At 41.2% G+C, this 144,179-nt stretch overlaps 3 protein-coding genes across 3 annotated transcripts; all 3 read left to right on the top strand.

Moving 5' to 3' along the window:
- The first annotated feature begins 20,050 nt into the window (after positions 1-20,050).
- On the top strand, positions 20,051-25,244 carry htatip2 (HIV-1 Tat interactive protein 2). The gene is made up of 6 exons (XM_036535389.1): positions 20,051-20,225; positions 20,799-20,988; positions 21,403-21,510; positions 23,141-23,278; positions 23,393-23,454; positions 23,926-25,244. The coding sequence occupies exons 1-6, from the start codon at positions 20,104-20,106 to the stop codon at positions 24,140-24,142; spliced, it is 837 nt and encodes a 278-aa protein (XP_036391282.1). The 5' UTR covers positions 20,051-20,103; the 3' UTR covers positions 24,143-25,244.
- A 2,319-nt stretch (positions 25,245-27,563) lies between these two features.
- prmt3 (protein arginine methyltransferase 3) lies at positions 27,564-68,651 on the top strand. Its single transcript, XM_036535091.1, has 16 exons — positions 27,564-27,615; positions 28,014-28,134; positions 28,242-28,324; positions 28,439-28,488; positions 28,999-29,104; positions 29,607-29,775; positions 30,848-30,992; positions 33,101-33,166; positions 33,696-33,817; positions 36,644-36,743; positions 46,885-46,963; positions 55,197-55,384; positions 56,361-56,447; positions 62,635-62,685; positions 62,848-62,935; positions 68,053-68,651. Exons 1-16 carry the CDS (start codon positions 27,600-27,602, stop codon positions 68,160-68,162), a joined length of 1,581 nt encoding a protein of 526 aa, XP_036390984.1. The 5' UTR covers positions 27,564-27,599; the 3' UTR covers positions 68,163-68,651.
- A 1,888-nt stretch (positions 68,652-70,539) lies between these two features.
- On the top strand, positions 70,540-95,073 carry slc6a5 (solute carrier family 6 member 5). Its single transcript, XM_036534648.1, has 16 exons — positions 70,540-70,554; positions 72,316-72,822; positions 73,958-74,105; positions 74,873-75,004; positions 75,232-75,405; positions 76,292-76,430; positions 76,648-76,780; positions 77,080-77,214; positions 84,017-84,120; positions 87,737-87,861; positions 89,795-89,907; positions 91,117-91,248; positions 91,794-91,893; positions 92,390-92,490; positions 93,210-93,377; positions 94,915-95,073. The coding sequence occupies exons 1-16, from the start codon at positions 70,540-70,542 to the stop codon at positions 95,071-95,073; spliced, it is 2,385 nt and encodes a 794-aa protein (XP_036390541.1).
- The last annotated feature ends 49,106 nt before the right edge of the window (positions 95,074-144,179 follow it).

Below are 144,179 nucleotides of genomic sequence, written 5' to 3'. Positions count from 1 at the left end.
GAGCTTGAACTTCACTGTCAGTTGTCTGGGAAATGGCAATCAGTGTCAGAGAATGAACCTATGGGGAAGTGTCTAGCTAGATGTGGTACCTGCAAACCAAGTACAACTTGCAGGCCCTACAGCCCAGGTGAATAAACGCATAAGCATTTTCCTTAGGATTGACTAAGAACCACTAGGGTGCACATTAAAGCTGTACGTGTACCCATGAACCACCCGTGTCACCATGCCCCTCACAGGATCTCTTTCACTGGCACTCCCGCATTTCTAGTATTCCCTCGGACCCTTATCATCTTGATCCTGCTTTGTGGACAGGAATCCCCAGTAGAGCACTAGAAATCAGGTCTGATGAGGGGCTCTAGTCTCCCACTGAGTACCCAGTAGCCTGTCTCCCAGCAGACTTAACTTACTGCTGTATATCTAGCAGGGGTGCATGTGGCCCCCTTCTTGCCCAGGTTCTCTCCACTCCCCTAATTGGTGCTGAGGACTATTTGGCAGGGTCTTGGCCAAAGGACTTTGGCGATGACATCTGATCCAATCCCCACTTAAAATCATCCGCTGCTAATATGTACTGTCTCTTTGCATCAACCCTCAGTTGTGACCTGTTATTTGGCATAGGGGTCTTGAAACAAAATAAAGTGTCAAACGTGATTCTAAACATCAGTGGGACACATGACATTATTCATCTTCATCCAAATTAGAAATGTGTTTTACTAATACAATTGACAGTATCCATGAAATCACTGTAAAGTTGTAATATTAATATATTCCTTCTGTTTGGATGCAATAGAAGGCAAGTATTACAACGCTTTCATTTTTTAATTAAAGGAAAAATGTATTGAAAAACAACATTTTAAAAATAAGAGGCACAGAAGCTGACATTGAAAGGCCAGTATTACCAATTGCAAAACCAACAATACCAGCTGTGAAGATACATATTTACAGTTTTGGTACTGACCATGACCAATGACTGCTTTTGTATGATTGCAACGATTTTCTCTCTATGCCAGTTGCTCTAGAGTAAATACAATTTTAGAGGGAGCATGAATCTCTAGTGACAGATCCTGATCTTATCAAACACATCACATATATACAGACAGGTAAAAGCATACTCTTAATTTTGATGTTTTTAACTTTAGAATGCAAAATAGAGAAAAGACCCATTCTTATTGACATAATAGACTTTGTGGTAGATTTATGATAAATAAGACCTATGAAAAATCAAAAATTGCATGTCCAGAAAGCTGGTTGAAGTTCCAAGTTACTTACGATTAATATCACGTTTTGGATCAAAGCAGCCAGATTTATGCTGTGGCAGTTCACTCCAGCTATACAAATAGTCAGATACAATGCAATAAGAATTATACAGCTTGAAAAAAGCCCTCCAATAATTCCATTCTCTTAACACTGAATTCAAAACATTTCAATTTTCTTTTAAGTAGCTTTCGGCACATTTGATGCTCAGATCTGAAAGCTGAGAACTAATAAAATAAGAAAGAGGCTTCTGAGGTGTTTATAGATTTAAATTATCTCTCGCTTTAGGGCCATGGAATGAGTGTGGTCTGATTGGGCCGCCCCTCAAGTAGCACTTGAAACTTCCATGGTATTTTTTTTTTTTGCAACACTGTCCGCCCTTCCAAATCTTCAAGGCATTTGCTTTGTAGTGGAATCTGCTTAGTTTGGTAAGTAACCAGAGGTGTTAAGGGCCAGAGTCCTGGGACAAAGACGCCCCCCCCCCCCCACTGCTTTTACAAAAGTTGCAGAGCCCAAAGAGGGACCAAAATTGGAAAACTGAGCCTCCTGACTCCTGAGCAAACAGACCAAGCTAATGGATCGGCCATCTTCTCCACCCCTCCAATTACGCAGATCCAGTAGAGAGAATGTGCCTGCATTGGTTCACACCGATGCTAATTCTTTAATCCCTTACATACATATAAACCTCACATTCACTAACATTACTTCATTACACAGCCACCCAGGCAGTGGGAGTGGAGGAATGAAGCCCGCCAGCTGAGAAAGCCTGCCTCCTTCAGGTTTTAATAAGCTAATGAGGAATATGCAAATGCAGGGGGCTTATGGGATTACTACTTGTCAGACAGCAGTCCTCCCCACCATGATAGTGCACTAATACAGGTGTTAGTAAACTGGCATTAGGCACTGGATATATTAGATTCATTCATGCTGCAATTGTCTTCTCAACACTACCATTTGTAGCTCTGTTTGCACCCCTGCAGAGAAGCCAGTTTGTACTGTGGTGGGTCTGCCATGATCCCCCTCCTAGTTATTAAAGACCAGAGCCTCTCTGGACCCATCCAAATGTGGCTCTTTAGAGCCTCTGTTGGGCTATTATCAGGTGTTATGCTGTCCGGGTCCTCTCCCAGATCCAATGATAGCCATATCTCTCGGTTTCATTCTTGCAACAATTTTTGTCACTGTCATCTTACTGTTTTTGGTAATCTTGTTAGGCATTGCTTAATTTTGCCTCAATTAAACCTGCCTTGTCTGTTGTACATAATTTTTGATCATATTTATTGATTTCAAATTGGAAAATGATAGCTTGACTTTTTATCATTGTTGTTGGATATTGTTGTGCAAACACTACAGCTTTCATCAGTTTATTGTTTTGCAGATAAACTCATTTCCTTTACCTGTGTAGCTATTATATGTTGGTAACCTGATCAAAGTCAATGTAATTCAATTCAGTTTCTTCTGAGAATTCAAATTGTGTGTGTAGAATACATCACTGTTGGTACTGTATTTCTTTTTTGTTTGCACATTTAACCGAAATATATCAAAAATCAGAGATTTTTGACAGAAAAGACATTAAAACAGTTTTAAGTAATATGGATCAGACTGAACAAGCTGTATGTGTAGCAAGTTTAGCACATGCGGGAAAAAGATTAACAGGTCAGCTTTTGACAGATTTGAGAGATGTGATACGATTCAACTGATTTTGTGGACAATGTCTGAGGTTCAAAGCAGTCATTAGGGTGTTCTAGAAATACAACAATAGAATGATTTAAAACAGCACACAGATTTGGGAGAGAAAATCAAACAAACATATTGGATAAGAGGCTTTCATGTATTAGAAAGTCCCATTCAAAACTGGAGACTCAACACTGTTGCTTTCTCTCTTTCCTGGGAAAATCACTGGTCTTGTTTTTAGACTCTGCTCTACAAAGCTGACAACTGTAACAATGGACTATTGGTACAATCCTGTCATTTTGTTCCAAGGCACAGACTCATTTTTATAGAACATTCAACAGACAAAATACAAAAATGAAGTATTTACTATCTTCTTGCAATGAGAAAATGTACAAATTGACATCACATCTGAAACAGGTAACTCTAACACATTAAAAGGATGCATTCCATTTCATACAACAGATTAGAGATGCCTGCTTCACAATTTTCAGTGTTCTGTAGACTTGCAACATATAAAACAAATTATGCAAATTCACATAGTCAGAAGCCTAGATTCAATTATGGTATGTTCTAATAACCAGAGACCACCATGAATGTCTCCTATTGGAGATGCACCAAAGCATGTCTTTCTGTTTGTTGTAATGAATGCATGATCCACCACTTGTTCCCAGTTGCTACAAATTCCAGAGGAATTTGAACGGCATTAGCAACTGCATTGGCACAAGTGTCACAAATGTTGTAATGCAAGACAGTAGCGGGGATCAGAGCAACTGCCCCAGGTACTTTATCTGTATTCCCTATGGCAGTTTTAATGAAAATATCATCTGGCAATTTAGCCAGTTTAAGTACAGTTTACTGTGTCTGCCAAGTTGTTCTCATGAACTGAATGGAGAAGCACACAAACATGCACACACACACTATATGCATACATCCATACTGTATATGTCATTGCATCATCAATATTTTTAATAGCCTATATTATAATGGCTTTTGATTTTCCTAACTTTAATTCCTTAATTCTCTTATATTCAAAATCCAGGCAAGAGCTAGAGTAATCAAAACATTAAACCAAATTATACACCGAGTGTACCTACATAAGTGTGAACTTAGGTATTGCAATGTGCAATACAATCTTATTACAAAGTGGAAAGCTTTGACCTATAATGCATGTTTTGAGCCAGAATTTAATTGATTGATTGATTCATCCATTCATTTATTAAGTAATTCATTTATTTTTTGTTGAGAAAATTCGTGTTTAGATTTGAGACCATCTTGTACAATTGGATAGATACCAGGTGTAATCACACAGTCATATATAATTTAGAAACATAAATAGACAATTGATAATAAAGCTTGTATTTGTCACAATCCTCTCAGGTTTGTGTTTAACACCGCCCTGCAGTACATACAGTATTATTCATTAAATTAATAATTAAATATCTTGCCTCATAGTCATTTTACTTAGTTCAACACTATAAATAATAGGTTTAATAACAAAGCCTCAGTTGTACAAATTGCACACCAAAACGACAAAGTAAGTTGAGGTATTTTCAGATAGGTTGTGTCACAGAAACAAAAACAGATTGACAGCAGTATCACATCAGAGAGCTGCTAATTTGTATGCCTGTTCTTGTTCCATTTGATTTGTGGTATTTGTTTTATTTTGGCCCCCAGTTTAAAGCAACCACAAATGAGGTAATGAGCCTCATTTACTCTGCGTGTGTTTATTGATTCTACAGTGATGACATGTATTATCCTGATCAAGAAAAGCCACTACCCAGTTTTAAATCAATTGATAAGCAAAATATTATTTGATATAGCACCCTTCTTATCAGAAATTTCCAAGGAGCTGTGCAAAGAAAGGTGAATTGTGAAATAAATTTTCCATTAAATGATCAATTAAGATTAAACATTTAAAACTTAACTACATGTAACATTTTTTTCACTTTGCAGACACGCTTATCCAGAGTAATTTGAAAAGTCGGGAAAGATGGATTAGAATTTTACATTATTTCATGTCAGGTCTTAGTATTTCTGGCTGATTGCTGCACATGAGAGTAGACTTTAGGAATAAGCAAAACACTGACTGACTGAGTAAATGATAAGAAAGAGATGGAGGAGTAGTGCTTAACAGTTGTGTTCAGTTTTACGACATCATTTAATTACTGATCCCAGTAATATCAAGTTTGGACCATTCCTAAGTGGGACAAGGTAACAGGCCACAGCTGTTTTTTTTTTGAGAGAATAGATAAAGATATGAAATATTAGGGTGACCATACGTCCTCTTTTTCCCGGACATGCCCTCGTTTTGGGACCTAAAACATGCGTCTCTAAACGAGGACATGTCCGGAAAAAAGAAGATGTATGGTCACCCTATGAAATATATGAAAAAAGTGAAAAGTCATTGATTTCACACAAGGAAGCCTACATACATTGTAGCAGGGGAGATACAAAAACAGTTAGAAAATATATCCAGACAAGCACTAGTATATTATACTGCATTTGGCCCAATACCCATACCTCATCAAGTTAAGGAATAACTGTTTCAGAAAAAAAATGTAAGTGATGTCCTCCCAGACGTAGAGTTACACTTACTGTGTTATAAATATGTTACACACAGACCAGCAGAAGAATATTCAAGTTCCAAAACGAGTATGAAAAATACAAGACAATGGGATGTAGGTAAACACAGGGAACTGGATTGGGGCAATAGTTTGTGTCATTAGCAAAGCAATGCACGGTCCCACAGAGAAAGCCTCAGAAAAGATAGTAGTGGGCTGGGCAGCTGTTCTGTGCATTCTACCAGTATTATTTGTACCTGCTGGGAAATGTCAGGGGGCACATTTGCTCTCAGCTCTGCAGTTGAGTTGGAGTAATCTGTTTGCTCATTTAATTACTCTTTTGTTCTGGCTTGATGCTGGTTTACAAAGCAGGTCTCAGTGCTTTCAGCTGTACTGATACCCTAGAATAGGTTCATTTGAGTGAGGTGATTCCCTCACTCAGATTCTGAGCCAAGAAAATAAGGGAGAAAAGACCCTACAAAGGCAGTTATGGAGATGTATTTCTTTACTTCTACTGTAATCAACAAGTACTGTTCTTATTGAAAAAAATGGGCACAATTTGTAAGCACATTGTTTTAATACTATCTGATGTCATCTGATATTACTGTATCAGTTTTTTCTCTTCCAAATTTGGAATCTACCATTTCCAAAATGGTAATTTTAGTTACCAACAAAGTTAGTAATGTGTTCAAAATCTGAAAATAAAGAAAGAGCATGTTTTGGTTTTTTCAATGGTATCGAAGAATCTGATTATACAAAGCTTATTTTGTAATATTGTTATCATTATGTAATTATGTAGCTACTATGTATGTAGTTTATAATTTGCCATTATATTGTAACATACTATTTTGTTAACTGTAAATACAAATAATATAATGCATTGGCTTCTGCAATGAATACAGCCTGTAGTATTTGAGGTGATTAGCATTGAAATATAACAACAATAAATAGATGAGCTTGCCAGAAGGTCACGGTCCCAAAAGGGACTGGGCATCATATTGCCATTGTTAACAACAGTCAAAATGGGACAGACAACAATCAAGGCGCACAGGCAAGTCCAGCGATTACTCCTTTCTCCTCCTTTTTGAAGCTGGGGTGCCAGATGACTGGGGAAAGTCAAGTATTAATGACATATCATCGGACAATCAAATCCCTTCTGACACTTGCTTTTGATGACAAGGGGTTGGTTTAATTGAGCTAATCCTTACAATAGGATCAGCTGTGTGGCACCTCACCCACAGGGCCCAGTCTCCCCCAATCTGTCTCCTCTCACCTAAAGCATGGATGAGTGTGAGCGGTGGTGCTGCTACTGGGGAACAATAACCAGCAGATTGTGCTGTCAGGCTCCATTAATTGCCATCATTAGCATCACACTTTCTAGTCAGTAGCTCTCTGGTCTAAGCCTGGGCCTCCTCTTTGTTCCATTGGATGTGAGGCCAGGCCCGTTGCATTACTCTTTAACAGAAGCCTCAAAGTGATGTACACACTGCATGTCACACCGTCTGCAATTAGTGCTTCCAAAACTTTCATTCACTGAACTACTTATATTGGAATATCAGCACACCTTGTAATACTTATGGGCTAATGAAAGCCAACTAATTTCATATTTTTAATAATGGGTGTAACCTTTACATTCAGTAGACATAATTATTGTGATAAAAGTATGAACTTGGGTTTTCTGCTGGCAATGGAGGTGCCCTGATGAGTAGGCCTGTGTACACCATGATAAGATTTTTATCTATTTGAATAAGTAGATGTCTCCTCTTTTCAGTTATATAATCCATAGACACTGCAACACATTCAGAGTACTGCCAGAGCTGTAAGGCTTTAGCCATCAAATTGATATTTGCCCAACCTTGCTTCCCTGGGAAGATATGAGGGAAACTATATATGCAGGGCCCAGTGTAAAATAGTTTAGACTCAGCCTGACAATATTGAGAAAGTATGCATTTTTTAAAACACACTGTGACAGTGATTTGAAAATATGTGTTGCAGTATATTTCTGTTCAGTATATACTGTATTTCTTAATTATTGATGTTGCTGTTCTCATGATGTCATGTAGTGAATGCTATCATCCAGGATGATTTAAAGAATATTCAAGAGAATTAAATTAAAGTTAGTTTAAAGTGGATTTGAATCATTTGCATGTTTGGTTGCTTCCTTGGATGAAATAAGATATTCTGTTTAATTGGAGGTCTTAAAGCATTGAGGAAATCTTATTCAAAAAATGTAACATTTTAATATTCCTTCCCATGGAGTATGGTCACAACCATGTTCCTTTTTGACGTTTAACAGATAATGAAGAAAAGTGGCCAGCTCAGCAGGCAGAAGATTCAACAAAAGAGAGGATGTGGCTATCAGGTCTCTCTTGTATCTGTAAAAAAAGTTCATTCTGAAAAAAATTATTTCTGTCAAAAAGGTTCAGACAGTATGTACATGAGGTTATCATTTCATTACAGGAGCTTATGTCCATAAGACAAAGTTATAAAAAGAAACCTGATCATTTATAAAACAGAAACATCACACCTGAAGCATGGGTCAATATGATTGGTTTCCTTTCTTACTGTATAATCTTGGATAGCACAGAGAGAACAACCTTAACTTCCCCATGACAGCTTTCACTATGAGCCACTGTGACCATGGCCAGAATGCAACTGCTGATGTCACAGTTTTTGTGCTTGAAAATGGTTGCAATCAGGCTGGCAGATCCCAGAGAGAGGAGTAAATCTTATCATTTATATTATTTCCTTATATTATAACCATAAAATCATAAAATTTACATATAGATTTTCACGCTATACAAAGAATGTTGATATCAATGTTCCATGTTCATGCTAAAGTATTGACAGTATTTTGGCTGTATTGAGATCAGTATTTTTGTAAATAGATGAAAATTACAGGAATAGATCAACTGCAGGGGAAGGTGTGTTTTTGGGAGAAGATAGTAGGCAGGCTAATTCCACTACTGGGGAGCTATGGAAGGGATATTTAGCAAAGGAAGAATTAATAGATAGAACAGAAAACAAGAGATGGTAAATGTATAAGTAGGTGATGGTCTGAAGTGGGAATGTATAAACATTTGACTGAACAAAAAGAGAATTAGAATGGTAAATACAGCTGCAAGCAGAAACAAGGGCCCTGAAGTCAATTTATACATTTACAAGACCATGGAGGGACCTGAGAAGTATGAAATAGGCAAGGTGGGGAAATGAAAAGCTTTCTCTGAAAATTATAGCGGTAGTAAAATCTTGAAAAAAGCAGATAAAAAGCTGTTAGTATTCAAGTTATAATGCCAGTTGTGATAGTTAAGAGGTAAAAGTGTCAAACAACTGCCATGCTTTTGAAACAGAAATAATAAGAGATGATTGTGCAGGATGAAAGCACTGTTTGAATGCTCTCTCCTTCAGAGGAAATCAGGTCCTGTTTAATTCTTTTGAAGAGATAAACAAGAGGACTGTCTAATTTGTAATCCAAAAAGAAAATAAGGTGAAACCAATTACCAGGATAGTAGTGTTCAAATCTTTATTATTGGATATTTCAAACAGGCTCCTGTGATTGCTGACACTGGCAAGTAAGAAAAAGTTTCTTTTTGAATCATTGATTGCTGCAGTTGTATATTTTCTAGCTTGAGAAAGTGCAAGTTTATTTATTTTTTTTAAATACTCTTCTTTGAAAAAGAGGGTTGTCAGTTTCCAAAATTATATACACAAAATAGGCTTTCACTTAAGAAAATAGGCTTTTACTTAAAGAATGTATGTAATGTAAATGTAAATGTAATTGATTTGAAGTTAACAATCATTCAAATTTAATTTAATATTTGTAAGGGTAGAATAGGATTAAAGCATAAAACACGCACTCATCCAGTCTGGTTTTAAAAGGAGTACCCATCCACACTCTGCTGGCTGATCAATGAATGACAATGAATCAACATGTGCAACTGACAGGAACTCAACAGCAGTCACTTCCCCACTGCTAGTGGCAATTAATACCCGCTGGTAAGAACAATGAGGTGACATTTCCTTTTAATCAAGAGGCAAGGAGGGACTCCTCTTTCCTACAGACTCCAAAGATCACGACTTGTGGTTCTAAGAGGCTGTTGGTCACCTTCCTATGTTGCAAGCAGTAGGGGATTCAAATCCCTAATATTCAATTGCTTTATTTTTCAGCTTCATGTTAAATATAGTACGTTGGTCAAAAGAGCAGCTTCTCCTGAGTGGGGGACCCAGTCTTTTGGAGTCGATAAGGAACACAAGCACTCACAGAATACAAGTGGCCAGTGGAACATCATGTCTGCAGAAATTATTCTGTCAAAATCTTTAGGCATGGATACTTCTTGTATTATATAATGTAATGAATACACTTAAAGCCAGTAATAAAATTGCACAATCAATCTGTCAGTGGTTATATATAATGGTTTGACTGTGGCTAAAGTGAACATTATAGTCTGTACATACAATAAAACATGTAATACATCACATTTCCAGGTGTGGAAAAAATCCCTAGTGAAAACACAGATGATGATATTAATGATTTTGCTTGATTCTACTTTTAGAGCCATGACTTATTGATATTAAAAGACAGATGTATTTAAAGCATGTTGCTAGTGCTGGCTATAATCTGAACTGTGACAAGGGAAATTTGTTTCTTTGTGCACTTGACTAATTTGGGTGCTAAGACATGAAAGGAGTTTTAGACAGTCATTTAAAACAACAGCATCCTTTAAGTGTACAATGTCAGTGACACATGTGTAAAAGCTTGCAGGCAGGTGCAGGCATAAAGCACTGACTATAATTTTAAATGTTTTAACTGATTGTAACACATAAAACATGAAAACAAAGATGGATTGGCTTGCATGTAATGCTGTATGTTTCACATTTTATGCAATATGATTTGGTAAATTAGGAAACATGTTGATAAAATTAAATCGATAGAGAGTGCTAGAAAGTAGCCCTCTACTGTATTAGTTTTATAAAGTAGTTACTAAACTTTACATGACATAAATATACTTAATTTGAAGGCTACTGAATGTAATTCACTGTTTTTGTTTAATTCACATAAATACAAAATCTTAGAGATTGCATCAGATCATGAAATCCTACAGCTTTGCTGCTGTCTAAGACATATCTGTCAAATTTGTACGTTAACTAACATGATATTATCAGAAAAATATTAACCTGATGAAACAGTAACAGGCGGCACTGCTGCAACTACAAAACTCAACAATGCCCTCTGCTGACAGAGATGTGAAATTGCAGTGCGTAAAAGAATACTAGGCAAAATGCATTGGATGTCTGACAAAGAAAGTCATGAATTTTTATCTGAAAATTCGAAGCAATGATGTTACATGGAATTTTCTGCTACCTTTAAGGACATTAACAGAAGCAATTTCGGTTGGAGCTGAACTGTTGGATTGATTTGTACAAATAAAGTATGCACCTTGGAACAAATTCTGGTCCAAATTGAACATATTCCAATAAAAAACTAGAATGCCACAAGCTTATCAGGGTTTCCGCTAGGATTTTTTCTTGCTAGTCCAGTGTCCGGAAAGAATTTATTTTACCGGACAAATTTGAAACTTACCGATCACGCTTCATTAACAGTCTATGTTACAAACGTAAATATAATGAGCACCTAGGTTGACAAAAGAATGACAATGACTTCAAATCAGTTTGACTATTTAATGAACAGTAGCGATTAAGTAAAACAAACAGTAACAATTGAGCAAAACCTCAACATTGGCCGCAAAAATGTAGGCCAATAGGAAACATCTGTAACCTGTAACATCGGTAGCCTGTTTAAAAAAAAGGCTAGGCCTACATGGCATCAAATGTAGCCTACAAGCTACCAGGTAACATTTTATTTTCTCCTTTTTTTCACTGTGGCAAAGTCCTCTGCTGCCGACTTGAAATCAAACGTGTCCAATGTGTCTTTGCAGCTTGTAATGTGCATAAGCGGTGTGATTCTCTCCTCCTCCAGACGACTTTGCAGCGCTGTCTTAATTCAATTCTGCAGAGAGAAGCCCCTCTCTGCTGGCATGCTTGACATTGGCAAAACACAGGCAATTTTATCCAGTGTAGCCCAGTCGGGGTGCAGCTCGCTGAACTCATAAATAAGCACATTTCGTTGTCAAAACAACACAAATGTCCTGTTTAGGGATAGCCTTCGTTATAGCTACGTTTTTGAAAAACTGGATAATTACGGGATAATAGAAACCCTGATATATCTTGTGGCGTGTTGGGGGTAGTCCTTTCCAATTTGTATGTGAGTACTCTGTGTGTTGTTTAATAAATGGCTGGTCAGCTGAAATTAGCAACACGCAGCCTCATTCTTTCCAAAGGACCCAGCTCACTACAATTGATGTCAGAAACAGAAGAAAGAAATGACATCTCTGCAAAAAATAGAGATGCTCATTACACAGCTGCAGGGGCACAGCTTAAAGAGCAAACACCTCCAGTCTCAATGAGACTACCCAATGCCACGCCCACTGAGGGGAAACCACCAATGGAGCCAGTGTTCCCTGCCTGACAGCTGCACTGGACCACTGGAGGGATGCTGGATCCCTGACACCACTGCTCTGCCACAGTCCTGGGCCGACACTGCTGTTTTGCCACGACTCCAGCCCGACTCTGCTGGTGGACCCAACCATGCCGCGGCCCTTGGGGCCAGTCGGCACCTCCCCCGCGGTTCAGCCAGGAGTCTGCTTTACAGCTTTCTCCATGGAGCCAGGAGGTTCCTGCTGGGGTGTGATGAAGCTGCCACGCTACAACGGGGGAGAGCCACCGGAGACTTACTTCATTCAAGTGTGGCTGGCCTCCCAGATAAATGTGTGGTCGGCGGAAAAAACAGCGGTCCAGGTCGCTCTCGCATTGGAGGGCAAAGCACTGCAGAGCCTCATGGACCTCAATGAGGATCAATGGCAATGAGGAAAAAGTGACTCACCAGGCTACCACCACACCGCCACAATGACCTCAGCAGGGAACCAGAAGAGTGACTGGGCAATCGACTGAGGGGTGCTATCGGTGTGGGGAGCTGGGCCACATTGCACATCATCCCGGCTGCCGTTAAACTGAAGCGGGGTGGCACAACGGGGGAACTGCCACCCGCCATCAATCCTCCCCTCACAAAGTCACTGCTGTGGCTTGGACGGCTGGGCCAGACACACTGGCTGTACCTGGACTGCGACCTTGATGGCACCCCGTGTCGAGCCCTGGTGGACACGGGGTCCACCATTTCTCTGGTCCGCCCCGGAACCCTACTTGGTACGGATGGGCCAAGACCATGGGGCTGGAAACCCACCAGACATTGCCACTGTCACTGGTGAATGCGCAAAGATGCAAGGGGAAAGGTCGCTCCAGGTGTCTGTCGCTAGCCACAGTGTTGACTATCAGTTTTGGCTAGCTGACATCCAGGACCCTTGCATCATTGGGCTGGACCTGCTGGCCAAGTGGGAAGCCATGGTGGATGTCCCCAGGGCTATGCTCTACCTGGGTTTGGAAGCTGTGGTACTCCGCGCCACCGGTAAAGAGGGGCTGCGACCTACCTCCCTGTCGCCGCTGCTGGCCAGGAGGTCCACCATACCATCGCCATCAGCCAGAGGGTCTGCCCCGTCACCGGTGCCAGCCAGGAAGTCCACCACGTCGCTGCCAACGACAAAGGGGGCCCCCATGTCATTGCCACCGCTCCAACCCTCGCCTGAGACCAGACAGGTCATCAACGACATGTATCAACAGAGTTGCAGAGGCCTTGAGGCAGACCAGAAGCGCCAGCTATGGGAGATACTGGAGCAGTTCACCGACATCTTCGCGGCCAGGGATGAGGACTGCACGGTGCACTGCATACCAGCCTGGTGCAACACAACATTGACACCGGTGATGTATGTCCCATCCGCCTCCACCTCCACCGCCTACCCCTTGCCAAGCAAAACAAAAGGTGAGGGAGATGGTGGAGGCAGGCGTCATCGACCCCTCCAATAGCCCCTGGGCTGCTCCTGCCCTCCTGGTCCAGAAAGACGGCACCTGGCGCTTTTGCGTCAACCACTGCTGCCTCAATAGGGTAACTCACAAGGACTCCTACCCTCTGCCGCGCATTGACGACGCCCTCGACTACATCACCGGGTCCCAATGGTTTAGCTCCCTCAATCTCCGCAGCGGCTACTGGCAGATGGAGTTGACGCCGGAGGCGCGCATCAAGACCACCTTCTGCATCGGCCAGGGGCTGTGGCAGTTCTGGGTCATGCTCTTTGGCCTCTGTAATGCCCCGGCCACCTTCGAGTGCTGCTCTGACTGGGCCAGAGCCAGGACCCTGTCCTCTCCCAGGTCTAGGCTTGGGTGGGGGCAGGCTAACGACCGGCATGGGTGGCAGTGTCGGCACTGGATCCCGAGACCAAGGCCCTCTACTCCCAGTGGTTCAGCCTCACCAGCTGGGGTGGCCTCCTCCATCACCGCTGGCAGTCCCCCAAGGGCTGCCCCAACATCCTCCAGCTCCTGGTGCCTCGCCAGCTGTGCCCCAAGGTCCTCCAGCTTGTCAACGGCTCGGTGGGGCGGGCCACTTCAGGGTCGCCAAGACCCTACACCGGCTGAGGTCCCGATTCTACTGGCCGGGGTGTCGGCAGGACGTAGAACTCTACGTCCATCTGTGCAACTCCTGCATGGCACGGAAGGGGCCAACCCGGCGCTCCCACACTCCCCTGGAGCAGTACCAGATGGGGACCGTGATGGAGCGTGTGAGCGTGGACGTCCTGGGCCCCTTCTCTACCACCAATCGGGGGAACTGCTACGTGCTCGTGGTCATGGACTACTTCACCAAGTGGCCCGAGGCATATGAGGTTCCTGACCAGAGTGCCCCCACCACCACCGAGCGCCTGCCGGTCAGCGACATGTTCTGCCGCTTCGGTGCACCTGAAGAGCTGCACAGCGACCAGGGGCAGAACTTTGAGGCTGAGGTGTTCGGTGAGGTTTGTTGGTGGCTGAGGATCAAGAAGACCTGGACAACGCCACTCCATCCCCAGAGCAATGGGGTGGTTGAGTGCTTCAACTATACCCTGGCTATCCAGCTCGCCATCCTCACCGGCTGCCGGCAGCGGGACTGGGACCTCTACCTGCCCCTGGTCCTGTGGGCATACCGGACGGCAGTGCAGGAGTCCACCTGGTGCACCCCTGTGGCCCTCATGTTTTTTGGTGTGAGCTCCGGACCCCCACAGACCTGGTGTTCGGCCAGCCCCCCAAGCCTGAGGTGGAGGGCGCACCTGGCCTGGATTATCTCCACAACCTCCGGGAGCGGCTCCGGGAAGTACACAAGCTGGCCAGGCGAGCTCTCTCCAGCGCCGGGATTTGACAGAAGCAGGCGTATGACTTACGCTGCACAGGGGAGGACTTTGCTTCGGGTGAGCTGGTGTGTATGTACAGCCCAGAGCGGAAGAAAGGTCTCTCCCCCAAACTGATGAGTCAGTGGGTCGGTCCGTGCACGGTGCTGGAGAGACTTTCGGACGTTGTGTACTGGGTGCAGCTGGTCCAGTGGAATCGGGTGGTGGTGCTCCACCACAGCCAGCTCGCTCCCTACCAACCCTTGGCTCCGTCCGGGGGGGAGTCAGGGTCCAAGAACCAGCTACCGGCTCCTGTCATGTCACCGAGGGCCGCCAAGGGACCTTCGCAGCGGGCTCCGCGTCAGCGGCGACTCCCCCAACACCTCTGGGACTTTATTGTTGGTTGCTGGGGACAGCAAACCACCTAGGCGGGGGCAGTGTGGTGTGTTGGGGGTAGTGGGCAGAGCATTGCCCAGCATGCTTTGCGACAGTGTTCTTTTTTGTAAACAGTTCTACCCACCGTGACTGTGTCTGCATTCCCCTTTTGTGTAGTCCCCTCCTTTCCCATCTGTGTGTGAGTATTCTGTATGTTGTTTAATAAACAGTTGGTTAGCCAAAGTTAGCAACGTGCAGCATCATTCTTTCCAAAGAACCCAGCTCACTACAATATACACACACACTATATATACATACATATACCACATGGACAAAAGTATTTAGCCACACCTGTTTTTCGGGGTTTGGGCTAGGCCCCTTATCTCCAGTGAAGGGTAATCTTAATGCTTCAGCATACCAAGACATTTTGGACAATAGTATGTTTCCAACTTTGTGGCAACAGTTTGGGGAAGGCCCTTTTCTATTCCAACATGACTGTGCCCCAGTGCACAAAGCAAGAACTATAAAGACATGGTTTGATAAATTTGGTGTGGAAGAACTTGACTGGCCCGCACAGAGCCCTGACCTCAACCCCATCGAGAACCTTTGGGATGAACTGGAACGGAGATTGCGAGTCAGGCCTTCTCGTCCAACATCAGTGCCTGACCTCATAAATGCTCTACAGAATGAATGGGCACAAATTCCCACAGAAACACTCCAAAATCTTGTAGAAAGCCTTCCATGAAGAGTGGAAGCTGTTATAGCTGCAAAAGGAGGACCAACTCCATATTAAAGTATATGTATTTGAATACAATCTCATTACAATGTAATGGTCAGGCGTCCAAATACTTTTGTCCATATAATGTATGTCAAAATGCATTTTATTCCAGAAAACATGAACATTTAAGGTTCTGTAGATCATTTAGCTTTTGTTTATGAACTGCTTTCTTGAGTTCAGACCACATGTTAGATAAGATTGAGCTCTATAAATTGAGATGGCCATTATGCTCATTGGATCTGCACTCAGTCAATCATCTCTTTGTAGATTTGCCATGCTGGAATGTCCAGGTTTTTGGCTCAAATATTGAGGTACATGTTGGAGTTCATGGCTCCCTCCATCCTCTAACCCTCCGTTCCTCCTATGGCCTGGGTTTGAAACTGACCATGTCTTTTGCTGTCAATGCCACTGTAAGGAAGCTTCTCAAACAGAACAGAAGGAACACGCTTACAAAAAAAATCAAATAACTTATTATAAAATGCAAAGGAAAGAATGCCAGCCTTGGGCACAAGCACCACAAGCTACTCAGTACTAGCAGCACCCACAGATCTGTCTTTAATGTGCCTCGGATTAAGCAAGTGTGGTCCATTAACCAATGACTGGCTTCACATGCACACAGATAATTACAATGACAAACAGGCACACAATTAACAGATTTGGATGCACTTGATGAAATATAATCCGCTTTGGTAGGTTTGAATTGGACAGAATACAAAGAGCCCTTGAACATTTAACATTTCCCCAAGTAACACAAACAAACACTTCACAACATTCATTTTCTAGGGGAAAGGTGAAGGCTATCCTTAACAGACCAGGACCCCACAGTGGCAGAACAATCTGCTTTCATTACAAACTGTTCTCATTCTGATGGGGAAAAGGTTTGAGTAATTTGCCAAGGGCGTGCTCATCTCACCTGTAATTTGTCAGGTGCCTGTGGTTGTTCTGATGACATGAGTGAAATACTACCTATACTCCACTAAGTGCCCATTGCAATGTAATGCACTGTGTGACATGCAATGAGGAAAAGCTGTTGTAAGTGTACCAAATGACTGCAATTGTCTCATCTCAGCGCTTCTGCACCAGTGCATAGGTTGTTGTGGTGAGGTAAGCCTAGAGTATACAACTGGCAAATTCCATAACAGTGTTGTCCAAAGTGGGAAACACATAGAAAACAAGGGCTGCAGTGCTTGTATTAAAAAAAAACATAAACACGGGATTAAGCTTCACCTTTTTCATGCCAACCATAATACTGATGAATGGGTCCAGAAACCTCAGTTTCCCCTGATGCAAAGACATGCTTCCAATTGTCATTCAGATGTCTGCTGAATTTAAAGTGCCTTTATTTGTGGTTTGCCCTCAGAACAGGCTTCTTCCTTGTAGCCCTGCCATGACTAGCACAATCATGTGAGCAATTTAGATGTAAGATATATCATTTTAAAATTTATTTAAAGGAATTCTTAAAGGGCTGAATAAAGTAACCTTTACAAATGTGATCCTAATTACAAATTTTCTTTATCATATTTATTTTTGTTCCTGTTTCATCATAGGTTTGAATAAACATGGAGGGCATGATAGATAGGTAGAATTCAGTGCAGGTAGAACCTTGCTCCTACTTGACAATCAGTCATTCTTGTTTGCAGCTATTATTTTTATTATTATTAGTAGCAGTGGTGTTAGTATTAGCATTCATACTAGTATTTCAGCACCCCATGTTTGCACATGAATATGACTCTTGTTTGTGCAATTAAATTCATCTGTTGTAAATCATTACGATTGTTTTTGTGTCAGACACACAAATTCTGTTAGCTACACAGGGATGCCGACTTCTCATAGAAGGCTAGATGTAATGGATATCCATCATTTCCCTGCTTTCTGCTGGGAACATGCTGCATAATCATAACCAATCCAGGCTCTGACGTTGTGAAGCCATGATGTTCTCCTCTTGCCTCTTAGTCTCCTTCATACTAACCTGTCTTCAAGGGCCTGGTTTTGCAATCCTTGCTGCCTTATGATGTGTCCAAAGTTTACCATATGCCTTTATTTTATTATTGTTTATTGTTGTGACCTTTTCTCATTTTTGCTTTGGTGGGTAGCTTTACATTTACATTTATTCATTTAGAAGATGCTTTTATCCAAAGCGACATACAAAAGTGCATATAGTAGGCAAACAGGCACAAGGGCAGGATGTGTACAGATCATACAATGCAGATAGTGCTGAAGCTGAGCACAAGGTCGGTGTAGCGAGACACAACTAATCTGATATAAGGTTACATACATCAAATACAGTCACTGGGACAATAAAGTGCCGCTATACTACCTAGGCAAAAATGTGCTACAAATACAAGGTCAGAGATAGTGCTACAAGTACATGCCAAGACTCATAGATTTACAAGGTTAAATGGCAAGGGTGTCAGTCCAGGTAGAGTCTGAAGAGGTATGTCTTCAGCCCACTTCTGAAGGGTTGGAGTGAAGGAGATGTTCTCAGGGGGGTGGGGAGTTCATTCCACCACTGGGGGGCGATGATGGAAAAATGACATTGCGAGGAGCGTGGGCCTTTTGTTCTGTTGGTGGGAGGAGCAAGGCGTCTGGATGTAGCAGAGCGAAGTTGTCGATTAGGTGTGTAGGGTAGGATGAGGTCCTGAAGGTAGGTTGGGCGGTCTTTTTTGCAGCAGAAAAGGTGAGAGTCAAGGTTTTGAAGCGGATCCTGGCTGCAACCGGGAGCCAGTGGAGGGATCTCAGTAACGGGCTGACGTGGGGAAACTTTGGGAGATTGTAGATCAGCCTAGCAGCTGCGTTTTGGATGAGCTGCAGTGGCTGAATGGTGCAGGCTGGGAGGCACGGTGGCCTGGACGAGCAGCTAGGTGGAGTAGGTGGACAAAAAATTGACAGGAGCATGTTGTCTGTGAGATGTAGTTGTTGAAGTCCAGCCTGTTGTCGAGGGTGACACCCAGGCTCTTCACCGATGTGGAGGAGGTTACTGTGGTGCCGTCAACAGTAACTGAGACCTCTTGAAGAGGAGAGAGCTTGGCCGGGATAAACAGTAGATCAGTCTTATCCAGGTTTAGCTTGAGGTGGTTGGAGACCATCCATTTGGAGATGTCAGCCAGGCATTCAGAGATCTTTTTGTTGACTTGGGGGGTGGAGAGAGGAAAAGAAAAGAATAGTTGAGTGTCATCAGCATAGCAGTGATAGGAGAAACCATGTGAGTTAATGACTGAACCAAATGAGTTGGTGTAGATGGAGAAGAGGAGGGGTCCCAATACAGAGCCCTGGGGGACACCTGTAGTGAGGGGAGTGGGTGTGGAGGTGAAGCCTTTCCAGTAGACCTGGAAAGATCTACTGGTCAGGTAGGACCTGAACCAAGAGAGGGTGGTTCCAGAGATGCCAATCTCTGAGAGCTTGGCTTTACTTTTGTCCATGAAATTGCCAGCAACCTCTTGTACATTTGCGGGCCATGTCTTGGGTTGGTAAAAGTGCTGACCATGCCTAGAATGTCAGTGCTCTGATTTTCCAATTTTGATCTTTCATCTGGATTCATGTATGACTCTATGTGTTCCAGTTCTTTTCCTGCAGTGTTGTTCCTCACTCTTAAACTTAACACTCTCTTCCACATTACTATAATTGTTTGTGGTCTTTGTGTTGATCATCAGGCTAGACTGTTGTGTAACTTTTGGAGATTTTACAAGGAAACTGTCATCTGCAAAGCATGTATTATTAATATTTACTCCTCCAGCACTGGACACTGCAGCCATAACTCCTCATAAATTATGTCCCATTTAAAAACACATCTTCTATCCTGATTCTCTGCTGTCAACTCAGATGTGTAATTGCTTTATCCCTTTCCTATCTAGATCTATATTGTATAGACATTGCATCAAATAATAACGACAGCAATCTGTGAAACGTTCATATGAAGCTTGCACATTTGTTGTACCACTGCTTTACCTAAATCCACTCACACACATGGGTGAATATATGTTTTTTGTATATAACATAATGTAAATAAGGATAAACTCTCTACAACTAGTTACTAAATATCTTGCCAAGGTTCAGTTGCTTGTGAGCCGGGCTTTGTGTTGTGCGCATGCTCGAATATGCATGGTTATGGCATGAAACAGGAAGCGTCTCTCTTGGCACATACTTGTCTGTGTCACTAAAATCTGTTATGAAACTACTAGACTGTAGCTGCAGTAAAATTGTTGGCTTCTTCACCATTTTAGTTGCTTTGATTGCAGCTGTGTTCCATCATTTGGAGAATTCGGAGTGTACCGAAGTTACGTTTCCCAGGTAAGGCATTCTAGTAGCTATACTGTCAATTTGGTGCACAGTCGCAGTGTACAGCCAAACGCGAACGACCTGGGAAGTGCTAATTAGGCCAGCTAAGGCAACCCTAAAGTTAGCGACCTAGAAGCCAGGTTAGCCAGGTAAACCACTGAAAAAGTAATTATAACGATATTAAACAGTGCTAAAGCAAAACATATGTAGAAAGGGAAACATGGAATTGGTACCCTCGTTTTGCTTCCACTCATCATTTCACTGCTGAGGTTTTAATATCGTTAATTAGCTAGTTAGCTCATTTAAAACTAACGTGCACGGTTAATAGGCATGCATAGCTCACCGAGCTATGGAATACCGCTCGTGAGCTAACATTAGGGAGCCAGGTACAGCGGATTACATGCGTTAACCATGTAGCGATATTGCTAAGTCATGCTCCACCACCTATTTCACGTGGGAGTGGAGCGCACGTACTACATAATATCACTTTTGTAACCGATGTAAACAACGAGTTTTAAATAACGAAATAAATAAAGAAAACATGCGTTAATAAAGCAAAATAATTTTATTTCTTGTGTATCATAGAATGGCGAATGATATGAAGACACTGGAAGAGAATTTCAGACAGAAAAATAAAACTTGTTTCATTCTCGGTGCATCTGGGGAGACCGGCAAGGAACTGCTGAAAGAGATTGTTAGTCGACAGATTTTCTCCAGAATTACCCTGATCGGGAGACGACAGTTGACCTTTGAAGACAAAACATACGAAAACGTGGTAAGTAAAAAACCGAAAGATGTGTATTCGTCAACTCCCCTCCTCCGCACCCCATTTGCGCAGACGCTAAACAAGTTCGCGCATCTGGGTGGAATCCAAAAAGGAGGTACTACATGTGTGTAATGTTTTTGTTCAAAGGCTGCAACTATAACGTGGTAAACAAAGAGTAAGAATGTGATAACAAGTCTCTCAACATTACTTAATTGTCTCACAACTAAAAAATTAAGTAACACCCGTTCAATTTCAATGTGAAATTGTGCTATAGTTATTACCTCAGTGCTAGAACCTGAAATTCATGCCAGTGTGAATCTAATTTCCTATGACCCACAGCAGGAAGTGTATAATAATAATAATAATAATAATAATAATAATATTAAGTTAATGTCTGTGTGTTTAAGTGCTGTTTCCTTTCAGATTCAGGAGGTGGTGGATTTTGAAAAGCTGGATGATTATGCTGCAGCTTTTCAAGGTCATGATATTGGATACTGCTGCCTGGGCACAACAAAAGCCAAAGCAGGAACTGTGAGTGCTGCTTTCTCCCCTGAAACCTGTGTTGTTGCCCTATCTTTACATTGCAAGACTGTATGCTTTTGCGCTAGAGTAAAAGAAACAAAATATTTTTGGTCACTTTTATTGTTGTGATGGTTGTCTTTTTCCATATAGGCAAGGAGTACGTACTGTCTGATAAGAAAATTTTTCATTTTTGATCACTTTAAACCATAGTTATATGTTATCTGCTTAATACTGCACAGCTTATTATAATTGAACTTCAGATATACACTTTCCAATAAAGGTGAAAGCTGAGTCCACTCCAGAGGCTCAGCCTTTTAAATCTCTCCATAAAAAGGACTACCAGTAACAGTAACTGCCTGTAAGTTCTCATGGACCATACAGCGATAAGGCTGATTCTTTTCCCTGGTGTAGTGTCACCTCGATTATAGAAACTTGGTGGGAAAAGGTCTCCCTTTCAGCAGGGCCCTGGCTGTTGTTTGAGCCTCGCTTCCGTGGGCTGTTTGTATACATTCGCCTGAGAAGAAGGATGTCCTGTCAATGGCACCTCGCCCCCACCCTGGCACCAAACAGCCATTGTGCACTGGAACCTGTGAAGCGTATTACAGCTAATGTATTTGAAGTTTAGTCCTGCTCTAAAATGGATTCACACACATACTGACTGCTTCTTTAGAATTCTCAGGAGGGGGGGAACACAAGACGGTCATTGTAGCGCTTTCTCTCTCTTTCTTCCCTCTTCTTTAACCTTTATAAAAGCTGTAGAAATTCCAGCACTCAGAAGATGTGAAATTTCTTTAGGGGGCGGCGAGTCTATTTAGTGCTCATAAAACAATATTTAGGGTGATGTGGGGCAGTGTGCGCTTCACCTCACTGAATGGACTCCATTGAGGCTGGGTGATGGGTGTAGCGTGGGGCTGTGGGGTGGTAGCGTGGGTCCTGTGTATTTGGGAGGGGCTGTCAGTTGTTAGCAGGAGTGGCAGAAAGGGGGCCCGCCAGCGTCCTATGCTTGGGTTAGCATTGAGGTGACTTAACTGCATAATCGGATTGAAAGTGAGCCACGGTATTTATGTCAGTTCACATTTCATCAAATGCTGGCTGTGAATTGGAGTTGACCGTACAGAGGGCTAATCCAGAACTAAAGCCAAAATAATTAGGGGCTCGGCCTAATCCACTCTTCATTCTGCAGGCTGTGAATAACATTAAAATGAGGCAATGCTTTCCGTTGGCAGGCCTCAACGTCCAAAACTTTTAAATGCACCAATCAGAGCCTGTGCTGGACTCAGTCAGTTCCTCAGTGGGCTGTGATTTTTGAAGAAAAATTTTCATGCATTATTAGGCATTAAGCATTGATGCTGTGTGTGTGTGTGTGTGTGTGTGTGTGTGTGTAGGGTGCAACCATATTTTTTCAGAGTAACATGACAGTTTTGAAGTTATTTTACACCTGTACGAATTGTGAAACAGTATGATACAAAAAGTAGAAGGTTTCATAGGCCTGGATGTTTGTGGCAAGTGCATCCTTGTGTGTAAAAAAAAAAAGCCCCATTTCATGTAGAACAGGATTCAGTAATTAATTGTCAACATCATATTTTGGTTTGTTTATTGCAATTTTTCAGGGTGCACATTTATTTTTGTGTGCTTTCAGGAAGGTTTTATACGTGTTGATCATGACTACGTATTAAAGTCAGCACAGCTTGCCAAGGATGGAGGTTGCTCCCACTTCAATCTTGAGTCTTCAAGGGGAGCAGATAAAAACAGTGGCTTCCTCTACCTGAGAGTAAAGGTAAACAATAAACATACGCATTAGGCATGATTTTTCAGAAACATCAGAGCTATTCTAAAATGGGTTTCTTTAAACCATATCATTTGGTCTAAGCAAAAATGATAATTTTTGTAGGGAGAAGTTGAGGCTGATGTTGAGGAATTGGGCTTTGAAAGATATTCCATCTTCAGGCCTGCGTAAGTAATCCCTCCTGATCTTTCTTTCTGTGTATTTGCATGCAATATTCTGACACAGCACAAAAACAAGTATTTTGGATGTAAAAGCACTTTGCAAGCTACTTTTATGTTCCTTACATCCTTAAAAAAATATTGTATTATTATTCAGCACTATTCAGTCCCTGTTCAGCTTTCATTGTTGCTGTTTACAGTTGGAAATAGCTGCTTTTCATTAATAAAGCAAATATTGTTCTTATGTCCTGTAATCAGACACTCTATGAACATGAAATAGTGACTTTATGCAGATGTCTTTTGATTGATAAACAGAAATTATTAAATGGCTTGCATTAGCATTTGTAGTAATATTACATCTCGACTGTAACACACTTAGACAGTAAATGCTGAATTTGAACTGCTTTCACATAAACTATGTGAAGATACTTTCTTCAGTGACAGGATCACCTTTGTCCTCATTGTGTCTTCATTCCCCAGGGTCCTCATGGTTGACCGGCAGGAGTCCAGACCAGCTGAGTGGTTGGCCAGGAAGTTTCTCGCCCCTGTGTCCTATTTTTTTCCTACTGCCTTGTCCATACCCATAAAATCATTGGTTAGGGCAATGGTTGTCAACACACTCATTGAGGGGGAAAAAAAGGTGGAAATCATAGAGAACAAGGCCATTTACAACTTTGGGAAGATTGCAGAAAAGTGAAAAGAAGCCTGTGTTCAAAAAGTTATTTAATGTGAATGTGCTTTTTTTTCTGAATCTGTGCCTTTTCTTTATGCCAGCTTAATTTTTGGTTTGAAAGAGATTTTGAAAGGTGTGGAAATGAATGGGAACAACATTTTAAAAGGTGCCTTTTCCTATTGTATATGCGTTTCAAAAACATATAATAGAACTGCACCTAAACTGCAGATGTATTCATGATGCCTTTACAAGGTAGACAAGGGTGTCAGGGATGAATTTAATTGCATATCTAGAATTTGGTACCAATGTAATATGATTATTTTTGCATTGATTGCATTGGTTTGACCAAAGGTGAAAAAATGTAAATGCAGTGGTGTGTGTTTATCACTTGATTTCATTTCTGTCACTTTTCTTTCTGTGAAATATGGATGTGACTATCTGGGCAATACAGCTTTGAATATGTGTCCCTCATCACTGCCAAACTGGAGAAAGACTCAAAATAGTACAGTATGATCCCAGGTGACCTGGATATGGCTCTTGTTACGCCTTTCTTAGGCTACCATTTGGTGCTCCTCGGATGGGTAATGGACCAGGTGGCATGCCTGTTACTACCAGAAACTTGCTTAGAATGGTTTTAATCCTTGGAGCTATTATGCAAACTGTATTGTTTCCAAAGGAGCTAAACCCCTAATGCAATCAAACCTTTTTCCAATTGCTTTGGCTCTGCCCAGGGTGGAAGTGATCTTTACAGCTATACACCCTATATTGAATGTCATACACAGAAAATAGTGCAAACATACCCCCAGTGCAACCAGTCCTGCCCCCAGTGGCAGTGGTATGCACCCCATAAGTGCATACACATCAGTGAAAATTCTGCTTGGTCAGGATTTGCAATGTAGAAACATTAACTTAACACTACAAATCATGACTGTTACAGTTCATGATAAGATCAGACATTCCAGCACCTTCTGTCCTGGGGTGGACATGGACACAGCTATACTGCTTTTACATCTACTCTAATTTTATGTGCTGTCAAAGGCTTTGCATTCATTTTAATGTTATCATGAAACTGGCCTTCTGTTATTGTTGACTTCAAACTTGATTACAAATAAATGGTTGACTCCTATGATTTGATGTCTACCATCATTATAGGGCAGATTTGAGTTTAGAGATTTGACCACCTTTATCATAATGTAGACTTGGTTTCTCCCATTATGATCACAGTGTAATTTTGATTTCTCCCATCATTCTCATAGTGCAGGATTGACATTTCAGCATGATGATCATACGTAGATTTGTTTTAAGACATTGACTGGCTTTTTTATTACATCTACATTGTACAACTGCAGTGCTGTACTTGAGCACAACCAGGGAAGCAAATTAGTGTCTTCTGAACTCTGCTTCCTGAGTTCTGATCCATTCCAGATTCTGAAAATGTACTGTGCATTCAGAAAGTATTCAGATCCCTCACTTTTTCACATTTTGTTATATTGCAGCCTTATGCTAAAATCATTAATTTTTTCCCCCTCATTAATCTACACTCAATACCCCATAATGACAAAGCAAAAACAGGATTTTAGAAATGTTTGCAAATTTATTAAAAATAAAAAAACTGAAATATCACATTGAAGTAAATATTCAGACCCTTAACTCAGTACTTAGCTGAAGCACCTTTGGCAGCGATTACAGCCTCGAGTCTTCTTGGATATGATGCGACAAGCTTCACACACCTGGATTTAGGGATATTCTGCTATTCTTCTCTGAAGCTCTGCCAGGTTGGATGGGGACTGTCAGTGGACAGCCATTTCCAGGTCTCTCCAGAGATGTTAAATTGGATTCAAGCTTTGGCCCCGTCTGAGGTCCTGAGTGCTCTGGAGCAGGATAAGGATATCTCTGTGCTTTGCAGTTCAGCTTTCCCTCAACCCTGACCAGTCTCCCAGTCCCTGCTGCTGAAAAACACCCCCATAGCATGATGCTGCCACCACCATGCTTCACCGTTGGGATGATATTGCGCAAGTGATGAGTGGTGGCTGGTTTCCTCCAGACATGACGCTTAGAATTGATTTCATCACACCAGAGAATCTTGTTTCTCACAATCTGAGAGTCCTTTAGGTGAATTTTTGCAAACTCCAAGCGGTCTTTCATGTGTCTTACTGAGGAGAGGCTTCTGTCTGGCCGCTCTGCCAGTTAGGTGGAGTGTTGCAGTGAGAGTTGTCCTTCTGGAAGTTTCTCCCATCACCACACAGGATCTCTGGAGTTCAGCCAGAGTGACCATCTGGTTCTTGGTCACCTCTCTTACCAAGGCCCTTTTCTCTGGATCGCTCAGTTTGTCTGGACAGCCAGCTCTAGGAAGAGTTTTAGTTGTTCCAAACTTGCTGCAGAATTTTTTTTGTAGCCTTCCCCAGATCTGTGCCTCGACACAAGCCTTCTCTGAGCAGTGCAAGCAGGTCCTTCGACCTCATGGCTTGATTTTTGCTCTGATATGCATTGTCAGCTGAGAGACCATATATAGACAGGTGCCTTTCCAAATTATGTCCAATCAATCGAATTTACCACAGGTAGACTCCAAACAAGGTGTAGAAACATCTCCAAGATGATCAAGGGAAATGGGATGCACCTGAGCTAAATTTCAAGTGTCATAGCACAGGGTCTGAATACTTACGTCAATGTGATATTTCAACTTTTTATTTTTAATAAATTTGCAAACATTTCTAAAATCCTATTTTCACTTTGGCATTATGGGGTATTGAGTGTAGATTGATGAAGAAAAAAAATAGTTTAAACGATTTTAGCATAAGGCTGCAACATATTAAAATGTGAAAAAAGTGAAAGGGTCTGAATACTTTCTGAATGCACTGTATCATTTTTGTGTTCCTCAAAAGTGTGCTGGTTTCTTTTAAAATGTCAGATTAAAAAAAATATTATGTTATTAATTATCTTCACATCTCTACACAGCTTGCAAAAACCTGCCATATATTGCAGAGGAGTACACACCTCTTTGTGACCTTAAATCTTCAGACACAATCATCAGGTTGGAGACATCCTCCATTCTAAAACTAAATTCTGTTTATGGCAAGACAAGGTATTTGGCAGAAGGACATCATACCGCTAGAAATGAAGATACACCTTATTAATTTGGTGACTGTCCTTCTGCTGAAGCTGATCTTTTGTGCGCGATGCCATGACCAGTTTTTAGTTGGTAGTTCCTTTCTTTGTCCACGTCTACAGAGTTGTATCGCAAATTCATGTTTTGCTTTTTAATGTAAATTGTTTTTGGTTTGTGAAAAACAGAAGCCAGCTATACATACTATTTGCATATTTATTACTATTACCATTACACAACAGAGGGGCTTAAAAGTAATACAGTACCAATGTGGTTATCAAACAGCGGCACCGCGTGGGGGCTTGGTAGAAATACATTTACTGCAGACTTGGGGGAACGTGACCCGGAAGCAGCTTCTTCAATGAACTCGAGGAAAACATGGCGCAGTACATAGGTAACTACACGTGAAATCTGTAATCGGCTAAATAGTCGGTAATGTGACTTTGAAAAGGAGATAGGCGTTTAAATATCTCTGTAAATCATGATGGGAAAGAAAGTACGCATACAGTGGGTTGGCAAGAAAATAAAGTGACCTGCTAGCCAGCTTCATCTTCATTTGCAGCTCTCCTTACCGAAGACTGGAATGCTGTGTAGTACATTAACTATGAGTAACTATAAGTTACCTAGCTATCATGCACTATAGTCTTCGATTCCGTTTGTGGTTACGGGGTATAGCTAACCAGTTAGCTGCTAGTTATTAGCTTATTGCAAAGATTGTGTTATGCAGCTCTTTATGTTCGTACAACTTTTTTCCTTTAAAAAAGCCACATGTTATGTCGATGCTTTTGAAAGAGAACGCCGGTGCTGCTGATGAAGTCCCCGACCTGTCAGACGATGAAGACGACGACCAGTGGCATTCGATGGAGGAGAGTTCAGACAGCAACCTGAAAATTACCTGCTTATTCTGTGACAGGTAGGCCGCTGATTGTAGGTGTGTCGTTTATAATAGTTAGCAAGTAGATTTTTTGACTTGACGTTTAACATATATTTATTATCTGCTTTCTTTTCCCATTTTGTCAGGGTTTCGAATTCTGTCAATGACACGCTCTCACACTGCCAGTCTGACCATCAGCTGAACGTCGCGAGTTTGGTGAGGAGATGCAGTAAGTATTTAAGAGAATGTTCATTTTCACGTCAAGCCCAGCCTGTTTTTTTTTTTACTATTTTTGTTAACACAAGATGCCATTGTGACTAATATTTATAATGCATCTTTACAGGATTGGATGACTATGGGTATATAAAGCTTATTAACTACATTCGATCGGTGGTAAGTGTTTTGAACCGCTGGTTTAGTTTAGGTTTCGCACTAATATGCAGTATATGAACAAACCACATGTCCAAAGTTAAAAGTAAGATACTGAATTAGTTTTGTTTGGGTATTTGGTCATACCCTGATATCAATAACCTATTTATTGGTATTGGTATCTCATTTACCTAATTTTGTATGAGGCTGTTGGTCTATTTTTTCCATTTAACCCATATCCACATGTATAACAATCATTGTGTGCTCCATATTAATGTATTTGTTTGAAACACAGCATGTTCACACACATAATTGGGCTTTTCATAGTTATTAATCAGTTGATATAGGAGTTGCCTTACGGAGAAATAATTATTTGTAATGATGACAACTGAAACTCAAAATCTTCCTAGTAGTAAAGATTCATTTAGTTATCGGGGCAAATTCACATCTAGTAAATGTGATTTCTTGATAGGGAGTGCACGTGCAATAGTATCTGAAGAGTCTACAGGTCTCATTTCCTATGTTGGTTTGCAGAAATGCAGCGCAGAAAGTTTGTTGGTGGTCACAGAAGGTCCTCTTCCATGGGAGAGTGATACTTACATGCGGCCAACTCTTGAGGATGATCCTTTGCTTCAGATTGGTATGAAAGCCATTTCTGCTCACCTAACTTGCTATTTTTGACTCAGAGAATGTAGTGCAGAGAGTACATGTGTATTCTTTGAATTATTTTGTGTATACTAATCCACTTTAAATTTTCTGGTAGGTTAGACATATTTTGCTTTAAAAAATCCTTGGTTTGGTGGACAGAATCCTTGGCTCCTTGGTTTAAGATGGACAGAAAAATATTAAAAGAAATGACAAATACAGCTAATATTCTGTGAGGAAAAAATCAGGTGAAATGTGTGCTTGGACATACCAAATATTAATATTTATCAGACTTCTATGAGCCTTCAAGAAATCTAATCAATCCATAAACCCTCTCAATGAAGAACCTCTCAAGCTCTCAGATTGACAGTTGATTGGTTTGATATTGCATCATATTTTCTTTAATTCTTTCTGCACTTTAACGGTGAATTCAGTTGTCTTGGCAGTGACCCAGACAGTGTTGTGTTGAGGCTTTCTGCTGATCTGTTTTTCCACAGACCTAGAGGAGCTCTGTGGGGCAGAGGTGGAGGGGGATGTGGAGGTGGCTGAGCCCTCAAGCTCCCACTTCCATAGTGCCCTGCTGCAGAGGGCTGAATGGGCTGAACAGAGAGCCTTGCAGACAGAAGAAGCCCTAGCCAGAGCCATGGAGGACCTGCACAGGCTCAAGTCAGTCTGACCCTTGTTAAAATTATTATTATTGTTATTATTTCCTTTGCTGACTCCCTCATGAGGCACAACTTGCATACAAGCATATCTTACTTTTTGCATACCATCCACCTATGAAAAAGGTATTTACTGAAACAAATCAGGTTAACTATAAAGGTATAATGGTGGTGACCCACTTGAAAATCAGTCTGACTACTGTGCTACCTGCTGTCTCATCTCCTAACATTAGTCATTTGCTTATCCAGGTCAACTGACATGTATGTGTTCTTTATATCTCATATGCAGTCTCATATACCTCTCAATGCAGTCGGGTTTCATAAGTCTGTGTTACTAGAGTTTACTTCAGTGTATCCATTGGAAAGTGACTGTTTCAGATTATAGTGTATAAACTGTCAAAATGATTCAGGATTGGGTGTAAAGACAACATTTTGCATTGCAGAGGTCCTTGATTGGAGTTACTGTTGCTTCAGTTTTTGGGAAACATCTTGTACAGTTGTTAGTCAGGGGTTATGTTCAATTTAAAACACTGAAATATCCTATTTTAAAAATTGTTTTTTACTATTTACTATTAGAAAATTAATACAAGAATGTATGCAAAAATTAAGGCAAAGTCAGTGTAATTATTGTATGTGGGTAGTGCTAGTGATGCAGAATTCAGGCCAAAACTATTTGGGGATCCTTTGAAGTGCCCATTAAAAAGGACAACTTGTGTTATTGCCAAAGAAAGCTTTGGAGGTGGGAATTGGAATAGATTAATGACTCAAATACAGGTTTGCATTTTAATTAATGGTACTCTATTGATGAGCTGCCATATACTATGCCCCTATGAGTGTAAACAGAAATGCAAACTTCATACTGTCAAGATTGACGTAGTGCTCTCAGACCCACTACTCTCACACTTGTTTTTCCCATCTTCCAGCAGCAGAGGGAGGTGTTGCGCTCATGTATGCAAGGAGCGCTGGGGGGGGGGGAGTCGGGGTGTTGATGAAGGGAAAATTCCACAGTTGCAGAGTGGATTCCTTTTCACGGCCCACTGCCTCTGCCTCAAGGGTGTGTTTGTAATTGATTGCAGACAGTTAGCTCAGAACCTGGTGATGAACGTGGATGTCAGCAGGGGCGCCTCCGCTGCTGGGGCCATCGCAGAGCTACGGGAGGATGAGGACGAGGCCTACTTCAGCTCCTACGGCCACTACAGCATCCACGAGGAGATGCTGAAGGTGCGAGTGTGTGGTGGAGGGGCTGGGGGCAAATGCGGTAATGGTGTTAGAGAACGGCTTCCATTGGTGCTCAGAGCCTACATACCAGCATACTACATTTTTAGCTCCTCTGTCTCCCTAGCCTCTGTATCACTATCCTGTCACCTGATTTGCTTGGCATTGTGAGTGGATTCTGCAAGAAGAAATTCTTTCTTTTTGAAAGATGTTTCCTAGCAAATAGTGCTTTCAGTTGCAGTGATTGAAACTATTCATATTGCCTCATCTCAAATTAAGCACTCATCCATTGATTTTTAATTTCTCTTAGTCTCTCTAAGTTCTGCTCATGGTGAGAAACCTAAAATGCTTTCTGAGCTCTCTTTGTGATGAAATGGCAGTAGAAATCAGAATACATTGTGCCATAATATGAAGGCTATTGGCAGTGTGTCATTGAAACCAAGCTCATTGTCTTTTTGTCAGGTTGTCTGTGCTGCCTGTACAGTTTGAATGAAAGATGTGATAGGTGGAAACAAAGTTCTTTTGTTCTTTTATGCAAATTAAACTCATCAATGATTTTATGTGCACTGGCACCAACCCTGTCCTTTGAATATTATGAAAGTATTACATTCTTTGTGTGTTCAGTTTTCAGTTGTAAAAGCGGAATGGATGGCTGTCCTAAGCAAATGCTAATCATTGCATTCTGAGTACAGATTTGATGGTGGATAATTAAAAGAAGAGAGCAGCTCTGGCACAAAGCTCCGCCCTCAGGGGACTCGAAATGTTGAGTGGCAGGTTAATTAGGGGTTCTGGATTATAGCTCTGGCACTGTAGAGTGCAGAGAGTGCCAGTGACAGGGCCAAAATGAATTGACTCCCGGAGCTTTTGGCCAGCAAACTGGGGTGCCGAGTCAACACAGCAGCAGTGGAATTGATTAATTTAAAGGAGAGTTAAGTGTTGTGATTGGTGAGGTCATGATGCTGAGGGCAGTGCACTGTGGGAGTGATGCTGGACACTCCTCAGTACTTCAATGATACCGTTTCAGGGTAGCAAGCCCAGGGGAGCCCTCCCAAATATCTGACCAGGATGCAAACACAGAGGGGTACTATGTGAGAGAGGGATTCCTAAACTCACCCTTTAGCCTCAAAATATAGGAAGCACCAGTCAGTCAGCCATAGGTGACTACCAAATACTGTAAAACCTTCTGTTACATTGATGTACCTGTGTATTACACTTGTTATTCATGTGCATTTGGCTCACTTCTTATGTCAGATGACTGAATTGACCCTCTGTAATGATCTTTTAAATTGGGGACTTCAGTTGCATTGAATATCCTCTCTCAACACTAAGTTCTATGTTGCACTTAAGGTGGAAGGACAGGTTTGATTTTTGTTAACAGACTGTTGACAGACTGAATGGTACATCATTTGAAGGCATTTTCGACACCATCTACCTCACAGGTAATGAGCTTCCAGTTATAACAGTGCGAGGAGTAATTCAGCAGTCAGCTCACTTTGTGTAAGATAAGTGCTGATTCAGGCATTAGTCAGATAGCAGCGGTGTTCATTTCAACACTGATATCACACTGCCTCCCAGTAATAGGAGTGTGTAACCGGGAGCTACAGAGCATGAAACAGCAACGAGGTTCAGGAAGAAGCATCAGATCTCATTCTGTTTAATTTGGAGTCGTGTAGATATAATAGAGGAGCGGTTACTAGGAGGGTCACAGCTGGATATTTTTGCACACATTGCCAGAATATAGATTTTTGAGATGCTGTGTATTTTTATGCCTTCTAGCTGTGTTAATATCTGAAGGAGGAATAAACTATAATAGATCATACTGTCACTATGATCATGATCATACTGTCAGTGTGTTTTCAGCCTTTGTGGAGTAAATGCAAGCATATCTGGCCCAGTATATACCTTTAATGCACCCCGTGCAGCATTAATTTGCATAAGATGGTCACCATTTTTAGGGTTAAGTAGAAGTAGAATATGGCTTGTCCATTCTCTGTGCCTCATGGCAGGGTGATTTGGGTGATTTGTATCAAGAAAACTAGCGATTGTCTTTCTTTTTGGCCTTTTAATCCTCATAATTGTGGGTTTTCTTTCTCCAACCTGCATGGGCTGCACAGGACAAGGTACGAACCGAGAGCTACAAGGACTTCATGTACCTCAATCCAGATGTCTTCAAGGACAAGGTAAGTGGGGCAGGCTGGATTTACTGGCTGCCCTGCGGCCCGATTACCCAGCCTTGCCTGCGCAGGTTAGCGATCTCAGGGAGTGAAGGTGCCTCTGACAGCACTTGATTTAATACACCCCAACTTTATTACACTCCGCAGTGTTATTTAGGAGGTCTCTGGACTGCAGAGCACTGATAACGGAAATGTGCGGAAATGTACCTCAGTACAGTAGGTAGCAGTAGGGGCCGCGGTTATCCATTATGTACTGACACTGACTGGTTAACCCTTGCAGATAGTGAGTGCTGTGATTTTGAGCACGCGAATGTGGCTTATCTGGGCCATCAGTGACTGCCACTTTAGGCGGGGAGTTTGTGAGCCAATCCAACCCTGTCATTATGATATACACCTCCAGCCCAATAATGCCTTGTCCCTGCTGAAATAGACCGGGTGGGGAAGGCTGATACAGTTAGGTGGAGATGTACCACGTGCTGTACAAATGCACAGTGCTGTCCCAGGGATAACGCACATCTCCTCCCCCAACCTGCAGGTGGTGCTGGATGTGGGCTGCGGCACAGGGATCCTCTCCATGTTTGCGGCCAGGTCGGGGGCCAGGAAGGTCATTGGAGTGGACCAGTCGGAAATCATCTATCAGGCCATGGACATTGTTAGGTGAGTGCCACCCTGTGCAGTGATACAAAAATACACACTCTTCTGTAATAGGCAATAGACTGAGGGCTATGATAGGGTGTTTATTGATTCCTGTATCATATCCTCCCCCTCTGCCTCACACATATGCTTCTGAGTCTATCTCTAGTAAACCTGCTCTCCAGCCCACACATCCAGACCAGGTTAACAGCAGATTGTTAGGAAAATGTTGCATACCATTTGAAGGGGGAAAGCTGCCTGTTTACCTCCTCAACACTTACCAAGAAAGTAGACTTATTGAAACTCAAACTCGAGTGTGAGTGCACTGGAATCCCCATGTCAGAACATTCCTGTATGTAATATTTTTATGTATAATAATTAAAGTAATAAAGGAAAATGAAAAAATTAGAACTGTACAGATCTAAGGCACAAGGTTTCAGAGAATTTCAACAATTTAGATTTTATTTAAAAGCCTGTACGTAGCCTAATGGAGGAGTTAAAATCCAATTTGTGTTGAAGTTATATTTTTCATCCTGTCTCATTCCTGATGTGCCACACACAGCACAGCACCTAGCACTGAAGCCATGTGGAACGTTCTCTCCCTGGTTCACTTGATAGAGGCTTGGCCTTTTGCCCACTCTGGGGGCTCGTCTGCCATTTTCAGCCGGTCTGTTTCAGCTCGGCTGCTTTATAGCTGTAGAATCTTCCTCGGCAGTATATCAAGCCTTGAGGTGCTGCCCTCTGTCTTCATCGCCACTGTGTAGCTGGATTTTGTCACATTTCCGAAACCCCATCTGGGCTCATAATGCAGGGCTGTCTGCTTGACCGTCACCCACCTTTATTTGCCTCAGGCAGTTGATTCCAGTGAAATGGTTGTCATTTGTGACGCCCCTGTAATGCACACGCTCTCTCGCTAAAGTTCATCTCTTTCTTCCACGCCATACACCCACTTGGCCATCACAGTACAGTTCTGTGAGTAGAGTTTCACCCATAATGGTTTTAATGGCACTGCAGGCTCCCCACTGTCAGTGTGAAGACACATCAAACTCAGCACTTCTGCCACCTCCCCCATTCACACCACTGTATCAACATTACCTTTTACACTAGGGAAGATGTCCTTTTGAAGTTACGATTATTGGTATGTATGTATTTGGCACATTAACAAACGAGTAGACGGAATGAAGGAAGGTTTAATTTACCAGACCAGTGGCTCACTGTCAGAGTTGATGAAAGTGTGCAGTCTGTGGCTATTTCTCTGCTCCTTGATGCTGCTCACTCAGAAGCACGTGGTGACGTTGTAACAACAGACCCATTCCACCAGCTCTGCATTACAGCAGATGGAGTTCATGCTAGCAAGGATTAATTCCCTTTCTACTCTCACAAGTAATCACACTGCTCATGCATTGAGGTGTTATGGGGTTAAAAGACAAGCTTTCATTATCGTTAAATGAGGGAGAATGTGGCTTATTTTATATCAGGCATGATTTGGTGGCTTGTTTAAATGGGTACAATGACTTGACACATTTCATAGAATATTTAAGATTAAAGTTAAAGTAACAGTTGTAATAAAAATTCATATACATAGCAGACAATACGTAGTCATTTAATGTCTGTTGTAACCAGCACAGCAGGTAACTACCTGCTTAAAATGGCTAAAACTGAATACTGGAGGAAGCCTATTGATTCCTCAGCAGAGGCTACCCTTCAGTTTGTGGTTGATATTGGCAAACATGAAGGATTAATTATATGGGATTGGATTTCTGTTTCAGCTTGTAGTTGAAGTGTGTTGGAAGACAAAAGGCGTCCGTTGACTTATTGGGCATAATTTGATTCCAATTCATGGTTCACCCTGGTGCTCTCTCTCATCCCTGTGCTTGTCATCGGCATTGTCCTCTAAATTACACTTTTAATGAGATTACAGTGTTTCCTTTGGAATCAGGCAGAGAGTGATTGTGGCATTCAGGGGGAATGAGATAGCAGTAAGAGGCAGAGATAAGGATCACTTGGTAGAAATAAATTTTCCCTAGTGTGAGTAATTATTCTGTCCCCGTTCACATTAACTGTCATGATAATGGAATATTCAGAGAGATTGATACTGGAGTGCTGGCAGGAAGATGATCATTGGTTTCTGGGGGCACTTATTGTTTGTGGAAGTTGTGTTTGTGTTCATCCAGGGTGCATATGAGGACAGTTTGGGAACTCCCATTTATGTCCCACTTTAGTTCTGCCTGTAGGTGAATGATACATTTGTGTTAATTTATTTCAGCTTTTGCCGTGTAATTTATATGATTCAGTTTACCACATGCAAGAGTGGGGAATTTGTATTGAATGGGGAACAAATTTTCTGGGTAATTATTTTTTATGTTTCCACAGTAATTGTAAAGTAAAAATTGTAAGTAAAATATATGTTCCATTGTCATAATTATTTAACACCACATAGCTGAGGTAAATCAGAATAAATTTAGATAGAAGTAGTTAACTAGCTGGAAGACTACCCTCTTGTTTCATTTAATAAAAGCTTGTTCAATAATTTACAAATGACAGTCAGTACTACAGTGTACTGTGAGGTGATTAATATTGTGTTTACTGTCCGGGGAGTGTCTAGGTTTCATCATTCTGCAAAGGAAGTAAAATTATGTAGTTAACATGTTCTAAATTTCCCCTTGATTTCTCATTTAATGCAACTCTACTTATATGTATGGCTCAATAACCCAGAAGGGTCATACTAATGCGCCTTATACTATAATGAAATCATTGCATGTGGTCTTAAAATGCTGTATTTTCAAACTGTGAATTCTAAAGAATCATTCTTAAAGAATCTAATATATATCTGCAATTTTCCCTACACAGGTCAAACAACTTTCAAGAGACAATTACCTTAATCAAAGGAAGGATTGAGGAGGTAGACCTACCTGTGGAAAAAGTGGATATTATTATTTCTGAATGGATGGTGAGTTAACACCACAGCTATCTCGTTTACTGCTGACTATTAAACTCAAAGAATCACAGTAATTGCATTTGTATTCTGCACATATGTTGTGATCAGCTTACAGAACCTTTACTAAGGCTTAAAGAGCGGTGTCAGCTAGCAGTTTCAGTTCAGACCTTGTCATAGCAGATGTATTGGAATTCCACATTTTTGTTCAAAACTGAAGCTAAAAGTGAATTAAATTCCCACATTTATCTGTTACTTTTAGTGTTGCAAGTTTGGATAAAAGATTCCCAGTCAGCATTCGCTGAGTATGTAACCAGCATTTTTTTAGAAGCACTGGCGCACATCAATATTTTCCACATAACTCTGATTTTCAGTTGTGCAGAGAGGATTGCCAGCACTGCTGAATGCATTCCCCATTCCTTAACAGCTCCTCTCTTTGCCTCTTCTCTTAGCCCGAGGTGTGCAAGAGTATAGTGATGGGTGCTGCTTTGTGTTAGTCAGGGACATTGGAATTCGTGGTTGACAAAGCTATAGGAGATGAAGGATAGGAAGTGTAATCTGTAATGACTTTAAATAGAAGGGCAGTAATAACTCTGAAATCCCTGTCGCTTACAATCTGTAGGTGTTCTCCACACTGCTAGGGTAAACCGCGCTGATGCTCTTTCGATTCAAATGAACGCAGTTTCATGTAATCAATTGTGTTTTAAATTTAATTTTTTGGTCACTGTCGCAACGGGTAATGTGTGCATTTCTCAAGGCAGTGGATAGCTTGCAAGCTGAGGGACTTTTTTGTGTCTGCTGTCATTACCCACCTTGCACCCCACCCCTTTTTCCCAACAGTGTGTAGTTGCATTCCATGGGGTCAATTACAGTACTGCTGTAGGAATGGCTAGGAATCTCTTCTGGGGGTCTCCTCAATGCCTGCTTCTGTCACTGGGACAATTAAATGTCTAATTATTCGATTGATAAGCTTCCATCAATAATTATCTATCACTTCCAAAATTAATATTAATTAGGAAGGCTGTCTTAGTGGGTTATATTATCGTACAAGTGGCTTTGTGTTTTAAATGTGTACATAGATACTTAAATCATGTTTGCCTATGATTTCCCTTGTGTGTGGTTTTTGATTGCAAATTTGGTATCCTTTTTATACTGTTTGCTTCCAGTTATGAAGTTTTAAAAAATGATTACTCCGCAGAAGATACAGTAACTTCATTAAAATGTGTAGCTAGAACCCACCTTCCAGTAAATAAGCTCTCCGTATACATGGAAGTAGCTGCTGCTGTTGCCATTCACCAATATGATAATATGAAGTGGGATTTATATACCCTGTAATCTTATGAGGAGAGGTGCAGTCAAAAGGATAGCAATTTCATTTTGCCTGTTTATCTAAAATTGATTGATTGATTGATTGTTAAAATAGCATTTAAAAAAGAAATGTCACCAAATGAAATCGACCAAGCGTAACAAATTTATAGAATATGGTCTTTCAAGTCAGACCATCATTAGTGTCTTACCAAAGGAGTAATAACATCTGATAGGGAGCAGGGGCTATGGCCATATGCCTATCATCAATTTTAGTGACATGGAATGGAACAGAATGCTCATAAAAAGGAAAACTGATGTGCTTTCTGTTCATCTCTTCCAAAGTACATTACTTCAGGAGATGTGAAATTAACAGGGAGTCTGGAGCAATCTGAGTGAATGTACTGTCCGCTTAGAACAAGGCCCTGTCCATTATAGCAGTTCATCAATTGGTATTTGCCCTCCTCATTTGAAGTGGCCTGCTGTGAGATTGGCCAGTGATAAATCAATGTGGCAGCTTTGGGGAGAGGAGCCGCTGTCTGTTCCTGGGTTTTGAAGGACTGTTCTGAGCTGCAGTCCTGTCATTTCATAATAAAAAAAAATGGCCCATGAGCTGATGCCAGAAAATGAAAACAAAACAGAAAAGGGTCTTACGAGTAGAACTTATTTCCTTCATTTGCCAGCCATGGTCTGAAACAATCAAAATAAAGTTGTTCTTGTTAATGAAACACACATGAAAAAGTCTAATGCCAAGTGATCGGTTGTGTTTTTTGGTCCATGGTGGCTGTAAGATTGGCCCACAGTAAGCCTTGAAATTTTCTAGACTTGTCCCCCAGACCTGATTTTCATGTCTGCCGGACGTGTGTTCAATTCAAAAAGCCTATTGCAAAGGTCCATATCCTTTGAGATCCTGTTCGTAAAATGGCCCTGGGCAGACTGCTGGACTGTGAAGCACACAGATTGTAGCAGCTTAGACAAGTTGGACTCAATTCCACTGCTTACTGTACCAGAGGGCTCAGCAATTATTTATCACACTGACTGAGAAGAAGACCAAGGTTGCGGATATTAAAAGGAAGCTGTTAGCTCTTTGTGGTGGTATGAGACATGCCTTTATCTTATAAAATGCAAAATACAGACTTGAATAAGAGCTGGGCACAAAACATCCCTTTCCACATCATCTTAGATTTGCATTTCTAAGTCCTATACCATGTGTACCCTCTGTTTCTGTGGTTGTTCATTCTGTACTACAAGCAAATCAGAAGAATGCAGAACCATATATGTGCTTGCTTCATAGACCATATTTTCAGTCAAAGATCATGACCACTGAAATGAAGGTCCAAATGAATGCCAATGAATGACACTGTGTCCTCTCTCTACGTGCTGTGTGGGCCATGACTTATATTGATGACAGAGTTCTTTCTGAGCTTATTATCTCCTGATACAAGTCTTACCTGCTTGGGAGGAGGGTTGGGATAATCATTCATTCTGTCCCTGTCTGTCTGCTGCTAACTCATCCCCCTTCCCAGGGCTGTATCTCGCACCTTTCACAGTCACACACACATTGGACACTCAAGTGTGGAGACCCACCTCTTCTCCATATTCACTATAGACAGCCTCCACGGGAGGTTGTGGAGAGGGGGACTCGTTTTTCTCTAAGAAGTTCAAATTTTGCTTTTTAGTATTCCACCAACATGTTTGTAATTATCATTTTTTATTGTATCTAAGCATCAAGATCAGGTTGCTCAGCTGTTGTTAATTTTTGCACTTCTGTTTATTGAAGATGCATGAAGACCATGAGATATTCCTACCGTGAAGTAATGAGAACTTTAATTAATGTTAATCTTGGAAAAAGAACACCAGGATATGACTGATGATAATACTATAAGGTTTGTGTCAGTAATTGTGCTTGTCTGAAATACTGAGACAAGACATCTGAAAGTTCCTTTAAATTACCAGGTTGCAGTATGCCTTCATTTTGACTGTAAATTGTGAAGTTAGTCATTGAGATAATGAATACTGAAATAATGTAACTGGTATTTGAGAATATGGAAGTATCTATCATCATTCACTCTTAAATATCTAGCTTGAATGTAATGTTTTTTTCAGCTACATAAATTTAGGCATGAGCAACAATAAAATGTAGGTCATGATTTAATAGAAAGATACAGAAACATGTTGTTGTTGCAGATGGTTTCAGGCAATGGCTAGCCTCTTTCAATTTCATACCTTTTCAGTTGGTGGCTCTCTGTGAAGCTGCTACTCTCAGTATGCTGTGGCAATACTCTTTCACCCTACATTGTTATTTAGCCTGGGGATATGTTGTAGCTGTGGGAAATGAATGTAGTCAATGAGATTAGCATAAACTACTGTTCTCAGAGAGGACACCCCCTCCCCATGTGTCAGCATATGTGATATGACTTTATTCCCCTCTGCCCTGATTGCCATTGGCAATGTCGGACAGAAATTAACAATGGACTCCATAGTGCTCTCTATCTGTCTCAGGAAACCACCGTGCAGTTGCTTCTGTAGCACAAAACCACCCTTTATGCTGTGTTGCAGAGCTCAGGGTAGCCTGATGGACTTTTGGCCTGCATGTGGCCATGCAGCACGTGTTTCCGATTGACTGGGTCTGATGACCTCAGATTGGCTCATATTGAAAGAATGCCAATTTGAAGCCTGGGAATTGTTTGTGAACAGGTGTGGGGACTTTTTTTCTCAGACATTTTGTCTTCACAGTTGTACACTGCTGAAGGTAACACCTTTCAACCTCTTTGCTGTTCAGATTGTTTCGTACAGGTAATTATCTTACAGCTGATTTGGGAGCTGTGGCTACAGCTCACATGGCTCCTGGTGGCCTGTGTCTCCACTTTCGTGGTGGCCTGTGTTTCAATCGATTGAACTAGTTTTGAGGTCCTACTTCAGAGCAAACCCAGATGCTCAGTCCCATAGAAGAATGTGTCCTTGCACTCTGTCTTGTTCCTGCTTTGTCACTGAGGTCCTCCCACAGGAGCTTGATTGTGCCTGTGACCGCTACAGCTCTCATTCTGAGCGTGTGCAGCGCTCGTGAAATGGGCTTGCTCAGAGGCAGAACACTTCAGTCCCAGCCAGGCCCCCCCCCAGGGAAGGGGTAATGATGTTCTGCAATAATTAGAACAGTGTACTGTAATTGCAGATGAGGACTAGAAGTGCTGATGCCAGGTGTCTTATTCAGTGAATGTGTCTGTTGGTGGTTCCAGGAACAGAGACCTCAAACATTTTTAGGAAAATTCCCATGTCACAGAAGAACAAAGAGGTGGTATCATGACACTGTGTGATATTGTATAGTGACTGTTATTGTAATATCTATCATAATACCTCACTGGGCTTGTTTGCCTGTCTTACATTTTCTTGTTTGAAACTGGGGGGCCCAGATATGTTCATTTTGAACCACAGTTGAAAAAATTAGAAACATACATGGTCACAAACGTCTATCAATTGAATTGAAAAGACAAAATGCTAAAAGGGTATATGTGGACAGCTTTATTTTCAGTTTGGAAATTTGCACCATGCAGACTTTGAATGAGTAGGCTTCATTTGATCATTTATAGCGCTGTTCTTCATAGGTATGCTTTGTAAGGTAGTACCATGGTAAAGAGCTATGCACCGTACATAATGACATATGCACTGCCAGTAATGACATAAAAGGTTCTATTGTATATAAAATCAGAACCATGCAGAGTTTAAGTTATCAGCCATTATCTGAAGGAAGAAAGAAATGGGCAAGAACTGTAAAAATAACTCAACAGACCACAACAACATTTACAATGAAAACACTATCATGATCTTAACCTTTAAAGTGAGATCAGGGGCTCCTGAATAGCTCAGTGGTTAAGGCACTTGCCTCAAATGCAAGCAGAGTTGTGCAGCCTGACTTCAGTCCCAGTTGAATGACCAGTAACCTGTAGTGGGGAAAATTGTCTTTGTTATACCTAGGATAGGTGTGGGTATGTCAACGAAGGGTTGCTTGTCTCAATGGTCTCAGGCACCCTGCAACTCATCAATGGCTTTGATGACATCAGTGGAGAGGAGCACCAATGCTCCAATGAGAATCCATTCCACTGTAGTGTGAAACCGTGTGACTTGCTGAGAAAAATATCTCTCGGATGCATGTGAGTGTGTTGGAGGATTGTATTGTATCTCATGTCAGCACTAGCATAAGCGTGTGTGCAGAGGTTGTTGTGGTGAGACGAGTCGATATACATTTGTTAATTCTCAGATAGGGTTATCTATCACTGGTAGTCCTTTGTACCATCATTAAGATCCTTTGTATAGTAGTTTGGATGGTATAAAGGTATACCTGCCACTGCACACAGGCTTCATATGTCCTTAAAACACGATCAGTGTTATGTTTTTTTTTTTTTTTACCTCAGTCTCTCACTTTTTACCTGAGTCTCTCACCTTACACTTGGGTTAAAGTCAATATGAATTTCTGCTTGGAGGCTATGTTTTTTTATTGGTTTCTGAATTACAACAGCAAGCGCAACTTTATGACAGAGCTGTAATTAAAAGACAACTGTTTAGAGGAATCTGCTGATTCTTTAATAGATACTTCTCTAATTATCAGTCAGGTCATCAGTTTGAACTAAAATTGGTTTTTCATAGTACAGTTCCTTATACTTGAACCGGAATCCATTACAAAAGTAACCAATAATGAATCTCTTCAAAGCATCAGCAAGTTAATATGCAGGGATTGTAAAGGTACTGTGATCTGATATTAAATGCATTGTTAATGAGCTCTGCTGACTTGGGGACTGTCACATCTGTACACTGGGTTTCTCCGCAGCCATGCTGGAAGATGGCCTCTGGCAGGGGCCCTGCCATTTCTCCTCAAAGGGTCTTCTCAGGGCCCCATATGCAACGTGTCCATGTTTTTGTCTCAAGAGATTCTGTTCATAGATTTCCTGCCTTATATAATTATTTCCCCCGTGTGTTTTCCCCATTCACCTCCTTGGCCTCTAATCAATGGTGCGAAAGCCAGAGCACATAGTATGTCAACTACTAAAAACCAAAATATTTATCTTTATCAAAGGGAGGTCACCTGCTATATGCATTTACCACAATGCATAGTACAATTTTGGGGTGATGGTGGAAGCTGGGGGGGGTGGGTCAGGAGGGTGTTTTGAGATGTGTGCTTAATTAGATATCGAGATGACATCACCCAATATTAGCCAAGGAAAATGAGTGAAAAATAAAATCTCAGAAAATTGAAATACTTTTGTTGTAACTATAAGAACTTTAAGTGTAGAAGGAATACATCTGTCTTAGTCATGTTGTTGAAATTATTTTGGTTGTGGGACGATTGTGGGGCAGCTGTTTTTGATTTTTTTGTAATGCACAGTTGAAGTAGAATGAATTATAAGAGTTATCTTGTGGGCCTGCTTTGAAGCCACAGAATACACTCACTGCTTGACTGAGGAAGCCATGTTCAGGTCTTATCATTAAATTATCATGGTTAACTCCAGGGAAGAAAAATAAGAGTGAATTACTTCACAGACTGCTCTGTTTACCTTCCAGAGCTGCAGCTACATAACGCCAGCTGAGGGATGGGCAGCATGTAGCAGCAGGGCACAGTGACTTTCTAGTGCTGGATCCCCGGCATTAATATTCTCCTCACAACCTTGTGCAGTATAGTTGCCTTTTCTGGTAATTAATTGCAAATTCACTAATGCGGGAAAGTGAGGGGCACAACGGCGGCACAGAGGCGGGGCCAAGCGGAGCATCATGGGACACAGTGTCAGGTATAATTTTCCTTCCAGATGGCTCCCCTACAGGTGAGGCAGCAGCCTGTGAAATTACATTCTAAATTACAGGCAGATGAGTGCCACACACTTGCAGCTCAGAGACCATTCTTTTGATGTGGGTTATAAATGGCCCGGCTCAGCACCAAGGACAGAGCCCTAGTCTCTCACAGCTGATAAGATATGAGAGGCTATGCTGGTGAGGTTACGCTGGGGTGAGAGGAGGCCGAGGGGGACGGGGAGGGGTGGTTGGTTGGGAGGTGGGGAAGAAACTCAAAGCAAGCACAGTGACCAATGAAATTGAAAGAGTGGATCAAAGAGATCCTTGTAAGGGAAATGTGCTTTTTGCTTGTCCTCATTGGAAAACTTCCTTGCATTTATGTATTGAGCTGAATGTCTGTTGTGAGCATGTAGTTTCCCTGAGTCTATGATAAGCACCATTGGCTCATGTGCCCAAAACACAACTGTTTGTCCCACCAGATTAACAAACCCTTTCAACAACCCAACAACCTTTCTGAAGTCCCTGCATATTACAGTTCCGTTTTTTCATCATACAAAGATTCTCTATTGCCAATTGTATTGGTTCTGATGAATTTAGAATGCACTGTTACTTGAAGGAATGAAGATTCTATTTGTTATATTTACATGGAAGAGTAATGAGTTTTTATAAGTAAGTGCATGTAGAAAATTAAGTAGAAGTTGTGTATGGAATAGAAAAGGAGTATGCATCTGTTCACCTGAGAAGCTAATAGAAAAAAACAGCAAGTCAGTGATCTGGGATATCAAACATGGCGCCATGTGGGTAAAAACTCAATTTCTGGCAATAATGGAATAATACTAGGGGTAATGTGGTTTCTGCTCAGGCAGAACATTGGGTCAAACAGGGGTCATAGCAGTCAGGGGGGATTCTAGTTAACAGGCAGAAAAGGAGAAATCCATTCCAGGTGAAGTCAGCATAAATTCTGACTCCTAAATGCCCTGGATATTTTCAGGGGCTGAGTTAATTCCACACTGCCCTGATTTCAAGAAATGTGTATTACCCTTCAGCTTTGTTATACCTTCCTTGTGTGGCTATGTTTGTGTGGAATATGGTACATGGTGTCTTGCTTTCCTTTGATATCAAGTTTGCCTGCAGTGAGTCCCTTCATTCTTTCACTTGTTAAAGGCAATGGATTTGGTAAGCCTTTAGGAAATCATTGCAGCGTTTATATTGATTTTGGTTCTTAGTTCTAACAATCAACTGCTGCAGTTATTGTAATATTACTTTTTTATGTTCAGTTTATGTTTGCACTGTGTTTGATCATAATAACATGGGTTAAAGATCTCCAGCCCCAAGCCAGAAATCCGGCGTACAGAGATTTTAGATCAGGCAATGAATTATAACTAGCGTATACGGGCTCTGATATTACCAGACGGGAATGCAGTTTTATTAAAAACAATCACTGACGTGTTTTTTCAGATGAATTTTAACAAATGGTAATGATTTTAACCCTGTTAAGGCGACGTACAGGCGCGAGAGCACCAATCTATCCAATGTATCCGATCTGCAACTAGTTTCAACTTTCTGTGAGGCAGTACCAGGAAGTATTTGTGGGGACTGTATCAGCTGATTACTGCACAGTAGGCTAGCGTGCATTGAAATAGATGGAGCATGGAAGCGAAACCTGTGAAGGTTGGCGCAGACACAAGCACAATAGAATGGGAGATGAAAAATAAACGGCGATAGGCTTGGTTAGATGAAAGCGCTAATAGTGGAAAAAACGTTCGGCGTATGTTGTCACAAATTAAATGAGTACGGGACCTGCTTTTCACCATTTGATCTAAAAAATTACAGTATAGGACAAGCGGCAAAAGGTATCGCCTCAGCATGATACAGATCCCTCACACAAAGCAGTTGTTCGGGCTCGTGGTTATACGTCAACGTTGCAAGGGGCTGTAGCCACTGTAGCTGCTGCCGCTTCATCCATCCAAGACTGTGTGTGCTGTCATAAAGTACGCATTTATAGCGGAACATGACCTGTCTTACAGGATAACGCCAGCGCTAGTTGACCTGTGCAAAACGTCACAGGACAGAAATGACCTTTCCAAACTTAGCGTGTCACTGAACATTGACACAAACCTCAACATGGACAGAATTTTCAATGTCTTGGTCTGATTCTATGATGATGACTTGGACAAAGTTTTAACACAGCATCTTGGTACTCGACCAACAATTATAGTTGCATTTTTCATTTGTAGTAGCATTTAAGAAAAAAAGGAAGCACTTTTATTTTGAGCACGGTAGTACAAAATTGTATTAATGTATTTTTTTTGTTTTACAATATTGAATTAAAGCTGTTGTGGTAATGCTAAATGTCCGTGTGTTATGCTGTTGCTTTAAGCCCTGTAATAATTATAGTAGTAACCTTGCTGAAGCACAGTGGGATTTATATCCTGGAAGAGAGGCAGAGTGGTTAGCAGCTTTTAGAGTAGGGCCTCATTGTATTCCTTTGAGCATTGCTCGAAATGTGCTAATCCAGCATACATGAAGGAGTTGTGTACATGTCCTCCCTGCTCGGGGATGTAAGCCCTTCAGCACACAAGGCAAATCACTGTTAAAGATAAGTGCCTGAGGTATTTAATCAAATAAAGAGAAATTGTTGGGCTGGTTTATCAATAACTTGATGGGTTATTGTGTCACAGATGTCAGGTTGTTGGCATAATTGTCTAACTTTTTTTCTGTGTCAGTGTGTGAGGTTATACACATGAGTTCATCCTGGATCAGGACTTCAGCTAATTTTCCGAGGGAGAAAAAAATTGAACTTGTTCTCCTGTGAAACTGTCAAACAAGTGTGAGATAGATGATATGGCTATTGCATTTCCTTTAAAGTCATTCTGTTTCAAAAAGACACAAAATGTGTCAGCTTTTCATTGTCATGTGTCCATCCTCTTTTTTCATCCCTATCAGAATGGTACAGAAAGCTAAACCTCGACTCTACAGGTATCCTGAAACAAAGAGCATATTGCAAGACTGGAAATGATATGATTAGTATAGATGTCAGTATTTTGCTCACCATCATATCTCTCTCCTGCAGGGCTACTTCCTCCTATTTGAGTCCATGCTGGACTCAGTGCTGTATGCAAGGGACAGATACCTGGCAGAAGGAGGATCAGGTGGGTAATGCAGAGGGGTTTGTCCTCACACCCCCAGGTGGAATGAGAGAGATGTGACTGCAGGCAAGCAGCTAGAAATATCATTCCTGTATTAGGAGCCTGTAGGGATTTTTCCTTCTTGTAAAGTAGAGCTCGTAGTTCCAAAGTTTAGGTTGAAAGCAATTTAATAACAAAGCAAAACTAGTGTTGAATTACAGTATGAAACATACCGGGTAAAAGCAAGGCAGGTCATTTACAAAGTGATGTGGTTTGGGTACAAGCCTTTATACCCAAAACCTGAAATAAAATGCAGGTTCCTGTCCCTGATTGGGTGGCAGAGAAACAAATGTACATTTACATTTGTAAGGTTTTTGAGGCTCCACAGAGTCTCCTCCTTCATCCTGCTCACAGGAAAGGACAGAGGTATCGCACCTCATACAGGAACAAAGGGTGTGGTGTGGAAGGCAACCAAATGGTCATTGTTAACATCAAGGTATGCCAATCACTTCCCTTTGTCTCTGACCCCCCCTTGATAATTGAGTTAGTTTTGATTGTATTAGGTGACCATCCAAGAACACTGAAGCAGGTTTTGCATTTTCCTTACAAGCCCTGTCAGCAGACATGAACCTATTGCAGTTGAGGTATGGTTAGGGTTAAGGTTGGGATTGCGGTTAAAGATGACAGATGCATGGAAAAGACTGCTGTGTATGAGAGACCCTTTTTGGACATGTCTGCTTCTGTCTTCAACATGGATTGGACAGAGCACTGGTATGAATTTACTGCAACACTGATGACCCATGCTTGATTAAGAGGGTCCTGCACGCAGATGAGATACTGTTCCATTACTGGAGGCTTCCAGGCATTTGGTTTATTTTTTCTGCAACATTTGTTGGAGCCGTTATCATTTAGCAGTCTTCTTTTTGTCCAGGGGGAATGATAGTTTTTTTTTTTTTTTTAGTGAGTTTTAGAACATTAGGGGCTCTGTGGATAATTACTTTCCATGCTCTGGGGCTGCTCATAAGTATAAGGAGAAAAGGCTGTGGAAATCTCAGGATCCATTAGGAAGCAAATAAGCAAAGCCAAAGGCTGGCAGTGTCCCTCCCCATCACCCTCACAGCAGCTGCTTATTAGAACAACATTTCATCCCAACCGCTGGTTTGACTGATGTACATAGGAGGTTTTCGTGGATAACCAGTGAGATGTGGAAAGTGGATGGGGTAAGTCAGAATCAGTGTCTGGGGTTCACAGGTTCCTCTGTGTTTCCTCAGACATACACATGCTAACCACAGCACACACAAGACTTGCTGTACTGTGTCTCACATAATCAAAATGTAGCATAGTGGCAGGGCAGCAGTGTTGCACAGTGGTAAGGAGCAGGGCTTGTAACCAAAAGGTTGCTGGTTCAATTCCCTGCTAGGGCAATGCCTGTCCTTGGGAAAGGTACTCAATTTCCTCAGTAAATATCCAATTGTATAAATGGGTAAAGTCAGAAAACTGTAACCTATGTAAGTTGCTCTGGATAAGAATATCTGCTAAAACAATAATGTAATGTAATCACTACAGTACATGTTCATGATTTAGTTTATGACTTAAATAGTAGGATATGAACTTCATACACATTTTATGTCCTTACATCATTTTATGTCTGAATTTATGCCTCTAGTGTTCCACATGGAATTTCAGCTGAAATCCCTCAGCACACATGTCCAGTGCCAGAGCCTGTTCTCCAACCTGCTGCATATGTGTTTGCCACATAGGGTTTTTTCATTCATAATCAAATTAACAAAAGTGATTTTAGGAACACAGGGTTTGTTTCCTGTTACAAACATGTATTTGTGTGTGTGTGTGTGCGTGTGTGTGTGTGTGTGTGTTTCTGTGTGTGTGTGCGTGTGCGTGCGCGTGCATGTGTCTGTGCGTGTCCTGTGCGTGTCCTGTGTGTGCCTGTGTGTGTCCTATGCGTGCCTGTGCGTGCCTGTGTGTGTCCTGTGTGTGTCCTGTGTGTGTCCTGTGTGTGTCCTGTGTGTGTCCTGTGTGTGCCCTGTGTGTGCCTGTGTGTGTCCTGTGCGTGAGCCTGTGTGTGCCCTGTGTGTGCCTGTGTGTGTCCTGTGTGTGTGTCCTGTGTGTGTGTCCTGTGTGTGTGTCCTGTGTGTGCCTGTGTGTCCTGTGTGTGTCCTGTGTGTGTCTGTGTGTGCCTGTGTGCGTGCCTGTGCGTGCCTGTGTGTGTGTCCTCTGTGTGTCCTGTGTGTCCCTGTGTGTCCCTGTGCGTGCCTGTGTGTGCCTGTGCATGTCCTGTGTGTCCTGTGTGTGCCTGAGTGTGTCCTGTGTGTGTGTCCTGTGTGTGTGCCTGTGCATGTCCTGTGTGTGCCTGTATGTCCTGTGTGTGTCCTGTGTGTGCCTGTATGTCCTGTGTGTGTCCTGTGTGTGTCCTGTGTGTGCCTGTGTGTGCCCTGTATGTGCCTATGTGTGCCCTGTGTGTGCCCTGTGCGTGCCTGTGTGTGTGTCCTGTGTGTGTCCCCTGTGTGTCCCCTGTGTGTCCCCTGTGTGTGTCCTGTGTGTGTCCTGTGTGTGCCTGTGTGTGTCCTGTGCGTGCCTGTGCGTGTCCTGTGTGTCCCCTGTGTGTCCCCTGTGTGTGCCTGTGTGTGCCTGTGTGTGTCCTGTGCGTGCCTGTGCGTGTCCTGTGTGTCCGCCTGTGTGTGTCCGCCTGTGTGTCCGCCTGTGTGTCCCCTGTGTGTGTCCCCTGTGTGTGTCCCCTGTGTGTCCCCTGTGTGTGCCTGTGTGTGCCTGTGTGTGCCCTGTGTGTGCCCTGTGCGTGCCTGTGTGTCCCCTGTGTGTGTCCCCTGTGTGTGTCCCCTGTGTGTGTCCCCTGTGTGTGCCTGTGTGTGCCTGTGTGTGCCTGTGTGTGTCCTGTGTGTGTCCTGTGTGTGTCCTGTGCGTGCCTGTGTGTGCCCTCTGTGCGTGCCTGTGTGTGCCTGTGTGTGTCCTATGCATGCCTGTGCGTGCCTGTGTGTGTCCTGTGTGTGTCCTGTGTGTGCCCTGTGTGTGCCTGTGTGTGTCCTGTGCGTGAGCCTGTGCGTGAGCCTGTGTGTGCCTGTGTGTGTCCTGTGTGTGTGTCCTGTGTGTCCTGTGTGTGCCTGTGTGTGTCCTGTGCGTGTCCTGTGCGTGCCTGTGCGTGCCTGTGCGTGCCTGTGCGTGCCTGTGCGTGTCCTGTGCGTGCCTGTGCGTGCCTGTGCGTGCCTGTGCGTGCCTGTGCGTGTCCTGTGCGTGCCTGTGCGTGTCCTGTGTGTGTCCTGTGCGTGTCCTGTGCGTGCCTGTGCGTGTCCTGTGCGTGCCTGTGCGTGTCCTGTGCGTGCCTGTGCGTGTCCTGTGCGTGCCTGTGCGTGCCTGTGCGTGTCCTGTGCGTGCCTGTGCGTGTCCTGTGCGTGTCCTGTGCGTGCCTGTGTGTCCGCCTGTGTGTGTCCTGTGCGTGTCATGTGCGTGCCTGTGCATGCCTGTGCGTTCCTGTGCGTGTCCTGTGTGTGTCCTGTGTGTGTCCTGTGTGTGCCTGTGTGTGTCCTGTGTGTGTCCTGTGTGTGTCCTGTGTGTGCCTGTGTGTGTCCTGTGTGTGTCCTGTGCGTGCCTGCGTGTGCCTGTGTGTGCCTGCGTGTGCCTGTGTGTGCCCTGTGTGTGCCCTGTGCGTGTCCTGTGCGTGTCCTGTGCGTGCCCTGTGTGTCCGCCTGTGTGTGTCCGCCTGTGTGTGTCCCCTGTGTGTGTCCCCTGTGCGTGTCCTGTGCGTGCCCTGTGTGTCCGCCTGTGTGTGTGTCCGCCTGTGTGTGTCCGCCTGTGTGTGTCCCCTGTGTGTGTCCCCTGTGTGTGCCTGTGCGTGTCCTGTGCGTGCCCTGTGTGTCCGCCTGTGTGTGTCCGCCTGTGTGTGTCCCCTGTGTGTGTCCCCTGTGCGTGTCCTGTGCGTGCCCTGTGTGTCCGCCTGTGTGTGTCCGCCTGTGTGTGTCCCCTGTGTGTGCCTGTGCGTGTCCTGTGCGTGCCCTGTGTGTCCGCCTGTGTGTGTCCGCCTGTGTGTGTCCCCTGTGTGTGTCCCCTGTGCGTGCCCTGTGCGTGCCCTGTGTGTGCCTGTGCGTGTCCTGTGTGTGTGCCTGTGCGTGTCCTGTGTGTGCCTGTGTGTGCCTGTGTGTGCCTGTGTGTGTCCTGTGGCCTGTGTGTGCCCTGTGCGTGTCCTGTGCGTGTCCGTGTGTGCCTGTGTGTGTGTCCCCTGTGTGTGCCTGTGTGTGTCCCCTGTGTGTGCCTGTGTGTGCCTGTGTGTGTCCTGTGCGTGTCCTGTGTGTGTGCCTGTGCGTGTCCTGTGTGTGCCTGTGTGTGCCTGTGTGTGCCTGTGTGTGCCTGTGTGTGCCTGTGTGTGCCTGTGCGTGCCTGTGTGTGTCCTGTGGCCTGTGTGTGCCCTGTGCGTGTCCTGTGCGTGTCCGTGTGTGCCTGTGTGTGTGTCCCCTGTGTGTGCCTGTGTGTGTCCCCTGTGTGTGCCTGTGTGTGCCTGTGTGTGTCCTGTGCGTGTCCTGTGTGTGTGCCTGTGCGTGTCCTGTGCGTGTCCTGTGTGTGCCTGTGTGTGCCTGTGTGTGCCTGTGTGTGTCCTGTGGCCTGTGTGTGCCCTGTGCGTGTCCTGTGCGTGTCCGTGTGTGCCTGTGTGTGTGTCCCCTGTGTGTGCCTGTGTGTGTCCCCTGTGTGTGCCTGTGTGTGTCCCCTGTGTGTGCCTGTGTGTGTCCTGTGTGTGTCCTGTGTGCGTGCCTGTGCGTGCCTGTGTGTGCCCTGTGTGTGTCCTGTGTGTGTCCTGTGTGTGTCCTGTGTGTGCCTGTGTGTCCGCCTGTGTGTGCCTGTGTGTGTCCTGTGTGTGTCCTGTGCGTGTGCCTGTGTGTGTGTCCTGTGCGTGTGTCCTGTGCGTGTGTCCTGTGCGTGTGTCCTGTGTGTGCCTGTGCGTGCCTTTGTGTGAGGTATTGTGAATTCAGGGGTTCTCCTCCCTCTGATGTGGCACACAGTACCTGTCACTTGCTAGGCTTCATGATTTGTGACAAAGCATGCCCTGACAGAGGAGTGGTTCTGAGGCACTGGTTTTCAAAGGCTCTTTGGGATAGCTGAAAAGTCACCTCTCTGTACATGTATCGGGGGAAAAGTAAAAGATGAGTCCAGGCTGTACCAACAGACATGCTGCAAAGCTAGACAGCACTGCTGACCTGACTGCAGAGGAGCACTGCTACTGGTCTCATCTTTGTGGATTTTGTGTGGTAATTGCAAAGACAAAAATAAAGGGTATGATGTAATACTACACTTTTCTGTATAATTGTTGCTGGAATAGAGAAACATTCTTACATTATGATATTTTAAAAATTCTCTTCCTCTTGATTAGGATGGGCCTTAAAGTTGCTGGAGGAGGTCAAAATACAGCAAGGAGAGTGTCTCTTAATCATCACACATTGGTGTGTTTCTAACCTGGAAGGTTTTTGTTACTGGAGATTGTGCCTTTGTGGCTGACAGCAGGCTGGTCTTACCATTGCAATGGGTTCCACCCCACTTTGTTATTTTGCCATAACCTGCTACCACTAGTTTAGTGATTTCAGAGAGCTGCTGCCTCTCTCTTCCCACAACATTAACCTCCCTTCATCCTTAAATGTCTGGGAGTTTGTGAGGCATTGCAAAGAGATGGAGGTCTTTTTCCCTCCTTTCACAGCCAACCATGTGACAAACAGGCACTGGGCAGCGAGTCGAAAAGGGCGCAGATGTCAAAGTCGCAAAATGGTGGCGCCACTGCTCCATGCACAGCCGTTCCCATTTCTGCCCAATCAGCACTTTCACCCTTTCACCCTTTCACCTGGGCCTTCACTTAATTACAGACTTATCCTACTGATTACAGAAAAACAAAGTGACAAATGTGTCACCCAGGGAGGGTGAAAGGTGGCCTGCTTCCAAATCGGTGGCTCGTGACACGAGGGTCACGGGGAGCTGCGGCCAATCACGTGGCATCTCATCTTATGTGTGTTAATGAAATGTAAGGTTTTAATGAAATTCCAGTCGTCTTTCGACATATTGAACAGGCATCCCCATTAATTGCATGCCATTCCCTGTAATGGCATTTTCCACTCAAGAGGTCAGGACTCTTGTAGTTCAGCAGATTTTTTTTTTTGCAAGATATAAGTAAGGTGGTAGGTGGGATGTTGCCATCATATGTGATCTCATGTGACTGCTGTACTTCTATATTGTAATCGTTTACCTTTTGTTTTTTCATATTTTACATGACAAGAATAAACATCCCTGTTATTTGTGTGTCATGTGATATTATTACCAGCCATAGGTAAAAGGCTTTTGTGCAGTTAGCATTCTTGAACAGTTTACAGCACTCTGAATTTGTGCTTTTAAAGTATTTACATGCAGGAACACCAGTTTAGAAAGTTAAATGTGTTGGTTATTTGATATAAAAAGCCTCCTTATGCCTGAAAGCTGTAGATAAATTATGTAGCTAACTTAGTCCCATCTGTTACTAACTGTACAATCATTTATATGAAATCAGCAAAAAATAAATGTGATTTCACAGATAATCTCACAGTAGAATGCTTACAAACCTGAACTTTGTTTTTCTGCCCTTACTGTCTTGCATGACTGTGTGTTGCTTTGTAATTGGTGTGGAAATGGGGGAGTATCATGGCCGTGAGCAGTGATGGTGAGAGGTATAGTGATAAAAGAATATTGAAGGCGCTGGATGTACCATGGAGCACTGTCAAAACCATCATCAGTAAGTGGAGAAATGTGGCACCACAGAGACATTGCAAAGATCTGGACGACCCTCCAAAGTTGATGAGAGGATGAGGAGAAAACTTATCAGGGAGGCTACCAAGAGGCCAACAGCAACCCTGAAGGCGCTACAGGAATTTCTGGCAGGTACTGGTTACTCCTTGCATGTGACCACCATCTCTCGTATTCTTCACATCTGGACTGTGGGTTAGGGTGGCAAGACGAAAACCCTTTCTTACAAAAAGGAACATCCAAGCCCGTCTAAATTATGCCAAAAGATTCATTCAGTCACCCCAAACCATGTGGGAAAATGAGCTATGGTCTGACGAGACAAAGGTTGAATTTTTTGGCCTAAATTGTAAAAGATATGTTTGGCGCAAAGCCAATAAAGCTCATCATCCAAGGAACACCATAACGACTTTGAAGCATGGTGGTGGTATCATCATGCTTTGGGGCTGCTTGTCTTCAGTTTCTCTTCTCTTCAGCTCTTCGGCTCTTCTCTTTTCAAGATAGATGGGATAATGAATAGCTCCAAATATCAAGATATTTTGGCACAAAACCTGCTGGCCTCTGTCAGAAATCTGAAGATGAAGAGGAATTTCACATTCCAACATGACAATTACCCAAAGCACACATCCAAGTCGACCAAGACATGGCTTCAGAAAAGGAAAATCAAAGTCTTGGAATGGCCCAGTCAGAGCCCAGACCTCAATCCCATCGAAAACCTGTGGAATGACCTAAAGAGAGCTGTACACAGGAGATCCCCTCGCAATTTGAAGGAACTTGAACTTTTTTGCAAAGAAGAGTGGGATAAAATTCGAAAGTCTAGATGTGCAAAGTTAATAGAAACTTATTCACAAAGACTTGCTGTTGTAATAAATGCAAAAGGTGCTTCCACAAAGTAATATTTGGGCAGGGTGTGCAGACTTATACAATCAGGGTTTTGTAGTTTTTTTATTTATTTTTCCTAATAATTAACTTTTCTTTCTTTCTCTGGATTTTGTTTGTTGGAAGGTCATATTAAAGATGGAAAAAAGTGACATTTATGTTGCTATTTCTGTCTTTACATTTCAAAAATCTGCAATTTCATAATGGTGTGTAGACTTTCAGTATCCACTGTATATGTACATACACATATATATATACACACACACACACACACACACACACACACACACGCACGCACACCTTTGGGAGGGGGGGGGGGAGTTCTCAGGAACAGCATTAACCCTCTAATGGTCTCATGTCTCAAACAGGCATCCTCATATTAACTTACAATAAGCATGCAGCATTTAATTTGGCTGCTGTCAGCATTGAATTCTGACATCTGCATAAAATAGGGAAACAGGGACTGTAGTATGCATTCCATAGGGACATACTACAGCAGAAAACAGCTGACACAGCAGTCCCTTGTGCTTTTTTATTGCAGTAATGGGAAGCACAAGATCACAGGACTGGAACTTGATAACTTGTGCTCTCTCCATTTTAGTATACCCTGACCAGTGCACCATCAGCCTGGCAGCTGTGGGTGACAGACAGAAGCACCAGGACCGCATTGCATTCTGGGATGATGTCTATGGATTCAAGATGAGCTGCATGAAGAAGGCAGTGGTGCCGGAGGCTGTGGTGGAGGTGTTGAAGCCTGAGACGCTGATCTCTGAGCCAGCCGTCATCCAGGTATTCGATTAGAATGCTACTTAGCTAAATGAAAGATTCAGTTTTTCACGTGTTCCTCATGTAGGTTGAATGAGATGCACATTTTGCACGCTATGAATATTTTATTTACAGTTCCAGAGTTCAAGAATTTTAAAACATAGGCACACTTTGTGCTTTCATTGTGGGAACATGTGTTAGAAATGTAATGACAGCTCAGCTTTGAAGCTCATAGGATGTCAAAGTAAGAACCTGCCTACAGTGACAGCAAAACATGTGACTGCAGAGCACAGCTGGCTGCCCTCCAAACAGCTGTGTTGGAGAGACAGCTGTAACTCACTTTCTTACCAGCAGGGGACTGAGTAACGTTCTCTGTTGCGTAAAGCAGAGATAAATACCTTCAGGCAGCACTCAGCTTTCTGCAACACTGCCGCTGATTGATTACTCTAGTTCTTGTTTAAGTTCTTCTTTGTAAACTTCATTATTCTTCCCCTCTGGGTCTCCATTACAAAAGTGCAGTGCTGCTGAAGTAAATGGAGACCGATATGAGTCTCACTTGTCACTTGTCAACAGAGTATTTAATTATTGTAATGCAGTGAAGCTCATTATTAACGAAGTGTGCAGTTTATATCCAATAAAAAGCATAAACACACTTTTGGCCACACTTGATGCAATCCAGTGATATTACATTTACTATGACACAAATACCATAAAATTGAAAACTGCAGAGGATATGAGAGTCCTGCCAAAGAGACAGTTGTGGATTTTTCGGTTGTGCTGCGACTCCACTGGGTATCAGCTGCGTGGTGTGTAATACCACTGCTACAAGACCATGACAATGCTAGAGATGCTGACCCAGATGCTGGACCTAGTATTTGCCTGTGTCTGTGTTGGTGGAACAGTTACAAACTTATAGATGGAGCTTTAGAGCAGGAAAGCTCAAAACTCATACTCATATGACAGAGTTCATACTGACATATTTGTTGTTCTTTTATTGCAGACTATCGATTGCAATGCAGTGTGCATCTCAGAGCTTGAGTTTGCAGCAGACTTCTGCCTAAAGATTACTGACAGCACCCTGTGCACAGTAAGTGGGATTCCCCCCAACCCATTCCCAGCTAATCAAGATTGAGCAATTAGAAGATTAATTACAGGTGCAGAGACAAGTGGACCACTGGCATGGGTCAATTCAGACTTCAGGTGAATTGAACACCTGCTTGATTGATAGTCAACCTTAAGTCCTGCAGGTGAAGGTAACTCAAATTGTCTGAGGAAATGTATTTATTTGTTGTTTTTTATATTGTGAATATATCTGTTACTTGTATTAGAGAGTGGTATAACTGCCACTTACATTTAATCTGTTTTAATGGCCAGAACTCACATTGATTTCTTTCTGTCATTTTTGAAATTACTGTGGGGATTCCAGAGGAAAAAATGTCAAACGTAGCCTTGTGGAAATTCAAGAGTCGTAATCCTTTGTAGTCTGTTTTTGGAGCATGAACTCCTAATGCCAATTTTGGTTTTATGGATTAATCAATATTAGGTTATTATCTACTATACCCTTTTGTTGTTAAGTGCTGAAAGAGTTTAATGGTATTTGAAACACCTTTTATAACCCTTTTTTTTACCCTTTTTATCTTCCTTCTCTGAGCCACTTTTGAGTACATAAAATATATATAGCAAAGGATGATAAAATGTAAGGAAGGAACTACTTGGTAAACAGCTACTTAGGTTTCCAAAGGTTGTCTATCTGTACCTGAATGATATAGTTCATATATGTGAGCGGACAGATTTCTGTCATGTATTTTGTAGTATAGCAAATGGTATTATTGATGTACAATGGGGGAAAATCCTGCAGCTGCCTTGATTGAACACACACTTTCAGTTTGCCTCTGACACTCCATTTGTCTTATCGGCCTGCCTAACCTTGCATTAAATGAACAGTGCAACCCTTCATTTTTATTCCACAGATATAAAACAAATGCTTACCAGGGCCTGCTACATCCCCCAAGTAATGCAGCTTGTTCTGTTAACATCCACTGTATTACTCAGACTCCTCTCTTTAAGGTTCTTCATTTTTTGGTGCCTCCCTTGTCTCAAGCTTGACGACCAAAAGGAAAATGACATTACTCTTGTACATTATTTGTGTGGTTTTCAGCATTGGTGCTAACGACATTAACCAGTCTTGAAAAGTGGAACATTAGTTCTCACAAACCATGGTGTTTTCGAGACAAGTTGAGATAAAAATTCCAGGGTGTGAGCAAAGTAATTATCCATTTCCAGTTTTACCTGTAACCTGTTTTTCCTTGTGTGTAATGCATTGTAATGTATTGAATGGTTAGAAAGTGACAGAGACTGTAGCAGAGGGATGCCTCTAATGACCCATGTATTTGGTATCTCCAGGAGTGACAGCCTCTGCCAGCCCTCCCGCTGAGGTAGGAGGCATCAGAGGGTCTGCTGGTCCCCCTTGATTGGGGTACCAGAGAGAAGAAAAGTTTGTGCATATTGAAAGATGTTTTTACCTTAGAACAGCAAGAGATAAATGGTATCAGAAGATGCTCATGAAAACTGGTATTTTTTGTGATAAAGAACACAAAAAATTGTCAAATGGAAATACTCATGAATTTCCATATGTGATTAGTTATTTGCTTAAAGGGTTCATTTGTTAAATATTTTAGCAAAGAAAAGTACTGAATTGAATTGTAATTGAAAGGAAATTGGAAATTTAAAAATGTATTTGTAAAAAAAATTGATGGCTTTATATTATTCTGTCACCTCCAAGTTTCAATAATAACTGTTCCTAAAACATTTTGGAAGACCAGTTCAACTTACAGTGAAAGTCTGCACATTTGCCTGTGATTCATAGTGATATTGTGAATAATGAAATGGGAGCGTTTGCGGTTTTTGCTGCACGTTAGCAGAGAGAGCCCTCTAACCTTCTGCGCGGCTGGTGAGTGTGGAGGCTCCACGCTCGAGTAAACCCCATCAAAAGCGCATTATCCACCCACTTCCACGGCCAGCTGCATAATTGTATCTGGCTCAGCCACACGCTGTTCCGACATGATACCGGCAACGGAAAAATGATGAATTGCTCCCTGTTGATGTTAGCGGTGATGATAATTATTAATTTTCCTCTTCCCTGGGAACTGTGCTGTTCTGCCTTTTTTGTTCCCTTGTCTCCTTTGTGGGCTGCTGGGATTTTGCTTTTATTATTTATCCTCAACAGATTCCAGGTTGAAGGCTAAATGCTGGTGAAATAACAACATGCTTTTCATTTGTCCTATTTTCGCCATTTTTATTTGTTTTTTATTACTCTGTCTCCCTACTCAGGCAAGTTTGGTGCATGTGACTTTACAGACTTTGATTTTAGGCTCATCAGCTCTTTTTCTTCTGTTTGGTCCTGTAGCTTTTTGGTCTCTCAGGTTAAGATGAACTTAATTGTTTCAAGGCAGTGCCAAATTAAATCATCCCCTCTGAGATAAGGCTGGGAATTGTACACACCTTATACCAAAGCCTGATAAATTGTGGGGACATTTGATCCTGTTGGTAACACATTGGAATTGGCTTCTGTTTTTACTTCAAAATGATTTTGACATAAAATGTTCTTTTTATATTCTGGAACAATCCATGAATGACTGTTAGATCCCATTACTTTCTATGTGTCTTCTCATCCTTGATAAATGGTATCTGTAGTCAGGGGCGTTTCTAGCTGTTGAAAAGATTCGGGGCTAAGTCAAGTTTGCCTGGGGCTTGTCTTTTTTTTTTTTTGAAGGGAGATTGACATCGGTAGGTTGGGGAGGTTATATCTACCTTTATAATAAATAAATATTATCACACCTTTGGACGCTGCAAGTCAAGTTCCACTCTTTTACACAGTCTGTCTGTTGTTTTGCTATAAACACCTCCTTTCTCAGGGTGAAAATATTCGGGGCTAGGCTTAAAATATTTGGGGCTATAGCTATATAGGGCTATAGAGGCAATTGCATTCCCCTCCACTGGGATCTGTCAGAGGTGTGAGGTCCCCTTAACCCGTAGGTCAGTTAAGTTATCCCAAAGTTGGTTTTGTTGGGCAAAGCAGTGTATGAACATCCATACATGTGGATGAATTTGTTGTTTATAAACCAGTCTCCAGGACTCTGTACCACATCCTGTATATACATAGAAAATCCTCTGCTTAAGCCTCTTGTTACCTTAACACTGACTTTGGGTGTTTTTGTTATTTCATACTGAAGAGAAATTTTAAGATTATTTAAAGTAGTATTTGCTCTGTCACATTTCTTTTAAAATATGATCTCTTAGTGCAAAAATGCAAATATCTCCTGCATCAGATTTTTTTATAGTTTATTTGTTTTGAGGGTCATTTTTCCATAGTGCTTGGACTGGATATTAGCAGTGTGCATGACAATTATATTGTTAAAAGAGGCTCTCTTGAAAGCAATGCAGCCACACAGTTTTATCTTTAGTGAAAAAAGGAAGGTGATTTCATGCATTAGGTGGATTTTCTCACCTGATAAACAATTACAGTTAATTTTGTAATTAGGTGTTTATTCAATGTTTTGTAGCGATAATTGAATCTCATTATTAAATTTGATTGACATGTTGGTTCAATTTTGCCTTTCATGGCTTGTCCACCCTCAACTGTCTGTATCAATAAAAACTGATTTACCATTGTTTTAGATGAATGCAACACTGCTATAGAGATTCTGAAGAGTGCCCCTGAAGGACTTGCTATTTATGTAGTGTTCATAGCTTCACAGGCACAGAGAATCCCATCACAATGATTAACCACACAAACAATGATATGTTTATATCAATGCACTGTAGGTGGTGTGGTGTAAAAAGACCAAATGGAGAAATACAGGCAGTCCCTGCTTTGTAAAGATTGGTTTTATGATAGTGTCTGCATTTACGACATTCATAAAAATGCTGCTGTTAGGCACCAGAGTTGTTTTTCCCATCAGATACTTTATTTTAATTTGTTGTACTGTCTTCAAAATTTGATTTTGTTGCTTTCATTCAGTGAACTGGTGAGGTGGAGCAGAAGAGCATGTTTTATGTTTATAACATCTATAGAGTCAAATGCTACTCCTAAGACTGTGACATGCACTTTGCAGTCCTATGGTTCCTGAATCATCAGACAGTACAAAATGTTTATACTGTACATGCGTAAATATATTTAAAGTTGTTAATATTTATATAGTAGTCATATATTTTGAATATATGACATAATCCCACATTTTCTAGCCTTTTTAAGGAAAACATGGATTTTGTGTGCAAAAATGTAACCCCTGTCTATAGCATTTGATTTCAGGAATTTCCAGCAATACATTGTGTGATAGAAGTGGGCACTAGCAGTATGTGCCATGTCCTTGGGCCAGTGTAGTTCAGTATAGCCAGAGTTCAAACCACAGGTATTCATGAAGGCAGTTTTGCATTTTTTTTCCATTGGTGAAAACCCCAAAACGTTGTTCAGAAAATTCAGAAAATGGATTGTGTGGGTAGATTCTGCTATAAATGGAGTTAGTGGCAATTTGATGTGAGATTTCCCTGGTTTTTGTTCAGACCTCTCGAGGTGAGAATGTAATTGAGGATCTCTCCAATGGTAATGACTCTGTTTGTCTGGAAGAGACTTCATCTGTGCTGTCAGCTGTGTCAGGATTAAAAGCTATTAGTTCTGCATCATTGGCAGTACAAGCAGGCCCCTGAGATTGACAGAGTTGCTCTTCTACATTGAGTAAAAATATGGAGAAATCACTCTGTTTTACATGCATGTGTATGCGCTAGACCTTCAGAAAACATTAAATTTAATGTTGTTTTTTTCAAATTTTAATTGCTGTTTTTGTAGTCTTTTTACAAGTCTCTTGCAGTGGTAGCATATCATTTTCTAAAGATTCCTGAATTCCTGTTGTTCACATTGACATGAGTGTAATGTGTCTCATACAATATTTAGTTTTCTATATTTCTTAGGGTGGCCAGGAGTAAAATTGAGTGCATCCACTAACAGAGTGCAATCTCAGTCTCTTTCTTGACATCCTCCTTTTTGGAGGTTATATTATATGGAGGTTTTCGGTATGAGGATGTGGGGTACTTAAATTTTGATACTGAAACATTTTGCTGTTGTAGTGGTAACAGACTGAAATGACATGTTTGATATTAGGTTGAGGGGAGCAGCTGATTTAATTTTTGAAAAGGTGAGAGAGGGCAGCACAGTGCTGAATTAACATTTTCCTTCTGAAGAGTACATGATTTACAGTAGAAATACAGGCTTGCAACCATCTTGGAAATGGAAGTTGTTTCGTACTTTGAAGTGGTTGTTACTGAAAATACTACTTGTACAAAAATTATTTCATCTTACAAAGATGCTATTAACAGGTACAAAGCAATTATTATTTACATATTTGTGAAAAATAATTTGCCATATATAGCATAGATGTAGCAAGTAGTCTGTTAAATAATGTTTATATTATATAATCATCTAACCATATGGTGTTGTAAATTAGGTAATTTGTTTGGCCAGTGACTTTAAAGCCTATGTGTTAACCTGTTACTGTAGCTGTCATGAGTGCATTGTGACATACAATGATAGATGATGTATATTATAAATATTTTTATGCTGCTTATTGAGATTTTATTATTTTATGAGCAGTATTATTAGTGTTTTACTTATGTACTTAGTTAGCTAGCCAAGATGCCAGACTTTCAGTGTTTTTCAGTCAGGTTTTTTAAGATGTCTTGCATCTTGACTGCAGTGGTATTACATGTTTACATTTCTGGTGGCTTAGTCAGTAAAGGTGTTCATTCCAAGTGTAGCCTGTGAAGCCTGAGACTGCAAGTTTGAGGCCGGGCAGGTGTTATTAACTGATCATGACCATGCCGTGGCAGAACAGTCAATACAGTACAAATTGTGGATGCTGGCAGCTACTGAATATGCACTATATGTGGTTACCAAAGGTCAGTCAAGTCGAAGCATTGATGTTAATGTGGAGATATTAAATGAGGTTTGAATCTGATACGTTAGTTTCATTTTACAGACACAGTACTGAATATTTCCTCCATTTGTTGCAAAAACAGTGTAAAGATATAAATGTGTGTGTGTTTTTTTTTTAGTCAAGAGAATGTGTACATTTGCAGACCACTCTTTCAGCCTCCATGTTTTTGTCTGTACTTCAGTACATTGGCGTCCACTTTTACAAAACAGTTCCAGAGGTTTATTGTAATGCTTGTTGTCATGTGTTATTGTAATGTGTTAATAACTCCCACTAATCTAATTTCAGGCTATTGTGGGGTACTTTGACATATTCTTCCACAAGAACTGCAAGAACAAGGTAAGTGTAAATAAAATAAAATGTTAAATAGAACATCTTTCGCTTTGCCCAAGAATTTTTCCTCTCTGGATTCCAAAGCATAACACATCAGCACCTTGCGCAACAAGTAGTAATTTCATAATCATATGTTTTTTTTATTAAATTGATCTCTCTACACTTCAGGTCATGTTCTCCACTGGACCACAGTGCACAAAAACCCACTGGAAACAGACCGTCTTCCTCCTCGAAAACCCCATTCCAGTGCAGTCAGGTTTGTACAAGGCACCTCATTCTCAGCCACATCCTTCACTTAGGATCTCATAACATCATTTTGAAGTACATGCTAGCTACCACCTTCCACACAGATAGCTGAATCATGGAATGACTCAGGAGTTCTGCCGATAATAGTAAGAAGACAAAAAAATGATCAGATCAACCACACTGGTCCTGTAAGCATTGTATGAACCTTTTTCTGTCAACTTGTCTGAAGGCTGCTACATGGCAGTTCATGCTTATTCCTCATATTATGAAATTTACAAAAGTCTTTTAGTTTGAAGCTCTTCTGATTTTTCAGGGATGAATAAGTGTTTTTCACATATACCTTATCTTTAGGTAGCAGTGGCTACATAATCATTTCTAAGCTTTTACCCTGACCAGGGCAGGAGACACATTAATATCCATGACCTGAGGCTGTTGTTTCTGTTTTTAATGGATGGCGTTGATTTTATCGCAGTGAATATCTGTGGATGTCTCATGATGAGGCAATGGGTAAATGGTGTTGCTCTTTTCAGATTTCCACCTGTTTGGGCCAGTGGCTGTGATAACTGTTATAAATGGGAAGAGAGACAATGGTGACCAGAGTCATTTGCACAGTCAAGATGATCTGATTTTTATCCTTTGACTTTAAAGTAATACCATCTTATTATTACTAATATCAGTTTATCAGAGACATCTACCAGGTGATCCTGTTTCAGATGCAGAGCCTCTGTCAGTTTTGAGAAGAAAAAGACTTCCACAGCTATGATTTAAATAATTTGCTTTAGTTACATTTTCTTTTTTAATCACCATACGTGGACAAGTGTAGTGGGTGGTTGCATCCCTATAATCACATTAATGTGCTGCAAAAAAGTGTAGTAAATTTTGGGTATCCTCCTGTTTTCTTTTTACTAGGAAAGTGGATTAAATCTTTCTAAAGGTGCCATAGGCTAGCCAGCATCTGGCAGTCAAGTCTCGTCTCATTGTAACAGTTGGCCATATGCTTGCAAAACTGTTACAAAGTGATGTGCAAAACAGCCAACCATCCTTAGAGGATCAATAGAGGGATGTAGTAAGTCCTCTGTGCTGTGCCTTAGTCCCAGTCTGTACTGTATTGAATAAGTGATCATGTCAAATTTTGTGGGACCTCTCCTTCCATCATCACCCCCTCTATCAGAAACAATTGGTGATTAACTTTGAGCTGGTTTACAGCCCAACACCATCTGTTTCCATTTATGGTATGCTTGTGTTAGCCCATGACCAGTGGCCAGCTAGCTGTATGGGCCAATTCCATAGCCTGAAATTAGCAAAGAATACAGGTTATCAGGACTCATGTTCTCTCACTGTGTTAGGAGGTGATGTAAATGAACACCCCTGAGTCATGTGGGCTTTGCATACACCCAGACTCCCAGTGCACTGCATCTGAATTACTTTCATGCAGCTTTGATATGTCCACAAAGGTATTGTCATCTTATAATGTGTGCACAGATATGTTCCTCTTAAGTTATTCCGCAGCCCAGAAACTTGCACTGGAGGTATTTGCATATCTTGAAACCACAGGGCAATGGGGTGGTGTTTATCAGGATATCTTGGCTGTACGTGGACATGACATCAATTTTAATGAAGAGCCACTTTGTCCCCTGTCTCCTGGTTGAGAGCACTGCCCTCCCAACGGTGCTGTAAGACTGTAACACAGTACCATCACAGAGACAGCTGTGAGAGTGCTGTCGAATTGCTGGGCTGCACTTCAAGCAGAAGAGAGAGTCAGTGAATTGTCTTGTTTAATTGGTCTGTTCAGTACACCCCAACACTACATTATTTACATGCCTTCTCTTGGTGTGCTAAAAAGAGTGTACATTTTGACACCCTTCACTGGCTGCCTGCTGTTTTGCAGCAGTTGGTCCAAGCCATATACTATAATTGAACAGTAGTTGTAAGAGCTTACTCTCTAGTTAAATTCTCTGAATTTAAAGAAAGAAAAAAGAGCAGTGCTATCAAGCAATTTCCCTCCTACAAACCAAGTTTATTCCATATGCTGGTATGATTTTTGAAATTAATTTGTGGAGGGGGGATCAGAATGTGTATGAAAGTAGGAGTCTGCAATGGTCTGGAGTTATAGACCTGGCAGGATAAAAGGATTATATATCATGTTTTACTTTGCTTATCTAGACCATTTAGGTTTTAATTCAAAATAGAGAAGTAATTAGAAGTTGTTACTATGCAGTCTGGTTGCTTTTTTGTATTTGAATTTGATTGTGAATTTGTATTATACTTTTAATGGAATTATAATGAAGAGAGGTGATCACATGCTACCTGGCATGGATCACCTTGTAAAATGGAGGTGAATGAAACCTGTATTGGGCATGGGCTTAAAACATGTTTAATGGCCTCTATTGTGACACTTCCTCTGATGGCCGCTGTGCTGTAACTCACCGTAATTTGTGCAAGATCCTTGAGATGTCAGGGCAGTCTTTGTGGACCCTGTTAAAATCACTGGTTGGTTTATGTGTGCAGACAGAATTTGTGAGTTTTTGGTCCGCTGCAGGTAGTGCTTTATTATGCTGTTCTTTAAACCTCTGCGGCAGTAAGCAGCTGCTGCAAGTCTAGCACAGTACTCCATACTGCAGGCCTGCATGCTGTGAGCACATGTTTCTGCACAAAATGGTCAAAATGCAGCCTAGATAGTGTGGATTCGAGTTATCAGTCAACCTATGAGCTGCGTGACAGTGATGAATGAACAAAATGAGTGCGTATCCCATACGGGGCTAAGTACACCCCATCACAACTCATAGAAAATAGATTAGGATTAGTATACCTATTTATTTTGTAGCCTGCTAATGCTCGTGGGATGGTTTGCATAGTCTAGATTTACAATCTTTTACTGTCTGATTGTTGTTTACTTTGAAGATTCCATTGTATAGCTGGAGTATTCGGCAACAAAGGTCTGATTGACGCAAACATTACTATACCAAAAAAGACATGCTTTGGGATTTGCTTGTTCCTTGTTTAATATTTGACAATTTGCTTTTTTGTTGACTACATTATCATGGCTGTAAAAAACTAAGTACTTTGTTAATATGAGGTATTCAACACTTGTCCTCTGTGAATATTTTCAGTTTGAAATGTTACATGTTGTATTATACAGAGCACGAGAGTCATGGATCAAATTTAGCTATGATTACATAAAATCTGCCTTAACTGTATGATAACGTTATCAGTAATGGTGAGAGTAAGAAGGATAGCAGTTACAAAATTATTATGTCATAAGACTAAGCAGTGTCTTATTTGGTTTCATTATTACTCTTCCCATTACTTTGAAAGTTTAGGATGGATAAGTAATGTCATTTTACCTTAGAACTGAGAAACTGGATATGTAGACTGTGACAGGAGACCATCATTCATTTATTTGTGGACTCTGGTGTTGGAGTATTTGGGTATTTGTTTACGGCAGCACTCCCTATCCCTGGCCCATTGTACCACGAATATGCACATGATTCAATTGTTTTTCTCTTTTTTGTTAAACGTGAATATCTGACTCTTGTTTATGGCATAGCTACGTCTTTTTTGTACTGAATACATGTTGTTCTTATGCCATGATGAAAGCACATTAGCTGTTAGTATCAATACAACACTACAGCAGTTACATTACTACATAACATATCTTCTCTGAATGATTGTTATTCTGTACTATCAATAAGGTTTTGCATTCATAGTTTCTATTAAAAGAGCCTACAACCATCATTTTATATTTTTGAAGTTTTCTGAATTGTTGAATGCATTTAAAACAATTGCATTCATGCTAATGCCTCATCCTGCCCTGCCTTTTGGATCTGTCAGCAATGTTATTTGTGCTAGTAATAAAAACCACTCCATAGACTGCTTCATCTTTTAAGGGATTGTTCCAGTATTTCGTCTTGGTTTTTTTGTGTGATATCTAAACAAAAATAGACTGCGGTGACAAGTGTGTTGTCGGCATGCTCCCACTGCGTTTCATGCTCTAGCATAGTGACAGCTGCAAGACGCTTTCGGACAGCATCGACGGAGTGCCAGCGCAGGAGCTGAGGAATGCCGCAGTCAGCACATTCCTTTGTCCTGCCTTAACCCCTAACAATCAAAGAAGAATCATGCAGGGAAAAAATGCCTGTTTGCCAACTGATTAAACATTCATTTACCCTGGCAGTCAAACGTGCAGTTAATCAAACTAATTATCTCCTATATTATCTACCAGCCAGCACGTGTTGCCTTTGTTGTAATCGTATGAGTTTCGATTGCCATCTGGATAGGGCGTATGCATGCACTCCCTCTTCCTCTTCTGCACATCAGTAAAGGGGAGAGAACTGATGAGCTGAAGCACTTCTCAGAGTTTCAGGCAGTGCAGGATCTATACTTTAGTCTAATATGGTAATATTCATATAAAATGATAACTTCAAAAAAGAAATCAGATTTGAAATGTTATTTTACCTTGTATTTCTGTACTCATGCATTTTGCAAAGCAAGGAGCTGGAATAGCAGTGTATTCTGCAAGAAGATGCATCACTAGTTATGTCACCAAGTATGACACTCCAGAGAATCCCAGGATATTATGCAGCACTGCACTGTAGCACTGTTGTGGCATGGATTTCAGATTCCATATGAAAAGGCCCAAACCAGATTAGCATACAAAGTGGACATAGTTCATTTTATTTGAACCTTTTGAGGGGGTATTTATGTATTTATCAATACATACATGCTTGTGTTATTATTACAACAAAGAGGTTTTCAATATAGGTGCCTACTCTAATAAGGGTGAGCAACAACATATTAAAATTTGAATCAACAGTGAAGTTGCATTTTAAGATGTCAGGTATTTTGTTAGTGGCAAAGTGTAATCAAGTGTTAATGTCTGGTGAACAGCAGCATTAAGGAGTGGTTAGAGCACTTGAACCTGGACTATGAAGGGGTTGGTTTGGAATCAAATGATATACAAACACTGGTGTAGTTTCCTTGAACAAGGTACCTTTCTTTATTGTTCCAGTAAAACCTATGTAGCGCTCTCTCATTCACAGTATATAAGGGTATGCTAGAATCTGTGATTGCTGTTGTGACTGGAAACTGATTATCTTATTGAGGTGCTCTCTCCGTTCTTCTCTGCAGGGGAGGACTTGCAGGGGAAGATAACTGTACGCAAGAACAGAAAGGACCCCAGGGCCTTGCTCCTCACCCTCAGCATCAGAGACATGAAGCAAACATACAGTCTCCAGTAAAGCCATTCCTCAGTCCAAACATCTGTTTTCTATGCTGAACTTGCCTTTTTATGCTGAAGCCCTAAGAGTGTCTAGTTTAACAGTTATCCATCTGGATAAAAGTAAATGGAATGAACAGCATGGCTAAGGTTGCTGCTTCATACCATTTAGACTATGAACACCTCCCACGCGTTCCTGTTTTCGGGGGATTCATTCAACAGTAACATGTATGGATGGAAAACCACAGTTTATGCATCATATTACACCATTGGGTCAGAAAATGGTGCAACATTACTAACTGAAATCGATGGCACACAAGCTGTAATACTCTCTTCCTGTGGTAATGATGCTCCCGGAAATAAATGAACCCTGAACAATTGGAGTCATATATGTATTTTTTAAGAATACCATTTCTTTGCTCAAACATGTGATATGTATCGAACAGTGCTATACCTCTGGGTTACAGTGTATGGATCTTGTTGTTCCCATCCCCTCATTATGAATGCAGATTGACAACATTAAAGGACCAATTTCACATCTAAATACAAGAAACAATTTCTACCTTCTGGTAATCCATTTGTAAGATTTGTTGTTACTTGTGTATTTTATCAAAGGGGCTTTATTATTATTTTGTGCCCTGATGGAGCAAGTATTGAAAAATACTCATCGAAAGACAGATTTTGCATTGCGTTATGTGAGCCTGAGAGCTGCTGTCTTTTAGAGTTAAAGCCACTTCTGCTCTGAATGAGCTCACATATGTCTGACTCAACTAATATCCAGACAAACAAATATGTGCATTAACTTTTTGGGTTTCTTCCATATTTCTACAGGATCGTTGAACATCAAAACATTCATGAACTTCAAATATAGTCAGGAATTTATTTTTTTTATGTTTACATTTAAATTGACAAAGCATCTTACTTGCATCTTCTCCTATCCCATCATTGGAATATTAGAAGTCCATGTGACCTTCAGTGAATCCTCTTTCTTTATACGGTCTGATGCTAGAGTGTCTCTTATCTCGCCCGTGTCAGAAAAGCAGGAAAGTGATTGATTCATTTAACGGGGCGTGCGTAATTACTAGACACGTGATCACCTAAACTATTATCTCGGGTATTATCAAGGTAGGTCGCTAGTGGGTCTGTATGTATTAACTACGGCAAAAGAATTGGAGGCAATTTTTCTAAGACAGATGAGTAAATAATGGCAAGAATGACGAAAACCCGGTTGACATTTTACACAAGGAGAGTGGCATGTTACTAGTCTAACATATTTGATTATGCTTGTTACATGTTGATATTTGTTCTAATATGTCGAAATATGGTGACCTTACTATTATTTTAATTTTTTCAACTCCCAGTATATAAATCGGACTTTTTCTAAAGGCGGACTTACGCACTTAGTAATTGATTACTGCGGTCTTGAGAGAAATCTCATAACGACTGTCAAAATGTCTGTTTTTATCCATACCATATTACTTTTAATGCCATGGACCTGAGGGAAAGACATTAAGCAGCATGACAGGTCTCCGCATCACCCCTTAAATAAAGCAGCCTTCTCTCCCGTACTGTCTTTGGCAACGCTGCAAGGGAAATGCGTTAAGGTTGCCAAGAAAAGAGCAGAAATCAATTACAATTATTCTTCGTTGACAAAGTAATTAAGACTGGAGAGGCTAGTAAATTTATAGCGAAAAGGCTTATCTGTCCCTCACGAAGATTAATGGCTTACGCTATTGCGTGCATTAAAATGATTATCACATATTTTCAGCGAACCGCAATAGGCCATGTCAAGACCATTTAATAGTTAATACCATTAAGAATGAACAAATTTGCTGACCAAATAATGAAATTCAATATTCTATATTTCAGAATATACCAATTACTTTCGACAGGTTAATACGTCGTTTCAAAAACAGGAATGTTGTTTGAATAAAGTTTCACGTGTTGTGTTTTCTTAGTTTAGACGGGGACAGACGGTTTACACGGTTGCTGCAAATTTCCCTTTGGTAATGCGTTGTGTTTTATACCTTAATGTCTTTTGCTAAGTGTAGAACGTCACGCCTTAATTGGCTTTTGTATAAGTAAAACAGAAGAATAACTTCTCCTACCCCTGTCTTACCATAAAACCTTTTCCCATTTTCTTTTTTGGGATCAATCGATTCTTGTCCCATTGACGCACACAGAAATGCGTACACAGCCGCTTTGTGCGTAGACTCAATTGAAATAGTAATACGTATTTGTTTTTACGTACATATTGCCTCGAATAGTGTAGCAATTGTAGACTCAACGTGGTAAAATTACTTTCTTCTGTTTTCTGTATCATTTGTTTTACGAGTTTTAGATGTATATTTGTGTATTTAATGTAAATAATCCTCATGTACCGCAATATAGTAACGATAATGCCGTATACGTCAGTAATGTTGTGAAAATACATCCACGATTGTCAATAAATAAACTTATAAAACAGTGCCATAATATTGTCGTCAATATGAAGAATCTGAAGTATGTGATTATGATTAACAAACCATTGGAAAACAAATTGTATGATTTATTACATTCCTTTATATTTAGATATAAATAGATATGTTAGTTCCAAAAAGTTTAATGGACTATGTATATATTTAGTTTTGCAACAGTAGATCGAGTATATAATTATGATATGGACAAATATGCTTATACAAATAAGCTATACATAGTTCTAACGAAATAAACGTAATATTTGAAACGATTAGAAACAGCTTTGTGCTGAGGGGAACCTTTCTGTCTTTAAAAGCTGTAATATGGCACAATTCGTTTTATTGTACTTGAAAATTATTACCAACGCACTGGGAACGCTTACATTCCCTTGAGACCAATTTATTAATCAAATGAGTCAGTCCATACACGCACGCCCAGCGACAACGAGTGACAACTAGCTGGCGCTTGCGCTTGCGCTTGTTGTCCCTTTAAAATCTGAATCCAGGGCTAATGATTTATCAAACTCTTATTATCAAGAAAATGTCACGCGAGTGACACCTTACTGTGCACTGACGCAAACCCAATCTTTCCCACGGAGCTATAGAAAGCTTTGCACTCACCATTCAGTCCATCTGCAGTCTTTACTGCTGTTTTCTGCCTTTGACCTGTTTGTTGGTGCCGCAGAAATGGTGAGTACATTGCCGCTTACACATTGTCGAGTGTTTAATACTGTTGATCGTTGCTGTTACCATAAATTCAGTTTAGTGCTCGAGTTTATTTGTGTATTCTAAATTGTAGGTTTTTTTCTGAATGGAGCCTTGTCCATGGTCCTGAAAAGCTGTTACTTTTTCGACTCCTGAACTAGTTACCTTTTATCTTTCAGGGAAACTTAACGACTATGCATTACAGCAGCTCCTATTTTATTCTACGACGTATTACAGACCTAATGTATTTTGTGTTCCAGTTCAGTTAGAACAGGCACAGACTTATAGACTAATTAATGATTTTTGTTTGTGGATTTTTAAAATGAATACGTCGCGCAGTCTAAATCATCTGGTCAACAACGTGCACGTGTGACGGGTTATTCCCTTTTTAATCCAACTATTATAACGTTATTTTCGATGCCTCCTTGTGTGACATTATGATTTTACATTCATTTTTCTCCCTTATCTTGAAAATAATTTTGCTGGGATGTGCTCATCGTTTTAATACTTGTAAGAATGCCTGCTGGGGAAAGCGGAGCAACACCGAGCTCACCAATTTGTGTATTGCCTATAAAATCAGAGAATGTGTTGGGGTGAATGACGGGGGGAAATGGGGCGTAAAATTAAAGAATTTTCAGTGTAATGGTAAAAGAGAGGCCCAAACACCGTCCAATCATGGGCTTAAAGTCAAAGAAACGGGGCAAACAGAAAAAAAGGCATTTTAAATACAAGGGAAGGACATTGAGCAAATGTAGCAAAACGTCTATTACACCACCGTGTATATTTATAATATATTACATAGGTATATGCATAATATTGTACAGAAAATACTTTTTTCAACGCTAGCGTCCTCCTTTGTATTGTAATGCTGTGATAATGTATCACGTCCATTGTTAAAAAAGGTTTTGCTCAGAGCAGTCTGCATAAAATACCTTTGCCGCGTCTGTTTCGTTTTATTTTACGTCTGGATTTTTCCCCAGTGAAGAGACTAACCTTCAATTTTGTTTTTTATAGGAATTTTCTGAACAGAAAGATATGACCAAACACCCCGTCAACAGCCCTGGCAGATTTAATCCGATACCCCAAACCGAAGGAGCTGGCGGAGTTACAACAAACAAATCCAGTAGTGTCCAAAACCTACCTTTTGACTCCCAGCATGCGCACCACTCGCAGCCCGCCGATGAGAGAAAAACTTTTTGTGCTGCGGAAAATACGCTGGTAAAGATGGAGGTCGAAAAAGCGTATGGGACGTTTAAAGACGCTGCTCCAGCGCCGGTCCCCGTTAACTCTGCCCTTCGCAGGGATTCCGCGGGACCTACGGCGCTCCAAACGGATGGTTCTACAGCTGTTCGTGGCGCATTAATGTCTTCCTATTGCAAAGACGCGTCACCTATTAAAAATGCCATGAAAAGCACAATGGAGCAAAACAATGCCACGGGCAGCTGGGCATCCATGAGCCAGACCACCGTCATACTGGGGACAGATGGGAATACTTCTGTTCTGCCTGGCACGGTAAGCGGGGTAAGTGTTCTCAAATTAATGTTTCAATGCACACGGAACGGCGTTTCTACCTGAGCACACATCTTTTTGGGAATCTTGAACAACTCGGTTATATATGCCCATTGAAAAGTCCTCAAAAATTCTATTAGCTGACTTTCTTTTAATAGACTTATTTATCAGTTCTGTAAAGATACAGGTGCCATGACATTGGGAGTCTGCACTATTGTAATTAACTTCCCTTAAGACCTGGTCAGCGGTGAAATCGACTGCATCTTTGCCTTTCATTTGAATGGTTTCCTTGAGAATGTATCACCATCGAGTGTTAGGAATTGAGCAGTATTATCTTTGTGATATAAAACACTTAGGATTTTTTCCAGATACGTTATTTAAGGCTTTGGCAGCACGCGGTAAGAAGTCGAAGGTAATTCTCACTCTCGGCATCTGTAATTAGTGTCTCAATTATTCGTTCTGCGGGTGCTTTCAGTTATAGGCCTACAAGACAACATGCCAGGAGATAATAAATCTTTCGCTCATGACTTATGTAATTAACTGTTATTGCAAAGTTGTCTCAGACAGAATGGTCTTTTTACCGATAACTGCCTCGATAACAGGAACTGCACCCTCACAATATTTCACAAACACTGGTAACTTGTTCAGAGTATGAATTTGTTCGTCCTTTCACTGACTGACTTAGTGTTTTTACGCAGTGCTGTCATTTCATTCAGATGGCCACTGGAGTAAATACCCATTCTCATGGGGTTGGTTACCGCTCCTGGTGGCGCTGCGGACTAATATAGCCTATTACATAAGGATGCGGGTTCTGGCTATTGTTTAATCCCTCAGGGAGGTTTCAAATTGAATTAGTAGGCGCTTTTACGTGTCACGTATCTCATTGTTTTCTTTTTATAAGAGCAACATTGTCTTCTTTGGTATGAAATTAGCCCAATGAAAATCGCTTTGGGTTCGTCAAAGTTAAACTATGAAATAACTATCCTATCCTCAGAGTGAAATAAACTTGCATTGACTAAACGGTGTGTGGTGATTCTGGTGATAATGTTTCATACGTTTAAGAAAATGTCTCCACGTGTAGGCCTACACATGTATTTGTATGGAAGCGACAAATGCAGTAACCCTTCAAACAACCGTTTTCCTTTAGGATGACGATGATGAGGAAGGAGGGGATGAGAACAAAGCCAGGGGGAATTGGTCGAATAAACTGGATTTCATTCTTTCTATGGTTGGCTACGCTGTCGGTTTGGGTAATGTGTGGAGATTTCCATATTTAGCCTTCCAAAATGGAGGAGGTAAGAATGAAATAAATCATGCAATTGTTTGCTGCGTAATATTGGGTTTGACAATCCATGTAGTATGCATTTCAAAGCTACTTCACGAAAATTCCGGTTTTATCTGAGCACAAAAGCATTGTAATCATTCACAAGTTCAGAGGCATCTTCCTCCTCTGTTCTCAAAAACGAGCCTTGGGTCATGATTCCACGATCCGCATGAGACCAGTTCACATTGCACACACAGTACACACTCTGCGCCTGACGACAAGCAATATATTTATTCATATATTCTCACAGAATAATCTAATTCTTGGCTTATTTTGTTTTGACCAGTAAAAGCAAAATTGTTTTTGGCAAGATTTTGTAAGATTCATATCATTATATTATTATTGATATGAACACAAATAGTACTGTTAATTTCTATTTTCATGTATAAATTGAGTTATACATAATGATCATCGAAAACCTACCAAATATAAATGATTATCTTATTATTCTTGTTTTTATTTGTAGTTGGGGGCAAGAATAAAACCTTTACTTCCAAACCTCAGATTAGTTTTTTTTTCTTTTTTTCTTTTTTTTTTTTTTTTTTTTTGAAATTGTTGTTGCCGGTTTTATCATACGAATTATTATTGTTGTTGATATTATATCATTATAAATGTTGTTTAGTCTCATTGCAACAGGTTCAATTTAATTAACTGTTGAGTATTTAAATACATGTGCTTTTATTTGAATTACGACATTAGAAAAAAGGTATTCTATTTACTTGTCATTTCTCTGCGTAGGTGCTTTTTTGATACCTTACCTGATAATGCTGTGCCTCGCTGGAATCCCTATATTTTTACTCGAAGTATCTCTTGGACAGTTCGCCAGCCAGGGCCCTGTATCAGTATGGAAAGCTATTCCATCCCTTCAAGGTAAACAACCTTTACAGAATTTGTCGTTGTGCCAGTTTAAATATGTTTTCAGCAATTTCAGATGACAAGTTTCTCGATTTTGATAAAGATCTGAGTTGGCGATGCGACTTCTATATAGAAACTACAGTTATTTCACGTATTTTTGTATACAGATATGATGATTAATGATAATAATTTTTTCCTGCATAAGAATAATTTATATATTTCATCTCATTTATTTATTTTAGGTTGCGGGATTGCCATGTTGATTATATCTGTCTTAATAGCCATATACTATAATATTATTATGTGCTGGACATTGTACTACCTGTTCGCTTCATTGAAGGGCTCACTCCCATGGGCTAACTGTAAGAATTCGTGGAACACCCCAGACTGTAAAGACAAAGACATGCTTAAGCTAGGTAAGAATATGTTGTCAAACATTCAAGTAGTGAAAACGATTTCACCCATGCAGTATGTGCTGTGTTATGACCAAGGCACCACACTGCAATATTTTCATATTCGATAAATGCAGTTTATATGGTAAGCTACTTTTATGTTATTCTACAAAGAATGGAAATGGTAAATAGCATGTCAAACAGTTTACTTTTTATTATTTTATTTTTAAGTATTTTACTTCTTGTACTACGTAACACAAGGTTTGATTTCATAGACGTTATGTATTTGTTGTTCAGATATTAATTCTAAATTCAGGGCTAAATTACGATCAAATCTACTTGACTCCGTGATTGTTATTTGTGTGTGTGTGTGTGTGTGTGTGTGTGTGTGTGTGTGTGTTTGGGTTGGGGGGCGGGGGGTAATTTTAAGTCAAAAAAGTACCTACTGTTTTGTTTGTTCTGGTCTGTTACAGTAAATACAGAAAGCAAAGAAAATGCTTGCCAGACAAATTTACTGTATGGTTGCTGCAGTGTCGCAATTTGTGTTGAAGTACCCTCTTGTGGTCATATGGTAAATTACAGTGGATGTTCTAGCACAGTAACTTCACGATATGGTAACGTGTGGGAGTATATCGATGATCAGGTGATGGAATGACAGGAATGCATCAGTATATCATAATACATACAAATTTATATGTATATATTTGCATGCCTGTGTGTGTGTGTGTGTGTGTGTGTGTGCAGGTGGTATGGGTATGGACGTGGTACTCTTTTACAGTATTTCCTTTTGTGATATCACCTATCATTGCACTAAATTAGATTGGACTGAGAGAGGTGGAATGTAAAGATTTGTTTTGAGATATTTGTGCAGCGCTGTTAATTCATGCATTTCTTTTCTCTGTTGTGGCAGATAGCTGCATACTGCGGGTTGGGAACATCACATCTATAAAGAACACTACCAACTGTTTGGCTAACGCCATTGGGGGCAAACTAACAAACCTCACCTCAGAAAACAAAACCTATGTCAGCCCCAGTGAAGAGTATTTTAAGTAAGCAGGGATATGTATGGTGGCTTATATACCAATGGGTACCATACCTTTCAGATTGTATTGTGAATAATGTGCACACATTCTGTACATATATGAAAAACTTAACGTGAGGGATATTGAATGAGTGTGCGTTGTCTCCTCCCCTTTTGTAAACTATCACATGCTCAAGTGCTCATCTTCATAGATGCAATAACCTAAATTCCCTCTGTCTTGGCAGGTACAACGTGTTACACATTTCTAAGGGGATTGAATACCCTGGAGATATCCAGTGGCCTCTGGCTCTCTGCTTGTTCTTGGCCTGGGTTATTGTTTATGCATCTCTGGCAAAAGGAATCAAGTCATCTGGGAAAGTAAGACAGCCACAGTAATTACAATATTTTACAAAATTAAACCAAACAAAGTCCAAAAAAAGTCCACCATCAAAGTCTTTGCAGTTTGCTTCTTCATGTAGCCACTGGGAGAACCCTCATAACTTCAGTGCTCAGTAATTTCAAGAAACTTAATGCAAGGTTTCCTTCTAGTGGATACCTGATTGAACTTCTTAAATCAAATGATGCTCCACTGTCCAGTTGAGCATCTTGAGAAGTAACTGTGGAACTCTTTCTGGCAATAGTCTCATCAGTAACCCCTTCTGATCTGGGCTCTGCAGGTGGTGTACTTCACAGCCACTTTCCCCTATGTGGTGCTGATTATTCTACTGATCAGGGGAATCACTCTTCCTGGGGCTGCATCTGGCATTCTCTACTTCATAACACCCAAGTGGGAAAAACTTAATGATGCCAAGGTAACACCCGGTCTTCTGTCACCATATCGATGCAGCAAAAAATAAGTTCTAAAATAATATTTGATTATATTTTTTTTTACATTGCAATTACTGACCATACATATTCAAACATACCTCAGACGTATTCAGTTCAAGCACATAGCTCTAGAATAATGTTAATATGAAACCACATTGGTTGAGTGTTACATGACTTTTTGTATGAGCTATCAAACATTGTACTGTTGTTGACCAGGTGTAAATTGAAAAAGAGACTGTGGATTTCAGATTGATTTCAATAGATGTATTTAAAAAGATGATGCAAAATAAAACAATGATTTGTATTTGTTATTTTTATTATGTTTATTTGGTTTGGCTATCTGAAATGTTTTAATTTGTTATCTGTATGACACAGGAGTAGATAAATTTGTGTTGTGACAATGGCCCCATATTTATAAAGCATTAGATAATTTGGAATTGGTGGATGAATCATAAAGCTTACTGCTTTAGAACCGCAAATCTGTGTTATCAGTATGCTAAAGGACATTGAAGAGGGGGGTCACACTACATAAAGCTATATTCCTAAAACCTTCATGCATGTGTAAGACTTGTAATGTTTATAAATTATTCAGTAATAAGTAATATTTTAATTATTTGTGCTGAAGGGCAACTATATATGAATGTATATATTTGCACACTGTTGTTCTGCTGCAAGGTCAATTCTGTCTTCTTAGGTGTATTTTCAGCAGGTTATTACAATAGCAAGGCTTCAATGCTTTTAAAAAGCCCTGCATATGCCTGTTGCAAATATCTTAATGCGTTTCACTTGAGGCATTTAAAAAGTTCTAACTTTTGTTCTTAAAGTTTATCAATACAATGTTGTGGGAATAGAGTGACAGGATTAAGGAAGTATTAAGATATGCTGATCAGTGTATCAGAGTGTATTTGTTGCTGTCTTTTTCTGCAGCAACTAGATTGGGGTTTGGGTTAAGGGGAGTGGTTGGGTGGGTGGGGGTGGGGGGGTGTATTTTTAATGTTTTTTCAGTTAGGTTTTCCATTATGTTGTTTTACTCATGTTTATTTTTTATTTATTTATTTATTTATTTTTTACCTGTGTGCTACTTCTATAACTCAACATGTTCAACTCGGTCAGGTGCCATACCCTCTTTCTCTATGCTGCTAGACTAGAGGCAGGGGGTGCCAGTCATGGGGACAGAGATGTGCAGGAATAACACCTACTCAGGTCCCCAAGTATCACTTTATGTTAAGCTCTAACATCTTGACAGCACCAAGTGGTGCTTTAAGATTTACTGGTTAGAATGTCAAAGGGCTGAATTCACCCATAAAATGTAACAAAGTGAATAACCATCTAAAACATTTAAACACAAAAATTGCGTTTTTACAGAAAACCCACCACAAGCCATCAGACCACCTTAAACTTCACAGAGGGTGGGTAGGCCATCTCTACCACTCTTCATTCTCAAGTAAGGCCCGAGGGGTTGCAATTCTTGTTCATAAATCAGTTCCATTCTCTGTGTCTAAGGTCATATCAGATCCCAATGGGTGCTTTATTATCATTACAGGGAAAATCTGTGGCAATAATCTGACTTTGGCGAATGTGTATGGTCCAAATTGGGACAACGAGGACTTTTTTAAAAACTTTTTCTTCTCTCTTCTTGACTTAAATTCCTGCCAACTCATCCTCTGGGGTGACTTTAACTGCTGTCTTGATCCCTCATTTGACCATTCATCTAACAACCCCTCTACTCCACTTAAATCATCTAAAGTCATTCAACTGTTTATAATATGCAGTCTCAGATGTTTGGCGCTTTTTCAATCCTATTGCCAAGCAGTTCTCTTTCTTTTCTCCTGTCCATGGTACTTTCTCCTGAATTGATTTTTTAATCATTGACAATAAATTACTCTCCTCTGTCAGCTCATGCTCCTACAGCCCTATAGTAATTTCAGACCACACAACGGTCATAGTTGACATCTCCCTTCCTAGTAGATTCCTGTCACGATCCCCCTGGCGCTTTAATTCGCTACTACTTACTGACCCTGATTTTATTAAAACTGTCTGCAGTCTGCAATTATCTGCAGTCACATTGACCTTTTCATTTCCACTAATGTTAACCCAGCTGTATCTGCGGCAACAATCTGGGAGACATGCAAAGCAAGGAGAAATAATATCCTATTCTGCTTACCAGAAAAGATCACTACTAAAAAGAGTATTTGTCTCTCCAGGGCTATATCGGAACGCAGACAAGGTGTGTAGACTCACCTGACGCATATCTTTTTAAAGAATTACTCACAAAAAAGGCTGAATTTGACATCCTGACCTCCAACGAGGCAACAGAATCACTATTAAAAACACGCCATAATTATTACGAGTTTGGAGATAAACCAAGTAGACTACTCGCCCACCAAATTCGACAATCTTCTTCATCACTGCATATCACTCAAATTAATACTGTGAATGGAAACACTATTAACCCTCAAACCATCAATGACCAATTCAGGGACTTTTATGATTCATTATATACTGACAGCTCATCTGATGAGACACAATACAAAAACTTTTTTAGGTCCTTAAACATCCCTTCCATTGATCCTGAAACAGCTTCTGGGTTGGATGAACCCTTTACAGTTAAATTAAAAGTGCTCTAATGTCGATGCAGAATGGGAAATGCCCAGGCTCCAATGACTTCCCAGCCAAATTTTTAAAGACATTTGTTGATAAACTATCCCCACTGCTGCTAAATATGCTCAATGAATCACTACAATCTGGCACACTCCCCCCTACATTACGTCAGGCCACTATCTCTCTTATATTAAAAAAGGACAAAGATCCTTTTCTTTGCGGTAATCATTGCCCTATCTCTTTGCTCTGTGCGGACGTCAAGCTATTAGCTAAGATGCTGGCGAGATGTTTAGAGTCTGTTCTTTTGACTATTATTTCCACGGACCCACGGACCAAAAAGGGTTTGTTAAGGATAGACACTCTTTTCATAATGTCAGACAGCTAATTGATACATATCAATATATTCACCCTCATCTTCTGATGCCCCAGAATTGGTTATTTCAATGGATGCTGAGAAGGCATTTGACCACGTGGAGTGGCCCTATTTGTTTTACATCTCAAAAAGATTTGGATTTGATAACAAATTTATTTCATGGATTAAGCTTTTATATTCATCCCCCTTAGCCCGCATCCGCACAAACAATGATTACTCTGATTATTTTCCCCTCAAACATGGAACTTGGCAGGGCTGCCCACTTTCTCCACTACTGTTTGCCTTTGCCATCGAACCATTGTTCAGTCGCCCTCAGGTCCAGTCAGATGCTGGGCATCTGAAGGGGGGGTTTTGAGCATAAACTGTCTTTGTACGCTGACGACCTTTTGTTGTTCATCTCTGACCCAGACAGATCTATCCCCCCAGTGTTAGCTTTGCTGTTAGGTTTGGGTTATAAATTAAATTTTCATAAAAGTGAACTTATGCCTATTAATGCTGCAGCTACAGCATTAATCAGCACTATCCCCTTTTGAAATTGCCATTTAAGATATCGCTGGAAAATTTTAAATATTTGGGCAGCTGTGTAACTAGGAACTATTCAGATTTTGTTAAATGTAATTTGCTCGTCTGACTCAAGACTTTCACCGTTGGTTTCTCATACCTCTATCTAGACAATGGGATTGTCTCTGTCAAGCATCTTTACATTGATGGCACATTTGCATCTTTTGATTAGTTATCTCGTGTATTCAATTTGCAAAGGACCCACTTCTTCAGATACTTACAAATCCGAGACTTCATTTGTAATCACTTTCCTGGCTTCCCTGCTATTCCTCCTGCTACCTTGGTCGACACCATATTTAATATTAATCTTTACCTCAAAGGTACCATTTCAGAGCTGTACAACACTCACATAGCAATCCTCGGCCTCTGATAATAACGCACTACTAGGTCCGAAGATCTCAATATAGAGAGAGACTAGAGTGCGGCTCAGGCAGCATATTTCTGTCCGAACCTGACCCAGTCAGAGAGGGTAGTAACCGAGCCCGACCCAACCCCGACAGGCATTCTGTTTTTTATGTCCGAACCCGACCTGAGCCTGACGCAGGTAGCGAAGCCAGTAATAGTAGTCTGCAGTAGCCCTAAACCGCCCACAGCCTGCATCCTGCACCCTCTGTCCACATGTCGCTGCAAGGCAGAATTCCCAGGCTTCTTGCTGTCATATCTCATCAGAACCCCACACGTTTTAGGCTGTGTTCACACGTAGTGTCTTTTTTGAAGCTGTCAGTGTCTGTTTTACATAATAATCTTATGGAGTAGACCATGTTTTCAAAAACATCCTGAGCATTTTTTTAACACCACTGGCGTTTTTTTCTGCAGCTCAGGGCGTTTTTTCAGTTGAAAAAGTTCAACTTCTCAGAAAAAAATGCCCTACGTCAAGTGCATTTTTGACAGCTGGCCAATCACAAGCGAAGTAGTGACACCTGTCATTTCCCATAACAACGACCAAAAATGGAGATGGTAGCAGTGGAGAAGTTAATTATGCTAATTTCTGAGCATGAATATGAAAGTTAAACTGTATCATAACATTCATCATAAAGAGGCTGTTTGGAGTCAAATTGGACAGATCCTAGGAGTTTCTGGAAAGTGTTTGTGTTGACTGCTTGAAGTTGTCATTAGCAAAACTAGCCTGTTAGCTAACGTTAACTCTGCAACAATGTATAGCCAGCTAGATTGCTAACATTTTACATGCTGCTGTTGTTATGGCAACAAAAGATGCTCTCAACTGCTTTTTGGAACAAACACTGCCAGCATTTTTTTTTTACTTGATAAAATGCTCTGGCCAGGGTTTTTCATCAAAAAAAGATGCTACATGTGAACACAACCTTAGATTTTACATAACCAACTGCTTCGTTATTACCTGTATGATGACTAAATCGAAATGCCTCCAATACCGTCCATTTCCCTGCATGGTTTTCAGTAGTTTTAAACGTCCCTGATGACAAATTTTGTTTGACGTCCTCCATCTTTAGCCTATGAATATTTATCACCTGAAATAGCCGTAATGTGTTGCGTTGTCACATAAATAAACAAACCCCAGAACAGAAGGTAGCCCAACACACACAGTATAGGTCCATCATTTTTATTTATTCTTCCACTATATTTTCACTAAAAAGAACTTGAAGCGCCATGTCAATTAGGCTAGCCCATCGTAATTAGTAGTTCAAAAGTCAACTGTTTGCTGCCTAGTTATTGGTTGGCCGATGTGACCGAACCCGACTCAAACCCGAACATCATTTCTAAATTTTTGTCCGAACCTGGCCCAACCGAATAGAGACTGAGGTCTGGCAGTCAGTTCTGAAATGTGTCCACACGTTGTCTATTTGTGCCCTGTACGGGGTCTTACAATGCAAAGTAGCTCATAGAGTCCACATTGTGATAAATGTCACCTAGGACCAGCTAATCTCTCCCACATGTTCTGAACTTGTCCCGCCCTACCTCTGTTTTGGAAGTCTGTCTTTGACTCACTCTCAGCCATAACATCTGCTAACATCCATCCCCCGCCCTTAATTGGCCTGTTTGGTGTCCTACCCACTGACCACTCACTGCCGTCCTTTTTTGTTGAACTTGTAGCTTTTCTCACATTGCTAGCGAGGCATGTTATTCTGATGCACTGGAAGAGCCCTCATCCCCCCTCTCATCCCCATTGGATAAAGGATGCCCTATCCTTTGTGAAATTAGAGAGAAAATCAAACACTCCCTCCATGGCTCTTATGTAAAATTTTCTAAAATCTGTCAACCCTTCCTATCCAGCTGTCCCCACTGGCTAAGCGACCCCCTGTACTGCACCAACATCCTGCACCTCCTGGCCAAATCCTGTTTTCCCCATATTAGTAGCACACAGTATGTCTAGCATGTTATTGCCTCCAAAGTGTCTTGTATATTGTGTTTTTTATGCTCTGTTGTTTTTTTTATGGTTGTATTGTTGATATTACCCTCTTGTTTCAGTATCACCACTACCTTTGCCAATGCTTAGCTCATTCTACAGAATGTTCTCTTTTATCTTAGTTACTCAGTCATACATGTGAGGGTTTGTGTATGTGTGTTTTTTGTGTTGAAAATTCTACAAATAAGTCACATATATCAAAAAAAGTATTTGTGCTAAAATTTGTGTCAGTGTTGACTTTAAAAATATAATTAAACAATTTTATGAATATGTTTTTTTCAAGACTGCAGGTGTCTGTATGAAAGAGCCTTAATGGTTTATCCAGAACACATTTCACTTTCAAACTGATAGAAGAAGCTCTACCATGCAATGCTTACTGGAAACTTCAGGGAGAGTGCAGCAATGTTGAAGGGATCACTGTTAGTTTTAGCTGAAATGTTATAAAATAATAACTATCTTGTAAAATGTTGTTTTGAAGTTTAATGCTAATTGAACTCAAATGACGTGAGTTCAATTGGCATTAATGTGAAATGTCACATTTAACAATAGTGTTTTACATAATCTGTGTTATGTCATCCCATACAGTAGAGCATTTGCTCATAGATGGTATATGCATCATGTCAATGAAAGCATTTTACAAGTGTTGTTCATGAAGATTTCATTGTTCACGAAGGCTTAAGAAATGATTTCTAAATGTAAAACGTGACTAAAGTGACTAAGCATTTTGCAATGTGTTACAGAAGTGATTCCAGTGGTTTCTAAATGAACAGTGATGCAATGCTATAGTGTTCAGCCTAATTGTATCTCATGTCATGACGACCCTTGCTCTATCATGTGTATCCCCCAAACCCTGTCTTTTTGTCATTAGGTGTGGAAGGATGCTGCTACTCAGATTTTCTTCTCCCTGTCTGCAGCCTGGGGTGGACTCATCACTCTGTCTTCCTACAACAAGTTCCACAATAACTGTTATAGGTAAGCGAGGACTTGTTGCAGTATTTGTAAATAATTTCTAAATGTGATGTAATGCTGTGTTCAACATGCATGACTTGGTACTGTCCAACCAAGTGTTCTCCATGAATGTGGTCATGGAAAAAGTCAACACAATGAAAGTTTGGTTATATTATGCAATATAGCCACCTAGCTCTCTGTTAACAGTTGCTTTCTGTTGGCACAGAAACATTAGGTAGTGATGTAGTCCTCACAAGCTGTTCTAAAGCATAAGAAGGTGCTGACAGGTGGCTACATCAGGGCAGCGTGCATGATTTTTGGGAGAACAAATCCATTTTGCATAGCCTGCATTTGACAACACAGAGCTATTTAAATGATATCCGTAAGGAGGGTATTTTATTTGTCACTGACCACATCAGAGACATTGTCAATCTTTCAGTGAGAAGAACATCAATGCTTACTGCTTTAAGAAAAATAAAGTTTGTTTCCTAGTGACGGGGAAAAGTTTTTGTTTGAAAACAATTTCATTCTAACAGGATGTCACCTCCTTGGTGAAATAGAATACCTCCAAAACCATGGCTAATGACTCCATTCCCCTGACCGCTTGTGGGTGCATAGCTCCTTCACCACAGATATTTACTCGTCAGGTGTTTGTGTTGCATTTCAGAATTTCTTATTTTGTGAAAATGAACTGAGATCTATTTGAAGGAAATTGTCTTAGTGCCAGCAGAGAGTATGAGTAGGAAGCTTCCTAAATAACTCTAATTGTCTAATCTGAGATTGGACATTTTCAACTCCTGAAAAGTGCTTTTAGCTGAATCTTAAAAGTAATTCTCAAATGATTGATGAATATGGGCCTAGGTCTGTATTGATAAACATAAAAAATACATAATAAATGTAATTTATTTTATTTAGAATATATACAGCGGGCGGCAGTGTAGCACAGTGGTTAAGGAGCAGGACTTGTAACCGAAAGGTTGCCGGTTCAATCCCCGTTGGGACACTGCTGCTGTACCCTTGGGCAAGGTGCTTAACCCACAATTGCCTCAGTAAATATCCAGCTGTATAAATGGATAACATTGTACAGAACTGTAACCTATGTAAGTCGCTTTGGATAAAAGCGTCTGCCAAAATGAATAAATGTAAATACAGGTATGGTTTTACCTGTATTTACAGAATGCAGTGAATCTCAGTTATGTATAGTCAACCTAAAATAGTAGAGAGCTCCAGATTACAGTATGTAGTGAGTTTTTGTCATGAATTAGTAGTGTGTACAGACAGATCAAACATTGAGAAACACATATAGAGTTTATCAAAAGGCATTTTATATGCAGTAAGACAACTGGCAAATAATTAATGAACTAAATTTTTGGTATGTATAAAAAAGATATTAAGACCTCTCTGACAAAATTTAACACATCCAGAGTGTATTTTGTGGGTTGGCTCAAGTCCTTTGTTGATGATTTTATTATACAAAACATATTATTTTATTATATTATTAAATATATCATACGCAAGAAAGAAGTCAAATCACCTAAACATTTAGTTGCAAAGCAGAGTGTAACTCATTCAGAGGAGCATGATGGGCTCTGCCAAGAGCTTTGTTCTACTAGGAATAGGGGTGGGTAAGCCAACCAAGGTCTCCTTATCTCACAACTCTCAGGCATCAGTGAACCATCAAGTGGTAATAAATTGCTCAGATGATGTTAGTGGAGTATCCCCCAATTGGGCCCACTTCACCCTTGTGCACTCTGGGACTTGTAGTGTGGAAAAACAGCTGTTGAGTTGCACATAGGTGTATTGAAGGATTGTAGTCATTTTACATCAGCATTAGTGTATGACTGCAGAGGTTGTTGTGGTGATGTGCAATTTGCAATTACAAAAAGGATTATAGAAAGGAAGCAAGCACTAAAAAAGCTGACTGGAGACCAAGCAGTTTGAAATTCCTGGTTGTTCACTGCTTTTGTACCCTTCAGCAAGTAAATGACCTGTGGTATAAATTAGCATATTGTTTATATAGCATATAAAGCATATTCTCATGGATAAAGGCACATGTGAAGCAAATAAATATTGAAAATGATTCTGTAGGTCAGTGATATAACACTGAATACCCATGGTAAATTAGAAAGTGAGGATTAATGCTTCAGTGTCAGAAGAGTCATAGTTGTGATATGAAATGATAAATATATATGGTAAGTGCAGTTTGTTGTGTATATTTTATTTTCCCTCTCATTAATAATTTCTGTGTTCCAATGTGTTTTCTAGTCCTTGGGCTTTGTATGGCATGTGGAACATGCACGATAAGCCTTTGTGTACTGTACTCTTCATAAATGACCTAATGTTTTGTTTCAGAGATCTTCTGCCATTTTACTTTAGATCCTAATTGAATACATTCCTGTCTTGTGAGGGATTACACTCTCTTCCACAGAAGGCTAAATCACTCACTCATATAATGGTAGCAGAATATGTTTCAGTACATATAAGATCCACCCAACATCAAGGAACAATAAATTAATACATTGTGTGGGACAAATGTAGACGGGGCATATGCAGTAAAATATAATCTTCATGTCTCTAACCTGACAGTGATAAAGCACTGCTGGAAAGTAATAGTTTAATGCTTGCCTTTATTGAACTTTCTCAAAAAACAAGAGCGCATGGGTATCCAATCCCTAGCTGTAAGGCCTCATGTGGCCCTTCAGAATTCTGTGTGTGTGGCTGCTGACGTGAACGTGGCGATAAAAAATGCATCCATTGGATTGGAGTAATACTAATTTTAAAGTTACTTGGCTCTGTGAAATGCATAAAGTAGTGTTTGTAGACATGTGTGGAGTTTGTTTTTGAGCAAGGAGTGTTCAGGTTATCCCCATCTTCTGATCAGAAGCATAAAACCAGAAAAAGTGCTACATGTGTTTTACATTTAGTCATTTTCCCATCATGTCAACTGTAAATTAAATCAGATATTGCATACAGATTAATTCAAGGATGAACAATAAAAGCATTTCACAGTTCTCAGTATTATAACTTCTTCGTATTTCAAAGTGTTAAAAAAAATTCTTGTAACAACCATTTCACAGTGACATGGGTAAATTTTGGCTCCTACTTTGGCCACACTGGCAATAGTGTGTTACCAAAGCTGCTCCCTCAACTCGAACATTAATCCAGGCTCATATGGGTTCCATATTTGAGCATTTTAATTTGTCCTGTTTTCCACTAGAGGGAACTGTTGCTGTTCCTTAGTTAGACTCCAGAATGATTTGATTTGCAACATGTAACATCATGCACCTCAACAATATTTTCACTGTTTCAAATAAAAAAAAATCAGGTCAGTCATGAATAAAAAGCATTACTACTTTTTAGTGCTCTTGGTTTTCAAATCACGATCATGTGCAAACAAGATCATTTACATTTTCGTAAAAATTTAAATGTTAGAATTCATTAGAAGAATAAACTGATCTGTTATCAAAAATAAATTTCTTTGTGATGTTATGTTATGTTGAAACTGCAGCAGTGTGGTGATGCTAAAAAACTATTCAAAACTATAGGACTGTTTGGAATCCTAACTGCACTGTTCTGTGACAATTTTACACACAGTGGTTGCAATTCTGCTCACCTTGTTGTTGTGTCTTTTTTTCTCTAGGGACACTATCATAGTGACATGCACAAACAGTGCCACCAGTATCTTTGCAGGGTTTGTCATCTTCTCTGTGATAGGGTACATGGCACATGAGCTGAAAGTGCCCATCGAGAAGGTCGCTGATGAAGGTAAAGTGAACAACGCTTCAAGATGGTAGTTCTCAGTCATCCTTACATTGTTGACGTGTTAACAATTTGCTTCATTTTAATATCATACTAACATGGTGAAATAAATAAAGTTTTTATTTGGTTTACCCTCTCTAAACACAACAGACCATAACACAGCACTTACACTGATGAGCCAAAACATTATGACCACTCACAGGTGAACCTAATAACGTTGACCATCTCCAAACAAGGGAACATGTCAAGGTCTGGGTAGATTAGATGGTAAACGAACAATCAGTTCTTGTAGTTAATGTGTTGGATGCAGGAGAAGTGGGCAGGACTAAAGACCTGAGTGACTTTGACAAGGGCCAAATTGTTATGCCCAAATTGTTATGGGTCAGAGCATCTCTGAAACGGCAAGGCTTGTGGGGTGCTCCTGGTCAGCAGTGGTGAGTACCTACTGACAGTGGTCCAAGGAGGGACAAACCACAAACTGGCGACAGGGTGTTGGGCACCCAGGGCTCATCAATGCGCGAGGGCAACGAAGGCTATCCTGTCTGGTCCAAACCGACAAAAGGTCTACTGTGGCAAAAGTCACAGAAAATTTTAATGATGGTTATAGGAAGAACCATCCCGCTGCATATGGGGCTGCGTAGCCGCAGACTGGTCAGAGTGCCCATGATGACCCCTGTCCACTGCTGAAAGCACCTACAATGGGCATGCAAGCGTTGGAACTGGACCTTGGAGCAGTGGAAGAAGGTCGTCTGGTCCGATGAGTCCTGTTTCCTTTTAGATCACGTGGATGGCCGTATACGTGTGTGCTGTTTACCTGGGGAACTGATGGCGTCAGGATGCAACATGGGAAGACGACAAGCCGGTGAAGGGAGTGTGATGCTCTGGGCAATGTTCTGCTGGGAAACCCTGGGTCTGGCCATTCACGTGGATGTCAATTTGACACGTCCCACCTACCTAAACATCGTTGCAGACCAGGCACACCCCTTCATGGCAATGGTATTGCCTGATGGCAATGACCTCTTTCAGCAGCATAATGTACCCTGCCACACTACACACATTGTTTGGGAATGGTTTGAGGAACATGATGCAGTGTTCAAGGTGTTACCCTGGCCTCCAAATTCTCCAGATCTCAATCCGATTGAGCATCTGTGGGATGTGCTGGACTGACAAGTCCGATCCACGGCGGCTCCACCTCACAACTTACAGGACTTGAAGGATCTGCTGCTAATGTTTTGGTGCCAGATACTACAGGACACCTTCAGGGGTCTTGTAGAGTCCATGCCTCGGGTCGGCGCTGTTTTGGTGGCACACCGAGGACCAAGAGCATATTAGGCAGATGGTCATAATGTTTTGGCTCCTCAGTGTATACTAGCTTGCTTTTCACATCAAAAGACAGCATTCATAATTTTCTTTTCAGCTATACTGACTCCGTTGCACTTGTGAATGTATTTGTTTTTGTTTAATGTGAAATGGAAAATACCTTCTAATGTGTAATTTTAATGTGAAATTATGTAAATGAACTGTCCATTTTCATACAAGTAGCTTTTAAATTATTCATACCTTGATGATGCAATGATGTACTGTTACACAGTTTACACTTTTCATCTGCAAGGTTTCTAAAAACACAGGTAGTAGGTTTTAATGGACATGTGTGTGTGTGTGTGTATATATATATATATATATATATATATATATATATATATATATATATATATATATATATATATGTATATATATATGTATATATGTATATATATATATATATATATATATATATATATATATATATATATATATATTACATTATACTGTACAGTGTAAACATAGAAAATTAAATGGGTCATTTGGGTTGTAATGAATACTGCTGGGAGGCACTGCTGTATTGGTGCTGAGGTAAGCTCCATGTTCAGAGTGTGGCATTACTCTCTGTGACTCCCAGGGCCTGGCATTGCCTTTGTGGTGTACCCTGAGGCCTTGACCAGACTGCCTGTTTCTCCCTTCTGGGCCATCATCTTCTTCCTCATGTTGCTGACACTGGGGCTGGATACCATGGTAACTATTGTTGTGTAGACCTCTTTGTCTTGTTTGGATATGCTCTTTTTTGCATTGCGCTGTGACTGTGACTTTTGCGCTCCTAGTTTGTATGTTTTTCTGGCTCTGTGAAATGACAAAATGTAAGTTATTATGTAATTTGTGTCTGTATGTGTTCATGTGTCCTGCATCAGTGTTAATAAGTGAAAGCTGCCCTGTTTGGAGAAGCATTAAGTAAATGAATAATGATAATATCATGCCAAATATATTCATGAAATGCAAAAACTCCTGCAGATCCTTTCAATCAAAAAAATCTGCCAATTAAAAAGTAAAAGTTATCTCTTATTTAATCATCAGCAGTCAAAATAAAATCAGTATTAAGTACTGACTGGCCCTCAGTTGATTGGTCTGTTACATCACTATTGCATTAGTATTCATGCCTAAATAACTGGTAATTAGTCACTAATTAAGCAAATGCTGCCAGAGACTGTCCGGGCTGAATCATTTGAAAGAATGCACTAGTTATAAATATAAATATATGTGGTAAAGACACAGATCTGCATATTGATTTTGTGTGAGAGGTCAGAATTAATGACAAAGTAATTAGTGCCCTGGATGCTGTCGCTCTTATGGACAGAGGTGAGACACGCTGATGCTCAACAGCTGCATCTCTCTGCTGTGAAACCTATAATTAGTGGGATTCGCTTATGCAGTTGGCCGCTTCTGTACACATTATTAAATTAGGTGATTTTGTGCACAATGCCCTGCCAGCACTTAAGTGTTCCTCTCAGCCTATGCAAGCAAGAGGCTTCTCATTCTACCCATTTGCCTGCTGTGAGGCCAGGGGGTGGGCACCTCGCTTTATTTACCACGCTCACCCGATTACAGGAAAACAGCCATGCAATCAGGCACATTTTAATTACAGACTGGCATAATTGCCTGGCGAACATCGCACCCCACTTTGGAGAAAATTCATTAAGCTACGAGATTGTTGTGATTATAAATTTGTTTCCAGACTCAAACAGAAAAGCTCTGCACACTTAATTAGCACACGGAGCAGAAACCTCAGGTTTGAGAATGCAAGCATATTAACACTGCTTGCTTTCAAGCCCACAAAGCCCTGCTTTGGTGGCTTCACATGTGAAAGCTCTTCTTCTCCCATGATTGAGCCTTTTCAAGGTGTATTCTCTGGTTGTTGGTGATTTATTTAACTCTCCCCTTGATTCTCAGTTTGCCACAATTGAGACCATTGTGACATCAGTGTCTGATGAATTCCCCAAATACCTTCGCAAGCACAAAACCATCTTCACCCTGGTGTGCTGCATTGCTTTCTTTGTGCTGGGCTTCCCCATGATCACTGAGGTGAGAGTGAGACAACAGAGACACACAGTTCCTGGGACGTTGCACTGCTTTAATGTCACATCACACACATTCACCACAATGGCATAATCAGGACCCACCTGGAGATTGTATAAGGTGCCCTTGTTGCTGGTAATTAAAGCTATTCATTGCATGAAAAGAATCCTTTGACAGGTGCAGGCACGTGACAGTCAGAGTACCCCTGCTTCTATTAATCAGGACTGTGCTAATGAATGGCAATTAATCTGGAAGTCAATTCATCCAAATAAGCATCATTAAAATGGAGAGGGCAACCCTGTTGTTATGTTTGCTATTAACAACTGCAATTGTAAGCCTAGTACACACAACATACCATGCCCTTTGAGGTACCTCATAAATAATACTCACAGACCTTTCTAGACATATATGGCTCTCAGAGTGTGGAGAATGTGAAATTGGTAGAGGTATAATCAGGTTTTTCATCTAGTCAGGTAAAAAATACAAACATTTATCTAGAGTCTGGTTGTCTGAACTGTTCAGAATCCGTTTTGTGTTCTTTACCCAAACAGAATGGAATGTACATGCTACAGCTGGTGGATACATATGCGGCATCATACTCTCTTGTTATTATCGCCATTTTTGAATTGGTGGGAGTCTCATACATATATGGTAAGACATTGCCACTGAAAGGAACACTCCTGATGTAATTCTTCATTGTACTGCTTGTGCTAGTGGAATCTTTTTGAAAATAAGAACGCTGCCCTTTCTTACCACTAGGTGTCTCTGAAGCTGTATTAGTTGAGCTGGAGCTGTCTGTTGAATTTTTTTGTACCAGTGACAGAACTTCAGATGCCTTTGAGTGCCCACACAAAGCATGCTGAAATAATTTCTCCAACTCAGGAACCAGCACTTTATAGGAATGTCAAACCAGATTGTTTGTGGAATATAAAGTTGGGCACCCTAAACTGTTGTCCCATCCCCACTATCACTCTCAGTGAGACGTTCAAAGTCTAGCAACTCTGCTTAACTTCCGATGACTTCATATGAAGTGAAACTAGTCATTTTTTGTTTTTTGTTGCTGTGTTTGTCAGTGGACTTATGATGACATTCTGACTGATGCTCCAAAGTGATTTTTCAACTCTTTTTGCGGGTCTATCATTCTCAGGCTTGCAGAGGTTCTGTGAAGACATTGAAATGATGATCGGATTCCAGCCAAATAAATTCTGGAGAATTTGCTGGGCTTTTGTGACACCAACTATTCTTACAGTATGCACTAATCCTTATAAAATCAGATTTTTCCATATTGGTCATTATTAATTTCTTTTTGTCATTCTTTAAAAGGCAAGTAATGTAAGTAATGCGCATTTACAATAAACACTGGCAGTAATGCCTTTTCGGGTAATTGTAGATTGTACAATACCTCGTAATCATTATTGTCATTGTATTGACATCCTCATCTAGTTTGTGCTTTTGCTGTTCAATTTATGTTGCTGCACACAGCACACAGTTTATAAAATGACCTGCTCATAGAAAGTTAGGGTGCTCAGTATAACTGATAATGACAGATGCATCCATTAATTTCTAGAAAATAGACAGTCAGTGTTCTGGTTAACTAAAGGTGATGAATGGCATTATTACATCATTTAATTTGCAGATTTCCTGGTGCTGGTTGGTTTAGATAGCTCATAATTTACATGCAGTATCTCTTTATACAGATGAATATTTAATGAGACAATTCAGGTTAAGTATCCTGCTCAAGGGTACACCATCACTAGCACACCCAGGAGCTTCACCTGTAACATTCTGATAGCAAGTCCACTTGCTTAATCATTACACCATGCAACTGCCAAGTAACTGTTGAAACCTTGAATGATTATTTCTAGATTGGCATCATCACAATCAACCATGCCATCAACACTCTTGATGTTGTTAAAGTATGCATTTGTAAACAGTTATTCCACTGACTCATTATCTTCACATTACAGTTCATTCTGAGTTTGAGTTTCTACCAGTGGAAGGTCATGACCTATGAGGACTATACCTACCCGACCTGGTCAATGGTTCTGGGCTGGTTGATGGTGATGTGCTCTGTCATCTGGATTCCCATCATGTTTGTGATCAAAATGCATCTGGCACCTGGTACCTTCATTGAGGTAAGGACTCAGGGAGGACATGATTTAACATGCTGCCAGAAAAGTGGCTCTTTAGGTTACCCAATTAAATATATCAATAACTTGATCCCTCCTGATAAAATGAAGTGTAAGGGCAGCTCAAGCGTTTGAGCATTAATTTGTGTGTTGGACTGAGTCTGGTGGGTACTGTTCAATACTTTGTAACGATAGGCCTTCAGCAAGCACAGCTTGTGACTGTTACATATGGATTTTTCATGCTATTCTGCTTATGTTTTAACAAAGGAGGGGAACTGTTAATTCCCTTCACCACATGCTCAGAACCCACTGTTTATCACATCAAAGAATGCACAAGCTTTCATTGCAATATTAAAGAGATCACTGTATTTACAAATGTTAAGTGGTAATATAGATCGTATTTCATCACTGATAGAGATAGCATTCTCTGACATACTTGGAGCACATGGAAGCCATTTTCTATGCGCTCTATGGTTTTAATGTCTGACACTGGTAATTGCTGAGATGGTGTTTTGCATGTCTGCAACTATAATGGCCCAGCATTGTATTGGCTGTGATCTGGCACTTGAGTGAAGCTGAGAACCAGAGTGTAGAGCTGCTTTACATTGTGTGTATCTATAAGCATCTGGAGTGTGAGGGTCACAAGTACAGCACAAAAGAGGGTAAATAATACTATAATAAATAATAAAGAGAGTAAATAATAGATTAAATAATAGTAAGAGTAATTTGGGGTAAGCGTGGTAGATCCTTTGTTACTCATTTAATGTTGTGAATACATTTAAATCCATTTAGCAATGCTTAGTAATGTTTGCTGTGCATATAGCTACATAGTTGTCCATGGTGTGAGTTTGATCAACTTTTTCAATCACCTATTCATTCATTAGAAGGATTTCTGTTCACAGTAAGAGTGGGTCTTAGGCACAGCTGATTTCAGTAACTTTATCCTAGTAGATGCCATGGTCTACATTAAATTATTCAGCTGGGTAGCAGTGTATTACAATGATTGATGAACTGGCATATCAGTCAGGAGGCTGCATATACAATTCCCAGTTGGACACTTGACCATCTTGACCAATGCACTTATACTGAAGAACTGAATTACTTGAGGAAAATGTAAACTATGGAAGTCACCCTGAATAAAGACATCTGTTAAGCATTATTATTATTATTATTAATATTATTGTAAGGCCCTGTACAATATGCAGTCATTTACAATGTACACCTTGGCTGGTACTGTATTTTTCTGGTGAAAGGCTTCCTGACTAAAAGTTGTGAGGTCACAAAAAGAAAGGTGCTAATTATTCTCATACATTTCAACACCTGCTCAATACCAGTCCAAATCAAGAGAATGCAGGACTTATAATTATGACCACATGAATTTAATAGGCAGTCTTACATTACTTACTTCTGAGCCCAGGATTCATTTGTTCATTTCATTTATTCATTTATGTTTTATTATTGGAAAATTAAACCCACTTGGTCACATATAAAAGATATATAAATGTTGAGTACTGTAAGTATTACTACCCCATTTCCTCCACAGCGGCTGAAACTGGTGTGCTCACCTCAACCTGACTGGGGCCCCTTCCTCATGAAGCACCGTGGGGAGCGCTACAAAAACATGATTGACCCCCTCGGGACAAGCTCGCTAGGACTCAAGCTCCCACCCAAGGATTTTGAGCTGAGATCTCAATATCAGTAGCTACTATCATGGCTTGCAGGTGGAATCCCAGCCCTTCTCTGCCCCTCTCTCTGGACTCCTCTCACTCAGTTTCCTTTATAGAGTGATACACAGGTAGAACTTTTCCAGCATTTCTCTCTATGGCCACCTGTATTTACTATCTTTGGTACAATGAATACAGAATCCTTCTGAAGTACATTATGTATCCTTGGCAATAGTAAAGAGTACTCCAACAGAATCTGGTCTCCACAGAATTTCCCCGCACAGATGTTTTCCTGAAATTCTGTGCATTAATGATAGTAAAAATAAATGACACTAGCACAGAATGCAAGCATCTGTGATCCATAAAAATAAATTGACACGCAGCAAAGTGTTCCCATTTATGAGGACCTATTCATTCAGTGGATGGTATCTTCTGTGTATGTTCAAAAGGTTGTAAACCAGACTGGAACTGATTGTAGAGTCCACAATGACAATTTGATTTACCTTAATGCCAGTGTTTGCACATTGCTAACACACAAAGACATTTAGAATATGTAGTGTTTGCTAAATTTTCCCAACTACTTACTCAACATTTTTGTTGTTGTGCAATGAAGTTTGAACTGGAAGTAACCTGCTCTTAAAATGTCTGCAGGCTATGTAACATTAAGTTTTTCTCTCTGGGTAAGTCAGTTTCCAGCTTTTACTCTATGTGAACTCATCAGTACATGTTCTCTCTTATACTATCTTAGAGCAAAGCACATTGATAGTTTAAGACTGGTTCCAGCTTTTCTACTTTAAAAATATTCAAAACTACCATGCAAAATTTTAATTATACTTTGAAATGTGAAAAAAATATTCTGTGGCCATATATCTGTGTATAAAATGATAGTCTATTTATTGATAAAAAAATATATTTGTGGTATCATTACAACATTTGTGGATCATTTTTCCCTATCATACAGTATATGAGTATATATTAAGTAGAGGTAAAAATTTAAGAGAGAATGTGTATCATTCTTGTCAATTGACTGTATAATTGTTATGTTGTACAAATGTGAGTGTTTGTGTTGTCATGTCCCTATGTCCCTATGAGTATCTTTTGATTAACTGTTTGACATGATGATAAGAGTTGAATAGTGGAGAAAATTACTTTTTCTAGAACTGTCTGATATGAAATCCTGTCAGGACTTCAGGGGTCTGCTTGATCATATGAACTGTCTGTCTTTATTCATGTCACAGGGTCTCAGGTAAATTTGATTTCATCAGCTATAGTTGTAGATGTAGTGCACACAGCACCAGCATCCAGGAAATAATGTCCACTGTCAGGTGTTCTGAAAAATGTACTCTTAAAATTCTCACACAAAATTCAAGTCAAAAGGAATCAGAAGTCACTAAACTACAAATATTGGTAATGTACAATGGATTTATTTTTCCCAATTTTTGAAATCAAAATAATAGATTTTAGTTGAGTAGAAGTTTAAGTTCATTAGTGCTTAGAGCTATGAAAAAATATTTTGGAATAGCTTGTCTTATTTTTGGGGGCCCAAATGAATCCTTAGAGCACAAGTGCTGTTGTGATAGCCAAGCATCTACCAACATTTCCGTCATTACCAGAGTTTATGGAACTTGGTTGTGAATTGTTTAAGTGTGCATGTGTCTTCCCTTGTGAACAGCTCTGGATTTAAAGGCATTAACTATTCAGGCAGGTCTGTGAATGTGTTGTGTGAATTACATCTCTCAACCTGGTGACTGAAGATACTGTCTAGAGACTGAAAATATGGACATCACCACAATGCAATGATTGTTTCGGTGAAACAAAGTCCTATAGTTCCTATCACTATATACAACAAAGTGAGAGAAAATATAGAAAAAAGAAAATATACTTGGTGGTGAAGTGACACCTTTTAGAACCATTTATTTTAGTCTATACACATTTCATATTAATGGTTTCTGTGTGTGTTTAACTTGTTTGCCTTATAGCCACTGTACCAACCATTCACTGCTGTTCTGAATTTCAAATCACTGCAGAAAAGCAGGAACTGTAATGCACTGGGACTATGGAAGGCTACAACATCGTTTGTAGTGTAACTGCAGTATTGATTTTAGTAGTGGATTTGCAGTGGATTTGACATGGAAAGTTAAACAAAAAAGAATGCAAGGGAAAACTTATTTCCAAGGGACAGGACATGGAACAAGGTTACACAATGCCAGACGCTGCAGCATTGTGTCTGTATGAACCAATACAATAATTGCATCTTAGAGAGTTCAGTTGTTGTTCCTGCATTTGCTTTGCTTCTGGCAAACACACACACACACACACACGCACGCATGCATGCACACACACACACAGAGCCCTTCTCCATCTGGCCAGTCAGAGATTTTAACAAATGTCTTTTCTAATACCAGTGCCAGTTTATAATATAATTCTACAGCAAGTGCTGATGGGACTAAAGGGTAACCTCTGTGTAACTGAGACTCTTGTCAAAATAATAATAATGACTTGTTTAATCTCTTCTGTTGAGAGCTTTAGGTCACAAGGGGATGAGTTTCAAGATACAGATAAGATTAAGATTGTCATTGTCAAACAATTGCAAAAAATATATCAAGCTCAACTGTGTTATGTTGCTGTGCTAAGTTGTAATCATGTTCGTGCCTCACAAGCCACATGTATGCTAATGTCCCTATTGATGTCCACTTTTGCATGTATCCACCAGGCTGTTGCCGGTGTAGTACTCAAGGTCACTTCCTCAGAATACCCGCATGTGGGGAATGTTATTGTTTATCCTAATGTTGAGGTTTACAGTGTACAAGTAAGTCATTTTATGCCTACAAATCAATTTTAGGCAGTAGATAACCAAAGAAGGAGAGCTTTTTGAAAGGTTTTGAGGCAAAAATATGTTTGGGAGACAGAGATACTGCCAGTCATATTCCATTAGTGTTCATTCATATTTGCCAACATGTTAATACATCTTCAGGTAACCATTGCCTTATAGATGATAGAATTTTAGAATATTGTATGTATTTCAGATGAAAGATACAGAAAAGCCTATAGTCTGCCATATAATTACATATGAACACACACACACACACACTCACACACACACACACACACAAAATACAAAATATGATTATCTTATCTAGTGAATGTTGTGTCTTTTGGCACTTTATTGTGGACCTATCACTGCATAGGTTAAATTTCTAATTACTTGCGTAATGTCATATATTTTGGTGTGTTCTATTGAGGTACTGCTGCCTATGGATATAGATTTGTACCTCCTGATACTTCCATTGGTTTGCAATACAAATAGAGTACAAATATAAAATAAAAATGTTTTGAATATTATGCTAGATGAGGAGAAAGAATCATATATATATATATATATATATATATATATATATATATATATATATATATATATAAAACATATGAAATGCATTATTTATTTTAAAATGTTACTAATTCTTGAGGCCCTACCTCAGATTTTGTATTGATGTATACAAATGCAATTTATGTAAATCTTTGCCAATACTATGTCATAAATTAGAGTTTATCATATAACGTATAACTTCTGAAAACTCTTAATAAATGTCAATGTTTTCAATGTCAGTGCTGTGTTTTGATGTTTTTGTGAGGAATGAAATTCAGAAAACAAAAAATTACTAGGTGTAATACATGAAGAAATAATTAGCACAATCCTACAAGCGTGATTCCCATGATAAATTTGATTGTAATACCTGATACACTTCTAAAAGACCCTCATTTGCCAAAAGACAATAGGAATGAAAGAAGCGAGGTGGGTTTTGGGGCAGGGGAGGCAGGGAATAAAATGATTAAGTGAACACCATATATCAAGCAGGTTTGATTAATTTATTACAAACACAAAAGCTAAGCTGTTGATAACAGTGGTAAGGCCATTTCATGTGGAATTTGAGAAGCGTGTGGCCTTGTACAATTGTTTGTATTAGGCTCTTTTTTTCAAACTCAGATATAATTTTGCCAGTGTGCTAAATAAATAATAAATAAATAAAGAGCCATACTAATGATTTCAGTTGCTTAATCTTTTAAAGACTTTATGATGCTCTCATTCACAAAGCTGGGATAATCCAAACAGCAAAGTACTGGCATCTGTCATCCTGGGGTTCCTCAAACACAAGAAGCACTTTCTTCAACTGTGCTGAATTAAAAGCCCCATTGTGTTTTACAGAAAGTGCACTTGTCTTAAGTGTGAGACTTCAAGAAACAACTCAGCCAATTAATACTGAATAATTTAAACTGGAATGCAATCCAAGTAAACATGGGCTATATGTAAGGAATCACCCAGGTCAAGTTGTGTTGTTGTGCAATACTGTGGTGTGATGTGGCCCTGAGGCAGAGCCCAGGGCATGTTAACCATCCTAAAGTGCTTTATTTTAATACATACAGTACATACAATTTGAAGTTAGTAGTTCCAGTTAGGTCACAGCTACTTGTCATCTTTATAAAGTCTAGCTATATGCATTCATTGAGGAGTTTTGGAGAAATTTTAAAAAACAAAAAACAAAATTTTACATTAAATTGTAAAAGCATGCATTAAAATGTCAGGGTGGCGTTGCTGAAAATGAAACACACCTTCTTCACCATTCGGAATTTGTCATTTGCCTCAGCTGTGGTATAAATATAACTAGCAGATATACTCATCCATGACAAATATGATGAATGTCCTCTGTTGCAGGGAAGTATGTTGCACTGCAAATACATTTGTAAAGTACTGCTGACACCTATTGGAATCTCACATGCCATGTTTTCATTATCCAACACTGGAATAATAGAAATTAACAGTGATTTGGATCTCACTCACTGACCACTCTGTACGTACATGGGAAATCCAAAATTCAAAAAGGCTTGAGGTATTTCCTTACCTTTATTGGTTTAGTGGTATATAATCCAGGGCAGTGCTGCAGTACTACTTTTCAACAACATGAAACGATCCATTTTTCTGTCAGTAACACTAGCTACATAGTAATATAGGTATACCTAAAATAGGTATGATGGTACATAGTCTTTGTGAACTTCCATCTGATCTCACAGTACCACTAAGTTCCATTATTGCAGAGATTCCACAAACAACCACTAGTTCAAGCAATTTTGCACAATTTGAATGATGCCCACCCCTTATCTGGGAAATGCATAACATGAGTAGTATAGCATCAGATTTATGCCCCTGAAGCCATAGAGTAGAGTTTAATAATTATCTGAGCATTGCACACAAAATACGTAATGGAATTGATGTTTTTGACTTGTTTGATTATTATTTTAATCTCTTTGCCTGTTTCTTCTCTGTTTTTTAATGTCTCATTTCAAACCCATTCATAATATTAATTCTTCATATTCAATGCAAAACATTACCGTTCTAGGATTTATGCTCCATGGTTTGAATACCACTGTCCTTTCAGTACATGACTAAAAAGAATAAGATTACTGACTCATAGATTTTTTCAGTCCCTCCAGTTCTTTCAGTATGTGACTATGTATTTTGATAGTCTTGTTCAGTTTGTGTTTCCTTCGTCAACCACAGGCTGGCTTCCGTCTGAGACATCGCGTGGTAGATTATTCAAACTTTGCTCATAGACCATCTCACTTTATGAAGGGAACACACTTAAATGTGATTAAATAGCTTGTGTCAAAGTAGACAATTTGACATTTTTTATTGCAACAGTATGATTTTTATTTTCATATATTACAAGCCATACTTAACAACATACAGGAGTCGATCTGTTGAGATGGCTAATATAACTAATATGCTTTGCTTATCTCTTTTGCCATCATTGTTAAAGGTAAAATGGCAGACAGGGACAAATGCTAGTTGCCAGCCTAGCTCAGTCGCTCAGGGAGGGAACAGTAGGAAGTTATTCCTCATGTTCAGTCCTGGATGCACAGTAATTGTAATGATAACATAATGTTACACTAAAGTCCTGTGTCATTTTTAGTGGCTTCCTTTTAATGCATCCATTTCAACATTTTGGTAGTGGAGGTCTCCCATGCCCATTTTTGGGGTGTGGCCATTCGTAAGTATGTCAGTAATGCTTTCATTCAATTAATAAAATATTATTGTAAATATAATTTGTAGTGTTATCAGTAGGTGTATCAATATTATAATTACATAAAAATTAGAGCACGAACAGATGCTGAGGGCAGTGAGGGAAAATGCCTCGTTTGTATCTTTCCAACAGCATCTGCTAAATAAATTAATTTCGTCTGTCATTTGTAGTACAGTATGACTAAAATGTAAGGAATGATATGAACAGAAGGCAAAAATTATCCACCTAAAATCCTAAAATGTTTAAAAACTCTTCATAGAGGCTCCATGATATGAGTCCCCCCAACTTCTGATATGACAACTCTACCCCTGCATTTCACACACATCTTTAATAACAGATGGCTGGTATATGCGGCTATATGTTAGTTTTTGAGCCAAGCGAAGCATTTTCTGCTCATCAGTTTCGGAAAATAGTTCAGTGTAATGCTAGTCAGGCTCTCTTTCTTGAACTTAAAAATATCAAGGTAAGTTTTCTGTTTAGATAATGTTGTGTTATGTAGATTCAATTACAGATTATTTATTCATGTTGTTATATTCAGTAATATAGGGGTTTGACAAGCTAATGGCCTCCCTTTGCCTTTACAACACCTTGAGTCCAGTTTCAACAGGGACATTGAACCATTCTTCAAGATGGAAAGCCTCTAGTTCTTTGAAAGATAAAGGAGGTAGAAATCTAATCTGCACTCTCTATTCCTGAAGCTCAAATAAAGGCATAATGATGTTTACATCTGGTGACTGGGGAGACCATGTAGCATTCTTCATCCTCATGTTTATGAAACCACTCTGAACTCCATTTAGCAGTGCATATGAGGGTGTTATTTTTTGCAATACGGGAACATCTTGAAGAATCAACGTCTGCACCAAAGGGTATACCTGGTCACCTAAAATGGATTCATATTGTCTTGTCTGTAATTCAACTAAGCAGAATAATAATTGGGATCACTTCCCATACCATAACAGATTCAACACTGTTTTTTTGTGCGCTATGTGTTGAGGCAAGATGGATGAAGTTCTTTGACTCGCATGCAGGTTATGGCTATTTTTCAGTCTACAAATGACCCAACGCACTACATCATCCAAACAATTCATAGGTGCCTGATGATTTGCAAGGTGCCCAAAAGTATCTTGAGCTTTGGTGCTGCAGTCACCTGTGTGGATTACCACTGAATGAAGCATACAGGTGATTGAGGTTGTATTTGCATACGCACCTTTGCTTTGAGGGAAACTTTGATTGGTCTCTCATCTAACTTTTTTGAAGATGAAGATTTGAGGGTCCATGACATACACTTTGATATCATTCTTCTTCTCCATGCAGAGGGCTGTAAAATGTGTACAACAAACCAGCTTCAGCCTGTAGTGCACTGTATTAGGGTAAATGATACATACTTTCATGAATTAGCTGGAAAAAAACAGCAACTGCCAGAGCATCTACATTTTGTTCAGTGTAATTTTTAATTTAAGAAGACTGAAAGGCAATGTTGGTTTTATGTTACATAATATTAAGAAAAATAAAAAACTGAAATATGGCATTTGTATAAGTATTCAACCCCTGTGCTGGAAACTCCAAGTTTACACAGATGAAGAAATTGCTCTAATGAAGACACAATTGCCTTACCATTGGCCATTACCTGTGAACCATTAAAGTAATTGTCAGGAGTGGACAGAATGCCTAGCCCCGCTCCAACCGGTTCATTCCCTCCTAGGGATCCGCCCGCCACAAGGACACCAGGACAAGGTGAGTACGAACAACATGCTCTTTATTTTGCTGATTAGAAGAATACACACACAAAATTTCAAAAGTTTAGAGCAACCCCACACACCACACAATATCCTTCCACACTCATGCCTCACTGCAAAACATTCTGTGATCTGGTGCCCCTACCGCCTGGGCACGGAGAGAGAGGACCACTCTTTTCTCTGCCAGGGGATGTCCTAACGCCGTGGGGGAGGCTCCACACACGCACAGAACAAAAACAGAAATATAAGAGGGGAAGTAGCTTGGCCTGCCCCGTAAGCTCTTCTGGTCGCCACTTTTCCTGGAGCCACCTGAAATACACACCGACAACCTCTCGTCCACGCATGCCGTGCTGCTCCCACTCACCTGCCTAAATAGCCCTGGTGTCCCCTTATTCAGATAAGCAACAGGTGCGGAGCACACACCAGGCAGCAAACCCTGTCAAAAAGCCCACAATTCAATAATAGAAATAACCCAAGCCCCCTTGCTTTCCTAGGGAGTACAGTGAAACCAATTACCGCTGTCAGTAGATACTCCTGACATAACTGTAAAGTCTTCTGGATAAAAACCCCACTCTGTTTAATGATCATTGGTCGGACACTGAACATGAAGACTGAAGAGCATTCTACAGAAGTTAGAGATGAAGTCACAGGCGCCTACAGCTGTACGGCTGTACGCACAGTGCATACCATGAGATTCCCAATTTGTGAGCACTCCACGAGATAGAAAGATAGTTGTGTATGTGTATATTTGTCATGCCAATAAAGCTCTTTGGAATTGAAATTTGAAATTGAAAATTGAGAGAGAGAGAGAGAGAGAGAGAGAGAGAGAGTCATAGAGAGGCAGAGAGAGAGAGAGAGAGAGAGAGAGAGAACAGAGAGAGAGAGAAAGAGAGAGAGAGAGAGAGGTGTGTCAGAGACATTAAAAAGGAGGAGACAGACCACTTGTTGAAATATGAAATTGGTCATAATGCTCAATTTGGCGGTTGCATTAAGCCGGGAAGTCCCGCTTTTCCACCCAACGGCCAATTGCTGTGTTGGTAAAGGTGTAACCCGGAAAAAGGCAGGCCTATCATATTCTTAAGGTGAAAAATGAACACCCAAAGCCCACTCTACTGTCGAAATTATAGCTACGTAGCACACAAATGGGGAAAATCTGCACAATGAGTAATATTGGGTGCCAAGCTAACGTCCCATATAATGTCTCTGATGGAGATTGGCGGATTATTGGGCCAGCTTTTCTGCCAAATATTACATGTAAAAGATGACACATATATACCATTTTTGGACTGTATGATCATAATAGTGTGAGCATTTATTAACATTTGGCATTTATTATGCTTTTTTCAATTTCTTTCAAAGCAGACATTAGCTTGCTAACTAGGTGTATCAATTAGCTAGCTAGCTTGCAAGCTAAAGTTTTGCTTGCTAGTCACCTGCAGCTAGCTGTCGGCACACTGAGGAAAGTAGCTATAAAACAAACAACAAACTGTGATACACCGACTTTATTAAGTAGCAGGCAGGACATGGTGACCATCTCTGAGTGTTTACTGATATTCACAGATCATGTGCAAGTCCACTTCATATTTCTCCTCTGGCTAAATGCTCTTCAATTAGGCCATATGATCAATGTCTGGTCTGTGAGGAAGTACTCAAACAATTCGATGTGACCGGGAGAAGGAGAGTAAACTTCTAATAGGTAGGCCAGATTTAATTATTCATTAATCAGTCAGTGGCGTTTCTCTCTCTCAGCTTTCTCTCGATGTGTGTGTGCATGTGTGTGTGCGTGCATGCACGTGCGGGGTCAGGTTTCTGTGTGTACCCTAAGAAGAAATCCTGTGGGCGCCCCTGGATGAAGTAATACAAATGCATGAATTACAAAAGGGATATAAAATAAAATCCAAGTGTTTGGACATCCCAGTCAGCACTGTTGGATCAATAATCAAGTAATAGAAGCTGCATCAGACCACCCAGGCACTGTCTAGAAGCTCAAAACTCAGCATCCAAGTAAGAAGGAGACTTAGAGGCCAACAATCACTTTTAAAGAGCTACAGAGTTTGGTGGCTGAGAGTGGAGTAAAGGTGCACCAATAAACCATATCAGGAGCCTTCATAAAACTGGCTTTTCCAGAAAGCATGAGAGTGACCCAGCTAAGATGTGGGATAATTATTTGTGGTCAGATGAGACCGAGATAGAGCTTTTTGGCCAGAACTCAAAGCTCTATGTGTGGCACAAACCTAACACTGCATGTGCCCCAAGAAACACCATCCCTTCAGTGAAGTATGGTGGCAGCAGCATCAGGCTGTGGGGATGCTTTTCATCAGCAGGAACTGGCCATCTTGTTAAAAATGAAGGAAGAACCATACCAGTGTTAATCTGTGGCACTATATCAAAACTGTGATCACAAGCATCATCCATCCAACCTGAATAACCTGGAGCAAATCTACTAAGAAGAATGGGCAAACATCACTCCCAAACTGTGTTCTAATACAGTCTATGCGCTTGCACACGCAAGCTAGGCATGCTAGGCAGGGCTGACAACATAGCTGTTTTCCGGTTTGCTAACACACAAGTCAGTCAAGGTGAGCGGCTATAAATGCACTGTATGGTTAGTAGCAAGAAAAAAAGCCTTACCATCTGCTGTTTTATGTGATGGGTAACTTCCTTGCTGTCTTGGAGGTGGCCATAGACTGAGTGGTGCTGCCTGGCTAATAATATCTGCCTTCATGGTGAATTAAGGACATTGCTTGCTGCTGTTTTGCCATTTTGTTTTTATTATATTTTAAATTTGTTTTACCGTGTAACACGTTACTGTATATCGCACGGGGTAGCCTACATCTATGATTCCCTTGTGTTAGTGTCCCCCAGTGTTGTGTATGTACTGCCTGTGGTAGCAGATCCTGCTGTGTTGAAGTAACTAGCTTACTAGCTAGCTATATTCAGTGTGATCTGCCCTTCAGGTTTCTATTATGTGTATATTGGCCCCGCGGTCTGTGGTGGTTGTCCTTTTTGCCCTTTGTGTGCCCTGTGCGAATCTTATTGTAATTTTTTTTAGTTTGATAACCGAATTGTTTTAGTCCAACATGACAAACCAACTGCAGTTAGCTGTTTTACCGACGGGTTTTGATTGGTTTGCTTTTACGTTTGTTTTGATAGTTGGTTTTGTTTGTTATTTTTATTTGTGCATGGTTAGGGTTTGTACTTGCAAGTACAGTAGCGGCATATCAGGAAGTGGTTGTCTTTTGCACAAACACTGTGTGTGTGTGTGTGTGTGTGGGGGGGGGGGGGGGGGGGGGGGTGGGGTATCTTGCATGTGGCTAACTTCACTTTTGAACTCACCTCTGTGCTGTGTGTCTTTGTGTGTCTGTGTCTCTACATCATGAGTGTCTGCGGTGTCACTTCCACTTCTGGTGTTGTGAGTACCTCTCCCAGCGGTCGGCTCTTACCCGCACGCGGTGGCGGTAGCAACTGTAGTGGAGGACCTATTGCCACTACTTTCTTATTTTTATCTTTATTTTATGGATTGTCTTGTCGTTTTTGTGTAATAAACTGAGTTTTTATCTTTGAATCCACGCCTCTGCTGACTTTATTCAATAAAGGGGACCTAAGTGGGGAATAAACAATATTGTAATAACTATTTCCTTGGGTGCATCTCCCAAGGTGGCATAGTCTAGACCAGTATCCCCCCCTCCAGCTACACACACACACACACACATATATATATATATATACGTAAAAGCTATACCTCGGCTTTGAAAGCAACAGCGAATTAAATGTTGCATTGCGTATGAGAACATGCCCTAACTGTATGGCACATACACAAAGTAAATATCTGGAATCAGGAGCACAAAGTGAATGTGACACTTGTGTTTGTTTCTTAAGTGAGAGCTTGCACACCCTTCTGCCTGAGTCTGGGGTAATTGTCAGCATGTTGTCTTTGACTTCTGGGTTACCCCTCTATATTACTAGGGTAATTACAGGTGCTGATTGGGTATCTGCTTCTAACGGTTATACCAGTAGTGAAGTGTTTTGTTTATCTCTTGAATATCTCCCTCAGCAAGTGATATTGATGAAATTTAATAAGCCATATGCCACTGTAATTATGACTTAATGAACACTGAATTTTCAGCAGTAGCTAAAACTGTACTTGAAAGCACCATCATTCATGCTTAGTTTGATGCACTTTTATACTATCATGATCAGAATCCAGAGATAATTTTCCAAATGTTCCCTTTTAACTTCTTCCCTTTTCACATCATATCAAATGCAGACTGTGATGCATTCAAGTGGTTTTCCTGTCCTTTGAAAAGCCTTTGACAGACTAATCCTTGCAGAAAACTTGCTTCTATGAAGAAGACTTGTCCTTGTATAAACCTTGTATTATCCTTGCTTGAACTCTTACAGTTGGTATCTTGGGTTACAATTGTGCCAGAGAGAATAAGGCAAGTGAAAGAAAGAAAGAAAACTTTAGATATAGAGCATTAGAACTACACAGTAATATAATAGGAGTTTGATGTGCTTGTTGAGAGTTTTTAGATTGGTCCTTAGAACTTTAAATTCCTTTGTCAATAAACATGACACTATTTTTATGGCATGCACTACCTCAATGATGACAAGGTGAATGTCAATGACATTCCTCTTTAAAATTTGATTGATGGTTTTATCATCTATTGTTTGATCTTCCAAGTGGAGGTGGCAATCAAGTCAAAATTCCTGTCTATAATTTGCTGAGGGTGAGTAGTTAGCAGAGGCTGGCATCCATCACAAGTAGTGGGGGTTATGTGGGTCCCATAGGTAACTGGCCCTTCTGCAATAAAGTTGGAGATCTGACAGAGATCTGACAGCTCATACTTGCTGCCTACTGCAGATGGTACAATTGTGACCAGACCTCTACACCAAGAGCATGTAGAAACACATTTATTTAGCTCAGAGGCTAAAGTAAGTCTTGCCCCCCAATAGGCAGGGATACACAATGTGAATCAACATTTTCCAGCTGTGCAAAAAGTAAAGGGGTGTACTAAGCCCTCTAACTGTACCCATTGAAGGTTTCTGAGCAAAGATAGTTTAGTTCATGAAAAATGCTTGCTGTGGTAGTAACTGCCCCTGTTGTTGTTGATGGATGTTTTTAATTTAGAGATGTCTGTTCTGTAGGAGTCTATGCTGTCCTCTTTCACTTTTTTGTTACATCCGCTGTAACACTGTGTCTGTGGGTCTTACATTGTGAAACTTGGCTGGATAAAATAATGCCTTGGAAAGTCACACAAATTGTGGCTTTGGCCAGGGACTTGTAGTAGTTTGCACACACGTACAGTCAATGCCTGATAAATGTGAAAATTGTAGAATGAGTACCATGAAAACATATGAAAAGTTGTTTGTCACTTATTTGATGTGGCATTGGATGAAATTTATTTCCCACACATCTACAGGCTGACCATACAGTAAGCATGCCAAAGATTAATAATGTTGTGCAATATTGTCAAGAGTTATGCCAGAAAGAAAGAAGAAAAAGACCTTCTCAGAGCAAAAAGGCTTTCAGTCTTTTTGGGCTGGAAGTCAAAAATGGACTTGACATCTATGAAAATGAGAAAAAAAAGTTATAAAAATGGATGTGGGAGGTGTAGGAATATTTTTAGCCATTTTCTGTAAACTGTTTGCACATGTCTGTAAAACCTGCAGTTGACCCCATACAGTTGTTGACAAAGAACGTGTGTGTGTGTGTGTGTGTGTGTGTGTGTGTGTGTGTGTGTTGGTGGAGGAAGACCCTACTCACCTCCTCAAGGTCAACACATTGTTCAGCAACATATGTTCTGTATTACAACCAGTGTTTTTTTTAATTATATTTCAATATATTCTATTCAGGGAATTAATTGCAATTCAGTTCATGAATTGAAATCTCCAATTTTTTTCCTGTGATGACTTCAATTCATTTCCAGTCATTTGCTGTGTTGACTGAATTGGTTTGCATTTGACTCTAACCCTGATTACAACTAAATACCTGGATCTATGTATTTAACATTTTCTATGCTATTGTTGAGGTTATGTGTTATTTGCTGAATTAGTATGATCACTTATGAAGGGGCAGTGTCTAAAACAGAATTCCCATAGCAAGTATATTAGTCTCTGTTTTATCTTTAGCTTTTCAAGCATTGTTAAACATCTTTTAGTGGGTGATCTCTGGAGTTGTTTAAAATACCATTTTGTTTTTCCATATAGCTTGCAATTTGTCTAATAAAAATACTGATACTGTATGTTGGCATTACTGGAGAAACCAACATACATGGCTGTTCTTGCAATACAAGTGTGTAAATGGGACCAGAAGCCTGCTTTTATTGTTTGTCCGGCAGCCCTTTGGAGATTAAGTAGACTCAGTAGACTGTCTCTCACACAAATGTAGCATGATTTACTGAAGAATACATATTCCCTGCATGAATTCCCCAGCTCCCTCACCCATCCTTATCAGGAATGCATATAAAACATTCATCTCCTTTCATCAGTAGTCCTGCCTTAGCTGTGTTATGAACATGTGTGAACATATGTGCTACAGGTGTCCTCCTCTGAATGAGCTAAAATATATGACATAGAATGTCAGCCACAAATAGCAATATTTCATTATATCATGTATTGAATCATGGAACTATTATAATGGCAGTATTGATGTAAGATAGCAATATGTAATTCCTGATTGATCTTCCTTAAATTTTCCAGAAGAAGAGAATGTGTCTGAAGGACACAATTCAGTTATTTAAGAATAAAACTGAATTTGCCTTCCTGGCCTCCATACAGCTGAACTCTGCTATTCTACATAAGTCTGAACACAGCTCATGCATATATAATCCTCTTCATTAATAATCCTTTTGAAGACACTCTCTGCACAATCTTTCTACATTTTAAACTTGTTAATGTCCATGTTGGAGTGTAGCATTTAACTGAATGCTAGAGTCCTAGCTTCATTCATGCATAAAACATTTGCAGAGGTATTTCACTGCTTTAGTGAAAAGATCAATTTCAGATTATTGTAGGCCAATAATATGTGCTGATTGTGTGGATAATGGGATTTTTTAAGGTGCTGAGCTTTAGCCAAGCACTGTCTGTCCTTTTTTGAGCAAAGTTGCAGGATGGTACTGGAGGCATTCATTCTCATTGTTTACGGTATGAAAGGCAGCAGTATAGATAAAATTGCTTGATAAGAGAATGTATTTGAAGAACTATATGAATGTAAATATTAAAGATTATGGAATCTGCATTGACCATGCATAGATACATTGATCTTGAAAGTAACTAGAGAATGACAGAATCAGTCAATCAACCTATATTTCACTATACTGTAATCTGGCATTGGGATGTATCTTTGTCCAAAAACCGATATCAAATATCATTTTTCATCAGCAAATATAATTTTTCTAAATAATACCTCTCTTTCTCTTCATTATAACTGCTGTTTTTTAAGGCTTCTATTCAGTGCTCTCCTTGAAGTGGTCTGTGTCAATTCCCCTGTTATGAGCAGTTTGATTTAAATTCATTTGAATCCCATACGCTGTTCCTTTTATGAGGTGAAATGCAAGAAGATTCAAGGGCAGAAATAAATATTGATTTCACTTTTCATTTTAGGGTTGGGGCAGAATATTTGATCATTCAGGTATTGAATGTGTAGAACACTGATAAAGTAGACATGTGAATGCCTTTTTTGAGCAATAAGAAAACAATTATGATTTGCTGGTGGGAGGGATACTTTTTAGACTGCTGTTGGCTAAACAAATAGACAGGTTTTTTTGAAGAGTTATTGTATGCTAGCTTTTAATGGTGCTCAAGGCAGAAATTAAAAAAGGAGTGATCACACAGCAATGGCAGCTGGTATAACATGTCCCTACATGTGTCAGTGTCAAGTATAAAGTTCCATTGTCAGTGGTGGAAATGTTCTATGGGTGTCCAGTCAAAAGGTACTGTATGGTGTTTTTGTATGCCTAGACACACTAGTAAAACACAAAAATAAAGTCAGAAAACATTTAAAATTTATTTTTCATATCTTGTTGTTTTAATTCTTCATAGACTGTCTTACGTATTTTTATACAGTATTATATTTTATACTATACTCTGTCAATTTTTGCAGTTTAGGACTCTCTATCTGTAGCAACTTAACTGGTCATTCTCTCCTTTTCTTTTTTCTTTGTATTTCATCTTATATCCTAACAGCTTGCTGCTTGCCAACATGCCCTCTCCCAGCCCTTGTTCTGCTAGACTGAACATCTTTCATACTTTCTCAATGCAATCCACCACTCTCCATCAATGGAGAAATGCATTTGAAAAGGGGACTGACATCTTCTGAGAGCCTGCTGTTTTATCAGAGGTCCTCATGTCATTTCCTGAGTAGGATGTCATTGCTTGAGTAGCCAAAGACTCCTTGGTGTTCAAAAACACCTAACATCTTTTCAAAGTCCTCCAATTTAGCCAGTAGTTCCAACAAGAGTGGTTACATTTTCTGTGAATGTGGCTATAGAAGAGAAAATTAGGCAACTTTCAAATTTTATTTTAAAAGTGATCCTGTTCACAGAAGTATATGGGATTTGCACAGTAGGAAGGCCATTTGGTGTGTCATAAATGTACATGTGGAGATGACATCTTCAGTTGTGTGTGTGTCAGAAAATCCTTCATGTTTCTGGTTAGTGTCTTCAGATGTATTGTTATGGAACATAGCAATTGTGTAATCTGTGTAAATGCGACAATATTTCATAAACATTTTACATGAAATATAAAATTACTTGTCATTGCAATGTTAAATCAGGGTTGAACAGGGTTGACTCGATTAAATACAATAATCCTCAACATCATAACTGAATGTTTCCAAAAAACGTGAGTTCAGAAATATGTTGTGACGGAGAAAGAATTCTCCGCACAAACGGGCGCATCCGCCTCGCTATGAGGAAGCGGGGGGGCTGCGACAATACGTGTGTTTTGTACAATGTTTAAATATACACGGACTCGGGTTAAATGGCTTCGGTTTATTTATGCAGCTAGTGAGATGTGTTCAGTCTTGCAAGAGGAAAGAAGTCTGTTACCATTATATGCAGGATGGCTACAGCCATATATGTTGGGGTTGTTTGTTGTTTGGATTTGTTAAAACTTTAGCGAACACAAGCGTTGTTTCAGGTGCACACGAAACAGGCGGTCGGGTTCGCTAGTTTGCCAGACAGCAATTATAATTGTCACTTTGGAATAAATGTGATAAATGCAATTAAGTCTGAAATGACTCACCTGTGGGTTAGAGCTGCTACCAGGAACGGGCAAAAGGAGTGCGTACACGGAGCAGCGGAATTATATAGTCTTATGGGTAGCGTAGTTCCCATGTGTTGAAACGTGGAAGGGGGAGAATGTGCTGCCGATGTAAATTTTATGCAGCAGTCTGTTTAATTAGAACAAAACATGTGGGTTTGTCAATGGAATGTGTGTACTTCATTGTGGGATGAATTGTTCTTATAACTTTGTCGATTTATTTCTGTAAATTGATTTTAATATTTTGACCCAGGTAATGGGTTAGTCCAGGGTGGGGCTCAGGCTATTTAAGCCCCAGGTTCTGTCATTTGGGAAAAGAAGGCGGTAGGAGAGTATAAACTCTGTGAGCCTGTGAAGGAGGGAGACACCTGGGAATAATTGCCCGGTGTTGTTTATTTTTGTAAATAGTTTAAATTTTCCTTATTGTATAGCACAATTAAACGTCTTGTCTTCGTTCACCCCAATCTCTGTTGTCGTCACTTGTTTGCCGCTCGCCGTCCCGTTACATATGTTTTCGGGAATCGGAAATATGTTTCAGAATAACCCCTTTTCTAAGTTTGACAAAATAAAATACATTAAAATGCTATTGTAGTCTGTCTTTAAGGAAAGCCATGGCAAGGTATTACAGTATAGTCTGTATAAGAAACACTTTGAGCATACAAACACAGCAAGCTGCTCACACATACCAAGAAGGTCTACATGTACTTTCAAGTCAGCTTGAAAAAGTAGGTTTGCCATTAAAATTATTAATATCTGGAGGTCCCAAGTGGCTCAGTCAGCAAGGCGTTCATTCTGTGTGCAGCCTTAGCCCTATGGCCCTGGTCCAAAACAGGCTGTGTTATTTGCCTAAAATGATTGGGATCCCACAGCTGGGGAGTAACCTGGCTTCATTCTGCCAGGGATATGGGGAGATATTCCTTGTGTCACTGCTCTCTGGAACTCTGAAATTCTTCATGCACCTGTGAGTTGCTCAGAAGACATCAGTGGATTGGCACTTACCCTCCAATGAGGACAAACTCTGCTGTAGTGCACTGTATGGCCTGTCATGTCGAAAACTGTTGTTTTGTGTCTGAGCGTGTTGGAGGGTTGCATTCTCTGTTCAGCACTCCTGTGCAAGTGTAGTGGTTGTTGTAGTGTGAGATGATGTCCACTATACAATTGCTGATTCTAAACAAGGTTGGATAAAGGAGATCAAATCAAATTACACTAAGCAGTCTGGTATATATTGCTTCACACAAAATGGACAAACACTATTCCAAAGCAACACATAAGAAAACATTTGAAAGTACAGTATTTTAGACAAGCCTTTATTAATTGAAATAAAAATAATAAAGTGACGCAAGTTAATTGCTTTTGGAGTGTTACCATGTAATTTGCTGGTGCCACTCCAGGCATAGTTACATTGCCATTTGTTTCCTGTCTTCATCATTCTATATGTGCTCTCACTATCTTCATAGGTCATGTAGACTCAGGGATGCCTGATTTCTTAGTTTTATCTGCTTGGTTGGTATTAAGAAAACTATTAAAAGACTCAAGAAGGCAGTGATTCCCAGATAGTGTCTCTCTTTTCCCCGCTGTATCAACTGGAATCTAGGCACTTATATAATATTTTATGTCCTTTGGTAATTAACATTTGAGATTAACTAAAACACCCTGTTTTGTCTATTATGCATCACTGCTGTTGATTTAGGATTTTACTACATTTTATAAGAGTGCTCAAAATAATTCTTATAAATGCATTGCTTTAAGTGTAATATTTACATTTACATTTATTAATTTAGCAGACGCTTTTATCCAAAGCGATGTACAAAAGTGCATATAGTGGGCAGACAGGCACAAGGGCAAGATGTGTACAGGTCATACAATGCAGATAGTGCTAAAGCTAAGCGCAAGGTCGGTGTAGCAAGACAGAACTAATCTGATCTAGGATTACATATATCGAAATACAATCACAGGGACAGTAAAGTACCACTATACTACCTAGGAAAAACGTGCACAATACAAGGTAAGAGATAAAACAGTATTAGTTTAAATGTTTAAATTATATAGATATTTTAGCATTAGTATATTATTCTTTGTCAGTGTTTTTGATCACCATATGTATTTCATTTTTAATTCAGTCATTCAGACCAATTGTGCTGTATTGGGAATAAGTTGGATTCAGTGTATGTAATGGGAAGTTCATAAAAATTAACATGCTTGAACATTTACATTATGTAAACATTACAGTTATGTTCTCTTGTGCATATTGGTACAATCTAAGTTTTTTTTCTGTAATAAAATAGTTTCTGATTGCTCTGTATCCTGTATATTTAATAAGGTGATGTGAAGATTTTGAAAACCTTGTTTGAATTAACTGTCCTTTTGACTTATATTCCCATTAACAGCTGTGTACTAATTACTTGTCATATTGCCACTTGTCTGGCACATTCCTGTATTTGGGATTTTACAATATTTGAAGCTATAAAGAAAACTAATTGCCATGCAGTGGTCTGAGATGGTGACAGTAAAGTAATCTAGAATGCTGTTTTAAGTGTGTTATCAGTGGCCCTGGAGAGAGAAGGCTTGAGTACTGCTGGGATGCCTGTGTTTACCACCCACACTTGCTGTATTCACCAGGTAACACCACACAATAGGTCCATGCTGTTAGTTTCCACTTTACTCTCATGGAAAGCTAACAGGCAAGGGTAACATCAATCTTACTAAATAGACCAGTTGATATTTTGTTCAATGTAATGTTTTAGCTCTGGGAGCATTGTACTTTTCTGTTCACCTTTTTTAAACATATTTTCTGTCATTCTTACCCTCACACATCTACCTCTGCAATAGATCTGGAATTCTCATTGTAGTCTTGGGACTGCTGCATGCTAAAAGCTTGGCAGCTGAAAAGACTCCAGGACAATGGGTTGTTTATCATAAACACACCAGGAAGGGATAGAAAAAAGTGAACAATGAAAAAGTAGGCAGCACTTTTCAGCTTTTTATTCGGTATTGTTAAGTGAGAAGTAGCAAACAAATGTCACTATCATGTATGCATCCTGTGTGCTATGTTCCTAGTTCCCCCAACCAAGATTGTTTCTGCCTGTCAGGAAATGTTTGTTCTTAGTTGTGATAGAAATTGGTTCATTTGCCCATCAGTTCAAAATAATTTTAAACTCTCCCAAATTTAATGTCAGGGCTCCGCCCCCTTAGCCGTGGTGTTCTCGTTCGTTTCCCCTGTGTTTTAGCCCCGCCCCGCTGCCTGTCTGCTCACCTGTATTCCATCACCTCGTCATCCCTGCCTTATATCTCCTCTGCGTGTCCCTGTCTGTTTGCTTGTTCGTTGCAGTGAGTTTTTCCTGTCTCGTCCCCGCTCTAGCTAACCTGACGTTTTTGACCACTGTTCTCGGATTCCTGCCTGATTCTCGACTTCGCCCTTCGCCTGCCGTTTTGGTTCCGTCTGCCCGATTCTTGACCACCTGGTTACCGACTCTGCCTGCCCCGACTCCTGATCCTGGATCTGCCCCCGGACTGCCTTCCCGTGTCTCTGAACCCTGCCTGCCCCTGGACTACGAACTGCCTGACGATTTCCAATAAACGCTTGATTTCGCTTACCCGGTGGTCCGCGCTTGTGTCCCGATCCCCGTTCCTGACAGAACGAACAAGCCAGTATGGACCCAGCGGACCTACCGCAGCTGAGGACGGCCCTGGAGCTCCAGGGAGCGCTGCTGGGGGGACACCAGAACCAGCTGGATTCCATCAGCCGGTCCTTGGAGGGTTTCGCTACCAGCCTCGCCGAGGTCTCGGCGCGGCTGCAACAATTGCAGCTCAACCAAGAAGCCAACCCTTTCAGCCAGGAGCTGCCTGCCAGCTTCGAGGCCCTGGTGGACCTGGCTATCCGTGTGGACCAGCGCCTCTCGCAAAGACGCAGGGAGAAAGCATCCAGCAGCCTGCCCGGTCTCGTCCGTGAGCAACCCCTCCCGATGGCGGCCAGGGGTCCTGCACCACCATCCCCGGGAACCACCGAGCCCATGCAGGTCGACCGCACCCGCCTGTCTCCCGCGGAGCGCCAACGGAGGCTCAGCACCCAGTCCTGCCTATACTGCGGGCAGTCCGGCCACTTTGTGGCGAACTGCCCGGCCAAGGGCCAGCGGTCACCCGCAGCAGGGGGATTACAGGTGAGTGTAACCCCGCTGCGTCACTTTCCTCAGACCCGTCCCCTGTTCTCTGCCACCCTGCTCGTCGAAGGTCAGAGCCACGCCGTGTCCGTCCTGATTGACTCCGGGGCAGATGGCAGCTTTATCAACGCCGACTTGGCAGCCCGTCTGCGCCTGCCCCGCGTCCCCCTGCGCTCGCCGTTGGAGGCCCACGCGATCACCGGGGCCCCCCTGGTTCGCGTGACCCACGCCACTCCCCCGGTGAACTTCCTCGTTTCGGGCAACCACCGCGAGGAGATCGTCCTCAACGTTATCCGTTCCCCGCAGGCCGCCGTGGTCTTGGGCCACCCCTGGTTAGCTCGCCACAACCCCCACATCGACTGGGAGGGCAACCGGATCCTGGGCTGGAGCCCCTTTTGCCACTCCCACTGCCTTCGGGCAGCCGTCACCCCTGGATCGCCGATCGCTGCCACCACCGAGGACTGCCCGGACCTGTCGGCACTGCCGCCCGAGTACATGGACCTGAAACCGGTGTTTAGCAAGTCCCGCGCAACATCGTTGCCTCCTCACCGCCCGTATGATTGCGCCATCGACCTGCTGCCCGGCTCGTCCCCCCCTCGGGGGCGACTGTTTTCTTTGTCGCCACCAGAGACCGAGTCCATGAACAAATACATCCGGGAGTCTCTCGCGGCCGGTCTCATTCGCCCCTCCTCCTCTCCTGCGGGAGCCGGATTCTTCTTCGTAGGGAAGAAGGACGGCTCCCTCCGTCCCTGCATTGATTACCGGGGTCTCAACGCCATTACCATCAAGAACCGCTACCCCCTGCCTCTTCTGTCGTCCGCCTTCGAGTCGCTACAGGGCGCTACCGTCTTCACACGACTCGATCTCCGTAATGCCTACCACCTGGTCAGGATCCGCGAGGGGGACGAGTGGAAGACGGCGTTCAACACCCCCTCGGGGCACTATGAATATCTGGTCATGCCATTCGGTCTGACGAATTCCCCGGCCGTGTTCCAGTCTCTGGTGAACGACGTCCTCCGAGACATGCTCAACCAGTTCGTGTTCGTGTACCTCGACGACATCCTGATCTTCTCTCGCTCCCTGCCCGAGCATGTACAGCACGTCCGCCGCGTCCTGCAGCGCCTGCTCGAAAACCACCTGTACGTGAAAGCGGAGAAGTGTGCATTCCATCAGCACACTACTTCCTTCCTGGGCTTCGTGATCACGGCAGGTAGCATCCGTATGGACCGGCAGAAGGTCCGCACAGTGGAGGAGTGGCCGCGCCCCACCTCCCGCAGGGAGCTGCAGCGATTCCTAGGGTTCGCGAATTTCTACCGTCGCTTTATACGCAACTACGGCACGGTAGCGGCTCCCCTCACCGCCCTGACGTCGGTCAACAAGGCGTTCACCTGGGCTTCGGCTGCCGAGGAGGCTTTCCGCAACCTGAAAGCCCGGTTCACCTCGGCGCCCGTCCTTACCCAGCCCGATCCCGCTCGTCAGTACGTGGTGGAGGTGGATGCTTCGGATGTGGGAGTGGGGGCGGTCCTGTCTCAGCGCTCGTCCGCCGACAACAAGCTCCACCCCTGCGCCTACTTCTCTCACCGCCTTACGCCCACCGAGCGTAACTATGACATCGGCGACCGGGAACTGCTAGCCATCAAGCTGGCGCTCGAGGAGTGGAGGCACTGGCTAGAGGGGGCGAGTGTTCCGTTTTTGGTTTGGACTGATCACAAGAATCTCGAGTACGTCCGATCAGCTAAACGCCTCAACCCCCGACAAGCCCGCTGGTCCCTTTTTTTCTCCCGTTTTGATTTCACCCTGTCCTATCGACCCGGCTCTAAGAACGGTAAACCTGACGCCCTCTCGCGCCAGCACGCCCCTGCCGGGGACTCCCAGGAACCCAGCACAATCCTGCCAGCCCGATGCGTTGTCGCAGCGGCGCTGTGGGACGTCGAAGCCGCCGTCCGCACCGCCCTCCAGAACGAACCGGGTCCCAGCTCCTGTCCCCCTAACCGCCTCTTTGTTCCCCAGCCTGTCCGTTCTCAGGTCCTGCAGTGGGGGCATTCATCCAGGCTCGCTGGCCACCCTGGAGCCCGGCGCACAGCGGCGTTCATTAGCCAGCGGTTTTGGTGGCCCACTTTGGCGGAGGATATCCGGAGCTTCACCGCCGCCTGCTCCGTCTGCGCCCAGAGCAAGACCTCCACCCGACCCCCCGCCGGTCTGCTACAACCCCTGTCTGTCCCCAGACGACCCTGGTCCCATATCGCCCTGGACTTCGTTACTGGCCTGCCACCATCTGACGGTAACACCGCCATCCTCACCGTCGTGGATCGGTTCTCTAAAGCCGTGCACTTCGTCCCCTTACCCAAACTGCCATCCGCCAGGGAGACCGCTCGGCTGCTCGTTAGCCATGTATTCCGACTGCACGGCCTGCCCTCCGATGTGGTGTCCGACCGAGGGCCCCAGTTTACGTCGAACTTTTGGAGGGCATTTTGCAAACTACTGGGGGCCACCGTCAGTCTGTCCTCTGGTTTTCACCCCCAATCCAACGGCCAGACCGAGCGGGCCAATCAGCAGCTAGAGACGGTGCTACGGTGCCTGACATCTCGGGAGCCGTCTGCGTGGAGTCAGCACCTCCCCTGGGTCGAGTACGCCGTCAACTCCCTTCCCTCTGCTTCCACGGGGCTGTCGCCCTTCCAGTGCTGTGTAGGCTATCAACCTCCCCTATTCCCGGCCCAGGAGGAGGAGGTGGGGGTCCCCTCGGCAACGGCGTTTGTGCAGCGCTGCCATCGCACCTGGAGACGCGCGCGCACCACCCTGCTCCGCTCCTCGGCTCGGGCTAAGCGGTTTGCTGACCGCCACCGCTCCAAGGCACCCCGTTATCGCCAGGGCCAGCGGGTGTGGCTCTCCACCCGGGACCTTCCCCTCAAGGTGGACTCCCGCAAGCTGGCTCCCCGCTTCATCGGCCCCTTTCCCATCGCCAGAGTGATCAGCCCCACGGCTGTCCGACTGAAGCTCCCGCTCTCCCTTCGCCGTGTGCACCCCACCTTCCACGTCTCTAAGATTAAGCCCGTTGTCCGCAGTCCTCTCTGCCCTGCCCCCCGGGCTCCTCCGCCGCCCCGCCTGATCGACGGTGCGGTGGCTCACACCGTGCGCCGCCTGCTTAGGGTTCGGCGTCGGGGGCGCGGTCTGCAATACCTGGTGGACTGGGAGGGGTATGGTCCCGAGGAGAGGAGCTGGGTGCCTGCAAGGGACATCCTGGACCCGGCCCTGATCCGGGATTTCCACCGCCGACACCCTGGCGAACCCGCTGTGACGCCCGGTGGCGTCCGTAGGGGGGGGGGTACTGTCAGGGCTCCGCCCCCTTAGCCGCGGTGTTCTCGTTCGTTTCCCCTGTGTTTTAGCCCCGCCCCGCTGCCTGTCTGCTCACCTGTATTCCATCACCTCGTCATCCCTGCCCTATATCTCCTCTGCGTGTCCCTGTCTGTTTGCTTGTTCGTTGCAGTGAGTTTTTTCCTGTCTCGTCCCCGCTCTAGCTAACCTGACGTTTTTGACCACTGTTCTCGGATTCCTGCCTGATTCTCGACTTCGCCCTTCGCCTGCCGTTTTGGTTCCGTCTGCCCGATTCTTGACCACCTGGTTACCGACTCTGCCTGCCCCGACTCCTGATCCTGGATCTGCCCCCGGACTGCCTTCCCGTGTCTCTGAACCCTGCCTGCCCCTGGACTACGAACTGCCTGACGATTTCCAATAAACGCTTGATTTCGCTTACCCGGTGGTCCGCGCTTGTGTCCCGATCCCCGTTCCTGACATTTAATCAAATTTAAAAGGTGTCTGACAGTGTGAAAATGAATTCTAAGTGACTATCTAATTTCATTTGTACCTCCAAATATATTTGAGATGATAGATGCTAAATGCTTTGTTCCATCCCTGTGGCCTTTCAAGGTGTGGAAACTCAGCCCATTCAGTTTTACGTTTTGCCTCTCACCGATCATGCCTCAAGTGTACTAGTGAGAGCTGCAGTATTCTTTTAGCTCGGAAATTGCTTCACCAACGAAATTTCTCAAATTAAGTGTGCAGTATGTTAAATGTCTCTGCTGGAGTGTTTCGCTTCATGACATTTGAGCGGGCATCATATGGATTATTTATAGATGGACTGCTCTGTTGAACAAATAAGATACAATTTCTGCTTTGCTTGTAGGTTGTAGATACTGTTTAGGACCCATGTTCTACTCTGTTTTTTGTTTGTTTGTTTGTTTGCTTACTTCTGGTGTATTGTCACTGTCCCTTCATTTGCTAATCACAGATTGGTTTGAGAATGTAACATTATGGAAAATGTATGTGCATCATTATGTTAACTTTAATGGTCAAGTTTTTTAGATTTCTGTCTGCGTACCATTGAATGGTATGTGTGGGCTGGGTATCATTGGTTGGAGTGTATGCATACCACTATTATGGGAAGAGGCACACATTGGCACATCTGTTCCGTGGGGTCTGTGTCTTAGATCTATCCAAATCTCTTCCCTAACATAAAGTGTGAATGTGTGTATGTGGAATAATAACAGGATGAAACAAAAGACAAATTCAGAGCTGGCATGGAGAGGGTTTGTGCAGAGGCTCCCTCTTTTCTATGTGCTCTGGCCAGCTGTATCTCACAACATTCTCTCCTCGAACTGTCCCTGGGTTTTGTTTAGCCCAGGCATTGACTATAATGGGTATATAACCCAAGAAGTATTTTTTCCCCCAGAAGTCACTCTCCTTGTTCATAGTAATTTTTGTAAACAGCAAACAAAATACAAGCATGGGCAAAGTCCTGTGACAGTTACAAATGCTGGTTACTGGAGCATTGGAGCAAGTCAGTGGGTATGATCACTGTTGTCCATTCATTATGTTTGGCATTATGTCCAGCAAAAATCCAGCATCCTTCTTTTCTTTGTTCTGTTTTTGCACCACACTAACATGCTGCACCATAAGCCACGCCCATTTTGACAGCTCAAAAAAGAAAACCTCAAGGAAAAAATTAAGGTAAAGATAAGAGTGTGCCTGTGCCTGTTCTAACACCACATTTCAAATGTATCTATTGCTGAGATAAAATAAAAGTTCTCTAATAATGTGGTGCAACCTGGCATTCTTCATAAAATTGAATATTTGAAATGAACTGTCAGGGTTTTGTTAGCTAAAAGACAATACTGTATTTGCCTTATTTCAAGATGACATGGAGATAAGCTGTATTTTTCCACCTACACTATCCTGTTTGGTTTCCTGGTAAGTGGAAATAATTCAGACCCCTTTTGATATAAATGAATTTTAGTTTTAGGAAGACTTTGCAGTAATTTCCACTCATTTGATGTGTGTTAGTTATTTATGATCACCACAAAAATGTTTTCAGTGCACAAGAATATCAGTTTTATTCTCTGTAGTATTTATTCTCAGTAGGTTAGTAAACACTCCCAAAAATACATCTGCCATTAATTATATGAAAATAAAGTTACACAAAATAATATGGACCACCAAACACAAACTTTACCAGGTGTATGCCAAAGAAAATATACCCAATATTTTGTAAATTATTCTATGCAACCTGATTATGTGTAACAGACCAGTGTAACTGTGTAATGATTTTGTATAACTTTATTCTGTGTAACCTGATCTTATTTTAAGTGTTTCCACTGAATTAGAGATGTATCATGTATACTGAAAGAGTTTTTGGAATGTATATTTTATATTGTATAAATACATGTATGTTACGGTATGCATATGAATTGATGCAGTTATAATAAAGGAAAATGGGGCACTATTGTTTGTCAGTCAGGGTGTTTAGTCATGATACCTTCGATATCCAATACACTTTTGACATGTATTTTCATCCATTGTACATATATTTACAAAGTGTTATCCTTACCAGTATACTCTTCTTTTGAAAAAGAAAATCTATATTATTTTATGCCGACAACATGCACAACCAAGGTGGCCATCTCTCTTCTGTTGAGGTACATAAATTGGGGTACCTGAACATTTTGAATACATAAAGCAGTAGGGAAATTAAGATGAAGAAGAAGAGGAAAAGGAAAAGATAAAGAAGAAAATCAAACTGGTCTAAGGGCAATATGAGATTGTATCCAAATTCTTTATGTTTAAAATTGGTACGATGGCAAAGAAGTTGTTTGTAGTGAGTCAGCCCTCTGGTTTATTGTGGTAGGAAATCCCAAACAATACAACTGTAATATCATACAGGAACTTCCCAATTATTCTAATTTATCATTCCAGTGTTTACTATATAGTAATTAATAAAGCGTATAGACATACTGTATGAGATTAAGTGCTGAAAAAAAACATTAGTCTGGCCAGATCTTCAAAGTAATGTGAAAAAGATGGTACAAGCATAACACTGCCTTATCTTTGAAGGTCAGATGTTAACAACAGTCAATTAAAGTGCTGCATATAAATTAAATAGTCTGCTATCCGATGTTGTATCTGTCATATTGTTGCTTTGACAATAAAATTCTCACCATAACAAATGATTGGATATAGAGAGGAAGAGGTGGCAATTGTAATATTACTGTGGTATTTTCTGGTAATTGCACTGCAAATGACTGTCAACGGCAAAAGGAAAATCTGTATAAAACAGCAGCTTTAAACTGAAACTCTTTCCACATAAGGTAGATATTAACAAAAACAAATTCAGTTACAGAATATAAACAATGTGCAAAACAGATACACAAGTTGTACAAGAAGGGCTTAATTGTTTATTGTTTCTGAAAATTGAGAATCAGCCTAGACCACATATCGCTTGATATTAGTACCAATGAAAAACCTCCAACTCTCACATTTCTTTTCTTTGTTTTGCTTTCGCATTAGCTGGAAACTGACTCTCTCTAGAGAAATGGTTAACCACTGCCAAATAAAGATTAGTTCTCACTCTTGAAAAATTCCCCATGCCCTGGATCCTTGTCAATCTGGCTAATGCCTCTGCCACCAGATTCCAGAACTACTTATTGGCCAAATGGAAAAAATGCATTTTTAATAATATTTGTTAATGAGTTGGACAAAGGGCAGTATTTTTCCTCTGGCTTGCTTAAAGACAGAGAAACTCCCTTGTCGTCTTTCTGGAGTGAATTAAAAAGATAAATGCCAAATATGCCAAAATGACATTTCTCAGAATAATACTATTCTTGCCTGCAAGGAAAAATAAGACAATGCAGTCCACTCTGGCTTGTGAATTCCTTCTGGCCCCATGGCTGGTATGCTTCTGGCCCCATGGCTGGTATACATCTGGCCCCATGGCTGATATGCTTCTTTGTGCTAAATTAAAGCGCACTTGAAATTCAGCCTGAGCAACATCTCTTGTGCGCCATAACCACTTGCCACAAACCAAAGTTAATCCTGACTGCAACAAACTCAAACTCTGATCTTATATCATTTTTATTGAACATAACCTTTCACAACAGCATTGATCTAAGTAAACAATAGGGAAAAATACAAAGGGCACATGGCTACCAGTCTCAAACTCAGGGGTGGTTCCTTTATCTTCCTTGATCTCTTTGGTATATTATGTAATGACCAGGTTTCTATATGATTAATCAAAGGGGTTTGGTTGTGAAAGCTGCATTTAAGTTCATTATTAGCCCAATTGTTTTTAATGCAATCATAAACTTTAAATGTAGGGATTACAAAATCTACAGTATATGCGCTTCAACAAAAGTTCTGAATGTTGTATTTTCAGGTGCAACCCTTTTGGGAGAAGTTGAAGTAACTCCGTGTTTTTACTGTATTATGACCCCTTTATCATTAGCTATGAAGGGCAACTAAATGATGTGGTGTCCAGGTAAGGTTGCTGCATTTGCTAACTCAAGCATGGTGTATCAACTTTTTTTGTGGTATTTGCACTGTAATTCTGTATGGTGACTTATATATACCTTAAAATGTTGGTATGGACATGCTGTACACTCACAAACACCACCTGGGTTGAAGTAACCTTGTATAAATATTTTGCTAGGTAAGCCAGGTTTGATGATGAGCATGTAGAGTGTACCCATATTAATTTCCCCTTTGTTGCAACAAACAAATATGTGATATTAAGTGGGATGTGATTTTAACAGGGTTACACTATTACCCAATGTTACTGCCATGTGGATGGAAAAATAACATTTTAACTGTGGTTTTTCAAAGAATTTACAGTTAAATAAAGCAATGCATGCCAACTGGTATACAAAATTACATTAACTTTTCTCAATCTACCAAGCTTGAAGGTAAAATAATCATACAGAGTGTAGGCAATGCTACTGTGCATTGTGCAATGCTACTAATTGCTACTAAACAGTAATAGGGGAGGGATCAATGGAGGACCAGCTGGTTTATGTGAGTCATAGTTTTAAATTGCAACTTAAATTAGGATAGTATGTAGCTGAGGAGGATCTAAACTCATATTTTGTAAGTCCTGGCTTAACCTGCATCTCCATTCCAGTTCATCTGAAACTGGGCCATTGTGACCCAAGACCATTGTTGACTACAGCGGAATCATCATTTGAAAGCTTTTTCAGGGCCATAATGCACCACTTATCTGTCAACTGAAATAGGACATGCCATTACTTGGCATGTGGCCTATTTCTACTTGAAGTCACCTTTGTGTAAATGGTAAACATTAGAACTTCACTTCAAGTTTATAGTGAAATACAGTTTTATTACATTGTGCCACGTGTGAGTTGAATTTCATCAGAAAATGTTATTTTGTGACAATTCTCAGTAATGTAATGTCCCGGTGTTTCTACTTGTGGTAGTGTGACCAGGAAAATGGCTCCGTAGTTGTTCTTTTACTATTTGGCTATTCCACCTTACATGTGAACTCGCTATCCTTCGGGTTATTTAGCGTCGCTGGTGATGCACAGCTAGGTTTAAACTACCTTTAGCTTCATGTAGTGTGATAGACCAAGCGCCATGCTAGCTAGCTACTGCCTCTGCTGCTAGCATACTCTACTCTGGAGTTATGGTGCCGATTGTTAGCTGCGGCGGCCCTGGTGCTGCCCTGGCTCCTTACGGCCTCCAGTCACGTTGCAAGAAGTGCGGTAGTAAATCTTTTTGTTCGGGGAAAACCAACTGGTTTCTATTTTTACCCAACTGTGTACTTTTACATGTGGTATTTTACTGGGGCACACATTAGCGCTGTTTAAGTAGTGGAGCCTGGTACCGCTGCGGTGGGAGGTTGGTCATAGTGGGTGAACCCCCCCCCCTTTTCACATTTGCATGCGTGTTAAACGTAATTGCACTGATTCACTTGTTTTTTCAGCAAGATTTCATTGTGTTCCAGAGTGTGTGGGCACGCGTGGCGGTGAGTATTCTGCATGGGTGGGATCCCCCCCCTTAGCCGTGAGTGTACCTCCCTCCTAGCTGGCCCCAGCCTGCTCGTTTGATAGCGCTGACAGCGACCGTATTTTAACTAAAAATTGTAACACAAAAGCGCTATTTTATTTGGATTTGGAGAAGCTCCATAGGGCCTTTGCTTTGCGGTCAAAGTTGCATGGTTGGTACCCCGTAGACCCAGGTTCGAGGCCGGATGGGGTGACTGCTCTCACCCTTTGCTACAAATGGTGTCAGAGTGGGATGGCTGGCTGTGAGGCCATTGGAGGCGTGCCCAGTGTGTGACCCGTATGAGGGACCCCCAGGTTCGGTTGACCCTGGTGTGAGGAACCCCATAGATGGGTGAAGCACGGTGTGAGGGACCCCAGAGATGGGTGAAGCACTAGTGAGTGGGGAACCCTGGGATGGGAGAAGTACGGTGGGTGCGCAGGACGCCATGGTGTGTGAAGCGCACGGGCATGCTTCCCAAAGGGGAGGGCAGTGTGACGGAGTGCCGTCACTACTGTTGAATTATGCGCTCTGACTTCCATACCAACGAGCCTGGCTCTTCGGTGTTGCGGTCAAAGTTGCATGGTTGGTACCCCGTAGACCCGGGCTCGAGGCCAGGTGGGGTGACTGCTCTTGCCCTTCACTACAGTAGTTTTAATGAAATCTCAGTTTAATGTAAAGGAAAAGTAACATTTTATAGATTCAGAAAAAGAGAAGTGTTCGTTCCCCAGTGGTGGAACCACAGCTCCATCACTCCAATCCTTCAGACGTGGTCTGAAGACACATCTCTTCAGAGAGGTCAGTGGACTGACCTGTCACACAATCGCTGACCCCCCCCAGGATCAGTGCTATTATAAATTGCTGTGTGCTTTTTGTGTCTTGTTTTCAGCGCAAGGCACTTATTGCGCTGTTTGAAGTTGGATCTTATTAGTTGCCCTTTACCCTGTAGCTGTATAAATTAGAGAGTACTGTGTCTTCAAACTGACCTTGCTCTCAGGTGAAAACTGTCTCATTGTGAACTGTACACATCCTGTCCCCATACTGTCGCTAATACTTACTGTATGCACTTTTGTACATCGCTTTGGATAAAAGTGTCTGCTAAATAAATAAATGTAAATGTAAATGTAAGAAAAGCTGTGTCATTTTCAGTTCAAATAATTAAAATTGGCAGTGAAATACATACGGTTCTCTCAAGCGCAAGTAAATATAGGGTCTTTGTGTCTTACATAAGGCACCAGTGTCATATTTTGTTAGTACTTAAATAAACACATTGTCGTCAGGTTTTCAGAGTGTATTTATTATGAGAAATTCAAGTCTGGGGCCTTAAAGCACATTTTGAACTAAAAACAAGCTAACAATTAACTGCCAGGACCTCATTGCAACCCACCCACAATCTGTTCTGAAGGGTAAAGCATGTTAAATGTAGCTATTAAGCTATATTTCTATTAATCATACCCACTTTTCTCTTTATACTGTTCAATGAATTCAACATCTCGTGAGTTTTTTTGTAATGTGCATGCCTGCAGGCTAGCTCTCAAACAGACTGTCGTGGAATGACCGAGAGGCAATGGAAAAAAAAAAAAAACTGGTGAGGTCAAAAGGTTTGATGATGAGGAGATAATGGTTTATTTCTCCCAAGCCTGTGACTGGTGAAAGTAAAAAAATAATAGTAAACTAACAGAAAAAAGAACAACACAAACAAACAAAATGCAAACAATAATTGCCTAAGCAGGCAAAAAGACAACACATAAATAACACTGCCGCTCTCAATCCCACGACAGTCTTCACCAGCCTGTTCCCTACTGACTGAATGTTGCTCCTATAAAGGCAATCAGCCATCTTGGACTAAACTAAGCAGAATAAAATAAATTAATCAACTCAACAAAAGCCATAACCCTATAGATACTGGCAGACTGACATCACCCTACTACATCTAAAATGTTTCATAAGTATTTTTGAAAGTATTTTTTACAACACAATAAATTTCAATTATAAAAGATTAAAAAGCAAACACCGGAAACTCCCCCACAATCACCTCCCATCACCCTCCCAGCCCTTGGGTCCTTCGGCTGATGGAGTCCGTCCTGCTGGTACCCTTGGATGAACAGGTAGGCCCTGTTCCCCCCCAATCCACAAGCATTTCTTTTCGACTGCTGGTGTACATACTCACAAGAAACTGAATAGCTTTGTCTTCGACATTCTTTTATTTGCGATTGCAAAATCAAAACACTTGGAACAAATTAGAAAGAAATACAACAAAAATATGAAATGAATTTTTGAAATACAATATGAATAGCTTAAATAAAGTATAAGATTTAAATAGCCACAAAATAAAAAAGTGTAAACCAGTGGCATAAAATAAATTATAAATACAATATAAATAAGGCACTGCACACAATAAAATATTAAAAAACAACAGTATCGGCAAAAAAAATTACAAGAATATCAAGGGGGGGGGGATCTTATGAAGACATCTACTGGTGCTTTTTGGTACTGCATCAAAACTACACAACTACCTACTCAACCTCATATCACCTGCTGCTACAGCATAACTCTCCTGCCCTTTCTTGCAGCAAAGTCATCTATAACATGATAGCTTACTTGAGACCACATTAAAATCAAAACACTTGGAACAAATTAGAAAGAAATACAATAAAAATATGAAATGATTTTTAAAAAATACAATATGAATAGCTTAAATAAAGTATAAGACTTAAATACCTACAAAATAATTAAAAAGTGTAAACCAGTGGCATAAAATAAATTATAAATACAATATAAATAAGGCACTGCACAGAATAAGATGTTAAAAAAAAACCCCAGTATTGCCAAAAAAAAAAAAAATTGAATTTGAAATGGACCTCTGTGAACCAACTCTGTTCTTACCTTATCAGTAAGAGGAGATGGCCAGTCAGCAGGGTCTATTGGAGCAGCAGGAGGAGCGCTTGAAGCTGCTGCATCACTGCTGGGTGGTGCTGTTGAGGTGGAAGCAGCAGGAGGAGCACTTGAAGCTGCTGCATCACTGCTGGGTGGTGCTGTTGAGGTGGAAGCAGCAGGAGGAGCACTTGAAGCTGCTGCATCACTGCAGGGTTGTGCTGTTGAGGTGGAGGAAACAGGAGGAGCGCTTGATGCTGTAGATGACCCAAGATTTGCAGGGGTGGGACTGAGAAACTGCACTATAATATAGAATGTAGGAATGCTAAGGTATGCTATAACAGGAATGATGTGCACTGTGCAGGCTTAAAACTTTAGGAAAAGGAATAACACGTTAGCTTTTTGATTAAGGCTAATATTGCAAGCTAAGAAAACGTGAGCTAACCAGTTTTCAATAAAAATGTAAACAAATTTTATTTTAATTTTAACTCTTGCTGACCCGATAATATTTACATATTTGGAAGCTGGGTAGGAGTGCCATTTTTCATAACAGCTTTGGTCCTTCGTAACATGCCATTAGCCTAACTGAAGTTAAAACAGTTCACGCTAGCTATTTATTGATTAGCAAACCATGTTTGGTTAACAACGTGTCGTTGTTCTCCTACGTACAAATAATGTCATGACATCACCTTTATTGTAACATTACCTCTGTCTTGCTCTCTTTTTTTCCTCCTCTTTTCTTTTTTTCCTCCCCTGGGCACCAGACAGTTTGGGACGTTTTGACATGTTGTTGTTGTCCTGTCGTCGTTGTCTTGTTGTCGAGCTTGCTTTTGGGGTCACGTCAATGCGTGCCCCCCTCCGCCAGCAGGTAGAGTCTAATTAGTCCGGGGGGAAGGGGGAGCGTCTCAGGAAAGTAAAGTGTGATCATCATTTTTATTATTATTTTTATTCATATTTAATAGGGTTTGCTATGCAGTTAGATATTTTTGGCTCATTATCTTCCTATTAAGATATATAATACCAACTAGTTTTAAGAAGAGTAATTTTTTTTTTTCTCCCCTGTTTTTGGCGCCCCGTGGATGGTCGGCGCCCTTAGCATTTGCCTATACTGCCTATGCCGTGGGCCAGCCCTGTGTGCGTGTGTGCATGTGTGGAGCCTCCCCCACGGCATTAGGACATCCCCTGGCAGAGAAAAGAGTGGTCCTCTCTCTCCTTGTGCCCAGGCGGTAGGGGCACCAGATCACAGAATGTTTTGCAGTGAGGCATGAGTGTGGAAGGATATTGTGTGGTGTGTGAGGTTGCGTACCTGCTCATCTGGGTCTAGGGAGGGAAGGATGGGAGTGGGTAGCAGGGCAGGGGTAGGAGATCAGCCGCAGGTGGGAAACATGACAGTGTCTCTACATTTTTTTATGAAATACAAACACAACAGCATTGGCGATGAGGATGGGCTCGTTGGAAAAGAGTGTGTGATCGACACGGCAGACGACTGCTAGCGTACTGCACTGCTCTCAACCATGGAATAGCTAGCAACCTGTTTGCTCTTTCCTGCCTTGCTAACAGGATTGGTGACGATAGAAAAGTAGCTGTGCTGTTGAGCATGATGGGACCAAAGACATACAAACTACTGCACAGTTTAACCGCACCGACAAAACCAGCAGAGAAAACCTTTAAAGACATTGAGGACTTGTTACAAAACCACTTCAGTCCCAAACCACTGGTTATAGCCAAACGATTCAGATTCCATAAGCATAACCAGCACAACAAAAAATCAATAGCAGATTACCTCACTGAGCTAAGGAGGCTCGCAAAACACTGTGAATTCGGCACGGGTTTGTCTGATGCACTCAGGGATAGGCTGTTGTTGTTGTGGGCTGAATACTGAAAGCATATGACTTCTTACAGAGAGAGAGCTAACACTGGCTCATGCTGTAGAGATAACAGTATCAATTGAAACTGCAGCAAAAGATGCGCAGGAATTGTGAAGGAAATCCACTGGTGAATGCACTGTAAATAAGTTCACAACAAAATGTTCAGAGAAAGCACCCGCATGCTTTAGATGTAGAAAAAGGTCACACGATCCGACGGAATGTTGGTTTAAAGAATGCAACCAGTGCAACAGAAAAGGGCATATCCAGAAAATATGCAAAACGAAGCAGAATGAGAAAAAGTGGAGACCCAAGACAAAGGATAAAAGGGTGAAGGAGATTAATGAAACTGATTCAGGAGAATCTGAAGAAGCTTTGGCTCACATAGAAAGTCATTGCAAAATGATATGGGTTACTCCAGAAATTGAAGGAAAGAAATTAAAAATGGAGCTAGATATTCTGTCAGCTCTGTCAGTCATATTGCTAAAAGATTACAAAGCAAAATTCCCATAAAACATAAAACTGAAACAGATTTCAGTCTTATTTAAAACATACACAGGGACAAGATTGCGCCAGTTGGCAAACTCAAAGTGATTGTGAAATATGAAAACAAAAGGTGAACACTGGATTTGCATGTACTGCAAAATGGTGGTATAGCCTTATTTGGATGAGAATGGCTGCAAAGTATCCATCTTAACTGGCAGTCCATTAAAGCAATGCAGCTAAATCAGAGTGAATCAACACAGGAGAAGTTGAGTCTTCTGTTGAACCACTCAGCACAGGTGTTTCAAGAGGGAACTGGAACCTTAAAACACTTGAAGGCACACATAGCAATCGAAGAGAATGTACAGCCCAAATTTCACAAAGAAAAATGGTGCACTATGCATTAGTGACAGTAAATCCTGGGCTCCATGCAGACCAGTACCCACTGCCATGCTTTGAAGATATCTTTGCATCATTGGCAGGTGGGCAGCGTTTTTCAGAGATTGACTTGGCCCAAGTTTATTTGCAAATGGAGATGAAAGTCTCATCCAAAAGGTATCTGACAAGAAACACCCACAAGGACCTTTTCCAGTACAATAGGCTTGTTTTTGGAGTTGTGTCCGCCCCTGCAGAGTGGCAGTGGTCTATAGATCAAGTCCTGCAGGGCATTCCTGGGACTCAGTGTTATTTGGACGATGTCATCGTCACAGGCAGCAGCTCACATCTGGAAAATCTTGATGTGTGGACACAGAATTGATAAGGAAGGTCTTCATAAAGCCCAGGATAAATTGACAGAGAAGGCCTGAGCCTCATTTGGGGTGTGAAGAATTTTAATCAATACTTATATGGGAAACATTTTACTTTAATTACTCATCACCAACCTTTAATGGCTATCTTTAACCCTCATAAGTCCATCCCCACCATGGCAGCGGCATGTTTACAGTGATAAACATTGTTTTTAGGCACCCATAACTACACAATAGAGTTCAAAGGAACCAAACAACATGCAAATGCTGATGGACTCTCACACCTGCCCTGTGAACCAAATGTGATGGAGCTACCCAGTTGGATGACAAGAAGCCCAATTATCACAGTGACCTATAAATAGGTGGCAGTAGCCAGGTAAAGAAAAAAAACGCCTTATCTGTTGTTTTTCCGGTTCTCCCCCGGGCATTCTGAGTTCCTGTCATGTAAAAGTAGGCTGGTGTTTTCATTTGGGTCCGTGCTGATTTTAATTGACTCGGGCAAAACTGATTAGTGTGGTCTATGCTGGGTTTCCATAGACAGACTAGTGGTGCTTGAAACTTCTGTCATTCAGAGCTCTGAGGTAAAGCAGCAATTTTAAATAATGTTAGAAAGGAGAATGTACTTAACATATTACAACAAGGTCATTTGGATTGTTCTGGCTTTTGTGTATTTACTGTAATGGTAATTCTGCTTCTGATCGCATCATGAAAGAAAAGTGTATTAAACGTGAAAATGTTAAAAAGGAATATGGCGTTAGAGTTTTTAACTGTTTTCCTATTTTTTTATAGGATAGTACTGGCTGCTGTTTTGCCTGTTTATGACTACATAACCACACCAATTCCTTTAACTCCCAGTTGACAAACCAACTGTGTATTGGGTTGGGGCTCGGGGCGTCTTTTGTTTTATTGTTGTTCTCCCTTTTTTGTTTTTTACTGTGCTGTGGGTTTGGGACTCCATGCTGGTGTAGGAGGGGGCAACAGTGCGCTTCGGAAGGTGGATCTTTCCTCACCGCTTGCTGTGTGTGTGTAGATTGTGTGTAGACTCGAAATTACACATACTCACTCACTTGTACTTCACCCCTTTTGCAGTATGTGTATGCCACCATCACCGGTATCTCCTGTTCCTCTACCGGTAAGTTGCCCTCTCTCTCCCCGCAGTGCCCTTACCAGCATGCACCGCATTAGTTCCCCTACTGGCCGGAATGACGAACGGTCTGGGTTTTTTTATTGTAATTTTTACTTCCTTTTTTATGCTTGTGATTTGTATACCTTTTTACTCTTTATTGACTGCCCTAATAAACCTGCTGTTTTATCGTGGAATTCACTTCTCAGTTTGCTTCATTTAGTTGGAGGGACCTGTGTATGGGACAAAACATCTTATTAAAAGAGTGTTAAGTATTTCTTTGGGTGAAATTCCCAAAGTTAGGAGCCTAGCACCTGTTATACAAAGGAAGGAGACACATTGGCAGATCCAGCTGAGATGTGCCACCTGACACAAAAGGAGAACGTACCTGTCACCAGTGTTCAAATTAGAAAAGAGACTGGCTGAGACCAAATCATGACCAAAGTTTTTGAGCTAACGGTGAAGAAGTGGCAAAGTGAACTTACCTGAGTACTTCAATCGACGTGAGCAGCTATCAGTGTCTCAGGGATACATCATGTGGGACATCAGGGTCATAGTCCTACCAAAGCTTCGCTCTCGAGTTCTGGATGCACTTCATGAAGGACACCTAGGTCTGGTGAAGATGAAAAATCTGGCAAGAAGTTATGTTTGGTGGCCAGGAATTGATCACTAAATAGAGGGATTAGTTAAGTCGTGCTCTAGATGTCAGTAAACTTGAAAGCAACCACAAGCAGCTCCACTACACATGGGAGTGGCCAACCACTGTCTGGCAGAGAGTCCACATTTATTACGCAGTACCATTTCTTGATTGGATGTTTCTGGTGGTGGTTGATGCCTACTCAAAATGGCCAGAGGTCTTCATTGTGAAAAATGCCACATCTACAAAGACCGTGGAGATCCTCCACACCCTGTTTGCACGTACCGACTTCCCAGAACAACTGGTTAGTGACAATAGCAGTCAGTTCACATCAGAAGAATTCCTGTCTTTCTTACCTTACCATCCTGCCACAAATGGGCTCACAGAGAGATTTATCCAGTCCTTTAGGCAGTCCACGAAAAGTATGTCAGATACAAAGATGTCATTGCAAGAGAAAATGGCAAAGTTCCTGCTTGCTGACCATTGTACAACGGGTCAAGCTCCAGCTGTGATATTCATGGAAAGACATCTGAGATCACTCCTAAAGCCTGATCCAGGAGCCCATTCAGAAGTTTTGAAGTTGGGCAACAAGTACTTGCCAGAGATTATTGTCATTCCAATCAGAAATGGCAGCGTGGTTGTGTCCAAAATAGGCCCTGTGTCATACACTGTGAAGGTTGGGCATGACATGATCTGGCGCAGACATGTTGACCAATTGTTAGATGCAGCAGTTCAGAATGCTGTCATAAAGAACAAGGCGGAAGCTGTGATTGTGTCAGGAGTCCTGACGGGGTTAATTGGCCAGGCCAGATTCCCTGGAGGTAAGTTGGTGAGGCACTGGGTGCATGCATTCCAGGGCAAATTGAATAATTGTTTAATTGGCTCTTGGGCGGCGGCTTCGGCGGCTCGCAGCTGCTCCTTGTTCCTGATTAGGGCGCCGGGCAGGTGTTTAGGAGGGTTGTGAGGCTCAGTTGAGGGATGCCAGGGAGGAAGGCTCTATGTGCGGGGAGTTTTAGATGGGGTTTTTGGTTTAGTTCTTTTTCTTTTTTGTTGCAGGGCTGGCTATTTTGGGAATCGTTTGGAGTTTTTTTTTTTGTAGTTTCTTTTGTTTGTCTTTGTTTTAAGTTCCCTGAGGTCATGGACTGGGAACTTTATTTTTGTTAATTTCATCCATAATATCTTTTTCTTTTTCCTTCGGGGGTTCTCGGGTGTGTGGTTTGTATTGTCTTGTGGTGTTTGCTGGGGCAGAGTGGACCACAGGCCTTCTTGGCGACAGTTCCCAAGATAAAGCAACGTGGCCGGGACTGATAAGAGCCAAGGAAGGGGAGGACGGCAGGGGGAGAGACAGCGGCCTCGGACCCCCTAGCGCTGGGTGTGAGATGGGGAGTGGACTCCCTGTCGTTGTAATGAATGTCTGCACCCCAGGGAAGCATGGGGTGTGTGTGAGTGGTAGCAGTGGGGGACTGGGGTAACACTGACCAGCTACCGTAACCCTTCCTACAGTACAGTGCTGCGGAGCTCTGGGCCTGACGGTGTGGCATCAACGAGGAGGAGGATGACCGCAGCCACTGGGAGGCCTGATGGTGAGAACAAGAGTGTGCCCTCTGCCTCTGTGTTCTTTTTGGTTTTTATTTTGGGATGTAGTAAGGCCCGGGCCAAGCTACATCCCACCGATATTGTATTTTCTGTTTTGTGTTTGTGTGTGGGTGAGTGTATGCGTGAGTGCCTGCCCCGGTGGTGCACCCCCGCCCCCTTCCCTGTTGAGTCGGTCGAGTGAGACTGCCCCCCCCCCCCCAAAGCAGGGTCGAGTGCAAGACGGCCCAGAGTCGGGGCACCAGGAGTGGCTAATAGTACGTGTGTGTGTGGGGAAAAGACCCGAGCAGTCAGAGTGGTGTGTGTGTGGTATGCTGTGTGGGGGTCGTCCATACCTGCAGGTCATCTCTGGGCTGGGGTGGAGGGATCCCAGGAGAGGAGAGCAGGTTGGGGAAGGGAGTGAACCAGGCTGGGGGGGGAATTGGTGAGAGTCTTGGCATCTGTTTGTATGAATCGTTTTTAAATTATTTGAAAGTCTCGCTTCTCTTTTATTCACCGCCCTGGTGTCCTTTGGTGGGTGGATCCCAAAGGGTAAAGAACCAGTTGGGGTTCAGGGGTGAGCCAATGCTGCTCCTGACAATTGTCTCAGAGAACTCTGAGGAGGATGCTTCCATAACACCAGAGTTGGTTCATGTTGTTGACAACCATACCTCCGACACTGTCAACCCAAACAGTTCTCAGGGTGCTGTTCCAGACTCCAGTTTGAAAGGGACATTATCCTGAGAGTTTGCCACCCACCTCAAAGATTGGACTTGCAATAAAAAGTGTTCTAGTTAAAAGAAAAGATCTCTACATGATCATTGTTGTGTTCATTCAATTTATTGTTTAACATGTTAAACTATCAGGTATAGAAGTAACCAAAAGAATGCTGACAATTCATAAGGCTATATGTTTACTGTTCGATTGTAATCCACATCAGTACTGGAAGGGAGAAAATGTAATGTTTATAGGAACAACTTTTTTTGGTACATTGGGTCTATTTTATGTTGTAGACTCCTATTACATTGACTGGTTAGTAGGCTGCGCAAGTAATACAGTGAGATGCGCTGATGTATTAAATAAGCAGACACGTTAAAGTTGTGGTGAACTTTGTTGGCTGTACAGCATTGTTGTGTGAGTGTACACACACAAAGTGTTGATGAGAAACCCTGGGTTATATATAAAAAACACTGACTTACTTTGTGCACATGATGTCTTTGATCAACTGCAACTTTCAACAGAATGCAGATAAAAAAATAGATGAGTACCAGAATTTTATTTACAGTTGTAATGCACCAGCAATCCCTCTCTGTAAAATTACACCTCTTCTTCACAGAACTCACAGTTCTCACACATCACACAAGGTTTAGGCATCAATAATTATTCAAATGAGAGCCTCTGCTTTCATTGATTCTCTTCATGAAACCTGCATCTTCTGTGGCTTGAAGCTGCTTGTCAGTGTCTTCAGACCCATTTCTTGATGGGTTCTGGTGTAAACATACACAACACCTCATGTAAGATCTGTAGACTGATTCTGTATTGGATATGAGTAGCATTTGCATGGTTCTTTGATGTGTCCTGACGTTTGTTTTGGTGATGTCACTCCCTGCTGTCAGTAAAGTCTTTGAATTTGTCTAACATGACCTTGGTATTTGATGGCATAGTATACACAGTGGCACTACATCACCATGTCCTGTTTTCTGACACTGCCATGTTCAATTCAAAGCTACAGTTTTCCTGAGAATAAATTTGAGATTGCTAGTGTGTTGGCGAGACCCAGGACTGTTATCTGAGATATCTTATTTCATGTAATTATGAACACTAGATTGCAGAAAGTAGCTTCAAAAGTGTGAGTAAAAAATGTGGAATGTTCTGATTTTGTGGACACATTTGGAGGTATTTGTCACACCTCCATGTATGTAGCAGCCTCACCTCCCAATGTCCTGAGGAGACCTTCCTGAATTCCAGTTAGATTTAGAAAACCTATTTTTTAATTTTTTATTAAGGTCTGCCTGCCTCTCTGAGCTCTGACAGTCAGATATTATGTATTCCATTCATCATTAAAGTCTCATGGTGCTTCACACAGTAGGAGATCACCCCACACGCACTGTCCTTGGGCTGGCCTTGTATCACATGTAACAAGTGGGAAGTTTCAAGCATATGTGACGAGAAGATTACACCAATAGGCTGGAAGGGGGGTGTTGGAGAGGGTTCATAATCAGTCCAGAGTGACTCTGTGTCTCCAGGCATGAACAGCAGACACAGTGTTGATCTATATTACATCACATCTCTTCTCAAACTGATGGCACAATGGTAAATTAGCCTCTTATCACAGACACACAGGAGCTAAAATCTACAGATTAGTCCATTTTCAGCTGGAGTAATAAAAAGGATCTGCCTGATATTCAGCTGGATTGAATTTAGGAGCCCATATTGTGTAGAATTGGGTATGAACAAATCTCTCTTCTATCCTGAGATGAGGAACAGGCATTAGTGTGATCTCTTTTGTTATGGGGACATTTTTAGTTTTTATGTGAGCAGCATGCAAAGTACTGTCACAATCTTACTGTTGTTCCTATATTTGCATACAACTGCAAATAGGAGCAGTTTGAACAGATACTGATAGCCTACATGACATTTTCTTGAAGTGTGCTGACATATCTTTAATATTTTAGAACATAACTCTGTGGCAAAAAGTCATTTTTTCCAAATTTGGACAAACAAATGCTGCTACAAACAAATCAAGACAAATTTCATTTCACTGCTCAAGTTCAGTTGCACTCAGTTGTGGGAAGAAAAAAATTCCAGGTTTGTTCAAGTCTTGTTTTAAGGGTGATATGGAGCAATGCACGTGTGAGACAGGTTTGTGACTGCAAATTCAAACTTTTGATCTGGAAGTCATAGACAACCAAGCATTTATGACAGCAGTGACAGAGCTGAAATGTCTGACTTTTCAGTGACAGCCAGTCATCTCCTGCTGTGATTTCTCTGGGAAATATCTTGAGCTATATGAAAATGTTTTGATTTGGTTCTATTCAATACAGTTAAAGCTAAACATAAGAAAAAACAAGTGTTTTGGAAAACCACTAATATTTATCTACCACTAACATTTATCAAATGTGATCGCAGACCACATTCACTGCGGAAAAATACTTCATGAACAACATTTTTTGAGTCAATAGGAATTAACTACTTTACAGCTACTCTCTACTTTGATAAAATGCATTTAGTTAGTAAATATGTGAGAGGTAAGGTTGTGTTTTATAGAAATCTGAGTTTTGATAGTAGTCCTAATACAATGTAATTATGTATATAGCATAATATTTCAAATTCTGAAGTGTTTAAATGCTGAGAAAATTTGTTTATTTGTACAGCTGGGAAAACCTGTTTAATTATCAATAACATGAATGATAACAAAATATGCTTTTCTATCATGTATATTATTTTAAAACTGACACACAGTCTATTTTTACTCCTCACAATGTAAGCAGTTGAGAGAATCTCTAACTGACTTTCAAGCCTGCAACCATGACTTTTTATGGAGTGATGGAAGAGAGCAAGAGAGCAAATGTTGCAGCAATGTTTGTTGTGTTTGTTGAATTGGGTGCTTAGGCTGTCTAGAAATATACAAAAAATAGACAAGGGGCCACATGTATTAATGGTGGTTACACACTAAAATCGTGCTGGGCACTTTTCTGCACATAAAACGGTATTTATGAAAAGATATTTCCGGGGAAAACATGCATACCTCTGCGCATGGTCTCGAGGTGGCGAATGCATAAAATTTGGAATTTGCAGATTGGCGACACCAAGACGAACGAACGGTGATGCAAGTAAACGGGTCTTCTGTCAATCATTGATGAGTGTTATCGCGCCAGGATGAAGTGACATGAGGGGGCAGTGGCGAGGGGGCTAATCTTTTTATGTAGTAAAACAGTAGATTATCATCTTGCTATTGCTTATTTCTGCATTTTTTTCATCCTGCGGATGGCAATATAGTGGCATTTTGACTAGATGTGAACAATTCCGTACCTTAACTTTTCCATGTGTTTGTGCGTCATGGCTATAATATAAAATAGGAATATTCGGGGCAGATTGCCAGGTCACCGCCTAAAATTGGTCTGGTGGTAGGTTTAATGAAATTCATTGATTTAACCATGCAATAGCTCTGAAAGGTTAAATTACAACAATACAGAACTACTGTTTCAAAATGAAATAATACATTTATTTCACAGCAGTGGTAAAGCCAGTATTAAAAGAAAGGCCAAAAAACAAATAAGCGCTAGCAGGACCAGTGTGCTTGCCCCCTCAGTTGATCCTCAACATCAATTTCTGCATTTCACTCAGATTTACCTGGGATCTTGAATACGCTAATTAGACTAATTAAAGGCGTGTCTCAGCCCATATAAGAACAATTGTGGAGTGGACATTAAGCACGTTCATGTGCACATAATCTCACAATGATTTGATTTACGCTCAGATTTATTAAGATAATCATGTGTACGTGGTGTTTGATAACTCCGTACACAAATCGTGAGATGGTCCTACGGCAAGTTGTACACAAAGATTGATACATTGCCCAAGGTGTTTCAATTATTGTGTTGCTGGCAAACCATTGCATTGAAGTCAGCTTCCAGACTGGAGAAACAGGACATGAAATTGTACAGGCATAGTTCAGTACATTTATTATAGATTTCATACTTTGCATGAATGATTTTCAACATCATCAGTGTCAATCCCAAGGAACCAGATGTTTAGTAACGCAGGGCAGATTATTAACAAATTAACAATTTACATTTTTTAAAAATGTTAGTATTTTTTATCAACAGCATTCAATGATGTGCTAATAACTCAAAAAGACTTGTCCCAGCCTTACCATCCTACAGAAAAGCAGGCAGTTAGGTTTCACAAAAGAAAAACATTGAGAAAGAAACATTGGATAGGTTGGCTAGGTTTAAGCATATTTGTTACATTGAAGCAATTGCTTACATCATTTGAGCACTCAGAACCATCATTAATGGTATCAACACTGCTGACACCAGAATGAAAAATATTCTTGGTACAGTGTCATCCTTTACAAGTTAAGTTTGTAATGTTATGCTGTTTTTGTACATTATTGCTGAATTTCTATACAGCAGTGTTACAAACTGCAATAAAGTCACTCATGGTGTAATGTTATGTTATGAAAATATATACAGTATTCATATTCTGACTTCTGTTCACGCCGGAAAAACATCTGTGGGGACATTTATCTCCCCTGTATATGCACATGATTCATCAGCGAAGCGGCAGAGATGGTAATTAGCTCCTTACACTCAGGTTTTGATGTGAAAAGAATTATTATTATGAGTTATCTAGTTTGCTATCTAGTAAAGCAGCATAGCTATCTAGCAAGAAGTAACAGCCACATACAGATGTCTTCACATCCGTAAGAGTGGTCTTCAGTGTCAGCCTCCAGTTTCATTTTGGGTCGCACTTGTGTGTAAGGGAAAGCACTATGTATTCCCTGTAACTAAGTCTTCTTGTGACACTGCAAGCTAGAAATGTCGTAGACACAGGGGAATGACAGAGACAGCTCCCTGATAAGAGTGAGGAATCATGTCAAGCACACTCCTCTCCTTACCAGATCGCCAGGGCCACATACCATACATTTTGAAGATGCTGAGAGTAAGCATTGTTATAAACTTGTATTTGGTTGCAGATATGTGCGGGGTTATGAGTTATACCTCTCTACATGTTCTTACGTGTGTTATGCTGTAGAGAAAAGGATGTTGAGTAATGCCGCCAAGTTCAGTTGAGTACCTACCCAGATGTAATGCAGCTGCAAATAATAAATCATTGCTACTCACAAGTGTGGAATCTATGCTTATTGTGTGAGATAACACAACAATATGTGTCCATAGTCCCTACAAGTGACACCACTAAATCTGTTGATTTTACCCTCCCATTTTGGTATGTTATGGCAAATGACCTGAGGAATGCATTTATTGGCATTATTGGCATTAATGGTGTCAAAAGGTACTGAACTGAGGAAACAAAAATGAGGTCCTCATCTGCCTTAATAGAGCTCATAAAGGTTTCTTGTGAAAACATTTGCATAAGCTAACTGGCAGATTCTGTTGCCATAGATACATCTCCAAGAAGGAATGGTAATGGGATGTGGGTTAAATTAGTTCATATTCATATATTTAGCAGAATTAACAATCATTGTGTCTAAAAGCAATTCACATGCAAATCTGGATGGTAAAAAAGCACAATGCAGCACTAGCAAAATAAAAAAAGTCTTGGACTTGGTGTTAAAACTAGGCACACATCATCTTGAGAGGTTTAACCAGGATAGCCAGGACTGCGTAACAACAGCGACCATGTCAACTTATTTTAATGACCGACCTTACATTTTCTCACTGCTTCAGTAGCATTATGTCCACAATAGCCAGTATTAAGAACATAGTTTATTAATTTTTAGGATGATATACTAAATGCCACCCTATATATGTAACATAGTGAATAAAATAAGTCAAGATCTGCAAAGAAAAAGTAAATTGTATTTAATTAAAGCAGAACAGGAGGCTAGTATTCATTCAATTCTAGTGTTTTTACATATCTTTTTTTAACGAGTACACAAACTGAGAACTAGAAATAATCGTAGACTGAATATAAATTCTACAAGTGTATTACCAATTATTTTTCACAGTTATAAAATCCAGTGTAAATCAGGCAAAGCAACGGTGTCAGGCCTGCCATGAAATGGCATAAATATAAGGAATCAGAAAATGACAGTAATATGAGGAATAGGGAATACAGCTTGTGGGACTAGATAGACATTGTTCTGTGTAAACTGACTGTGTAAACATTGTTCTGTGTAAGAGAACCCTGACAGATTATATCTTTTAAAGCAGGGGTGAGGGACGTCCGGCCTCCAGGCCAAATGCGGCCCGCAAGACAGTTTGATCTGGCCCACGAGGAAATTCATAAATACAAAAAAAGCAACTCAGAAATACAGAAAAAAATCTAGACCTCTAGACAACAATTACTTTTTTCCTGCGATAAAAGAAAATAACATAAAATAGTAGAGTCAGGTGTCCAGGTAGTCCCTTCCGGCTGTATGCCTGTCTGGGTCACGGTCAGGGTGAACGCAACACTCACGTAGAGGTTACAAAGATTTTAAAATCTTTGGCGGTTACGTATCATTGCTGACATGCATCATGGCGACTGTCAAGAAAAGAAAAGCAGATGCGGAATGTCGCACTTTCCGAGAGAAACCAACAATCTTTTTTTTTGTTGAAGTGAAAGGCAAGCCAGTGTGTGGGGATGCGCTCGCAGTGATGAGAAAGGCCAATCTCAATCGTCATTACAGCTTGAAACATGCTAAACTGGATGAGTTGCAAGGACAAATGTGCTTGGATAAAGATAACGTTCTTCGGTGGAATATGGGTGTCCAACAAGCAGCTTTCACATGACCGCATTCTGACAGAGACAATGTTATGCAGGCAAGTTTTGTGGTGAGTGAGTTAATAGCTAAGAAGCTGAAACCTCATTCAGAAGGAGAATTTGTGAAGGAGTGCCTTGTTGCCACTGCGGAGCTGCTAGCACTGGACAAAGTAAAATTGTCCCAAAGTGTCAGTTTGTCTCAAAAAACTGTCATAGAGCGGATTACTGATATGGCACAAGATATTGAAAAAACACTGAAGGACACCGCAAGAAATTTCCAGTTAAACTCTCTGGCCTGCAATGAAACAACAGATGTAACAAATACCGCCCAACTAGCCTTTTTTGTGCGTGGGATTACTGCCGAGTTTGATACGAGAGAGGAATTGCTGTCTTTGCAAGCCATGCATGGCACTACCAAAGGTGAGGTTTAGTTTGAGCAAGTTGTTTTGGCTATGAACAAATTTGAACTACCATTTGAAAAGTTAAGTGACCTTGCCACAGATGGAGCTTCAGCCATGGTTGGCCCGCAAAAGGGATTAACTGCATTAGTGAAAAAAGAAATGAGTCGTCTCAGTCTCGATCCAGGTGATTTCGTTGTATGCCACTGAATCATACATCAAGAGAGTCTGCGTGCACATTCCCTGAAGCTCAACAATGTCACAACAACTGTCATTACCACCATAAATTTCATCAAAAGCAGACGGCTAAACAGCCGCCAGTTCAAGGAGCTACTGAGTGAGCTTGAGTCGGAGTATGGAGATCTGGTTTACCATGGTGAGGTGCGATGGCTGAGTCATGCAGATATGCTCACATGGTTTTACAAACTGAGGGAAGAAGTAAAACAATTCATGGAGATGAAGGGAAAACCTGGAACTCAGTGGCTGTGTGATTTGGCCTTCATGGTGGACATTACCAAGTACCTCTCAGAACTGAACGTGAAGCTCCAAGATCCCAACCAGCTTCTCAGCTCTCTGCTTTCAAATGTGAAATCATCTGAAGTGAAATTAAAGCTGTGGCAAGTTTAACTGGAAAAGGGTAACACTGTGCCTTTTCCTACTCTGCAAGAACAAAAGCCTGCTATGACATCTGAATATACTGCTGAGTGTGCAAAACTCCTTCATCTGGCATTTGGCAAGAGATTTCAGAACATGAAAAGTGAACAAAAGGACGCATATTTGCGACGCCGTTTAATGTGGAACCAGCTGATGTGCCTGACAACCTACAACATGAAATCATTTAGCGTCAAAGCAACAATGAGCTCAAAGCATGGTACAACAACCTCCCTCTGCTCGAGGTCTATATCGCCGTCATGATATATCGCATAGCTATTTTTAACACAATAACAGCTATCGCTGGTATGTGGTGTTAGCTTTCTTCCCATATGTTTTTTCTCTTTAGCCATACCTGATGCGGGAGCACACCTCCAGTTTTCCGAGGCCATGTGAAATGCTTCCGGGGAAAAAACGCCACTCGTATCTATTCAATGTTGATATCACAGCAACAGCACTATGCTGCTTCCATGTGGTAGATACAAACACATGGCTACAAAGATAAAGAGTGAAAACATATGCTATGTGTTTTTCAAAGCTAATAGGGTAAGTTAACCAACACATAGATACAAGTGATTTTTCTGCCCCGGAAGCATTTCACTGAACTTTGGAGGTGTGGTCCCACATCAGGTATGACTAACGGGAAAAAAATACAGGAAAAAATGCCACATACTGGGGATAGCTGTTATTGCGCTAAAAATAGCTATGCAATATATCGCAATGCCTAAATTGTACAGCCCTACAAGCATGCAAGAACAAAGTTACCACTGATGTCCAAGTTGTGCATGGGAGCCTCTCTTGTGCAACTC

This window comes from Megalops cyprinoides, chromosome 8 (assembly GCF_013368585.1).
Source record: "Megalops cyprinoides isolate fMegCyp1 chromosome 8, fMegCyp1.pri, whole genome shotgun sequence".
Lineage (NCBI taxonomy): Eukaryota > Metazoa > Chordata > Actinopteri > Elopiformes > Megalopidae > Megalops > Megalops cyprinoides.
Note: the sequence above shows the minus strand (reverse complement) of the source record. Positions and strands in the feature narration are given on the sequence as shown.

Coding starts and splice junctions, on each gene's coding strand:
- htatip2 (XM_036535389.1), top strand. CDS start 20,104: ATGAAACTACTAGACTGTAGCTGCAGTAAAATTGTTGGCTTCTTCACC. Junction 20,226..20,798: donor ACCGAAGTTACGTTTCCCAG/GTAAGGCATTCT, acceptor TGTGTATCATAG/AATGGCGAATGATATGAAGA. Junction 23,455..23,925: donor TATTCCATCTTCAGGCCTGC/GTAAGTAATCCC, acceptor TTCATTCCCCAG/GGTCCTCATGGTTGACCGGC.
- prmt3 (XM_036535091.1), top strand. Junction 28,135..28,241: donor ACCTGCTTATTCTGTGACAG/GTAGGCCGCTGA, acceptor CCATTTTGTCAG/GGTTTCGAATTCTGTCAATG. Junction 55,385..56,360: donor CTGAGCCAGCCGTCATCCAG/GTATTCGATTAG, acceptor CTTTTATTGCAG/ACTATCGATTGCAATGCAGT.
- slc6a5 (XM_036534648.1), top strand. Junction 91,894..92,389: donor GGGAGTCTCATACATATATG/GTAAGACATTGC, acceptor TATCATTCTCAG/GCTTGCAGAGGTTCTGTGAA. Junction 92,491..93,209: donor TGACACCAACTATTCTTACA/GTATGCACTAAT, acceptor TTCACATTACAG/TTCATTCTGAGTTTGAGTTT.